We start from the raw sequence: 134,287 nt of genomic DNA on the forward strand, positions 1-134,287 counted from the left end.
TTGTAGTGTTGGTAGGGAGGCCTCTGTGGATTAGTATGTTGTTCAGAGGTATTTTGGAAATATTACTTGAGTCGGAGACATCGAAAATAGGATTCTAGGTCACCACAGAACTGTATCATGTTCGTGGGGGTGGAGGGGCAGAAGGAGAGGCCCCGAGCTGAGACGTCCCTTACAGTGCCAGTGTAAAAAGAAAAGGAGGACTTGTGGCACCTTAGAGACCAACAAATTTATCTGAGCATAAGCTTTTGTTGGGAACACGGGGGCATGGCCACTAGGTAACTCGAGGGGATGGAAGACCACGAGTGTCGATGAAGCCCCCTCGCACTAGGCCCCGGTGTCCTTGCCCCCCCCCCCCCCCGCCTGGAGGCACTTGCAGCAGCTCTGCGTACTAGGCCCGAGTGTCCTTGGGCCCCCCCCCCCCCGCCTGGAGGCACACACAGCAGTTATGCTGAGAATCTGCAACAATATGTTGCAGAGTCAGACTGCCTGAAACTAAGCAAGGCCAAACAGGGGAGATATGGAAGAACAATGCTGAATAAAGCAGCTTTATGTATAGTTTAACAAATGATACAGAGAATCAGGGCACTAGCTGGGAACTGGATTGGCTGGCTATATGGATACTTGGGGCAGCTTGCTATTGGGTAAGTATGCTGGGAAAAAGGATGTATAAAAGCCTGTGTAACTTCCTGCTCTGTTGTGCAGGATTTGAGATTTTATTCTCCCTGTACCTTTTTGCAGCTGCAAATAAACTTTTCTGCTTCTCCACCCCGTTGTGATTATTGGGTGTAGCACACCGGGTAACGAACCACTCAAGCTGTTGTTCAGCCTCTCGGCACTGGGTGCCGGCAACAGCTTTTGGCGTCCCTGGGTGGGCGACGAGGCTGCAATTTAGCCTTGCCCGGGCCCCTCCTGGAGGTCGAGGACTGTGGCGAGAACCGACGCCCAGCGCGCACCGGTGAGTTCATCGGGGGCCTTGGAGGAGACGCGATTTGATCAACCCCAGAGGGCACAACGGTGCAACGCACTCATATAGTGGAGAAGCTGTTGTGGACAGCAGTGAAGAACCGGTCCCTTAGACATGGGGGAGGAGCAGCTGCGGGCCACGGTGAAGAACCGGTCCCTTGGATAAGGTAGGAACCTTTTAAAATCCGGATTATATGCTCTGTTGGAACCTGGGGACGCCCAGAGTTACCCTGTAGGTATGGGACAGGGACAGAGCTCAGAGGTTAGGGCACGGTGTACGCCCCTAGAGTGCATTCTAGCAAACTGGAAGGTATTTGGTGCGGATCCGATGACTAAGAGCCAATTAAAACGATTCTATACAGTTGACTGGCCTCAATATCAACTAGAGGACCAGGAGTGGTGGCCACCAGGAGGGTCAATTAATTACAACACGATCCTTCAGTTACTCCTGTTCTGTCAGAGAACAAGGAAATGGAATGAACATATGTATGCGCATTTGTTTCTGACTTTATGTACTCGACCAGATATTTTACAGCACTGTAATCTGACTCCGACTGGTTCGGAAGTAGCTAATGTTAGTCCCCAGACCCCCACCTCCACTGTAATGGCAGAGCCGGTGTCCCCTTCGGCCCCCACACCCTCACCGTATAAGGGTAGGATGCCTCGGGTTACAGAGATTGCCCCCTCGGTGGGACTCTATCCTTTGCTTACCGAGACTGTTGTGGCTTGCCCAGGGGCAGATGGACGTCAGGCTACCACTATGCAAGTTTACACCCATGTGCCATTCAATCCAATAGACCTAGCAGCTTTTAAAACACAGGCTGGGGAATTCTCAACGAACGCAAGCAGGTTTATTTCAGTCTTTGAGGGGTGCCTCAGTAGTCACAAGCCGATTGAGACAACTGTAATATCCTCCTGAGAACCCTGTTGTCTGAGGTGGAGAGGGATCAGGTTACAGCTAAGGCAAGGGGAGCGTCAGCGTTCAAGCGAAAAAAAAGAAAGGAATCTATCTGTCAAGTTCCTCTCCAAATAATTGTAAGCTGCTCAGGGCATTTCTGGGTATGGCAGGCTTTTGCAGGATATGGATCCCAGAGTTTGGACTGTGGGCTAAACCCCTGTACGACTGTGTAAAAGGAGCGGATCATGACCCCTTCTATTGGACCCCAGAGGCTGACAGGGCATTTAAAATCCTGAAAAGAAAACTGATGGAAGCCCCAGCTCTGGGCCTGCCGGATCTCTCTAAGCCGTTTCAGTTGTATGTACATGAACGAAGGGGGCTGGTCCTAGGAGTGCTCACACAGCTGTTAGGAGCATGGAGACGTCCCGTGGCTTATTTTTCTAAGCAACTGGATCAGGTTGCAAAGGGTTGGCCGGCATGTTTATGGGCGGTCGCAGCTACTGTCCTATTGCTTGAGGAAGCCGAGAAGCTAACATTGGGAGGGGTTATGCAAATCTATACTCCCCATACCGTCCGAGCCTTATTGGATGCAAAGGGAGGGCTTTGGCTCACCCAGGCTCGGATTGCTCGGTACCAGGCTAAGCTGTTAGAGAACTCTGAAGTCACCTTACAGCCTTGCCCCTCCCTTAACCCAGCCACTCTCTTGCCAGAAACAGAGGAACAGAAACATAACTGTTTAGAGATCATAGATGTCCAGTACTCCAGCCGTCCGGATTTAAAGGATGTACCCCTCCCAAATGCAGATTATGAGTGGTACACTGATGGTAGCAGTACTGTAATAGATGGGCAAAGGAGGGCGGGTTATGCTGTTGTGAAAGGAGGGATGGCTTCATTCCCCAGAAGGGAAGGTCCTCTTACCAAAGGGCCTAATCCGGCCAGTGCTGCAGAAACTACATCAAACCACTCATGCTGGCAGGGAAGCACTTATCCAGCTAATGGGAAAATACTTTATCACTTCCGGACTCCGACCCCTGTCTGCCCAGGTACAAGTGAACTGCTTAGTCTGCCAAAAGAATAACCCCCGACCGGGACATCCTGTGCCACCAGCTGCCCTAGAACCCACTCCGGGCCCCGGACAAGTGTGGCAAATAGACTTTACTGAGTTTCCCCGGACCCAAGGGTTCAAATATCTCCTTGTTATAGTGGATCGGTTCAGCGGATGGCCAGAAGCCTTCCCATGCTGTAACTGCACTGCCAGAACAGTGGCCCTCAAGTTTGTTAAGGAGATCATTCCTCGCTTTGGACTCCCCCTGTGGATGGAATCTGACAACGGGACACACTTCACGTCAAAAATCATTCAAAGCATCTCACATGCCTTACAGATCCCCTGGAAACTCCATACGCCCTGGAGACCGCAAGCCAGTGGGGTAGTGGAGCGGACCAATCAGACCCTTAAACGGCATCTCTCAAAAGTGTGCCAAGAAGCCTCACTGCGATGGCCTGATGCTTTGCCCCTCATCCTACTCCGTATCCACGTTCTCCCAAAGGGTAGATTAGGGCTCAGTCCCTTTGAAATTATGTTGGGAAGGGCATGGCCTATGAATGGCACCCCGGTTCTGTCAGGGGAATGGGAATTGGGTAATGGTTTTTTGTCACAGTATATGTGTTCCTTGTCTGCTGTTCTCTTGTCTCTTCACAGGTATACCAAGGATTCCCAGCCTCTCCCCTTGGACTCTCCCGTTCACTCCTTACAGCCCGGTGACTCTGTGCTTGTTCGCACCTGGAAAGACGAGCCTCTCCAGGAAAAGTGGAAAGGACCCTATACCGTCCTGCTGATCTCCCATACAGCGGCAAAGATCGAGGGACACAAGAACTGGATCCATCACTCTTGTCTGAAGGCAGTACCCGCCCCCTCGTCAGCAGAACAGTGGACCGTCCAACCTGCTGACTCCTCATCTAGTGACGATCTCGGGCTAAAGCTACTGTTTAAAAGACACAAATAGCGGGCACCTTAATGCTAAAATGGGCCCACCCAGGTACTGGAGACCCTGGGTTGGGAAGACTCTGGTAATAATTAATTGGGTAACATTGTTATTCTCTGTATTGGTATTTCCAAACTGTGCATATCGGGAGCATAACTCCTTTGTTTTGCTTGCGCACCATGTTGCTAATTTAACAAACCAGACTGATTGCTGGGTGTGTGCTCCAACTCCACTATCCCCCAAAACGGGAATGCCCCTTGATATGCTGCCCTTGACCCTAGCAGAATTAGCCACCACCAAAGAGCAGGAAAGAACGGACTCGCCGTTCTGGAACAAGACCTCTTTACAGCAAGCCACCTATCAGGACCAGGAGTATTCAGTTGCAGTACTCACTGAGGGAGTGTTATGTTTTACCCAAAACCAATCTGATCACTATGGGCATCCTGTGGGAAAGAGCTCCTGTGTTATTACACAGTGGGCTGATGGGTATTGAATAAAGACCAAAAGGGGAGGCCAGCAGTGTGGGTGTAATGGTTCCTCCCCTTTTAGGGAAACTCTTACAAATAATTTTACCACAAAAAAGAAGGGTTTGGAAATATAACTTGCCGTCCAGTTAACATCTCCAATGTAGCAAGCCAATGGTGGGTTTGTAGTGGTCCCTATGGCGAGTGTAATTTGAACGGCACAATTAGAAATGCCCCCACTTGTACCCAATCAGGAGGATGGGATGCCCCCTTAGGGGCATATAAATTGTTTAAAAAAGCAGCCAAAGCAGCCTTAAATATCCCAGGAATCCCCTTAAGAAACAGTCCTTACTGGGTCCTACAGGGTCACTATTTTGTATGTGGCCGAAAGGCTTACAAGGTGCTGCCAGCCAACTGGACAGGTAGCTGTTATATAGCTCATGGAGTTCCTCATCTTTCCATAACTGCCACACTGCCCAAAGGAAAGATGAGAAATGCCCGAGACACCTCTGTTGAGTCACGAGAAAAGACCCTGCGGCGACTGACTACGGCATTGGAGAGCAATATGAAGAATCCCCTCACAACCGAGAAGCTTGTAGGGTGCTCTGTACTGGGAATAGCGCCACTGGTTTCCGGGCCAGCCATGGCAGGCATAGGCCGCTATACTATAAGGCTGCAGATGGTATTTGAGAAGGTGGCCTTAGAGTTAGAGGACTCGGTTAGTGATTTAGGGTCAACAGTAAAAACATTAAATAAAGAGGTACAGCAGCTCAGGGCGTTTTCCCTCCAAAACAGGCTGGCTTTGGACTATCTCTTGGCATCCCAAGGAGGGGTTTGTGCCCTCGTCGGGCCCCGATGTTGTGTATATGTCAATGATAGCAGTTATGAGATCTATGAAAAGGTGGTACAGGCTGAGGCCCATGCCCGAGCCGGAGCACAGGTTGCCTATACTGCCCCAAAGAACGATTGGTTGCAAACCTTGTTTTCAGGCTGGGGTTTGTTGTCTTGGCTTGGTGGTTTATTTAGTCTGCTATTGAAAATTCTCTTTCCTGTATTGCTTGTATTACTGGTATTATGCTGTGCAGTATCATGTGTCAGGGCCCTTTTGCAAAAGTTAATAAGTCATTCTCTTCAGGGCTATCACAAAGTGCTTATGCAAAGTCATATTGTAAAGAAATAAGTAGCCCAAGTGAGAAAACTCAGAGCCAAGGCTGTTGAGTGTTCTCAAAGGGGGGAGTTGTTGGGAACACTGGGGCATGGCCACTAGGTAACTCGAGGGGATGGAAGACCACGAGTGTCGATGAAGCCCCCTCGCACTAGGCCCCGGTGTCCTTGGCCCCCCCCCCCCTCCTGCCTGGAGGCACTCGCAGCAGCTCTGCGTGCTAGACCCAAGTGTCCTTGGCCCCCCCCGCCTGGAGGCACACACAGCAGTTATGCTGAGAATCTGCAACAATATGTTGCAGAGTCAGACTGCCTGAAACTAAGCAAGGCCAAACAGGGGAGATATGGAAGAACAATGCTGAATAAAGCAGCTTTATGTATAGTTTAACAAATGATACAGAGAATCAGGGCACTAGCTGGGAACTGGATTGGCTGGCTATATGGATACTTGGGGCAGCTTGCTATTGGGTAAGTATGCTGGGAAAAAGGATGTATAAAAGCCCGTGTAACTACCTGCTCTGTTGTGCAGGATTTGAGATTTTATTCTCCCTGTACCTTTTTGCAGCTGCAAATAAACTTTTCTGCTTCTCCACCCCGTTGTGATTATTGGGTGTAGCACACCGGGTAACGAACCACTCAAGCTGTTGTTCAGCCTCTCGGCACTGGGTGCCGGCAACACTTTCATGAGCTACAGCTCACTTCATTGGATGCATTCAGTGGAAAATACAGTGGGGAGATTTATATACAAAGAGAACATGAAACAGTGGGTGTTACCATAGTTTGTGATTTGGCCAATTTCACAGCCTGAAGGATGGGGACTGCCTTCTCTGGGGACTTCAACACTTTCCCACCTCCCCCCACCCCCAGGAAACTCCCCCAGCAGGGAAAGTGCCATAATGGTCAGTGGGGCAGGACTCTACCTGGTATTGGCCATCATGGCACAGCGGGCAGTGGGCTGGAAGGACGCAGCTCATTGATTTCTGGAAGTTCCTCAGAGCCCAATGCCGCAGGGTCTTGCGTGTCAGAGGCATGTCGGCAGAGCTGTTGGGGGTGGGGAAGGCCAGGGCTGGGCTAGTAGGGACTGCGGGTCAGGACTGAGAAGCACTGCTGTCAGTCGCATGCCCCTGTTCTCCCCTGCCCCCAGGACCAGCCGTGCACTGGCTTGGGGCGTCCCTGCAGATAAGCATTTCCACACTGCGCTGGGCAGGATTCGCAAGGGCATTTCACACAGTAATGGCTGCGCTGTGACCCAGCGCCTGGGCCGTCCCGATAACCCCAGGGACGTTTCACCTCAGGCCGCAGCGCTGGGCAACAGGGAACAGGGAAGCCACCAATGGCTGCTGCCAATGACCCCCTGAGTGCCAGGGTTGGGGTCCCCTCCCCTCCCCCGCCAGCTCCCAGCCCCTTGTGCTTCCTCCCCAGCACTGCACAGCTTGCGACACTCCCAATCAGGGAGAAAATGCAAATGTTTCTGCTCTTATTGGGAGATGGCAAAGAGGGAAAGCCACGATTAATGCAATTGTAGGAAGACATTAGGGACGTCAAAGGACTTTTGGGGGCAATACATCTGAAGTGGATTTGCTGGGAAATCCACGGAGGGGCAGGAAAATGCAAACAACCCACCTCAAATCCCTCCTTTTGCAGCGGCACGGTGAGCAGTGACCCAGTGTCTGTCTGATGGCCTGTTCAGGATCTCTTCACAGGCCCAAATGGGAGCAATGATTGACTCAGTAACAGGTTGTTCTCTTTCTGAGCAAAGTATGACAAATGTGTAATGCCAGGGTGGCTCCTGCCAGCCCCATGCTAGAGGGGTTGAGCTCGGATGAGCTGAGTAGCAGGCACGTAGGTTCTTTTACGGTTTGAATGTTTTCTCTGTAGTGCCTTTACCACAAGAATAAAATGTGCTTGCTTAGAAGAGCTGAGTGGTACCTTCTAACTGTGGGCAGTTACGCTGTTGTTAACCGACGGCGAGAAAGCAAGCAGGCCTACATAGGCAGTCTGATCCTGAAAGGATGGGCCAGGACACATGTGAAGGGGAAAGGTGGGGAAAGCGCTCCCTGCTGGGGGATGACTCCCCTCTCTGTGCACTGTGAGGGAATAACACTGTGCTGCCTGGCAAGAGAAAGACAAACATGGGTCTCTCCTTGTGAAAGGCAGTGGCTGGGGAGCTAGATAGGGTTGTCCCTAGCTATTCTGGGGCCCTACGCAGCCCCCCCGCAAGGGGGGCAGGCCTCCACAGGGTGGGCGGGGCTTGGCTTGCGAGGCAGGGCGGAACCACCCCCCAGCACTCACTGGCAGCACAGCTGGGGCCGGGTTGCTGCACTTCCTGCTGCTGGTGAGGGCAGGCCCGGCCCTGCTTCAGTCCTCAGGGGAGTGGGGCAGAGTGGGGGCGGGAAGGGGCGGGGCAGGGGCTTTGGGGAAGGGGTTGAGTGGGGGCAGGGCTGGAGTGGAGCAGGGGTGGAAAGAGGCAGGGCTAGGGCAGAGCAGGGGCTGGACAGCACACAGCTGCACAGGGCACCAGGAAATTTGGTGCTCCAAATTTCCTGGTGCCCTACGCAGCTGCATACTTTGTGTATGGGTAAGGACCGCCCTGGAGCTAGAAGCCTTCGGATGATGGCCTGGCTGGACTAAGGAAGGGAAATACAGGTGCAGTCGCCCCAACTAGTGACACTAACCAGGTCCACACTGGTGGGGGTCGTGCCAGGACTGGTAAAACTTCTGCTGTAGCTGAGGGCTCAGAAGCTGAGGCTACACCCCAAGGAGAGCCCCAGCCTGAAACAGGCTAAGATGTTTCTGGTAAGCAGCAGTACGACCGCTTCCCCAAGCAGTGGGGTCATGGTGCTGAAATCTCAGCAATCTCCCTAGTTGGGCTTGAACAGACGAGCCCTGGCTCTGGCCAATCCAGCGCTGATCAGTGGTGATGGTAACACCGGCCATACAGAACAGAAAGCTCCTGTTACATGTGCCTGCCACCTCCATGTCCCCCAGCAAGCCCTGGAGAGAGCCGCAACCTACACGCCTGCCCCAGCACAGTCCAGAGGGACACCGACAAGAAAGTGAGTTTTATTGATTAAAAAGCCCTGGCGTGGGAGAATGGAGTCAGCACTGGAGGGGGGTAATAGCATGTCCCTGGGTCCGGATGCCCTGTCCCGCCAAGGCCTGCTTCCTCCTCCTCCCCCCTCCGGAATCTGGAAATCTGCCAGGATGGAAATAGGAGCGAAGATGGGGAGAGAACCCCCCGCTGGCGAAAAGAGACCCCACACTCCCACCCTTGGGGTGCCCCTCTCAGTGCTGGAGAGAGTGCCTGAGCTGGAAGGACAGCCCCCTGCTGGGACAAGGGAACCAATCCCATCCACCCCTCCGTTGAAAGGGTTCCCTCCTGAGCTCTCAGCACCCAGCCAAACCCGGAGAGAGTGTGCCCTGCTGAGGAGCACGTGCTCCCCAGGGTGAAGAGTGCTGCCCATTTCTTGTACAGTGCCAGGCATGCTGGTAACTGAGTGGTGCCAGTACCAGCAGCCACCACATTGGTCTCTGCCTGCCATGCCTGCTCCTTGGCACTGTCCAGGTTCGATGGGGAAGGAATGGTGCACGCTTCCTGATGGAGATGGCAATGCTTTCTTGAGGACATTCCGGAGGAGAGATTTCCACCCCCTTGGCGAAGGAACCTATGAGGAAGACTCTGGTCGGTGATGAGGAAGATGGAAGAAGCAAAGGATCAGAGGAGGGGAGTGTACAAAAGATGCCCTTGCCAATGAGCAGGGGCAAGGTGCCTGCGGCAACAGAGGGCAGGCAGGAAACTGTCTAGTTGCCAGGGGCAGGGGCACTAGAGGCCGATGGAGTAGGCCCCCGAGTCGGTGGATTGCTTCTCATCGTTCCGGCCTCCCAGCATCTGGCTGCTCCTGTACACGGGGCTGTGGCACAGGGTCACATCCATCACCTGCAGGAGGCACAGAGCCGGGTCAGTGCCCACCACAAGGGCATGGAGTGATCTCTCCTTGCCCGACAGCCAGCGCTCCCAACCCCACTCCCCCCAGTGCCCCCTTCTTGGAGAGGCTGGGACTGGAGCAGCCGGAAGCTCCCCCCACAGCCAGCACCCCCTGCTGGGAGACATCAGGACTGGAGTAGCCAGGAGCACCCCCAGGAGCCTGCACTCCGCTCTCTGCTGGGTATGCCAGGCTCCGCCTCCCTTGGACTCACCTCTTCGAACTTCTTTGCCTTGTACTGCTCTGCGCCCTTCAGGAAGTTGAGGAGGATGATGTCGCACAGCACAGTGCCCTGCAGGGGAGGGGAGACAAGCTGAAGGGGGGCCCAGCCAGGCTCAGCAGAGGGGGTGTGTGAGTTATTGACATAATCTGGGACCATATAGATCATTGTTGCAACCAAGGTCCTGTAGTGGCACCAAATCTTGTATGAAGATGGTCAAATGAGGTGTCTAAGACAAGGTTATGGTTTGCTGGTTAGGATTATGCTGTCTATATGTGTGTATCATTTTGTACTTAAAGTTATGATATTGGCTCTATACTGTCTGTATTTACAAACTTGTGCTATGGTTCTGGGGAACACCCCAGACAAGTTGGTGTCAGCTCTGCCTAGCCTGCTTGATGGCCCATTAAGGACCATCAACTATACAATTGACCCATTGAGAGAAGGCAGATACGCCTTGCGACTCAGCAAGGTATGCAGGGACCTGCCTATGGACAGAACTCTGAGGTGTTTCCAGGCCATGTGATGGACAGCTTGTCTTTGGAACAAAGAAAGAGAGACCACATGGCAAGAGACTATAGAAAGCTGCTGCAGCTCCTCCATCTGGTCTTCAATCCTGCTTCTTACCTCTGGAGGAACCTTACTACGCTGAAGCTTTGAACAAAAGTCTGAATGACCCATCCCAGCTGTGGATGTGCTCCAGAGACTTGATTTGAACCTGCAGTTTATTCTATCACTGCTGCAAGCCTGAACCAAGAACTTTGCCATTACTGTATGTAATTGATTCCATTTCAGCACTTCTAGCTCTCATCTATATCTTTTTCCTTTTATGAAGAAACCTTTAGATTTTAGATTTTAAAGGATTGGCAGCAGCGTGATTTGTGGTAAGATCTGATTTGTATATTGACCTGGGTCTGAGCCTTGGTCCTTTGGGATCGAGAGAACCTTTTTTCTTTTACGGGGGTACTGGTTTTCATAACCATTTGTCCCCATGACGAGTGGCACTGGTGGTGATACTGGGAAAGTGGAATGTTGAAGGGAATTGCTTGTGTGACTTGTGGTTAGCCAGTGGGGTAAAACCAAAGTCTTCTCTGTTTGGCTGGTTTGGTTTGCCTTGGTGTGCAAGAAACCCCAGCCTTGGGCTGAAACTGCCCTGCTTTAAGCAATTTGTCCTGAATTGGCACTCTCAGTTGGGTCCCACCAGAACCAGCCTCGTTACAGCGGGGCCTTCCTTTCTGGGTGTGGGGCCGTCCCCAATCACCTGGGGATGACAGGGGCCCAAAGGTAGCAGGGCAGGGCCCACAGGCCAGGGGGATCCTGGATCCTTAGCCAAGAGAGGCTGATGAGCTGGCTTAGCCCTTCCCCTTCAGAGCTGGGCTGAGCGCAGGTGCCCGGACTCATGTGTTCAGAGCCTACACTGCTGGAGCATCAGTAACTTCTCTCTGGGGTCCGGCCACCATTAGCAGGGACAGAGCCCTACACTGCGTGTGGTGGGTGACAAACTGCTGAATGGAGGTTAGAGCACCTCCCGTGGCATCGCCAAGGTGCCATTTTGGATTCCCCCGGGCCACTGCCATGGTGCCATCTTGGATTCCCCCTGCACCGTTCCATAGCACTGTCTTGGATTCCACTGTCTTGGATTCCCACCCTGTTTCTATGGCACCATCTTGGATGCCCCCGTGCCATCACCACAGTGCCAACTTGGATTCCCCTGTGCCAACACCACAGCGCCAGAGCACCTCCCGTGGCATCACCATGGTCCCATCTTGGATTCTATTCGACATTGGTGAGGCCTCATCTGGAGTACTGTGTCCAGTTTTGGGCCCCACACTTCAAGAAGGATGTGGATAAATTGGAGAGAGTCCAGCGAAGGGCAACAAAAATGATTAGGGGACTGGAACACATGAGTTATGAGGAGAGGCTGAGGGAGCTGGGATTGTTTAGCCTGCAGAAGAGAAGAATGAGGGGGGATTTGATAGCTGCTTTCAACTACCTGAAAGGGGGTTCCAAAGAGGATGGCTCTAGACTGTTCTCAATGGTAGCAGATGACAGAACGAGGAGTAATGGTCTCAAGTTGCAGTGGGGGAGGTTTAGATTGGATATTAGGAAAAACTTTTTCACTAAGAGGGTGGTGAAACACTGGAATGCGTTACCTAGGGAGGTGGTAGAATCTCCTTCCTTAGAGGTTTTTAAGGTCAGGCTTGACAAAGCCCTGGCTGGGATGATTTAACTGGGAATTGGTCCTGCTTTGAGCAGGGGGTTGGACTAGATGACCTTCTGGGGTCCCTTCCAACCCTGATATTCTATGATTCTATGATTCTATGATTCTCTCTGTGGTTCTGCTGTCCCTGGCAAGCCTGGATTTGACCTTTGACTCAGGGCTTCACTAAGCAGTGAGGAGGCCTGCCCAGATGAGCAGCTCTTTGCTCGGCCCAGGGCCTCCCTTTTCCCTGCAGCCCGGGGCTTGCTCACCCTGGCTCCTGTGGAGCAGGCGGAGGGGAAGAAGAAGGAGGCAGAGAGACTGTTGCACTCACCACCCCGACGGAGGTAAAGGCTGCCACGGTGTTTATCAGGGTTGGGATGATGTTGAATTTCCCAGCCTGAGAGGACAGAGAGTGGAGTTAGTGGTTAGGGGAGGGAAGGTTTGCCCCTAGGACGCCACATGAGGGGGGGCCCCCTCCTCCTGTACAGGGTGGTGTAACCCCCTCTCCACAGCCAGCCTCAGGATCTGTGTCCCCTCCCCTCCTGCCTTGTGGTTTCTGTTGGGCACGTGAGTCTTAGCACTCTTGTCCTCCTTCATTAAACATGGCCACCAGGTGGCACTGCATCTCCAGATGCATGACCACACCCAGCCAACTCCTCCTACACCCCATGGTGCTTCGGCAGGGGCTTGAGTCCATGCGGGGGAGTCCTCCATTCTCATTGCATGGGGAGGAGGGATAGTGAGGGGCCAACCTGGAACCCTCCTCACCAACAAGAGGTGGGGTGGCGTCGAGAGTCAGGCACATGGGGGCAGTCCCAAGCCTGGACCACATGGAGGTGAGGAGGAGCTCCAATGTTTTGATTGGCCAAGAGCTACACATGCTCACAGGGTGGTCTCTACAAGCCTTGTATAGACCCCTCAGACACATTGGTGATTCCCCATCAGCTCCCTTCCCCTGTCCTAGGGCTTCAGTGCTGGTTCCTCGCAGTGACCCTGCTGGCTGCCTGGCCGTACATACGTTCCCGTAGACCAGCACATCGAAACGGATGCCGAAAGCCTTCATCAGGGTCCGGTACTCGGTGCCATTCTCTCGCCTGTAGTACTTGGCATACCTGGGGGACAGGGAGAGGGACTGTGACTTGCCATCCCCTGGTCCCCGCTGCACCAAGGTGTGCACACCGACGGGCGGCTGTGTATGAGGGGGGTGTGACACACAGTGTGTGGAAGAAAGGGTCTGGTATGAAGGTAGTGGTTGCGTGTGTGTAGCAGGGAGGGTGTATGTAACTCGGTGAGTCAGTATGTAGGTGTGGGTGTGTAACTAGGAGAGTGTGTGTAACAGTGAGTCGGGTGTATCTAGTGTGTATGTGGAGGGCAGTGTGTGTTGTGTGTGTAGTTGGGTGTATCTGGTGTTTTAGTGTGTATCTGGAAAGCAGTGTGTGTACTTGGGTGTATCTGGTGTGTCAGTGTGTATGTAGAGGGCAGTGTACATAGTCAGGGGTATGTGCTGTGTCTGTGTGTAGCTGGAAGGTACAGTATGCCCGTGTGAGAAGAGGTACATGTGCCCAGAGAGTGTCCAGGCGAGTGAGTTAACCCCAGGGTCTCACACAGCTTTTTCCTTGTGTTTGCATGTGTGCATGTACACCCTCTGTGCTTGCCTGAAGTTGTAGCCGGGAGAGACGTTGTTCTTCTCGGAGACACTATCAAGGCGGGTGAAGGTGTAGCTGGGCACGCAGTGCTCCCATGAGCGATCCAGGTCACACACCCACCCGATCTTGATTCCCAGAATTCCTCCCTGTGCACAGAGATGGGGTGTTAAGCCAAACTACCCCAGGCAGCATCATAGAGGGGCCACTACGCCAGGTCACTGGACGGACCCCTTCCCCCATGCTAAGGGACTGACCAAGGCCCCAGAGTCCCCTGCAGCTCCCCGCTTCCGCTGCGTGTTGAAGGACACTCCATGGAGATGGTCCTAGCTCACATGCGCCAACACACATGTGCTCTCTCCTGGCATGAGGCTGTCAGGCCACAGCCCATGGGGGAAGCCGCGAATCTCACCGTGGAGGCCAGCTTGGCAAAATCCTGGCCAGCAAAGCGGACGATGTCGCCCAGGCGCAGGATGGGGCAGAAGGGCTGGGTGACAGGATGGAAGCGGCACGTCCGGATGTCCTGGGCCGTGAGGTTGGGCAGCAGGTTACCCCTTGGAGGGAGGGAGACACAGAGAGGGGACTGTGAGAACAGGGTCCCATGGGGAAAGCCCATCCCTAACCCCACCCCATCCATAAACCCAAAGCCTACTCCCAATCCTAACCCCCTTCCATAGTCTCTAACCCTAACCCCAACCCCAACCCCAACCCCTGGCTGGCTCGGCCACAGGCTCCCCTGCTGTTATTCCCAGCTGGAGGGAAATCTTGACCATCACCAGGAGGAGGGTGGCTCCAGGAGCTGGGAAGTCCTGTTTATCTGCAATGCAGCCGCTCAGACACACACAGCCTGGGGGCATGGCTCTCTGTGAGGCAGAAGGTCCAATCCTCAGCTTGCCAGATCCTATGCTTGGGGCAGGCTCAGATGGGGAGGTAAAGGGGCTTCAGACCTGCTTTGCACTCGCCATACTCTGGGGGCCTGCCTGGTCCTTAGTATCAATTAGAGCAGCCTCAGGGCTGCATGGACTTAGACCTTACTTTCTATGGCCCATGGGGGGCAGATAACAGCCACAGTGCCATCACCCCCAGTCATGACCCTGCTTCATCTTCTATGGACTTGGGGGAAACGGGGGGGCAGAGAATAGCCACAGCGCAGAGACACCTGGCCATGCCCCCGTTCCACCCACTATAGGCCCTGGGGGGCAGAGAATAGCCACAATGCAGTTCCATCTGGCCAAGCCCCCAATCCACCCCATATGGGCCCTGGGGAGCACAGAATAACCACAATGCAGTGCCACCTGGGCCATATTTCTGATCTAGTGTCTGGGAGTAGGGTGCATGCGGGGCCCTCCCCAGTCCCATGCCAGCTGGGGAGACTCCTCAGGGGTCATTTCCACCCATCTCAAGGCCCCTCTACACTGCCAATGCAGGGCAAAGCAAATTCCATGTCCCTGAGTGTCAGCCCCTGACCCCAAGGTGAGCTGAGGCGGATGGGTCCTGTACACACCCCATGCAAACGCCCCGAGTACTCACTTCTCGAAGTCAAAGAGCGGGAAGCGGATGCTGTTCTTAATGAAGAGGGTGAAATTCTCTGCCTCCAGCATGATGGGCCTGCAGGGAGAGTGCCCTGAGAAATCACCCACATTGGATATAGGCAGGGGGCTGTGGCCTGGGGCCTGCCTGGGTGGCAATGTCCCATTCCCATCTGCCCCCCTGCTCCTGTTATTTACCCACCGCAGCTTAGGGCTCTTTGTGTCTGTGGAGTCTGTGCAGCTCCTTGCACAATCAGGGAAAGCTGTACATGGCCTGGGCTGAGGGGCGCTGATGTGATTGAGAATCCTGTCGGGCTGGATGGGCTCTGAGGCCAGGTACAGTGTGGATGGCAGTAGCTTGAGCTCAAGGTGACTAAACAGTAAAGATCCCTTTGGGCCTGTGGGGCAGAGCATAGTCACAGCACAGTGCCACCAGGCCATGGCCCCAATCCACCCTCTATGGATGCTGTGGGGCAGAGCACAGACACAGCACAGTTATACCCGGCCATGGCCCCAATCCACCCCCTATAGGCCCTGTGAGGCAGAGAATAGCCACAGCACAGTGCCACCCGACCATGGCCCCAGTCCACCCCCTATGGACTCTGTGGGGTACAGCATAGTCACAGCACAGTGCCACCAGGCCACGGCCCCTATAGGCCCTGGGGGGCAGAGCAGAGACACAGCACAGTGCACCCGGGCCACGACCCCGATCTGTCCTCTCTTGGCCCTGGACAGCAGAGAATAACCACAGTGCAGTGCCACCTGATATACCACATCCCTGCTTCACCCCCTATGGGTCAGAGAATAGTGCACAGTGGGGTCCCCCCTTCATGTCGAGAGCTGAGGATGTGGGAGGCTCTCTGCACCTGGCCATGCGGAACAGGTGACCCAGCCAAGCACAACTGCCACCAGAAGGTGGCCCTGGTACGGCGCCCCAGACTCCTCTAGGTGCCAGTGACTTCCAGGAGGGCTCTCAGAATGGGGACCCCTACGCTGACAGAACAGGGTGCTGAAGCGGGGAAAGGGGGACTGCCCCGAAGGGCCCAGCTTACGCCTGAACTGTGTCCACCTCAGCCGGGCACCAGCCCTGGATCTCACAGGTCCACAGGCTCCTGTTGTAGTTCACACACCGGCCAGTCAGGATCCCTGTGGAACCGCCCCCCATTTATTAGCATCACAAACCCCACTCCCAGCCCCTCCACCCTGCCTCCTGTGCCCACATTGGTCCCTGCTGCCACCCCCACAGAGCCCAGATCCTGCAGAGAGGTTTGAGTTGGCTACCAACTCCCAGCTGGCCGGCCTGGCCTTTCGATCACGCCATGGCAACTCCTGATTTTACATCCAGATGCAGCAGGTTCAGACACTGCCAGACATCAATCCATCCATCCACCCCTTCTTCTTCCACTCATCTATTCTTCACTCTCTCCTCCCTCACCAATCCCTCTCCCTCACCCCACAGGCTGATGCTGCTCCCTCCTGGCCATCGCCCCATACTAGGGCATCCACCCACCATTCCCACATGCTAGGCCCTAGCCTCCTGTTGGAGCTGCTGTGTGGTTCTGGGTTCTTACCGCCTCCTGTAGTAGGGACAGGCCTCTGGCAATCACTGTCAGACACACAGCTGTACTTCACTTCACTCTGGAAAAGGAGAGCAAGGGGGAGGCAGGCAGAGGGAATGAGCCCCAGGGACAGACAGGCAGGCATATAGATTGCCCCCCCCCTGCCACCGCTCTGATGGTGGTGGGGACCCTAAATGCCCCAACAGCGGGTACCTCAAGGCAACCTCTCCAGAGAATAGCTTCACTTTCAGCTGGGGAAGATCAACCCTTCTTCCCCTTCCCAAGCCCTCCCACCATTCTCCCGCACTCCTCACCTGCTTACCTCAGGGCAGAAGCCTTGCACCTGGTTCTCCGTGACAATCTGCTTAGTGATGATCACAAAGACGGACGTCCCCTGCAGAGATGGGATGGGGTCAGAGAGACAGGATAGGGAAGGGCGCAGAGAAGAAACAGAGCAAGTGAAACAGCCAGGAGCTAGGGCGTGTTGAAAACTGTTAAAATTGTGATTGATCACTTTAAATTCTCTGGGATTTTTCCAGGCCCGCATGCAATCAGCATCAATCTGCAGAGAGCCCGCCTAGAGTAAGGTGGGGGGTGAGTTGTACTAGAGAGCAGCCTGCTTTGTTTCGCTCTGCTTTTGGTTTTAGTATGTTAAGGTTCTGAGTTCTAAGAAATAAAACCCTGTTATGTGGCAGCCTTCCAGCAAGAGCATTTGATAATTTTATTAGGGCTGTCAAGCAATTAAAAAAATTAATCATGATTAATCACACTGTTAAACAATAATAGAATACCATTTAAATATTTTCGGATGTTTTCTACATTTTCAAATACCTTAATTTCAATTACAACATAGAATACAAAGTGTACAGTGCTCACATTATATTTATTTTTGATTACAAGTATTTACACTGTAAAAAAATAAAAGAAATAGTATTTTTCAATTCACTTAATACAAATACTGTAGTGCAATCTCTTTATCGTGAAAGTTGAATTTACAAATGTAGAATTATGTACAAAAAACCTGCATTCAAAAATAAAACAATGTAAAATTTTAGAGCCTGCAAGTCCACTTAGTCCTACTTCTTGTTCTGCCAATCATAGAATCATAGAATCATAGAATATCAGGGTTGGAAGGGACCCCAGAAGGTCATCTAGTCCAACCCCCTGCTCAAAGCAGGACCAATTCCCAGTTAAATCATCCCAGCCAGGGCTTTGTCAAGCCTGACCTTAAAAACCTCTAAGGAAGGAGATTCTACCACCTCCCTAGGTAACGCATTCCAGTGTTTCACCACCCTCTCAGTGAAAAAGTTTTTCCTAATATCCAATCTAAACCTCCCCCACTGCAACTTGAGACCATTACTCCTCGTTCTGTCATCTGCTACCATTGAGAACAGTCTAGAGCCATCCTCTTTGGAACCCCCTTTCAGGTAGTTGAAAGCAGCTATCAAATCCCCCCTCATTCTTCTCTTCTGCAGGCTAAACAATCCCAGCTCCCTCAGCCTCTCCTCATAACTCATGTGTTCCAGTCCCCTAATCATTTTTGTTGCCCTTCGCTGGACTCTCTCCAATTTATCCACATCCTTCTTGAAGTGTGGGGCCCAAAACTGGACACAGTACTCCAGATGAGGCCTCACCAATGTCGAATAGAGGGGAACGATCACGTCCCTCGATCTGCTCGCTATGCCCCTACTTATACATCCCAAAATGCCATTGGCCTTCTTGGCAACAAGGGCACACTGCTGACTCATATCCAGCTTCTCGTCCACTGTCACCCCTAGGTCCTTTTCTGCAGAACTGCTGCCTAGCCATTCGGTCCCTAGTCTGTAGCTGTGCATTGGGTTCTTCCGTCCTAAGTGCAGGACCCTGCACTTATCCTTATTGAACCTCATCAGATTCCTTTTGGCCCAATCTTCCAATTGGTCTAGGTCCTTCTGTATCCTATCCCTCCCCTCCAGCGTATCTACCACTCCTCCCAGTTTAGTATCATCCGCAAATTTGCTGAGAGTGCAATCCACACCATCCTCCAGATCATTTATGAAGATATTGAATAAAACCGGCCCCAGGACCGACCCTTGGGGCACTCCACTTGATACCGGCTGCCAACTAGACATGGAGCCATTGATCACTACCCGTTGAGCCCGACAATTTAGCCAGCTTTCTACCCACCTTATAGTGCATTCATCCAGCCCATACTTCCTTAACTTGCTGACAAGAATACTATGGGAGACCGTGTCAAAAGCTTTGCTAAAGTCAAGAAACAATACATCCACTGCTTTCCCTTCATCCACAGAACCAGTAATCTCATCATAAAAGGCGATTAGATTAGTCAGGCATCACTCAGCTCCAGTCTACACTATGAGTTTAGGTCGAATTTAGCAGCGTTAGATCGATTTAACCCTGCACCCGTCGACACGACAAAGCCATTTTTGTCGACTTAAAGGGCTCTTAAAATCGATTTCTGTACTCCTCCCTGACGAGGGTATTAGTGCTGAACTCGACATCGCCAGGTCGAATTTGGGGTAGTGTGGACGCAATTCGATGGTATTGGCCTCCAGGAGCTCCATTGTGACCACTCTCGACTGCACTTTCAACTCAGATGCACTAGCCAGGTACACAGGAAAAGCACTAGGAACTTTTGAATTTCATTTCCTGTTTGGCCAGCGTGGCGAGCTCATCAGCAGAGGTGACCATGCAGTCCCAAAATTGCAAAAGAGCTCCAGCATGGACCGAATGGGAGGTACTGGATCTGATCGATGTATGGGGAGACAAAGCCATGCTATCAGAACTCTGCTCCAAAAGACGAAATGCCAATATATTTGAAAAAATCTCCAAGGGCATGATGGACAGAGGCTATAACTGGGACCTGCAGCAGTGCCGCGTGAAAATTAAGGCGCTCAGGCAAGCCTACCAAAAAACCAAAGAGGCAAACAGCCACTCCGGGTCAGAGCCCCAGACATGCCGCTTCTATGATGAGCTGCATGCAATTTTAAGGGGTGCCCCTACCACTACCCCACCCCTGTCCGTGGACACCTGCAAGGGGGGAGTCTCAAGCAACAGGGATGAGGATTTTGGGGATGAGGAAAATGAGGAGGAGGAGGAGGACAGCACCCAACAGGCAAGTGGAGAAACTGTTCTCTCCAACAGCCAGGAACTCTTTATCACCCTGGAGCCAACACCCTCCCAAGGTGGGCTCCCGGACCATGAAGCCGGAGAAGGCACCTCTGGTGAGTGTACCTTTGTAAATATAATACATGGTTTAAAAGCAAGCGTGTTTAATGATTAATTTGCCCTGAAGACTTGGGATGCATTCGCAGCCAGTACAACTACTGCAAAAGTCTGTTAACGTGTCTGGGGATGGAGCGGAAATCCTCCAGGGACATTATTAAGGGGACATTCAGAGGTGGCCATTCCTGCTGGGCTGTTTGCCTGTGGCCGAAAAGAAATCATCCCTGCCTTTAGCCATACGGTGGTGGGGGTAGGGGGGGTTAATGCTGAGCTGTCTGCGTTTGGCTGGGAGCGATCTTCCCTGATAGTAGTCACTAAGTTCCTTACGGACGCAAAAGTTTCGCAGCCACTGGGAATCATCCCAGACCTGCAACACTATGCAGTCCTACCCAGTCTGTGCTTGTTTCCTGGGTCCAGAATTGGCATTCCATGGCATGAGCCTGCCCCATTGCCACCAGGATGTCCAAATTGCCGGGGCCCGTACTTTGAGAGAAGTCTGTGTCCATGTCCTCATCATTCTTGTCACTGCACTGCCATCGCCTCCTCGCCTGCTTTTGCAGGTTCTGGTTCTGCACATACTGCAGGATAATGCATGAGGTGTTTACAATGCTCATAACTGCTGCGGTGATCTGAGTGGGCTCCATGCTTGCCGTGGTATGTCGTCTGCAGGAGAGCAGAGTTGCAGCGGAAGCGGTGGATTACGACAGTTAGCACCGTGCACATTTCCCGAGGAAGAACACACATACCCAGGAGCCCATGACAGACAACATGGAGAAATTCGCTATTGAGACAATAGCAGCAGAGCAGAGTTGCAGCGGAAGTGGTGGATGACAACGGTTAGCAGTCCTACTGCACCGTCTGCTGAAAGCAGTATGGCGTCCGCACAGAAAAAAGGAGTGAAACAACTGTCTGCTGTTGCTTTCACGGATGAGGGGCGACTGACATGTACTCAAAACCACCCGCGACAATGTTTTTGCCCCATCAGGCATTGGGAGCTTAACCCAGAATTCCAATGGGTGGCAAAGACTGTGGGAACTGTGGGATAGCTACCCACAGTGCACCGCTCCATAAGCCGATGCTAGCCATGGTAGTGAGGACGCACTCCATCAACTTAATGTGTTTAGTGTGGACATACACAATTGACTGTATAAAATCGATTTCTAAAAATCGACTTCTATAATGACAGGTTTCAGAGTAACAGCCGTGTTAGTCTGTATTCGCAAAAAGAAAAGGGAGTACTTGTGGCACCTTAAAAACTAACCAATTTATTTGAGCATGAGCTTTCGTGAGCTACAGCTGAAGTGAGCTGTAGCTCACGAAAGCTCATGCTCAAATAAATTGGTTAGTCTCTAAGGTGCCACAAGTACTCCTTTTCTTTTTGACTTCTATAATATTGACCTAATTTCATAGTGTAGACATACCATCAGACAAACAAGTTTGTTTACATTTGCAGAAGATAATGCTGCCCGCTTGTTTACAATGTCACCTGAAAGTGAGAACAGGCGTTCGCATGGCACTGTTAGAATCACAGAATCATAGAATATCAGGGTTGGAAGAGACCTCAGGAGGCCATCTAGTCCAACGCCCTGCTCAAAGCAGGACCTAATCCCCAACTAAATCACCCCAGCCAGGACTTTGTCAAACCTGACCTTAAAAGCCTCTAAGGAAGGAGATTCCACCACCTCCCTAGGTAACACATTCCAGTGCTTCACCACTCTCCTAGTGAAAAAGTTTTTCCTAATATCCAACCTAAATGTCCCTCAGTGCAACTTGAGAGCATGGAATCTAGCTGGCATCACAAGATATTTATGTGCCAGATGCGCTAAAGATTCATATGTCCCGTCATGCTTCAACCACCATTCCAGAGGACATGCTGATGGGTTCTGTTTGGTAACAATCCAAAGCAGTGCAGACTGATGCATGTTCATTTTCATTATCTGAGTCAGATGCCACCAGCAGAAGGTTGATTTTTTTTTTTTTGGTGGTGGTGGTTCAGGTTCTGTAGTTTCTGCATTGGAGTGTTGTTCTTTTAAGGCTTCTGAAAGCATGCTCCACACTTCATCCCTCTCAGATTTTGGAAGGCACGTCAGATTCTTAAACCTTGGGTCAAGTGCTGTAGCTATCTTTAGAAATCTCACATTGGTACTGTGACGTTGCACTCCATATTTTTATAAAAATATGTTTATAAGTGTGGATATGATGTAACTGGAATATGCTTTATGAAAGAGGTATCTTGTAAGGTATCATTACAAAGCTTATAATCTACTGACTGTGGTCATCCTTTTTGTATGAATGTATCATTCTTGTATCTGAAACTAGGAATATTAAATATAACTCTGAGGTCCTACTGTAATTATGCAAAGTGTGGGCCATTAATGGTAGTTTGGAATCTTGATGGCTCCCATCAACCAGGACAATTGGTTGTAAATGGCTCTGTTTACTTGTAAGACTTCCTGTATACATGTGTGCCAGCACGTGGGTAATGAAGCCTCACAGGACATGTGATCATGTCACCTGAACTGGAATACATCTTTAACCTGGTGCTTTTCCATTTAGAAGGAGAGGTGGGGACTCAGAGAGAGACAAAGATTCCCGCCTTGTGCTAAAGCTATTAAAGGGGGTGGAACAGAACAAAGTGGGCTGCAGTCATGAGAAATCTCCTAGTTACCACCTGAGCTGGAACTAACAAGAACTGTACCAGGGGAAAGGATTGGGCCCAGACTAAGAAGGAGTCTGGTCTGTGAAAGAAGCTTATTGGAACATCTCTGAGGGTGAGATTTACCTGTATGCAGATTCTCAATGTATTAGGCTTAGACTTGCGTGTTTTTGCTTTATTTTACTTGGTGACTTACTTTGTTCTGTCTGTTATTACTTGGAACCACTTAAATCCTACTTTTTATACCTAATAAAATCACTTTTGTTTATTATTAAACCCAGAGTAAGTGATACCTGGGGGAGCACACAGCTGTGCATATCTATCAGTGTTATAGAGGCCGGACAATTTATGAATTTACCCTGTATAAGCTTTATACAGAGTAAAGCGGATTTATTTGGGGTTTGGAGCCCATTGGGAGCTGGGTGTCTGGGTGCTGAAGACAGGAACACTTTCTGAGCTGTTTTCTGTTAAGTCTGCAGCTTTGGGGGCGTGGTTCAGACCCTGGGTCTGTGTTGCACCAGGCTTGCGTGTCTGGCTCAACAAGACAGAGTTCTGGAGTCCCAAGCTGTCAAGGTTCCTTCCCCACTCTGAACTCTAGGGTACAGATGTGGGGACCTGCATGAAAACCTCCTAAGCTTACTTTTACCAGCTTAGGTTAAAACTTCCCCAAGGTACAAAATTTTTTTACCCTTGGATTTCCATTGCCACCACCAAATTTTATCTGGGTTTACTGGGAAACGTGGTTTGGACATGTCTTTCCCCCCCAAATCCTCCCAACCCTTGCACCCCACTTCCTGGGGAAGGTTTGGTAAAAATCCTCACCAATTTGCATAGGTGACCACAGACCCAAACCCTTGGATCTGAGAACAATGAAAAATCATTCAGTTTTCTTACAAGAAGACTTTTAATAGAAGTAAAGGAATCATCTCTGTAAAATCAGGATGGTAGATACCTTACAGGGTAATTAGATTCAAAACATAGAGAATCCCTCTAGGCAAAACCTTAAGTTACAAAAAAGACACACAGACAGGAATAGTCATTCTATTCAGCACAGTTCTTTTCTCAGCCATTTAAAGAAATCGTAATCTCACACATACCTAGCTAGATTACTTACTAAGTTCTAAGACTCCATTCCTGTTCTGACCCCAGCCAAAGCATCACACAGACAGACAGACCCTTTGTTTTTCTCCCTCCTCCCAGCTTTTGAAAGTATCTTGTCTCCTCATTGGTCATTTTGGTCAGGTGCCAGCAAGGTTACCTTTAGCTTCTTAACCCTTTACAGGTGAGAGGATTTTTCCTCTGGCCAGGAGGGATTTTAAAGGGGTTTACCCTTCCCTTTATATTTATGACACAAGCCATCAAAGAAAGTGGGCTCAGAGGTAGTTTCAGCACATCAGGTGACAGTCCCAAGAGGGTTTCTGTGACCGAACCCATCACAGGTACCTTCTTTGCGCTTTGTGAAATCTGCAGTGAAAGTGTTCTTAAAATGAACCACATGTGCTGGGTCATCATCCAAGACTGCTATAACATCAAATATATGGCAGAATGTGGGTAAAACAGAGTAGGGGACATACAATTCTCCCCCAAAGAGTTCATTCACAAATTGAATTAACACGTTATTTTTTTAACATGCGTTATCAGCATGGAAGCATGTCCTCTGGAATGGTGGCTGAAGCATGAAGGGGCATACGAATGTTTGGCGTATCTGGCACGTAAGTACCTTGCAATGCCAGCTACAAAAGTGCCATGCAAATCCTGTTCTCACTTTCTGGTGACACTGTAAATAAGAAGAGGGCAGCATTATTTCCTGTAAATGTAAACAAACTTGTTTGTCTTAGCAATTGGCTGAACAAGAAGTAGGACTGAGTGGACTTACATGGTTTTGTTTTTGAGTGCAGTTATGTAACAAAAAAATCTACATTTGTAAATTGCACTTTCACGACAAAGAGATTGCACTACAGTACTTGCATGAGGTGAACTGAAAAATACTATTTCTTTATTATTTTTACAGTGCAAATATTTGTAATAAAAATAATACACACTTCAATTTCAATTACAACACAGAATACAATATTTGTGAAACTGTAGAAAAACATCCAAAATATTTAATAAATTTCAATTGGTATTCTATTGTATTACAGGGCGATTAAAACTGCGATTAATTGTGATTAATTTTTTAATCACGATTAATTTTTTTGAGTTAATCACGTGAGATAACTGTGATTAACTGACAGCCCTAATTTTTATCTAACTGCTCAGCCTGTATGCCATGAACACAACAGGATCAATGTGATTAATGACATGTTAGACATAAGTGAGGATTGAATGAGAGATCTCAAGAGCGCATTCCCTTTCATTCTGACTCCTGTGTCCCCCCTCTGCTGAGCAGTGGCAGACATCCAGGGTCTTGCAGATCAGTTTCCCAGATGAGGGTAAATCAGCAATACAGCATCTGGGTCTTTCCTAAAGGTCTGCTCTCACTGCAGAGATAACTCAAGTGATGCTGGTGTTAGCTCCTCTTGAGTCAGCTCAGCTCCAGTGAGAGCTCCACACTGCAAAATGACACTGGCCTGCAAACGTGAGCTCACTTGAGCTGTCGCCTCTCCCACCAGCACTGGAACCAGGGGCAAAGGTATAGGGGACCAATCCCCTCCCACTTTTTAACAAAAGAAACATATGCATTATGGGAAAAACAATTGTACTGCTAAAGGGCAAGACACACTGTGTACTCCTGGGGGAATTCTGCGCCACTGCACAAGTGTAGAATTCATGTCCCCTGCAGATTTCTTTTTTCCATGTAGAATAATAGATTCTGCCAGGGAGGCACTGCAATTACACCTTTCGCCCACCAGGGCCTGCTGTGGTGCCAGAAGAGAAGGCAGCTGGCTCACCACCGGAGCAGATAGCTGCAGAGAGGGAAGTGGCACTTTGGCCTTGGCCCCCCACTTCTACAAAGATTCCAGTGTCCTTGGCCTCTCCCCTTCTTGGGCTGGCTAGCTCAGCTTAGGAGCACCACCGCGACCGAGGAAAGGATCTGTGAGGATGGTGTGGATTGAACCCTCAGCAAGTTTGCAGATGACACTAAACTGGGAGGAGAGGTAGATACGCTGGAGGGTAGGGATAGGATACAGAGGGACCTAGACACATTAGAGGATTGGGCCAAAAGAAATCTGATGAGGTTCAACAAGGACAAGAGCAGAGTCCTGCACTTAGGACAGAAGAATCCCATGCACCGCTACAGACTAGGGACTGAATGGCTCGGCAGCAGTTCTGCAGAAAAGGACCTAGGGGTTACAGTGGACGAGAAGCTGGATATGAGTCAACAGTGTGCCCTTGTTGCCAAGAAGGCCAATGGCATTTTGGGATGTATAAGTAGGGGCATTGCCAGCAGATCGAGGGACGTGATCGTTCCCCTCTATTCAACATTGGTGAGGCCTCATCTGGAGTACTGTGTCCAGTTTTGGGCCCCACACTACAAGGAGAATGTGGAAAAATTGGAAAGAGTCCAGTGGAGGGTAACAAAAATGATTAGGGGACTGGAACACATGACTTATAAGGAGATGCTGAGGGAACTGGGATTGTTTAGTCTGCAGAAGAGAAGAATGAGGGGGCATTTGAAAGCTGCTTTCAACTACCTGAAAGGGGGTTCCAAAGAGGATGGATCTAGACTGTTCTCAGTGGTATCAGATGACAGAACAAGGAGTAGTGGTCTCAAGTTGCAGTGGGGGAGGTTTAGGTTGGATATTAGGAAAAACTTTTTCACCAGGAGGGTGGTGAAGCACTGGAATGCATTACCTAGGGAGGTGGTGGAATCTCCTTCCTTTGAAGTTTTTAAGATCAGGCTTGACAAAGCCCTGGCTGGGATGATTTAGTTGGGGACTGGTCCTGCTTTGAGCAGGGGGTTGGACTAGATGACCTCCTGAGGTCCCTTCCAACCCTGATATTCTATGATTCTATGTGTGCGTGGACAGGGCTCCAGTTGAGGCAACATTGGAGCTAACTCTGCACTGAAGATCAGCACTGGGGGAAAAATCACCCAAAACCTTTTTTGGGTGAAAAATGTAGATGCCATGCCTCCAAAACGTTTTGTAAATTCAGGGTGGTTTTGCCGAGTTGTTCATATCAGTGGGTGTATTTTTACAAAGTCAGAACATTTTGTTTAGACATTTGCTCAGTGAAACCTTTCCACCTTTTTAGTGCAGAGCAGATTTTCCTTTCAAAACTTCCATCAATTTTTTTTCTAAAAATTATTTAAAATCCACTTGCAATCAAAACAAACTGTTTTATTCTATCCAAAATGATTTTTTCCCCCAGTTCACTGAAAATTTCAAAACACTTCATTTTTGGGTGGACCTGAAACATTTTCTCCCCCAGCCCCTACTTTTCCTATTTGCCAATGAACCCAAAATGTTGTTGGTTCCTGAAGGTAACTTGCATGGGAGGGTGTGTTCCTCCCTGGAGACAGGCCTCACAGCTTGCTCCTGACCATGCACGTGTTGCATCTGATCAGCCCTGATCATGTCTTGCATAGCTGGCAACCCCCTACCTAAAGCCTCACCCCCCACCCCAGGAACTCTGGGATCTGTATGAGGCACCATGTGTGGGTGGTGGGCTGAAATCCTAAACCTTGTAGATTCTGAGCAGGGCTTTGCATTCGATCCAGCAAGCTGGTGGAGCTCACGCCCTGGGTTTGTTGCGGTCTCTACTTACCAGGCCAGTGGGCAGCTGGGTGCTGTATGAGCTGGAGTTTCCATGTAGGTTTTCCTACCAACCCCAGCTGGCTAAACGTTCACTGTGGTCTCTATAGCACAACCTGTGGACAGGGATCCAGTCCGAGCCAGAGGGCACATAAGCAATAACAACTGCTGTTCTACAGCATTCTCAACCACAGAGCCCAGCGCACATTACAAGGGAGTCCCTGCCAGGGGAGCTGTAAGCCCTCATATGTTTTGATTGTGCAAAGATGATCCAAAAGGGAACCCCAATTTGTTCCCCAGACTGCTGGGTCAATAGCACAAGGATTACTCTCAGCACGCTGGAAATTGAGGCTAGATGCAGACAGCTTTCGCAAACCCAAGGGTTTAGTCTTCGCCAGATTGAAGCTAGGGCTCATCCATCCTGTGATATCAGAGAAGCAAAGTGATCCCAGACAACGTGAGTGACAACTGTGTCAGTGGTTGTACCAGAGAGCGTGTGTGTGAGAACTTCCCTCTGATGTACAAGCCAGGATGTGAAATTTTTAGTAGCAGTATGAGATTAGTAACTGAGACCGGGGCCCTGTTGTGCCAGGTGCTGCACAGACACACAGTGAGAGACAGGCCCTGCCCCAGCTGAGATCAGGGCCCCATGGGGCGGGGCACTGCACAGACACACAGTGAGAGACAGGCCCTGCCCCAGCTGAGATCAGGGCCCCATGGGGCGGGGCGCTGCACAGACACACAGTGAGAGACGGGCCCTGTCCCAGCTCAGATCGGAGCCCTGTTGTGTCCCTGCCTTAAAGTGCTACAATCTGAAAGACAAAGGGTGGGAGGGGAAACTGAGGCACAGAGTGGGGCAGTGACATGCGGAGGACAGTTAGCCTTCAGAATAAGCCCAGCAGCCAGCCATCCCAAGCCTGTCTCACTATGCATTGAGCAGCGGTCACCCATCACGTTCAGATGTGAAGTCCAGAAAACCAAGCGTGTCTCACATGCCCACTGAGGACTCCCTTGGCCTGCCCTCCATAGGGAGCTGCAGCAGGACAGTAGGCGAGGCTGAGACACAGGGGCCATTGAGGAGGGCTTGGCCAGCCCACTCTGCCCCCTGCCTCTCAGCATGAGGCAAGCAGCCCCATGACTAGCACTCCCTGGGGCTCGCATGAGTGAAGATGACTGAATGGCACTGACCTCCTCTGTGACAGGCAGCCTCACCAGCCTGTCAGGACACACCCCCAAGTCCTTTTGGGAAGGGTTAATGATCCTGGTCCCTTTAATGACCAGAGCAGATCACGGGGCTGGTGGGAAATGAGCAAATTGCTTATTGCAGCTGAGCAGCCAAGCCTCAGAATAAGGTCAGCCTCAGCATAGCTGCAGCTACAGCTTTTCAGTGTGTGTGTGTATTGGACACTGGGCCAGATCCCCAGCTCATGTCAATGGGCCATGGCTCCATTGAAGTAAATGGGCCAGATCTGCAGCCCCAGCACTAGTGGCTCCTTCTCCCAGAAACAGTGGGTCTGAAAATGCCTTTTATTTCCACAGGAAATTTTGAATTGTTGGCAAAAACAACCAGAAATCAAAATATTTCCATTTGGAAACATCACTGTGGTGCCTCATGGGAGCTGTAGTTCTGGTGCCTCATTCATCCCCTGGTTCTCCTCTCTAGGCCCGGTTTCTTGGCCAGACTACACCTCCCATGATGCACTGCAGTCTCCCCTTATAGTGAAGGGAAGTGGGTGTGTCATGAAAGCCCCTGACCATTCATGGGAAATGTAGTCTGGCCCAGGAGCCCAACCTACACAGAACAGGAACAAGGGGCAAATGAACTACAACTCCCATGAGGAATGAACGCAGTAATTCCTGACTGAAATATTTTTTTGAGTTTATGGTGTTTGGTCTTTTTAATGAAAAAAATCCAATTTTCTGAGGAAAGAGGGCACCTCGCTCAAAAAATGTGTTTAGCTGAAAACCCCATTTCCACTAAAAAACAGTTTTAATGGAAATTTTTCAACCAGCAAGTCTCTTAGATCAAAGCACCTTGATTTGATCCCTGTGCACAGAGCTGGGAGAATTATTTATTTGTATTGACAAACAGATCCTTCATCGAAAAATCAAAACATTTCATTTCAAGATGTTTGTGTCATTTTTCACTTTGCTTTTTTGAATTCAAATTTGCCCCATTTTTTTCAAAACATGCAAAAAAGGAAAAATCCACCCAAAAAACAGGTGATTAGAAATGAACAACGTAAACAGAATTTCATTTGACTCACCCAGGATCTGTAGACTAAAAAGCATGAGCCCCTCCTATCTCAGCTCACAGACCTGAACAGAAGCTCTGTGTGGCTTGAAAGCTTGGCTCTTCACCAGCAGAAGCTGGTCCATTAAAAGATATTATCTCATTCAGCTGTCAGCTCACAGCCAGCAGCAGGCTTTACATGATGCAGCCACTAGAGGGAGAAAGCGCCCCATACTGAGTTCTTGTGGTTTCTCCAGGAAGAGCATGATCTAGGGGTTAGACCAATTTTTGCTCCCCTCTCCCTTCCAGTTCAACTACAATTTTTGCTCAGTTCTAGTTCTGTATCCTCCATCTTCCTAATTTACTCTGCACCTGCTCTGGGAATTTCCAAGCAGGAGAGCACTGTGTTTGTAGTCCCTGTTTGAGCTAGGGGAAGGAGCAGTAGCTACAATTCAATGTCAAGGCCCGTCTGTTTATCCTGAACACTGTGTGCTTGTGCACACAGCTTGTAAAGGGGACACAGGAAAGCTGCTGATGGCTCAGAAAAATGCTATATTTAACCTCCTATGTCCTAAGCTGTTCTTAGGAGGGATCAGATATTTTGCTTTATGATTCTGATGAGGCCAAAGTAAAGGAACAGAATTCCCCTAGCTCATGGGTCCCTTCACAGATCCCCCACGCGTGTGTGTATGGGTGTCTCCCCCTCCATCTTCATAAAGCTGCTGCCTTCTCCTCTTTCAACCCCCTCCTCTGCCATGACGCCCACAGATCTCTCCCTGTTCTGATCTAGGGTCCTCATCCTCTCAGAGAAGGGATTGCTGGGGTGCCACGATTCTGTGAGGGGGCACGCAGGGGGCATTTCCTGAACTCAGGAGTACACAGGCTGACAGCTGGTTGTTTAATTGAATAAGGCACATATCAGGGATATAGTTCTTTGAATTCAAGCTTAGAGACTGAAGCAGCAGACAGTAGGGACCAGTATTCATTGTATCAATGTAGTATCAGCCAAGATCAGGGTCCCCACTGTGCCAGGTGCTGCACACATTAGTAAGAGAGAGTCCCTGCCCCAAAGAGCTAGCTAGATAAGATTAGACAAAGTATTATTAACCTCCTCATTTTCTCAGTCAGGGCAGGACCTCTCTCTCGCCGTGTGTCTGTGTAGCGCCTGGCCCCACAGGGCCTGGGTCTCAGCTGGGGTAGGGCCTGTTTCTGTGTGTGTGTCCGGGCTGAGCAGAGCCCAGCATGACCAGACCCTGATCTCAGCTGGAGCCTCTAGACACTACCATAACATGAATAATAGCAATAATAATCAAGTCCCTCCAGACCTTTTGGGCATCCTTAGCTCCAATCACACAATACCCCAGTCCTGACTATTTTTAACCACTCCTCTGGTACTGGCCCTCCAGCATGAGGATTACCTGTGGGGGTGTAACGTAGTCTGCCGTATCCATGACCCTGTTGGTGTATTTGCCGAAGCCCTTGACCTTAGTCACCACAGAGGACTCAATGGAGGTGTCCCGCACCTGGTACGCCTTCTCATGGAGAAACACCCAGCTGCGGGGGGAGGGGGGAGAGGGACAGAGACCCACATTAGCCTCTCACCGGAGGGGCAGGCTGGGGAAACTCCCCCACAATTCGCCAACCTGGGACAGGCTCGGTAGAGAGCTGTGAAGATCCCTTTGCATTGTCCCCAACTCTTGGGATTTTATTGGGAGTCTTTGCTGGCCTTGCTAAAGCCCCACCTCCTGGAGTCATGGGATTTAGTGACAACCTTAGGTCTTGTCTAAATGCAAATGGTTTTGTTTTCGGGTTAACTTTAGTTTTCTTCAGCCTAAACTGCATTGGGTCCACACACATGTCCTGTTTTCAAACGATCCAGCGTCTTGTGCCGCATTCATCAATCCATTTTGGAAGCGAGTGAGCTCTTTCAGACTGAGTTCCTGGAATTCCCCTTTCAAAACGATCATTTTGCTCCTGACCTCCCTCCTGCTGCCCTCGCACACTACACTGCTGCCCACCTGGAGCAGCTCATCTGTTTACCTGCGTTCCTTGCTGTGGGATCACCTCCCTGTTTAAACGCTGTCACACAGCCAGCAGTGCCCCTTGGCGAGCTGAGGTCACACACTTTGCTTTCATCAACAGAAACCAAATGCAAGTGTCTAGCCCTGCTGATTACCAAGAAGAACATGATAACAGGACCCCCCATGTCGCCTACCAGCTCAGGAACCAGAAGGCAAAGGAATTTTATAAGATTGTTGCCTGATTTTGGGGGCGGCTTGATTCAGTAACCCCAGTTACTGAAATGACACTTCCTTCTAAAAAGCGGCAGCCAATGTTAAAATGTCCCTTTAAAATAACAAGTGAGAGGAACGGGCTCAGAGCCAGCCTGGCTGTAAAAGACACACAGAGCTCTTCTTCCTACACATCTCGTGCCACCTAGTGGCCCCCTGCAGATTCTTCTCTGCAGTTGTATCCCCACCACCTTCACTGCTTTTTCTTATAGCTCCGTGGTAGATTTTCCAAAAGTGCCCAGGTAATGGAGGATCTAACGTCCCAGGACTTAGGAGCCCGAAAAAGAGATTTTCAAAAGAGCACAAAGTCAGATTTTTTTTTTTGCAGTCACCTGGCACACGATGGGGGCCAAATTCGCCAAGCACATGATGGCTTCTGGTGCAGCCTAATTATTTACAAGAACTCAGGGCCAATCGCTAAGATATTTTGGAAATCTGGGCTTTTGTTTTGGGGCATGAAAGGGAGTGAAAGGTTTTTGAAAATCTGGCCCTGAACCTCATTGGAAATCACAGGGATTTAGGATGAAATAATCCAAAGCATCTAAGTGATTTAGGAGTACAAGTCCCATTTTCAAAAGTGCCAAGGGGATCACCGGGGCAGGGGGTGAAGGAGAGGGGGCTGTGTGAATGTCACTAGGCTGGGGGACCATGCAAGGGTCACTGGGCTGCGGGGGAAGGGGTGCATGAGAGCCACGAGGGTTGTGGTGGGGGCTAGAGGGTGCTCAGCAGCCCCATGCTGTCTGTGGTACAGCATCCCTTTTGGGGAAGGACTGGAGGTTAATTCCCTTGGCCTTCACTGATGGTGAAGAAAGTGCCCCACCCTCCCCCTCCCATGCATCCCGCCCATCAACCCTCTGCTCTGTCCTCCCAGCCCCTCCTCCCCACTCACACAACCTCTGCTGCACCCCTTCCTCCCAGCCCCACCCCCAGCTCACACAGCCCCCCAGCTCACCCTCAGCTTGCACAACCTTCCCCACCCTCACTTCTCAGATCCACACAGAGCCCTACCTCTCCTGTTCACACAGAGTCACACATACACACCAGCCCTGCTCGGACACCCAACCCAAAGACTGTCTTTACACTCTCCTGCAGGGAAGCTGATGGGCGGGGATGGGCACTGTCAGGCGGGACAGTGTGTACAACCATGCACCAAGGGCTTCTCCAAAACCAGCCTCCCACCCTTCGATTCAGCACATTGGTGGCAAAAAGGGGATAGCTGCCTCTCTAGGTGATGCTGTCTGGCCCCAGTGGTTAGGGCCAGCAGGGCTCAGACCTCTTGTGTCCCCCAGCACAGCCCCACCTGGCAACGCCCATCAGCAGCAAGGAGCGGGGAGGAGAGAGACCCTTGCTGTTGGACGAGTTGATTACATTTCTCCCAGAGAGCATCTCCTCCCCACCCCGACCCCTGTGCAACCCACATGCAGGGCCGGGTCGGTGGGCAGGCGGGACTCTTTAGCCTGGGGAGTGATCCTGTGCCAAGCTGAGGTTGAATCATCCCCCAGCCTCCTTCCTCCGGGAGTGGGGCTCTTTGGAGATCAGTGTATGGTGGTACCCACCCTGAAGAATAATTCTCCTGGTCCTCTGGGACGAGGCCCAAGGGGAAAGGGGTTTGGCCATGAAGCCCGAGTGCCAGGGAGACTCCCCTGGCCTGGGGGGCACTCACCCGATGAAGTATGAGATGACGAGCAGCTGCACAACCCGGTTGATCACGCCAACGGTCCAGCTCTTCACCACCACCGACTTGGTGGTCTCATAGGTGAAGAACTCAGCTACGCAGTTCATGCTGGAGGAGAGCATGGGCATCAGGAGCAGGGCGTGGCCCACCAGCCCAGGGCAGACGGGATGCCTGGACTAGAGACAAGGAGTACCCCAGGGGGTGATGGATGCCCAGGGCTAATTGGGAGGGCTGTCCCTTTAAGATAGGGAACAGAAGTGGAGTCTTCCTGTGCCCTGCGGCTACTCTGGGCTGCCTGGAGCCAAGGGACCCCTTTAATATACCTCCCCCCCACCCCTGTGGTGATGCCATCAGGGAAAGGTGGGGCTTCCTAGCCCATCCATTACCAGTTGGAGTCTCTGGGGTGTGTGTGTGGGGGGGGGAAGGTCTTTAATGCATTCCATGAGTCCAGAAAGGAATCTGCTCTCTGCACATTTCATCTCAGCTCTCATCCTTCCTGCAACAGCTCTGCTGGTGCCCCTCACTTCCAACCCGAACCCCTGTTCCAGCCATGGGCTCCCCCCACCCCACCGCACCCCAGCTCTGCTGGTGTCCCTCAATCTCAACCTGCAGCCCCTGGCTATCCCATCCCTGGCCCAACACACAGGCAGCTGTGGAAGAATAGCCAGAAAGGAGAGCCAGCTAAACAAATACCACACTGATTTTTCTCTGGAGACAAATTAGCAGCTGATGGAATATGCTGGGCAGTGGCAGTCCCTGAGCCTGAGGTTCTGTAATTATCCTCAGAGCATGCACAGTATGGGCTGATGCAGGGCTCTTGCTTGGCTTCCCCTGTGAGACAGATCCCCATCCCCCAGGGCCCAGGCTATCCCTGGCCCTGCCCCCTCTGCTTAGGCTGCCAAGAAGGGAGTCACCTGAGTAACTTGCGCCAGTGGGACTGGTGGCTTCTGCAGTGTTTGACACCCCCATTCTGCTAGAGAAAAGAAATGACCCCTGGTCATTTCCCACAGCCCTAGGGGTGGATTTTCCAGGTCAGTTGGGGAAGGGTGTTGCGGAGACATGCAAATCCCACCAGGCCCCCTCCGAGCAGCAGCTCGCCCAGGCCGCAAGCCTCCCATGGACTATCCAGTAAGGTTTGCTCCTCCAAGGCACAGGGTGCTGTGTGAGCAGTAACTGCAATGTAAGCGATGGCTAGGCTGCACAAGTATACTGCAATGGGGGCAGATGTCTGGTGTAATCTCCCCTTGCCAGACAGTTTCCCTTGGAAAGAGCACGGCAGCAGAGCGAGCCAGGCCTACGCAGAGGGGGAGCAGCCCCGTGGTTCTTTCAGTCAAGCTGTAGCAGCTTGCGAGGCCCCCAGTTTGTTAGTCACGGCGGCCTCCTCGGTCACACGAGCACAGGGATCGCAGCCTCCATTACAGTGTCCCAGTGGAGCGGTTCGCAGTTGGGGGTCACGCCGGCTGTGCGGGACCATCCAGCGAGGTCAAAGCCGGGCGAAGGGGCGGCTGAGAGTCCGGAGGGTCAAGGGGGAGCTGGGAGAGGGGCCTAGGGGTGTGGTCTGGCGATACAGGCCGGGGAGGGGGGGTTGCGGGCGGTGTCTAGGAGGCTGGCGAAGGGAGGGGGCTGGGGGGAGGCTCGGTGTGCTCGCGGCCCCAGCTCCGCCTCCCATCCCGGCGCTGCCAGACAAGCTAACGCAGGACAGCTCGAGGACGGACCTGGAACCGCCCCAGAGGGCCCCATCGACCGAAGCCGCACTCGGACTCTATGGTAGGAGCAGTGCGCACGCGCGAGGTGCCCTTCATGGCCGGCGTCTCTATGGTAGCGCGGGCCGGAAGGTGGAGGGAGGGAGGTTTCCGGTGGGGAGGGAGGCTCCGCATGAGGTTTGTGCTGCGCAGGCGGGAAATCGCCCCAAGGGGTGGGGGTGTGTGTACCTGGGGCAGAGGTGGGTCAGTGCCCGGGGCAGGGGGTTCCGGGGCAGGGAGGGGAAGTGGGGGGGGTCCATGTCTGGGGATGGGGTTGGCGCAGGGTGGGGTGTGTGTTGGGGTTCTGGGGCAGGGAGAGGAAGTGGGGGGGTCGGTGTCTGGGGATGGGGTTGGCGCAGGGTGAGGTGTGTGTTGGGGTTCTGGGGCAGGGAGGGGAAGTGGGGAGGGTCCATGTCTGGGGGTGGGGTTGGCGCAGGGTGAGGTGTGTGTTGGGGTTCTGGGGCAGGGAGGGGAAGTGGGGGGGGGTTGGTGTCTGGGGGTGGGGTTGGCGCAGGGTGGGGTGTGGTGTTGGGGTCGGGGGGGAGGCAGGGGGTTCTGGGGCGGGGAGGGAATGTGGGGGGGGTCGGTGTCTGGGGATGGGGTTGGCGCAGGGTGGGGTGTGTGTTGGGGTTCTGGGGCAGGGAGGGGAAGTGGGGGGGGTCGGTGTCTGGGGATGGGGTTGGCGCAGGGTGGGGTGTGTGTTGGGGTTCTGGGACAGGGAGGGGAAGTGGGGGGGGTTGGTGTCTGGGGGTGGGGTTGGCGCAGGGTGGGGTGTGGTGTTGGGGTCGGGGGGGAGGCAGGGGGTTCTGGGGCGGGGAGGGAATGTGGGGAGGGTCGGTGTCTGGGGGTGGGGTTGGCGCAGGGTGGGGTGTGTGTTGGGGTTCTGGGGCAGGGAGGGGAAGTGGGGGGGGTCGGTGTCTGGGGATGGGGTTGGCGCAGGGTGGGGTGTGTGTTCGGGTTGGGGGGGGCAGGGAGGGGATTGGTCTCTAGGAGGGTCTGGTGGCAGGGTGAAGCCAGGGATGGGGAGGGTTCTGTGTGATCCTTCTGCTGGTGCTCAGCCTCCAGCCCCTGGAGAGCTCTGTAATGCTCTCCAGCTGCCCAGGCCCGGCTGGGTGAGGCTCGCTGGTTGGATGGGAGCCAGCCCCTGTATCTACTCTGTGGCTACCCCATGGGTTCAGTCTCTGGGGGTTCCTGAGCTGGGTCCCTGCTGGGCCTCATCTGCTGGTGGAGTCATCTCTCTCCTTTCTCCCCAGGTGCTTCGCGGCTTCCTCCCCTCTGTGCTACTCTGGGCATGTGGGACTTGGGAGGGGACTGAAGAACTTCATCATCTCTGGAGAGCTCCCTGACTGGACCTAGTCTCCAAAGCTCTCCCAAACCGGTTGCTGGGAGACAGACCCCATCAGAGTGGGCGAGGTGGGGAGGGGCCATCATGGCGGACACGCTGGAGTTCAACGAAATATACCAGGAGGTGAAGGGGTCCATGGTGAGAGACACAGGAAGCCTGGAAAGCCATGCCTTCCTGGGGGTGGGAAGCACAGAGTCTGGGAAGGTGTCGTTATTGTGGCTGGTTGAGTGGTGTGTCTAGGGCTGAGAGAAGGTGCTGAACCATGGTTCCGATTTCATTACAGCTCTCAAGCTAAGTGGGGTCACAGCTGGAGTGCCACCCCAAAGTAAAACCTAGAAGCTGTAAGTGACTTGGGGGAGGGGTGTGTGCTTTTCCCCTGAGTCATTACTGAGCCCACAGATCAAGCAGCATGCTAGGGGACCTGGGATGAGACAAAACATGGCCAGACCCCTGTAAGTATTAAAGATCCAGTGACACTTTCCTGGGTGTTGGGGAGTTAGCGCCAGTTCCTGGCTGCATTCCCGCTCTGGTAGGTAACACTCAGCTGACCGAAGTTCACAGCCCGTTGGACTTCAGGGAGCAGACTCCTTGCATTTCATTCTAAACTCTTGCATGATGTCACCAAGTGCTGTGGGAACTGACGTTTGGCCTAGCCTGAATGGCTGAAACTTGGGAGCCTTTCAGAAAATGCAATGCACGATCCTGTTTATTCCCAGACATGAGTGTTTAAGTGATCTCTCTCCTGCCATCCATCTCCACCCTCTAACAAACAGAGGCTAGGGACACCATTCCTTACCCATCCTGGCTAATAGCCATTAATGGACCTAACCTCCATGAATTTATCCAGTTCTCTTTTAAACCCTGTTATATTCCTAGCCTTCACAACCTCCTCAGGCAAGGAGTTCCACAGGTTGGCTGTGCACTGTGTGAAGAACTTCCTTTTATTTGTTTTAAACCTGCTACCCATTAATTTCATTTGGTGGCCCCTAGTTCTTATATTATGGGAACAAGTAAATAATTTTTCCTTATTCACTTTTTCCACACCACTCATGATTTTATATAGCTCTATCAAATCCCCCCTTAGTCTCCTCTTTTTCAAGCTGAAAAGTCCTAGCCTCTTTAATCTCCCCTCATATGGGACCCGTTTCAAACCCCTAATCATTGTCAATTTACAGCGAAGGTGCATGGTGGCCTGAGCTTCATAAATGAGTCGGTTTCCATGCCAAGAAATCCAAATCTTTGGCTGTTAGTAGTGAGGGTTACATTGGGGAATGTTGTCCCTACATCTGAGAAATGCCCTTGATTGGGCTATTGTTCCTAAGTGGCCAGTCAGTCCTCAAGCTAAAGCGAATACAGGCTTTATGGTGCCGCTCTGGCTGACTTAAACTGCAGAGCTGGTGCTATGGCCCTGTGATGCATGTGGGGGTAGTTGGAGGGGGAGGAGTGGGGAATCTTGGAGTGAAGCTTGCATGTGGGTGAGGGAGTGTGTTTGGGGTGGTGTTAGTTGGATATGGGGTGAGTGCACCCCGTGTGGGAGAGGAGAGATGGTGGGGTTTCTGTTTTAAATGCATGGGGGTGGGTGTTAAGTAGCCTTTTCCCTGGAAGAAGAAGGGTGTGACTGGCTGATGTGGGGTTCCGGGTGTATTCTTTGACACCATTCCAGAGTGTCACCACTGTTGTTCTCACTAGCGTGTTGTCCCTGTGCCCCCTACCAACCCATCTCTCTCTGTCAGAATGATGGGCGGCTGCGGCTGAGCCGCCAGGGTGTCATCTTCAAGAACAGCAAGACAGGCAAGGTGGACAACATCCAGGCCTCAGAGCTAGCAGAGGGCATCTGGCGCCGTGTGGCACTAGGCCACGGCCTCAAGCTGCTCACCAAGAATGGACACGTCTACAAGTATGACGGCTTCAGGGAATCGGTGAGACCTTTGGCCTGGCCAGCTCCCCCTCCTAGAAGCTCCCACCCCACCGTGTGTCAGGACTCCCAGGGGGAATTTATGTGGTTGGGCATCCCCAACCAGCTACAAGGTGACAATTGCTTGGCAACCTCCCGGATTTGCCCATGGCATTAGTGCCTCAGTGCAGCCCACATGCTCACGAGCCCTGGATCCCATGTGGCTCTGTGTAAACTCCTCTCTCGCCCTGCCATAAGGATCCTGTTCTTGGCCCAAACCGTTTGCCATGAGTTTAAGCTTCCAGGCTCTCTCCTAGGAGTCTTTTTCAATTAATTGTGTTTATTATGGTAATGCCTAAGGGTCAGCTGAGAATGGGTCCCATTGCCCTAGGCTCTGTACAGAGTAGTAGATAGTCCCTGCCCTGAAGAATTTAGTCTAAATAGACCAGACAGACACTGGGGTGGGAGTGGAAAGCACAAGCCCAGTGAACTGTGTGATGGCAGCAAGTGTCTTGTTAGTGCCCTGGTGTTCTTTCCTGGTGGGTGTAGTTAGGAGGGGATCAGCCAAAGGGAATGGGGGGAGAGAATGGAACAGGTATTGAGGGAAATTTAGGTGAAGAGACTGTGAACGAGGGGCAGTATTCCCTCTAATTTTTCCCACCTATGTGTGGAATGAATTTTGTTATGTGCACCAATATGGAGGTGATATGTGACACATCATCTTCATATTGGTGAATGTAACAAAATTCATGTGGTGGGTGTGGGGCCAAGGAGTTTGGAGTATGGGAGGGGGCTCAGGGCTGGGGCAAAGGGTTGTGGGGGGAGGTGAGGGTTCCAGCTGTGGGTGTGGTCTCTGACAGGGCCATCCCTAGTGGGGTGTGGGGCCTGGGACAAATCAGCCTGTATGGGTCCCCCCTTAACATTTTTTATAAGGTGAAATCTGGTGTGGGGAGGGGACACCAGTGCTGCGGGGCGAGGGATAATGCAGAGTCACAGGGTGGCACCTGTGCTAGGGGCCAGTGGGCCCCCTGTGCTGGGGGATCCTGCAAAAGGGAGGGGTCCGGGGTGGAAGGGCAATGGATAGGGTCAGCCTGGCCCTGGCTTGTTCCGGCAGCACTAGGATGGTGGCAGCAGGCGAGCAAGAAAAAGAAATACAACGCGCGCTTCCTGCCGGCTAGTGCGGGCCCGACCCCTGCTGCCAGCGCCAGGCCCCCCTGCTAACCTCCTGGGCTGGCCTGGGCCCCCTAACCCCACCCCTCCTGGGCCAGCCTATTACCCCCCGCACGACCCCCACACACTGAAGTGTGGGGCCTGGAGCAGTTGTCCTGGTTCACCATACTAAAGGGATGGCTCTGGGGTGGGGCTGGGGATGAGGGGCTTGGGGTGCAGGCTGCCCTGGGGTTATGGCGGGGAGAAAGGACTCCCTCCAGCTCTCCCCACAGCAGCACCTGGGCTGGGGGCGGGGGAGGGGTGCCTCTCATGGCTGTGGCAGGTCCAGGCCGGGACTGGATTTGGGCCAGGGGAGGGGCACTTCTTCCCTGACCGTGGCAGGTCTGTAGCCGGGCTGGGTTGCGTCCGGGGCTGTGGGAGAGGAATCTCTCCCCACCACAGCCCTGAGTGCCTGCGCAGTGCTTAATAGGCTGCTACACAGCTTAAAGGGAACTTAGGCGAGTGGGAGGGCTGGAACAAACAGCCCATCAGCACCAGGTAGAAAAAGTCCAGTCAAACTGCAGGGAGTTCTTTGAACATGTAAGTGTCCCTGCTTTGGCTGCAGCTGCTCCGATCAGCTGGGGACTCTGGCTGACGCCTCTGCAGGTGCCAGTCATGTAGTGGGTGTATCCCTCCGAGAGGTTTCAGCTCCACGTGAGCATCCAGCAAAGATGCAGGGCTGGTAACTCCTGTTTGCTCTCCCTTAGCTCTGTGGTCGTAGTTCTCCTAGTGACTGATTCTTTCCCCAGCTCACTTGCTTCCTGGCACATGCAGTGTGTTGCAGCGAGCCATCCTAGATGGAAGAGCGCTGGAGCTCCCCGCTGCTGCTGTTTGTTACCAAGGGGGAGCTGTGGGGTAGTAGCAGTGGCCGGACCTCTCTGGGAGGGAAGGAGCCCAGGAACCACGTCTCAGGCTGCTAGGTTATGGTGGCTTCTGATGGCTGTTCTCTACTTCCCACTCAGGAGTTTGACAAGCTGTCAGAATTCTTCAAGTCCCATTATCATCTGGAGCTGGCGGAGAAGGATCTGTGTGTGAAGGGCTGGAACTGGGGGACTGTGAAGTTTGGAGGTGACTCTGGGGCTATGTCTTCGCTGCTTGTGAAGCTTGGGACACATTTACCTGTGGTAGCCTAACCCATGACAGTGCATTTACCCTGCTTTCACACCCCATACCTGTGCTGGCACTGTATCTGGTCCTTGCAAGCCATAGAGCTAGCTCCAGGTTCATAGCACCACAACTCCTTGTGTCACTCTGCTCGTATTCATGGGGCATTGGGGACGACTTGTCTGCCTGCCCTGGATGCTCATCCCTGGGCAGGTTAGCCCGCCTCCTCCTCTACCAGATGGAGGCTAGTGGAGAGGCTGCAAATGGAGAGCTGAGCAGAGGAAGACAGACAGTCCATTTCTGGTCAGGGGGCTGATGGGAAGGGATTGGAGGATCTCATGTCTCAGTGGGTGTGAGCGCCTATGGCTGTGTTTCTTGACTGCATCTACCTCAGGGCAGCAGTACATGTTGACAGCCGCCTGCGGCATGTGGCTGTGTGAACACAGAGCACTTTGGGGAAGAACCTGTGACTGAGCTGGAGTTAAGCCTCTCCGGTGAAGACCAGCTCTGGGAAAAGAGGGGTGTATAGCAGGGAGAGGAGCACAGCTCCTGCAGTGACTTGGATTTGGGGGCTAGCGTTGGGAGTGGATGGCTCAGTGTGCTGCAGAGAGGAAGTAGTTTGTAGCTCCACCTTCTCCTGCAGGGGGTGCTGTGTTGTGGGGAGCTCTGAGTTGCTCCTGTCTGCCCAGTACCAGCTATAAGCAGCTATAAGGTGCTCAGCCCTGTCCTTGCCATCTGGGCTGCTGACTGCGGAGGTTGTCTGACAGGAGGAGCAGCTGGCTGTGGGAGGTGCTCCATTGCCTCCTGCTGACTCACTGGGTTCCCCCTCCCCACAGGCCAGCTCCTGTCATTTGACATTGGGGAGCAGCCCGTGTTCGAGATCCCGCTCAGCAATGTGTCCCAGTGCACCACGGGCAAGAATGAGGTGACGCTGGAGTTCCACCAGAATGACGACGCCGAGGTGTCACTCATGGAGGTCCGCTTCTACGTGCCGCCCACTCAGGAGGATGGCTTGGATCCTGTGGAAGTGCGTGTGGGCCGGGGTGGGGGTGGCGTGGCCCATGTGGAGGTGGGAGTTCATGTGGGATGGGGTTGTGGCCTGTGTGAAGGTGCTTGGAGGGGTTATGGGGGGCTGCATACAGCTGTCCGGAATAAAGCCCCCCATCCTCCCCCACCCTTAGGCCTTTGCCCAGAATGTGCTATCCAAGGCGGATGTGATCCAGGCAACTGGGGATGCCATCTGCATCTTCCGGGAGCTGCAGTGCCTGACACCACGTGGCCGCTATGATATCCGCATCTACCCCACCTTCCTGCACCTGCACGGCAAGACTTTTGACTACAAGATCCCCTACACCACTGTGCTGCGCCTCTTCTTGCTGCCCCATAAGGACCAGCGCCAGATGTTCTTTGTGGTGAGGAGGGAGGCAGGGAGCTGGCAGATCCCCCACTGCATTTGAGGGGAATGGGGGGGCTGGTAGATCCCACTCCAGTGTGCCTGGGGGGTAGGGTAGCCAGCGGATCAGAAGGCCCAGACCAGCTACTTGTGTTGGGGGGCTGAGAACTCGGGGGGGCGGGGACTGCCCTGCAGTACTTGGGAGGGATGTTGCATGAAGGTGGGAGCAGGCTGGAATGGAGGAGAGCCCTTGGGGGTTCTGGGATCCCTTACCTGTCCATATCCTTGGCTTCCTTTCCAGATCAGCCTAGACCCTCCGATCAAGCAGGGCCAGACACGCTATCACTTTCTGATCCTGCTCTTCTCCAAAGACGAGGACATCTCCCTGACCCTTAACATGAATGAGTGAGTGGCCTTTCTTCCCTCCTCCGCCAGTCTGGCCCTGCCCCCAGCCCCGTACGCTCGCAGGATCCCTCTGCCCCTGCCAGCCTGGCCCTGCCCTGTGCCCTGGCCTGACCCCCTCTCTTCTGCCCACTCCTGCCATCCTGGCTCTGCCCCCTGGCAAGACCCCCCATCTTCTACTAGCCTTGCCATGCTCCTGGCAGGATCCCTCCAATCTCATGTGGACTCCCAACCATTGTCTGGCATAAGTGTCTGGCCATCCCCATCCGGACTGACTCACTTCCAAGCCTTGGGCGGGGGTTAGCATCTACTCCCAAGAGAAGAGGTTGCCCGAGGACTATGCATTGTCCTCCTTGGTGGCCCTTTCATTTCTGGGTGCTGAGGGCATGCTGTCTCTCAGTTGGCATGGGAGCTCCTGCGTGTTGTTCCTGCTGGTGTTGGGCTCTCTCCTGCCTTCTGTCCTCATGCTGCCATTCTCCCCATGCTGTAGGGATGAGGTGGAGAAGCGCTTTGAGGGCCGACTCACCAAGAACATGTCTGGCTCACTCTATGAGATGGTCAGTCGGGTCATGAAAGCGCTGGTGAACCGCAAGATCACTGTGCCCGGCAACTTCCAGGGGTGAGCACACAGCGTGCAGGGGAGTGGGACATGGAGCCTTCCCCTCTAGAGGGCTCCTGTCCCAGGGCATGGGTAATGTCTAACTCAGGGGGTGGTGAATGGGACACGGGGCCTTTTCCTTCTAACAGGCTCTGGCTCCAATCTGGTCCCAGGTGGGAGATTGTCTTGGGGTGGGGAATCGAATATGGGCCCTTTCATCTCTAGGGGGCACCAGCTGCGATTCTGGTCTGGCTAGCTCGGGTGGCAGGGAATGGGATACAGAGTCTGTTGCTAATTAAATGTTTAGAAATGACTCTGATCTGAGGTCCCGTCCCTACACACCTGGCTCTGGTGGACTTTTTCCCCATCCTGTGGCTGGGAGTTCCCAGTGGTGGGTGGGAGAAGAGTTGTGCCTCAGAGGTACGTGTGACAGATTCTCATCCCTTTATTCTGCCCCCCGTTGGCTGCTGTCCCATGGGGGAGCGTCTGTGCAAGGAAGCCTTGCTGGTGTAACCCCCACTTTGTCTCCCTCCTCTCCCCCTCCCCCAAGGCACTCGGGAGCCCAATGCATCACCTGCTCCTACAAGGCCAGCTCGGGGCTGCTCTACCCACTGGAGCGTGGCTTCATCTATGTGCACAAGCCCCCGGTGCACATTCGCTTTGATGAGATCTCCTTCGTCAACTTCGCCCGCGGCACCACCACCACCCGCTCCTTCGACTTCGAGATCGAGACCAAGCAGGGCACGCAGTACACCTTCAGCAGTATAGAGAGGTGAGGGTGAACCCCTGCCCAAGCAGCTGCTGTCTGCTCTCTCCCCTCTGTACCCATGGCTGTACTGCCTATTGCCCCGTCTGTTCTCCTGGGCCGCTGCCACCCTCTCACGGCCTGCACTGGTATCCTGCTCCTCACTCAGCCCTGGGAAGCCATTCGTACCACAGCCTGGCAGTGCAGGGGAGTGCCATTCTCCATGCCATCACTGTGCACTGCCCTCTCGCTTGCTCATGGTTGGGGGAGCGTTAGACTTCGCCTCTCCGTGACCCCGTCTCCCTACTGTTACCCACCTGCAGGGAGGAGTACGGGAAGCTGTTTGACTTTGTCAACGCCAAGAAGCTGAACATCAAGAACCGAGGCCACAAGGAGGTACCTGCAGTGGGGTGGGGTGGGGCGGGGCACTTGCTGGGTCCCCTGTCCCATCCCAACCAGGAGCCCCATAGCGTCCGGGGGGTGCTGGGTGAGGGCAGGGGTTCTTTCTCTCTCTCTTTCCCTGCAGATTCTGCCTCCTCACTTTCTCTTCTCTCCTTGCCCTTGTAGAAGAAAAAGGTCCGTGCGATTTCCCCTCCTCCTGGTGCAGGTCTCCTCTGCATGGCTGTGGTGCTCTCTACTAATCACAGTAACCCTGCATGAGCCATGGGAGGGAAGGGGGGAGCCATGCCTCCCCTCCCCCCCCCGCCCCGGATCTCCTTGCCAAGTGGGCCCCACCTAACCCGGTTAACACCACTCCTCTGGTCCGTGCATGCAGCCTGTGCTGGAAGTGCTGGGGATCCTTTCCTGGAGTGGGGGGTGCACCCAGGAGCATGTTGGGAGTTGTAGTTCTCATTTTTCTGCACACTTGGGGTAGGGAGTGGCGTCTGCCCTTCCCCTCTGCTGAGGTGGGAGGGGTGGAGAGTGGCACTCACATGACCTCCCCCTGCTCCCCCTGCAGTCCATGCCACAGAGCTATGATGAATACGCTGACTCTGACGAGGACCAGCATGATGCCTACCTGGAGAGGATGAAGGAGGAGGGAAAGATCCGGGAGGAGAATGCTGATGACAGCAGTGATGAGTCTGGGGAGGAGACTGGTGAGACGTGCTCCTGTGCCTGGGGCTCCTCCCCCTGGCTGTGAGATCTGCCCTGTCTGTCCAGTGTTTGGGGCTCCTCCCCCAGCTGTGAGATCTGCCCAAGGCTGTCCAGCGACTGGGGCTCCTCCCCATGGCTGAGAGATCTGCCCCCAGCTGGGGTCAGAGAAACATTCCCATGCTCTTTACTCAGCCCTTTCCCCATGGCTGTTGCCATCCCCATCCCCCTCTCCTGCCCTGCCCCCCACCCAGAGGGGGAGAATGACCAGTGCATTCCTTTTCCTTACAGATGAGTCATTTAACCCGGGGGAGGAGGACGAGGATGTAGCAGAAGAGTGAGTAGGGGACAGGGGCTGCCTGGCATGGGGCTTTCGGGCTGTGACCTCGCCCTTTGATTGGCCCATTCTCAGATGGGAACTCTCCGCACGGGGGCCACAGGGGCAGGACATTGAACATGTAGTGCCATCAGTGCTGGCCTCCCTCTGGTGCTATGGGGTGCCATGCACAGCGAGTGGCTCAGTATGGGGTGCTCTGCCTTTGTGGGGTCTCCAGAGCAGATGGCTCAGCAGGAGGCACTGTCACCTCTGCTAGTGCTCCAGTGTGCTTGGTGGCCTGGTGGTGCTGTCTGAGGTTTTTGTCTCCCTGACCCTTTTCACAGGGTTAAGGCCATTAGGCTCAGTGGCCAGCCATCAACCCTTCTGTTGGCCTAAATTGCCCTGTAGCCCCAGTTGAACGTGGGGTTCTTCTCTTCCTGTCCTGAGCTGTTAAACAGCTTCTGCCTTTCTCCTCTGAGGTGGCTGCATCTCAGTGTTGGGTTGTACAACTGTCTGAAATCAATGGGCTGCTTAGATTGTCTGGGGCAGGGACTGTCTTTCTTGCTATGTGCCTGTACAGCGTCTTGCACAGTGGCACCCTGATCTCTGACTGGTGCGACCACAATACAAATAATAGGCTCCCTGAATGAGGCAGAGTGGTTTCAGAGCAGAGGATATGCACTAGGTTTTTGCCTCTGCTGCTTGCAGAGATCTGTGCTCTGGAATGAGCTGGAGCAGTGCAGTTGGCACGCCTGCCAGAGGGAACACTGCTGGCAGTCACAGAAATGATCGGGGCTGAGGGGACTGCCTAATCATAGAATCATAGAATATCAGGGTTGGAAGGGACCCCAGAAGGTCATCTAGTCCAACCCCCTGCTCAAAGCAGGACCAATTCCCAGTTAAATCATCCCAGCCAGGGCTTTGTCAAGCCTGACCTTAAAAACCTCTAAGGAAGGAGATTCTACCACCTCCCTAGGTAACGCATTCCAGTGTTTCACCACCCTCTTAGTGAAAAAGTTTTTCCTAATATCCAATCTAAACCTCCCCCACTGCAACTTGAGGGAATGATGGGGAAGATGACTCTGTAGCATGGAACAGCAATAACTGTGGGTAGACGTTGTACAGCTCTGTGAATCCTCGACCTTGGAGGACCAGGAATCTGGGGGTGCTACTCAGGGCATGATGGGAGCAAATGGCAACAGGGAGAACTCTGGCGAAGATTTCCCACCACCGAGATCCACTGGGCTGTGGGATGGTGTCACAGATACAGTGTCCAGTCCATGCCCAGCCTATAACCAGTTCCTTGGGAGTGACCCCTTCAGTGTGCTAGGCCCCAAGGACCCACACAGGGGCAGGCCCATGGCCTCCAGGACTCCCAAACTGGGCCTTGGGGCCCCAGCGATCCCTGCCTCTCTCCGTGGCTCCCTGCAGCAAATCCAGCCAAGCCAGACCCCTGCGGGAGGTTTGTACCATCCCCCTTCGGGGCGCCGTGCTGTCAGTGATATCTGCAGCAACATCAGCAGTCTTCCCAGGCACGGGGGAACAGCGTATTAGCCGCCTGGTCCATGAGATCAGAAAGGCCTTGGGTTAGCACAGAGAGTCAAAGGTTGAGCCATAGTCCAGCCTGGCCAGCGCTGGTGCAATTAGCCAGCCAAGCTGTTATGGCCTCTATCTCCATCTGGCTCCTTGTCAGCCCCGAGGCCTGGCCACCAGCCTCCTTTCCCCTTTGTTCTCCCACTGGGGCCTTTGCACTGCTTCCCAGCTGAGGGCCAGGAGAATATCTCCCTCCTCCTGGCTGGTGGCTGCTAGGGGTGAACAGCCCGGTCATTGGGGTTCCCGCTCTCTTGCTAGATTCTCCATTGACGTGGATTGGTGTTCACCAACCCTTCATACCACCCCAACCAGCCACGGGACACACACACTTTGTGGCTCTTGCTGTTCGAGCAGATTCAACCTTTTTGCACCCCTGCATAGCCATGCAAAGTATAGAGGGAAACTGAGGCATGAAATGAGGTTCATAACAATGTTACAGAATATTCCCTCTCGGTCCCAGGTCAGGTCCCGTGTCAGGAACAGGGAACCCGTCGCCTGGAAGGCTGGGAAGTGGCCTGGAGGGAGCAGCCCCATGCTCTGCTCAAAGGGGCCCACGTCTCTCCAGCGGGGATGTCTGTTCTTGGCATTGCCACTCGGGTTCTGCTGCCAGCAGGTCTGGGATGACACCCAGGGATGGGAACAGTTGGTGTGGGGAAGAGCTGTCTGTGCCCCTTGTACCCTGTCCAGAGTGCTTGGCAGAGTCCCTTGCCACCCTGTTTCCAGGGACAGGTGAGGTAGCTGTTGCCATGCCCAAGCCATACTGGGGATGCCCTATCTCTTCCAGTCAGCACCCCTCGAGCAATCTGCCCATGCTAGGCCTGATCTCTACTAACCTCGCTGAGCTGGGGGCTGCCAGCCCTGGGACCAGGGGTGTTTGGGGATGGGGCTGACGCCAGGCTACCATTCCCTCCTGCAGGTTCGACAGCGAAGTCTCTGCCAGTAGTGACGGTGGCAGTGACCGTGAGGAAAAGAGGAAGCCAGCCAAGAAAGCCAAGATTGTGAAGGAGCGCAAGCCCCGCAAGAAGTCATCGGAGGTGAGAGCTCCGCCCTGGCAGAGGCGGCTGCGTGGTTCCCAACCGCTGGCTCTGAGGGGTGGGATCCTCTTCCTCCAGCGCACAGGCCAACCCTGTGGGGAGATTGAGCCTTTGGGAGCACTACTTAGGGGCTGATGAGGCCATGAGTGAGTGTCCTCTGTGATGGGGAGCTGTCCTGAAGGTCCCGCTACTCCCCAGCTTAGGACACTGGACAGCCTCCAGCTGTGGGTGAGTGACTCCGTCCCCGCCATGACACGGAGCTCTTCAGCCCTGTGCCGCTCCCCCAACCTCACCTGACAGCCTGCCCCAGCTGGGCCCGCTGGCTCCGTCAGGCTCCTTGGCCTTCGCTGCCTTGTCTTAGTCTTGTGCTGCCTGGGCCCCATGAGTGTGTCTGGCTGCTGGGGGGAAGGGCTGGGATGTCAAATGCCCTGCCCCAGTGTTAATGGGGGGCACAAGGGGCCTTTGCCATGGGGGCCAGAGCTTCTGGTCCAAGGAACTCTAGAGCCACTTCTTGATGGATCCCTTTCTTGTTCTATCTCTGTACCTCCACTTCCTCTTGCCAGAGTAAGAAAGGGAAAGACCCCAACGCCCCAAAGAGGCCCATGTCTGCCTACATGCTGTGGCTGAATGCCAGCCGTGAGAAGATCAAATCAGACCACCCTGGCATCAGCATCACTGACCTGTCCAAGAAGGCTGGGGAGCTCTGGAAGGGCATGTCCAAGGAGAAGAAAGAGGTGGCCTTGGTTGGGGGTCAGGGGCATGTTCTAACTCTCTTTTGGTGGTGTGGTTGTTTGGGGGAGGAGGAAGAGGGCTGTGTGGGTGTGGGCTGGCAGGGCTGTGTCTGGGGATGGTAGGGGTAGTATTGGGTGTAGGCCTGGCTTGGGAAATCTTGGGGAACCAAATGGAAGAGGTCTTGGAGGCCACCCCAACATGGGGCAGAGGCTGTGTCTTGTTTAGGGAGGGGATGGGGATGGGCTTCTGGTTTTGGGGGGCTGGCAAAGCAGGCTTGGGGTAGCTTTGTGTCTGATGGGGATCAGAAGTTAAACTGTGGGCAGGTGAGCAAGGAGGGTCATTACCAACTCTGTGTTCTGGTAGCAGGAGTGGGATCGCAAGGCGGAAGATGCCAAAAGGGACTATGAGAAGGCGATGAAGGAGTACAGCGAGGGGGGCAAATCTGAGAACTCCAAGAAGTGAGTTGGCTGAGCTGCTGGAAACACTGGGGTGGGTGACGAAGGGCCTTGGCCCCATCTCACTGGAGGGTAGGCGCGAGATGACAGGGAAAGGTGTGGCCCATGTGGAGCGCAAGGAGTGGAGGACTGTCTATTTCCTCCCAGCCCTGTGGCACCTCCACCAGTGCAGTAGGGGCTCGGGGTGACTGCTGATTGCTCGCTGTCTCCCACCCTGCACAGAGAGAAATCCAAGAAGAAGAAGCAGCAGGGGAAGGGGAAAGCAGAGAGGAAGGCAGCACCATCCAAGGCCCCAGCCAAGTCCCCCGCTAAGCAGCTGGGTGAGAGCTTCAAGAGCAAGGAGTTCGTCTCCAGTGAGGAGAGCTCTGGTGACAACAAGAAGGAGGTAGGTGCGGGTGGGGCAGGAGGGGCTTCCGCCCCAATTGGCAGCTGTGGCTGTATGTGGTCTCCTGTTAACACACTTCCCCTCCCCCCACAGGACTCAGAAGAGGAGGAAATCGCTAGCACGCCCCCCAGCATGGAGGACTCAGCATCTGGCTCGGATTAGAGCAACCCCTCCCTTTAGCCCTGCCCCTTTCCTGACTGCACAGGTCACTGAGTTGAGGCCTAGACATACCCTCTCTCCCCAGTGCTCCCAATTCCCTTCTGCCAGGGGCATGGGCTGAAGGGGTGACGTGGCTGCTCCATTGGCTTGAACCAGCCCTACTTCCAGACCTTCCCTGACCCTCCTCCCCCATGGAACTGCAGGACCTTTGCTAAACTCTGGATAAAAGCACAGGGTGCTAGAGAGCAGGGGATAGGGCTCATCCCTCCTTTCTCTCAATGCTGTGGGAGCCCCCCTGTGTCCTATCAGGAGGCCCTCCCAGCAAACGGTGGGGGGCATGGCCCACAGGCCCTGCAGGGGGGAGCTGGCTGGCTGGGAGGGGTCCATCCCCTGGCCTGTAGTCGGGCTCCATCTGTGTTTTTTATGTTCTGTTTATTTTTGTATTTCTGGTCTGTTCACACGGCAATTGGACGGAATAAAAACCAAGCGACTTCGGACGGCGCTCCTGTCTGTTGGAGCGTGGCCAGGGGACAGATGGACGGATCTCCCAGTGCCAACAGAGCTTCCCCTCTAGAGCAGGCAAAGCCCCCTCTTGCCAGAGGGGGAAAGAGGCCACTCTGCAGCTGCGGTCTCCCCTCCCGACGGCCGCATTTCCCGTACATCGCAGCAGGAGCGGCTCTGCCTGCAGCATGGGGCTGAATATGGGCCAGAGCCTTATCTCACTGTGTTCCAGTAAGCTGTGGCCCTGATTGTATTAAAGGCCATCTGGCGCCTTGGGGAGCCACCTAATGAAGGAGGCAGTCGATAGCAGTGAGGTTTAGCCAAGTGTTAGGGGCTCCCTTCCCTCCCCTCTCTGGCTTCTGGGGCCATCACCAGCCTCAGCAAAGCTGGGAGGGTTCCCATGATGGCTTAATGTAGGGAACTCTAGGACAGCAGGGGCTGCTGTGACCCAGGCTGGGGAAGCCCTTCCCTCCTTGACATACCCAGTACCTCCCAGCTGCGTGTTGCTGAGGGATGCAGTGTCTTGGAGCTGTGGGCAATTGGTTGGCATCCAAAACTTCCCATCCACCTGGTTCTGCTAGCGGCCGCCCTTAGGGCTGCATGGAGGGCTGAGAGCCTCATCGCTATCCCTTCTGGGCCTGGAGCTCTGACCAGCTCCGAGAGTGGGTGATGAGGAGTGTGAGGTGCTGACCAGCAGGTGGATGCAGCATCCATCTCCATTACAGCCATCACAAGCCTTTCTTCAGTGTGCCTTGCTGCCAGGACAACTAATCTGAGCTGGAGGAAGGATGCCTGATCTGATTAGAGCCTATTATCGGACCTCAGTGCCCCATTAAAGTGTCTTTGGCTCCACTTCCAATCACCTGTGTGTCAGAGGGCACACTCTGCCTCACTCTAATTGAATCAGCACTTCTGCCAGGCTGCAGCTCTCAGAGAGGGAAGAGAGCTGTGTGTGCTGTGGGAGGGAGAGGAATGTGCCCCAGAGGCAGTGGCTTTTATAACCAAGGCTGCAGCAGGTTAATTGTGCAGATGGAAGCTGGCTCCCATGGGAAATTCTCCAGGGTCCCATTTCCTTTGGCCTAATTTCTGTGGGTTATTTACCAGAACTCTGCAGCTGCCAGGAGTAAATGGGAAGGAAGGGCTGCAGGCAGCCATGGCAACTCCTCTCTTCAAGCGCCATGTACTATGCTAGAACACGGGTCCAGTAATGTTGTGGAGTTTAAAACCAGCAGGGACGTCTGCCCACCTGGATGTTACAGCCACCCAACACCTGCACCCTAAACCCAACAACCAAAATCATACCACAGCCTTACCTCTGTTCCCCGGCGGCTTCCCCTTTTCACCTCTCCCATCACAAGGCTATAGCAAGGAGTGGGTACAACAGCCTCTGCCCTTCCTGTGTTCATCCTGCAATCCTATCACAGCTGTAATTAGGGGGCTGTTTTTCCCTGGGTGCTGGGCAATGTAAGCAGCTGCCATGATGAGACTGGTTGGTCTTATGAGGGGTGGCTGCCTGGCAGGGGCAATGTGGTGCAGAGAGTCCAAGGGTTGGCTGTTCTTAAGAGTGAGATTTACAGGCCCAAAGAGATTTTCCAGGTGATGTGTTAGGTCATTGCTTAAGACGAGGGCTCTCATCTTTCGTCCTTGGTGCCACCCAGCAGTCCAGGATTTTAATGTAACCAGCACTTAATAGTTTGTTTTAAAGTGTACCCTGATTAATATTGCATATGAAACACTTAAATGTCCTAATTCATACTAAAGTCTAGGGCACTTCAGAAGTCTCTATGCAATGTAAAGCAGTGGATTTTAATAATTATTAGCTGGTTGAAATAAAACCCTAGATGGTTGGAGAGCCTGGAGGACATGAATTTGGCCAGTGTGGTTTAAATTTTGAACTGTTATTTTGCAGAACCTGCAAACTTTCAGTCAAGTCCTGCTTGTTTTTTGGCAAACCCATAATTTCTTGATCATCAGGTAGCTCCCTCCCCCCCCCCCCCCCCAGCCTCTCCTACAGATCAAGCCTGTAGTCTCCATGGTCACCACAGTACAGAAGCTTAGAAAGAGGCTTTCCAAGCCCTGGATGTATTGTCTCTTGCTGGGCCCAAGTAAAAATATTTTAAATCTTTGTCTATTTTCTCAAAATGAGAGAAGCTTAGGAATGTGAGAGTGAAACAGCATGCTAAAGAGTGAGTCTCACACCCAGTGAGCGACACTTGACGTGTCTGAATGGGGGTGAAACAAGTTGAGGGTTTTAAGTCTAGCACAATGCGGACAAATGTCCTCTCCCTGAGCTATTGCCCCGACCTGTCCTCCTTGCTGGTGGTTTCCCAAGAGATGCTAATTAACGAACAGGCTTTCACAAACTGAGCAAGGTGGGCATGAGTGTATCCGGAGAGGGGACTCTGGCCTTGCCCCTCCAGCATTAAAGTTCATGTCACTCTTACACCAAGGAGCTCACAGTGCCACCCTCAGCCACTTGGCCCCAGGTTTCTGTCAGGAGGGCACCCCCCCAACCCTCCCATTTGACAGAGGAGCAGGCTTTAGGGGAGCAAGGGGACAAGGGTGGGTGAATAGTTAAGATGTCTCTGGAGCTGGGCATCAAGGATTGCAGTGATTCTATTTATTAGGGGGCACTGGCTCTCTGGGTGCAGGACATCTGGTACCAACCTGTGGGGGCTAGTAGCCAGCCCTCTGCAGCTGGCAGGCATGGAGTTGCCTGTTGTGATCACCCTAGATAAAAGCTAGGGTGAACACACACACACTCCACACACATGAGCTGGGGAAGAGATCCCTCCCGCACTTAGGGATTAGTGCCGGTGGGGTCTTGGCTCTCCAGCTGACAGAGGCCCCAGGGACATTCCAGGCTGTGGTGGTAGGGATGAAGGGGTCATGCCCTAATGATAACTAGGAGTGGAGAGACAGGTACTCCAGTAACAGCTGGGGAGGACGCAGCCCACCTGTGGGACAGGAGAGGGGCCCCTCTAGCTCCACCCTCTATGGCTAACCCTGCCTGTTGGATGATGGCTTCAGCAAGATCACACGTGAGAGTACACAGGGTGTGGTTATTTGCATAGCTCATGAATATGCAACAGAGGGCGGAGCCGCCCTGCGCTTGTTTTGCTTCTCATGAATATGCCGCAGAGGGGTCGGGGCGGTGCTGACTCCGAGCGCGGCGCGGAGGCCGGTGAGGAGCTGCTGGGATCCGGGTAGGTAGGGGACGTCGGTGTCTGTGTTGAGAGTTTCTGGAAGGAGGAGTGTGTGGTGTGACTGGGGGTCCCCAGAATGGGGTGTGCGTGGGGTTGAGGGTGAGAACAGGAGTGGGGTGTGTATGGGTGATTGGGGTCCCAGGTTGAGGGGTGGGTGTTTGTTGGCTGCAGGTGGTGGGAAAGGGGGTATGGGGTTTTGAGGCTTTGGAAGGGACGAGGCATGGGTAGGAGCAGGAAAGTCAACAAACTTTCCCGAGTATAACAACTTGGGCGGTGGGGGGCATGGCAGCAGGGAGGGGGTGATGGAGGGGAAGGGCAGGCTATGAATGCCAGGGTGGCCAGATACAGTGTGTCACTCAGCTCCATGTGTCACTGAGGGTCTCAGTACAGTGTCCCAGGGTGCCTATCGCTAGCATCACTGGTCCTCAGCCAGGGCCAGCTCTAGGATTTTTGCTGCCCCAAGCAAAAAATTTTTTGGCCGCCCCTGCTTTTTTTTTATGCCTCCCTCCCCGTCCCAGGCTCTGCCCCAACTCTGCCCCTTCCCAACCCTTTCCCCAAATCCCCGGCCCTGCCTCCTCCTCTGAGCGTGCCACATTTCCACCCCCCGCCATTGCCTCCTGCAGCTCCCTCCCGCCCTAGCTCACCTCCACTCCGCCCGCCTGCTCCCCTGAACACGCCACCGCTTTGCTTCTCCCCCCTCCCTCTCAGGCGAGGGAGAGGCAGCGCGTTCAGGGGAACAGGCGGAGTGGAGGTGAGCGAGGGTGGGGGGGAAATGCGGAAGAGCAGGAAGTAGCGGGGGGGGGTAGAGGACCCTCTCCCTGCCCCAGCTCACCTCCGCTCCACCATCGCCGCCTCCCCCGAGTACGCCGCCACTCGGCTTCTCCACCCTCTCTCCCAGGCTTGCTGCGCCAAACAGCTGTTTCGCGTGCGGCAAGCCTGGGAGGGACGGGGAGAAGCGGAGCGGCGGCGGCGCGCTCAGGGGAGCAGGCAGAGGTGGAGGTGGAGTGGAGGCGAGCTGGGGCGGTGGGGGCACGTTCCTGGGGCGGCGTGGCCGGCGCCAGAAAGCCACCCCTAGAAATGTGCCACCCCAAGCACCTGCTTGTTTTGCTGGTGCCTAGAGCTGGCCCTGGCCTCAGCCACACCCTGGGGCTGTTCCCAGCTCCCACTCCTTGACCTCTGGCCTCAGCCTGCCCTGGAGGATTCAACCTGTATCTCCTCCACAGCTCCTCCCGTCGGTTGGCCAAGCCCTCTGGGCCCTTGCCAGAGCCAGGCCCTGGACTAGCTCATAGAGTTGCCTGCAAAGGGTTGTGTGTCTGTGTCTCTGGGAGGACCCGGTCTGGTCAGACAGGGCTCACAGTGCCACCCTCAGCCACTTGGCCCCAGGTTTCTGTCAGGAGGGCACCCCCCAACCCTCCCATTTGAAGTCCAACCTGTGCCCTCATCAGCAACCCACTCTTTCCTGACCACCCCTCCCTGCATCCACCTCCTGCCTGCCTACAGCTGGACACGCCCTGCTGCCTCCACCCCTGCCTGGCCGTGTTTGTCCAGCATCTTGATCCCAGCCTCCCCACCCCAGCTGCTGAACACCTTCTACTCACCAGCACTCTCCATCTGCACGGCTCCCTGCCATCCTTCCTCTCCCTCCCGCAGCAGCCTGGGCTGGTTTCCCTCTGGCTACAACAGCTCACAGCCACTCTCCGTAAAGTAGCTAATAGGCTTCTCCTTCCTGCTGGAGGGGGAAGGTGAAGGCTCAGTTTTGCCTTTCACCCTCCTGGATCCGAGTGCCTGGTCAGCTGGGCTGGCCCCTAGCTCTGCAGGTGCCAGAGTCCCTGAGAGCAAGGGCTTGGTCCTGTCCATTGCACTGTGCTGATCCCTGGAGCCACTCAGGGCTTGGCCCTCTTGCTCTTTTCACTTTGCCTCCCCAGGCGTGGGCCTGGTCTGCACCACAGTTAGGTCAACCTAACTCTGTCAGTGTCTACACTACAGTGGGGCTCCTGCCGATATAAGTTCCCCACTACACTGACTTAATAACTCCACCTGTGGTGGAGGAGGAGTGCTTAGGGTGATGCAGTGTCTGTATAGATGCTGCGTTACTTAGGTTGGCTGTCAGCCCCAGATGTCAGCTGACAGCTGGAGTCTCCCTCCCCCCTCTTCCCAGTGCTGACAGCCTGAGCTGTCAGTCGGGCATAGGGCACACAGCTGGAACTGCCCCCTGACCTGGGGCCCAGGTCTGAGCCAGGGGGCTCAATTTCACAGCAGGGTGCCAACCAGCAGTGAAACTGACATTTTTGTCAGTTTCACAGCTGCTATTATTTCACATTTTGTGAGCCCTGTGTGGCTGTCATTGCCCCACAATGACTCACTTCAGTTGGTGCAAGCGCTCCTGGTGAGAATGTGCACCACTGGCAGAAGGAGAGCAGTATGGACACCAACAGCTGATTTAATTGCTGTGGTGGCTGTAGGTCAACCTAACTGAAGTTGACCTAATTTTGTAGTGCAGACAAACCCTTGGTCTCCTGTGCATCACTGTTAGCTGTGACCATGACTAGCTGCATGTAGCTTTGGACTCCTTCCTGCTCATTCCCTCTGCCTGTCCTAAGATAGTTCCTGGCCTGGTTTGAACGTTTCCAATATGAACATGGAGGTGTCCCATGGGAAGACCCACGTCAGAGGCCTGGCACCCTTGGGTATTCCCTCCCCTGCTTCAGCTTACCCTCTGCCAGTAACCTTGGCCTCCTTCTGTCTGAACTGTCCTCTGTCCCCAGGCCTGGTCTCCACTTAAAATCTACACTAGAAACTTGCATCAGCACCGCTGTAGTGCTTGCAGTGAAGATGCTCTAAGCTGACGGGAGAGAGGTCAATAGCTACGCTGGCAAGAGAAGATTTCCTGCCAACACAGTGCTCCCTAAACTGAGGGTTAGATTTTCCACACCCCTGAATGACATAGTTATAACGAAGTAAGTGTGTAGTGTATGTAGATCTAGCTTTAGCTAGATACTTTTTCTGCACTCCAAGGTCTGAATAATCCATGTGTAGTTGCGGCTAGGTGGATAGATGAATGCTTCTATCACCCTAGCTACTGTCACTCAGGGAGGTGGTGTTGATACATGGATGGAAAACCTCCGTCCGCCGCTGTAGCGTGTGTCTACACTACAGCATTACAGCAGCATCGCTACAGCACCTTAGCTGGGCTGCTGGAATGCCCATAGTGTAGACATGGCCGAAGTCTCCTTTGCTTGCTACTCTGCCCGTGGACTCTATCTTTATTGAGGCTCGTCCCGCAGGGATCTCCTCTCACCTTGATGATTTGTTTCCCTTCTCCATGTCCCAGTGTGGCCAGAAGCTGCAATCCACCTTCTTGCACCTATGCAGAACCCAAACAACGACTCCCGTGTCCTTGGACATCTTCTTTGGGTCCATGATTGGCTGTAGACACGGTCTACGTGGTTGGTCCTGTTCTCAACCCCTTCTGTGGAGCAACCTGGTCTTTTAGTAAGTATTTGATGACTGGCTCTTCAGTCTAGCAGACAAAGGTCTAATGAGCCAAGGCTGAAGCTAGAGAAATTCAGACTGGAAATAAGGTAGACATTTTTAACAGTAAGGGGAATTAACCACTGGACCAACTTACTAAGGCTTGTGATGGATTCTCTAGTACTGGCAAGATTTCAAACAAGAGGGGATGTTTTCCTAAAAGCTCTGCTCTAGTTGGTCAGGGAAGTCCTATGGCCCGTGTTACATACAGATGATCACTGTAGACCCTTCTAAGTTCTATGACTCTATCCCATGAACCCTATAGCCGGCTCTTGTATCCCTACTTGACCTCCTCCATGAGCCTTCTCCTGTGGTGGCCCCTGAGACTTGTCTTCCTCCCAGGACTCATCTGTAAGCAGCTTAATTCTCCCTGGGGCCTGAACCACTTTTAAATCCTCTTCCACTTGATTCCTCGCCTGTGGACCACCCGTGCTGTAATTGAATCGCTGTGTAAATGGTTCAGTTATCTGCAGAGCCCACAGGGGCCTGGCCTGAGCTGTGTGGTTGTCTGCAATGGTGTTGGGGGTATGTCACTTTTGGGGTGCAGGAGGATTCCCCAGGAGTGGGGGAGGCAGGCTGGGGGCACAGATCACTAGAGGAGTGTCCCTCCGTGACCATCCTTGCCTCCCCCAGCACCTGCCCACTGAACCACTCGCCCCGCAGCAGGCAGGAGAGCCAGAGATATTCAGATCCTGCCTCTGTGCAGTCTGGCTTGCCCAGGGATTGGCACAAGCTGGGATCTGTTATCCACTGAAGGGAGAGCACTGTGCAGGGTCTCAGAGCAGAGCTCAGGAGGTAAGGGAGGGGCGCTGACTGCTGGCAAATGGTGATAGCGCTAGGAATCCTCACTCAGCTGGAAGGTCTGGTGATGCCAGGGCCTGGTGCGGGAGGAAGGCAAGGGGCATGGGCAGGAGGCTGCAGCAGTGTTGGGAAGAAGCAGGAGAGGGTCAGGGGGCACAAGAGGAGTGGGCATGAGGAAGAGGGAGGAGTGGGAAGGGGGTATTGATATGGGGGGAGGCAGGGTGTGGAGAAGGGGGCTATGTGTGGATGGGACATGGGGGGTATTAGCATGGGGAGGCAGAGTGTGGGGGAGGCAGTGGGGAAATGTGTGTGGGGGGGTACTGGCACAGTGGAGGGAAGGCAGGGTGTGGGGAGGGGGTGTGGTGTGGATGGGATATAAGGGGTATTGGCCCAGGGGGAGGTAGGATGTGGGGAGTATTGGCATAGGGAGGAGGCAGAGTGTGGATGCTATGTGGAGTGGGTTGGCACAGTAGGAGAAGGCAGGGTTTCGGGAGGGGGCATGGTGTGATGGGGGGGGTATTGGCAGGGGGGAAAGCAACTTCCGCATGCCTAGTCTTCCCTGATGCTTGTTCTGCCCCGCAGCCCCCGTCAATTCCCTCCTGCCCCGCCCTCCCAGCACCCCGCGATTCGTGCGCCGCCCTGTCTCTTAGAAGCCCGTGTGGGGTTGGCACGGGACCGCCACCCCTTCCTCTCCCTGCTCCGGCTCTGGCTCGCTGCGCAGATTCAGGCAGGAGCCGGCCGCCGCGGCGCAGCTGGGCCGCCTCGGATCCCAGCGCCGCGCCAGGAGGCTGGGAAATTGGGTGAGCGGGAATTGGGGAGAGAAACCCGATGGCTTCCAGATGTGCCCGCCCCGCCCGGCTTGGCTGGGGCAGCTGTGACGCCAGCTCCCCGGGGCGGGGCGGAGATCGGTTCCCACTGCGCCGGGATGGGGAGACTGTGACTGGGGGTGGGGGGCGGGTTAGGAGACGGAATGGGGGAAGCGGGTGGGGCTGGAGAAGAGGGGGGATAGGGCAGCAGGAGTGGTGGAGGGGAGGGGGAAGGGAGGCAGAAGAAAAGGGGAGTGGAGCGGAGCAGGAGTGGGCGGGGTAAGGGAGGCGGGGCTGGGGGGAGTGGGACGGGTTAGGGGGTGGGGCTGGGGGAGAGAAGAGGGGGAGTGAGGCAAGAGGAGTGGTGAAGGGGAGGGGCTGGGGGGAGAGGAGATGCGGAATGAGTCAGGAGGAGGGGTGAAGGGGAGGGGCTGGGGAGGGTGAGGAGAGGGGGAGTGGGGCAGGAGGAGGGGTGAAGGGGAGGGGCTGGGGGAGTGGGGCGGGGGAGGGAGGCGGGGCTGGGGCTGGGGCTGGAAGGGGAGGGCTCGGAGTCAGGCCCTCGGAGCTAGCTGGTTTTTCTCGTCCCTGCAGCCTGAGTCACGGGAGCTTGTGCACCCCAGCCCGGCCTACGATGAGGCAGCTGCCGGGAAGGTGAGCCAGGCTCCCAGCGGCCGGCCCAGGAGAGTCCAGCTGGTGCTGAACCACGCTTGACCCAGAGGGGTGTGGGCACCGTGCGTTGGGGGCCAGGTTGGCACCGGGAGTTGGCACTGTGTGGGTGGGGAGTCAGCGCTGTGAATGGGACAGGGCTTGGGGCGTTTGTGGGGGAGTGAGGCGTTGGACCTGTGTGCAGAGGGCTGGGTGGGGCTGGGGACTGGCACTATGTACAGGGGCTTGGCATGTGTGGGGAGGGCTGGGGGTGTGGGCCGGGGGTCTGGCACTGTGGAGGGTGTTGGCTCCATATGTGGTGGTAGGGGTGGGGAGTTGGTGCTGTGTATGGGGGTGCTGAGGGGAGGCAAGGGTCTGGCACTGTAGGGACATGAGAGTTTGGAACTGCGTAGGGAGGAGCAGGGGGTTGGCACTGTGTGGGGGGGTAGGGGTGAGAAGTTGGTGATGTGCATAGGGGGCTGAGGGGAGGCAGGGGTCTGTCACTGTGGGGGGGGGTGGGAGTTGGCACTGAATAAGGCGGGGTGGGTGTTTGGCACCATGTGTGGGGGTGGGGTGGGGAGTTGATACTGTGCATGGGGGCACTGAGGGGAGGCAAGGGTCTGGCACTGTGGGAGGAGTGCTGGGGTCGGCACTATGTGTGGGGTGGGCAGGGTGGAAGTTGGGGTAGGGGACTTTGTTTGGCAGCTGTACATGGGGTGCAGAGCAATGGAGGTCGAGGTGCGGCTGGGGCTGTGCAGTGAGTGTGGGGCCTGTGGTGGTACAATGTCCTGCGTGGCTAGGGGGCATCCTCGGGAGGTGACAGCATGATGTGACCAGAGGGAGGCGGGGGCTGATGGGAGCCATGTGGGGCTTTCACAGGAGCAGCAAGGAGGGGGCTGCAGCTGGAGCTGAGGGGCATGCTGGAAAATCAGGCCATGGCTGGGAGCTGGGGTGGGGGTGGGGAGGACCAAATCTGACTGCTCCTTTCTAAGACAGCCCTGATCTACCATCTCTCACCTAGGGGCTGACGTGTGCACTGAGTTCATTGAGCCTCAGCCCAGGTGCCACCATGGCCTCCCAGACACACCCCCTGCGCCCCCCACCTCCCTGCCCTACCTCCAATGGCAGCATGGGGGCCAGAGGTGGGCAGCCGGCAGGCAGCCCCGAGACAGGTACGTGCTAGTGGGTAAGGGAAGAGTAGAGGGGGACTGGGATGGAGAATAACAGAGCTGGGGAGCAGCTCGCTTGAGTGATGGGCACAGGGGAATGAGGAGCATCACAGAGTTCAGAAAATGCCTGGGTGTGTGGAGTGGGACACAGAACCTTTCCCCTCTGGGGCCATCCGCTCTGATCCTGCCCCAGGCTGACTCTGGGGGTGGGAGGTGGGACACAGGGCCATGCTTTTCAGGGGTCCATCTGTGAGACAAATTTGAGTTCTCAGAATGGTGCAACCATCACAACCCCCCAGCACTGAGCATCTGTCAGCGCAGACCCTGGAGAGCCATGTCCACCCCGGAATGGCTAGTCTGCAGGGGTGGGGTTGCTTGGGCTGTCTGGGTTGCCCCTGCTGGGGGGCTGGCCAGGGCAGTGACTGCTCTGTGGCTGGGCTCTGAGAGAAGCTCTTTCTCTCCCCCTGCCCCAGGTGACACTTGCCTGAAGCCGCCAGTTGGGCCCAAACCCCGCATGCTGCCCAAACCGGCTGTACCTGCCAAGCCCTGCACCCCGGCACTGTCCCCTGGGTCGCGGCCTCCCCGCCTCGAGTTCCCCTCTGCCGAGAAGATCAACCTGCTGGCGGGTCCCAAGCCATACGGTGGCAGCAGCACAGCCCTTAAACGCCTGTCCTTTGGCCTCAAGAGCCCCCCAGGGGAGACCTCCAATGGGAAGGGGGCACCGCCACCTGCAGTGGGAGCCCCACTCTGTACCACGGAAGAGAGATCGCTTGCTCCTGTGACGCTCCCTGATCAGGGGCCCCTAGGAGTCCTCAAGGGCACTGCCCCGTTCAAAGTGAAGCCGGTGCCAGTGGCGGCCAAGCGGGAGCGCTTCCCCGGCACCACAGTGGAAGAGATCTTGGCCAAGATGGAGCACCCCTGCAAAGAGGGGTCGGGCAGTCCTGACCCGGCCTGGGGCCCGCGCTCAATCTTCAGCCCTGATGGCAGCTCCCGCTTCGGGCCCAAAGGCTATGCCGCCTTTCGGAGACAGCCTAGTGCTGAGGGAGGGGAAGGTGATGCCATTGCCCCCCGCTTTGAGGCCTCCTGGGTATCTGGGCCCCCCGAAGCACAGGAGAGCAGAGCGTCCTGTGGGGACAAGCCGGTCGCTGGCAGGATGAAGAGGGAAGGAAGCCCGAGTCCCATTGGAGAACTTCCACCAGAGCCCTCAGATGGAGAAGCAGAGAGACACCCTGGCTCAGCCTCCAGGGAAAGGTGAGGGGCTGATGTGCAGAGGTGGGGCATGCAGGACATTGTGGGTAAAGGCCTTGTCTGTTCTGTGCTGGAAAGGGTGTGTGTGGAGGAGGAGTGGGCAAGGTGTGCTGCACTACATTATGGGTAAGAATCTGGCAAAGGCGCTAGGATCTGGTGCCAGATCTTCCCCCCAGGGAAGCGGAGAGGAAGCCAGAAAGGGGATTGTTACATGGTGCTTCCTGGATGTAGAGGAGAATCCTAGAGGCATCCAAACAGCTCTTTGACACCTGTATAAAATCAACCCGGTAGTTAGATGAGTGCAGCTCTGCATATGGACAAGACCTTAACACTTAATACAGAGTTAGCCTGTGGAACTCCTTGCCACAGGATGTGGCTGAGGTCACAAATTTGGCATGATTCCCAAAGGGAGTGGATATTAGATAATTGTAACATGTCCACAAGGCCTTGGTTTATTTTGAGTTGGTTAGGAATGCGGTTAAGCTAAACCAAAATAAGCTGTTCAGTAAGGGTCCACATGTCAGGACTGTGTGCTTGGTTTAATTAAACCAAGGTGAGTTGACAGTAGATGAGGCCTGGGAGATGTTCCCATTCCCTGAAAGCTGGCAGTCTGAGACACACAACATGGAGGTACGTGGCGAGAGTGCCAGGTAGGAAGGAACCCTGGAGAAATGTTTGGAAGAGGAGAGTGGACCTGGAGCATGATCCTGGTGCAGGGGACACTGGGTGGCTGGTGTGGGAGAGGATGGGAGAAGATCAGCTGTGGGCAGGTGGTGAGGTTCTCACTGGCTTTGGATGTGAGGGTGAAGGGCTCTTAGTAGAGAGGAGAAGGGGCCATCAATGGAGGTGGGAGTTGAATGGGATGCAACTGTGGAGTTAGAGAGGACAGGGTGGATCCTGGTGAAGATAATAGTATCAAGCTCTTCTGGAGAGCTTTAAATCCATAGATCTCAAAGCACTTTCCCAAGGAGGTCAATATCATTATCCCCATTTTACACATGGGAAAACTGAGGCACAGGGAAGGGATATCCAAGGCACTCAGCAGCAGAGCTGCAAATAGACCTCCGGAGTCCAGTGCCCTACCCGCTAAGCCATGCTGCCTCCATCCTGCTGACTAAAATATTCCTTGTTCTGGAGACTAACCCCCCATTTCTCCATGTTTTCTCTCTCTCAGTGGCTCCTCCCCAGCCAGCGCCAGCTGCAACGGGGACCAGTCCGGACGCAGAAAGCCGCCGTCCCCCCCTGGTGTGAGTTCTCGGCTCGCCCCCTCCAGCGTGGCAGCTGCTCTGCTCAGTGCTCTCCTTCCGGGCTCTCCTGTCTCCTCCTGGGCTCCCTCTCTCTGGGGTGCGTGTCTCCTCTCCCTTCTCTGCCAGCCCTAGGGCACCAGCTCCTGCAGCTCTCCCGGGAGGTGAGGCCATAGGAACTCAAGTGTCCTCAAGTGTCCTGCATGGCACCATGGGTCCCCCACTTGTTGAGTCCTTGGCACATTGAACCTCCCCCATGCATGGGAAGGGAGTGATCAAGAACCCAGGTGTTCCATGGGTCTCTGGGCCTATTGAACCTCCCCCAGGCATGGAAAGGGAGTAATCAAGAACCCAGGCATCCTGCATGACACCATGGGTCCCTGAGCCTATTGAACCTCACCCAGGCATGGAAAGGGAGTGATCAAGAACCCAGGTGTACTGCATGGCACCATGGGTCCTCCACCCATAGGCTCCTAGGCCAATGCTGTTTTATCTCGCCCAGCCCTGGGGAGCGGGTTGGACACACGAGACCACGCCAGCCAATATAATCAGGATCTCCTGAGGGGGGTGCTTCCCCCCGTGGCAGCAGCCCTGGGTGGTTGGCCCAGGGGACTGGGAACCCAGCGCTCACTCTCAGTCTGTATGCCTGCACCCAGGAGGGAGCAGCCCTGACTCACCGTGTTGGGCTCGCTGACCTGGCAGGTATGCAGCAGGCGGGCGGTTCCCAGCCCCACTGGGCCCTTGGCCAAACCTCTAGGCAGGGAGGGTGGAGAGGGCCCGCCCCCCCCCCCAAGCCACTCCTCTCAGGATTCCTGGGAGATAGCCAGGAAGAGGTTAACCATTAACTCCCTTTTCCTGGTGGGGGCGGAGTGGGGAACTGACACTGGGGCCCCCTTCCCTTCTCCCTGGTGGGGGAGGGGGCATCTGACCCTCCTGCCCTGGGGCTGGGGGTCTCCAAAGCCCTGAATGCCACTCTGCAGCCATATGGCTTGATTCCTCCTGCTTCCTCCTTCCTCCTCCTCCTCCTCTCTGCCTTCATCTCCCTGCCATGGGGCTCCTCGCAGTGGGGAAGGGGCGGGCACCCTAGATCATGGGAAGCTGCAGCTGAGGCTAAGCTAGGGAGCTGGGCGTGGGACAGGAGCCAGGCTGGAGGGGTCGCCTGAGCCCAAAGGGTGGGACAGGGCTAGGCAGCAGCACCCCCAAAGGAGATTGGGATCCAGCTGGGCTGAGTCACATGGGAAACATCTTTAATGCCTCCAGTGAGACACTTCACATGGGGAAGGGACACTCTAGTGGGGACCCGGGCAGCGGAAGTCAGGGGGCATCCAAGGGTGATTCCTGGGTGGTGGAGGTCAGAGGCTGTCTGAGGGATGGGGGGAAGCCTCAGGCGGTGTGGGTTGGGGGGAAAGCAATGTGTGTGGGGGGGTGTAGTCCTGGGGGTTGGGGGGCCATCCGGCAGGGGGAGCCCCAGATGCTGGGGGTCGGGGGGGTGAGGAAGCCCTGGGAGCTTGAGGTTGGGAGCTGTCTAGGGGATGGGGCACAGCCCTGGACACTGGTGGGGGGAAGCTCTTGGTGATGGGGGTCATGGGCCATCTGGCAGATGAGGGGGGAAGCTCCAGGCGCTGGGGATCGGGATGCACCGGGGGATGGTGATGGAAGCTCTGGGCAGTGGTAGTTGGGAGCCGTCTTGGGGGGGAGCCCCATCAATCTGGGGGGGTGCATGGATAATGATCTCCCGTTCTTCTCACAGTTCGCCTTGGCCCGGACCTGTCCCATCCCTGTGGCTCCTGCTGAGCTCCCGTTCAGGGTGGCCCCTGGCAACTCTGCTGGCCTTGCCCTGGCCCCAGGGGCCCTCTACCTCCCTGCCGAGCATCCTGCCTCAGCCCTGGGGTCCCCTGCTGTGCCTGCCGAGCTCCCTGCCCTGGGCTCGCCCCCTGCCCACACTGAACTCCCCACCAGTGTTGGGCCCGGCTTCCCAGGCACCCCTGAGTCTCTGGCTAAGTTCCCCATAGGCCTAGTCCCGGCCCCTGATGCTCCAGCTGAGCTCTGCCACAGAATCTCCTGCTCCCTGGGGTCTCTGGAGGCTCCTGGTGAGGGGTCCCAACCCACCTCTGGCCTCCCTGCAGGCATGGCACCAGGCACTCCAGATGCCCCCGCAGAGCTCCCCCGTAGCCCCCCTGCAGGGCGGGCCCTGGTCCCAGGCATCCCTGCTGAGCTGCCCCACAGAATCACTCACTCCCCAGGGGCCTCCAAAGCTCCTGTTCCATCCCCAGACACCCCCAATCTGTGTCCTAAGCTCCCCACCAGAGTCTCTTGGTCTCCGGGGTCCCCCGATGGACCCACTGAGTCCCCAGTGTCCCCATACAGCTCCCAATCTCCTGAGCGGGGCTCCCCTTCACTCTCCAGTGATGCGGAGCCATTCACAGGGCCTGCGCCAGCAGATGAGGACTTCCAGTGCCCACAGCTGGGGCTACAGCGCTCCTCAGATGGGGTGGTGCAGCTGCCAGACAAGGAGCTAGGAATGGGAGTGCTGCGGGGCTCCCTGGCTGCCCTGCCCAGGGGAGGGCCCCCCCACCCTGGGCCACCCCTGGAGGGTGAGTCCAACTGGAACCTGTCACAGTCATTTGAGTGGGCGTTCCCATCCCGGGCTGTGGAGTGGGAGCCCCCCAGGTCCCCCCTTAGAGAGGCAGATGACTCTGGCCTCTCTGAGCAGGGGGACTCGGAAGGGGAGGGCCTGGCCCCCAGCCCCAAAGGGTCTGAGGAAAGCAGCAGCTCTGAGGGGCAGAGGGCAAGGCAACTCAGCACTGCCCTGGATTGGCAGGACGCCGAGGCTGCAGGGAGTTCTGCCCGCCTGGATGGTGCCATGGGGGCCCCATGTGATCAGGGAGCGACTGAGGTGGGGGGCCTGGAGGCCACATGTCCTGGGGGCCCCGTCGCACAAACGGAGGCAGCCGTGGCCGAGCTGAAGGGCCCTGCAGTGGTGGATGAGGTGGCCACTATCTGGGAGGAGCAAGGCAGGCCACTGCTAGGCGCCCCCCTGCGGCTGACTGAGCCAGAGCCAGACCAGGAGCAAGCCGCCCCAGTCCTGTTGTCTGACACTCCCCGGCCAGTTGGTGCTGACCAATGCCAGGAGGACGACTTGGCGTCAGTGGGGAGCTGCCAGGAGGGCCTGAGGCCAGGCAGGGCGGGTTCTGAGCCACATCCCAATGCACGCTGGCTGGATGAGCTGCTGGCATCACCCCCGCCCAGCGCAGATGAGACCAAGAGAAAGGGCACGCCCGAGCCCAGGGACCCTGCAGGGCCAGAGGTAAAGGAGGGGTGACCGTCTGCGGGAGGGAAGGGGGGATCTCTTGGCACCGGGGGTGGGTGGGATGGGGGGTGGGAGGAGGACTTCGTCTCCTCAGTGTGTGTCTCTCTCTCCCCAGGCCCAGCTGGAGGTGCTCTCCCCAGGGTGAGTGTGGGGGAGGGGTATCTCCCCACGGTGAGTGTGGGGGGTGTCTCACTGTGGGTAGAGCACCTCCTGCTGGATCTGGGGACTGTGGGGGGGCATCTCCCAAGGGTATGTGGGTGGGTGGGGTATCTCCCCAGGCCCAGCAGGGGGCACTCTCCCCAGGTAAATGTGGGGGAGGCGAAAGCCCCCTTCTCAGCCCATCCCTGCTGGGACGAGGGGTGGGTGTTCTACGCTGAGCAAGCTGGGCTCAGTTCTGCAGGGCTGGGCATTGGCCGCTGGCAGAGTGTGCAGAGCAGTCGGACAGGTTGGGCAGAGGCAGAGTGAAGCATGCTGGGGCGAGCTGGGACAGGGAGAGCCGTTGAAGGCAGCCATAGAGCTGGCCTCTCCTGGGCTATCCCTCTTGGGGTGCATGGGGTGGCCTGCCACAGCCATGGCCAGGGAGGCTGGCAGGATGTCTGTCCTGGGGCGACTCTTGGCTAACTTGGAGCTGCGGGATGAGGCTGGGCGTGCTCAGCAAGGGAGTGAATGGAGCACTCCCTGTCTGGCTGTGAGTACAGATGGTGCTTCTGGCAGCATCTGGGTGGGGGGACCCAGGAGACCTTGTTCCTGTGGCCGCTCCGCTGGGCTGGGTTGGGTGGGAGTTAAGATTGGCTGGGGCTGCCCAATGAGATCTTGCTCCTCCCAAGTGCTGTGGCAGAAGGGCTGTCCCTGAAAGCAAAGGGCATTGGGGCAGGATCAGAGGGGCTAGTGAACCGGAGACCTCAGGAAGGGTGAATGAATCTCCTGCCTGTCTTGCTGGGTGGAGGGTAACCCAGGACCCCAATGCTGCAGCTATGGGGGAAGTGCCCCCAAGAGACAGATTCCCCTGGAATCCTGCCTGCCTCTCATACAACCTGGCCAGTTTGGGAGGGAGAAGCTGATCCTCTCATATCCCCTTCCCCACAAACTCTTTCCTCTTTTAACCCTATTCTCCTTCCCCCCCCACCCCTCAGGATCTCCTTGGTTGGTCGCGGAAGGATCTGTGCAGCGAGTTTGGCATCAGAGGGGCCCACCGGGCCGGTGAGTTTGGCTGGGCTAGCGAGACTGGCATGGGGAAGACAGAATGGCCCGGCAGTTACAGAGCTGGTGAGACAGAGCAGGATGGGGAGTTTGGCACCGGCACACGGGACTGGAGTGGCGTGTACAAAGAGACAGAGCTGCTGGGTGATTCCAACGTGGGACACAGAAACTGGCCTGACGCCTACGGCATCGGGGACAGCTGCCGGCAGGAAGGGGAGTTCAGCCCCGGCAAGCCAGACTGGAGCAGCCAATACGACATTGGTGGTGCCGACAGCTCGGATGGGGAGTTCAGTACCAGAAAACTGGACTGGACCAGCACCTACGGCATTGGGGACAACACCCAGCAGGACAAGAGGTTCAGTACCAGCAAACCAGACTGGACTCCTGAGTACAGTGTGGGTGATACAGCCCGGCAGGATAGAGAGTTTGGTACCAGCAGGCCAAACTCTACCCATGAGCCTGGTGTCGGTGATATTGACCAACAGGATAGAGAGTTTGGTATTCGCAAGCCAGACTGGACCCGTGAGCACGGTGTCGGTGATACAGACCAGCAGGATAGAGGGTTTGGCACCAGCAAGCCAGACTGGACCCATGAGCACGGTCTCAGTGATACGGACCACCAGGATAAGGAGTTTGGTGCTGGGAAGCCAGACTGGACCCATGAGTGCAGTGTCAAGACCAGTGGGCAGGGTAGAGAGTGGACCCGTGAATATGAAGTTGGCAATACTGCCCAGGAGGACAAGCCAGATTGGACCCGCAAGTTCAGTGATGATGCCCAGCAGGACAGAGCGTTCAGCCCTGACAAGCCAGCTTGGCTTGGTGAATATGACATTCACCATATAGATCAGGAGAGTGCCTTTGGTTCTGGTGTTGGAGACCCCGACAGCTCAGCCCAAGAGCCTGGTGCCAGGAAGCCAGGGTGGAGTGGCACCAACTGGCAGGAGAGCAAGTTTCTCTTTGCTAGGAGGGATTGTGTCAGCGATTTCAGGATCGGAGGAGCTGAGCACGAAAGCCAGTATGGTGTCATTGGGACTGAGCGGGCAGGTGGCTTTGGCTTGAGTGCTTTGGATCCATCTGGTGCCATCAGGACCCTGGGCCCAGCAGAGCTTGGAGAGAGCCAGACTGACTGGGCTGGCCATACCAGGACTGTGGACCTGGATGAGCCCAGAGAGGCTGGTGTGGGACACTCTGACTGGGCCCAAGATCTAGGACTCCATGGCATAGGTCCCTCTGTTGGCCTGGGGGCAATCAGTCCTGAGGAGCCCAGCAGGGGATGGATGGACTGGACAAATGAACTGAGCGTGAGCAGCATGGATCCGTCTAGCAGTCTGGGGATGGAGGGCTTCGATACACCCAGAGAGCCTGGCGTGGGGCAGCCAGATGGGGCCAGCGACCTCGGTACGGGAGGCCCGGCCACAGCCTGTGGCTTCGAGAGCGTGGGCCCAGCAGAGGCCAGTGCGAGACAGACTGACTGGAGCCATGAGTTCGGCTGTGGGGACGAGGGGTCCGCTGAGACCGGGGAGGCTGGAGCAGGGCAGATGGACTGGGCCAGCGAGGTCAGGATTGGACGTGGGAAACAAACCAATGCCACAGCCATGACTGGCTTGGAGCTGCATGGAGACAGGTGAGGGCTGCACTGAGTGCATGAAGGTTGGGCAGAAGTGTAGGGTGATCCATCCCAGCCTTCACTGCTCATCGGAGCAGGTGGTGCCCCACCTAGGCTGGGTTCTGGTCTCAAAAAGCAACTGTTTTCAGAGGGGAAGGGGGGAGATCTTGTCCCAATCCCAGTGTGGGGCTGTTCAGACAGAGTACTCCCATTGTGGAGATCAGCACTGCTGCACTTGCCTAAATGGCAGATGCCTGCTGCTGAGCTCATTGCTCTCAAACATTCTGCAGCAGTGAGTTCCACTGCTTAACACCTCCTCTCCTTGGGGACGCCTCCCGTGGACTGCCACCCAGCATGGTCATGTGCCTTCTCGTGCTGGCTTGATCCGGGCAGCTGAGTTGCTTTCCACCCACCACCTGTGGACCTCCTCCTTCCTCTCCTGTAACCCTCCTTGCTTCGGCGCCTTGGCTTTGAGTCAAAGAGCTGCCATGACCACTTGAACATTCCCGTTTGCATCTTCGTCCCCTTTCTCACTGGCTCAGCTGGCCTTGGCTTTGAGCTGCCCGTGGCCCTGCCAGGAGTTCTGTTGTTCACCCACAGCCTGTTTAATTCAGACCGGGAGGCAGCTGCCCAGGCAGAAGGCGCTAGCCCATCCTTATGTCTCAGGGCAGTTTTATGCTTCAGCGTAGGCAGGATGTCCGCCCAGAGAACCACTCCTCTGCCTGCCCTGGGCTCCAGCGCCCAGGCGTTTCCCTCCCATCTCTGTGTGCTGAAAGGAGGATGCCCACCTCTGTTCAGCCCCCTGAATCAAAGCCCAGCTTCCTTCCCTCTGAGCTCCCCCAGCCCAGTCTAGAAAACCCCTTTCTAGCTCGCCCTGAGAGTCGACCAGGGGTGGCCAGACGCAGGCCCCCTGGCCCAGGCGGGCAGGCTGTTCCTTACAACACACCTTAGATTGTGTCTGTTGAATTCCATCTGTCGCTGGGTTTCCTGGCCTCGGTGGGTGGCCTTGGCCATCCAGTAGCTTTGTCTCATTGGTGAATGTTGCTATCCATCTATTTTCTCCTCCTTTGTCCAGCGTGTAGTCTATGGTGCATCAGGCCCACGGGACTTTCTGCCACTAGCTTCGTTGTGCTAGGAGAACAGGCCGTCCATTCTTGCAGCGCTTCCTGTTTTCGAATCAGAGATAGCGCTTCCCCTCCTGCCTCGGCTCCCGTACTCTCAGTAGCCTCGAGTGCAGGGTCTTTTGTCTAAGCCATTAGAGCCACTGAGCAAACTCATTAGCCCAACTGGAAGTGCCTTCAATGGACCTTCTTCCGAGGTGCTCTGTGCTTTCTGAGAACTTGAGCCCCTTTCAGCTGTCTCAGATTGCTACCCCCCCCAAAAAAAGGACCCCCCCCAAAATCATTAACCACTGTGGAAATTGGAAGCCACTGTGGTTGGGGCAGTTCTCTGGCCTGTGTCATCTTCCGGATCCTAGTCACCTGAGCCTCATCAAATGACACATTCAGATTAGGAGGGAAGGCCACACTTTGAACAGATGGCCAAGGGAGGTAGTGGATTTTTCCATCCCTTGGTGTCTTCAGATGAAGCCTGGCTGCCCTCCTGGAAGACACATTGAACCAAACACAAATTACTGAGCTCATGATGGGGGTAACTGGCTGTGTTATGCAGAAGGTCGGGCTAGATGATCAATTGGTCTCTTCTGGCCTTAACACCTATGGAAGGGGAAAGTTCCAGAATTGTGGGGGAGGGTCCCTTGCCAAGAACCCTTCCCCCAACAGCTGTTGTGTGTACTTTGTGCTTTTCCCCACTGGGTGCTGTCTGAGGGCTGATCGCCAGCAGCAGCCTCTAGTCCCAGAGGAGAACACCAGCAGGTAGAGGGAGGAGAGCTTAGCCAAGGCGTTGGAGCAGAGTGGGGAGCTCTCACTGTATGGGAGCTGTGCTGCTTTGGAGACATCTCGTGTGCTGTGGTGCTCCCCTTAAAGCATCATCAGCACCCCCTTCCCTCCCGTGTAGTAGCTGTTCCCAACCGGCCTCCTTTAGTTCACTGGCTTAGTTCTTCAGATTCCTTCCCAGCTCTCAGGCAATGTGTCCCTTTCATGTTCCTCCACGGGGTCCGACAGCTTCACTTGGCCCATATGGAGTATCCCGGGGTTGGGATCCACATTCCCTGTATGCTGCACAGCTGCACAACGGCCAATTTAGCACCACGCAGGCGCTCAAGGGACCTGCTCAGGGACCTTCTGCAGTCTGGGGGAGAGGCAGCCCTACCCTGGCCCCAACCTAGTCCAGCCCCCAACCTGACCTGGACCTGTCATAGCCGGGGTGCCCCTCCCTGAACCCAACCCCGGCCCGGACCTGTGGAGAGGTGCCTATCCTGTGTCCCAGCCCTGGAGCTGCCATGGCGGGGGGAGATGCCTCTCTCCCCCAGCCCAGGTGCTGCTGCAGGGAGAGAGAGAGAGAGCTGGGGCAAGTCCTGTCTCCCCGCCATAGCCCTGGAGCACCCTCCTGCACCCCTAATCCCTCATCCCCACCCGGAGCCTACTCCTCCCCTGCCCCAGCCCCAAGCCGTTCATTCCCGGTCCCACCCCAGAGCCCACATCCCCAGCCGGAGTCCTCACACCCCTGTACCCCAACCCTCTGCCCCAGCCCTGAGCCTCCTCCCAAACTCTGAACCCCTCAGCCCCACCCCCACCACATGAATTTTGTTACGTGCACCAATATGAAGGTGATGTGTCACATATCACCTCCATATCAGTGCAGATAACAAAATACATTCTGCACACGGATGGGAAAAATTAGAGGGAACACTGGTTGGGGTTTCCAGGTGGCGGTCCATGCTGGATGGAAATGTGCTGACGTCCCACAACAGCTAAGTACCCCCTTCACAGCCTGGGAGCCTATGGGCTTCTGGCACATGGCTTCCCCCTCTGGAGTCCCTGGAGCAGTCCTGGTTCCCCATTAGCTTCTGATACAGGGGATGCATCCACAGAAGGGGACCCTTCCCCCCGAACTCACAGCAGCGCTCTGGTCTGCATGCTCTGCAGGAAGGCTCTGGCACGTAAGAACTCAGGCTGCAGTTGGTGGTGGATGATGTAATTGGTTCTGGAGTAGCTGTCCAGTTGTCGGAGATCATGGGAACCAGCCAGCAGTCAGTTGTTGCATGGGGCTTGGAACTCAATGTCCTGGCTGCTGGCTAAGCTGGGTTTGCACCGCTTCCAGGGTTGTAGCGGGGCGCTGCCCAGGATCAGGGCCCTGCAGAGCTAACAGCCGAGCCATGGCATCTAGGCACCGCCAAGAGCAGTGTGTTTCTGCCCCCCACTTTTGGGGTAGCTGAGGCTGTAGATGTACCACGTGTGTCCTTCATCCTGTGTCTGTGCATCCGTCACTCTGCCGGCCCTCCTCTCAGGCTGCCCATCAGTGTGCTGTCCACGCGCTCTACTAACATGCTCCATTTGTCCTCCTTGGAACAGGGAGAGAACCTGGAGGAAGATCTTCCAAAACACAAAGAGAGCCACTACCCTCAAAGCCCCAGTTGAGCTTCCCAGCATTCGGGGCCAGATGCTGGGAGTATCCAGTGTTTAAAAACTGCCTCTGCCCAACCTCTGGAGTGGGCTGATCAGCCCCAGAATCTGCATCCGCTGACTGGCCTCTGATAGCCTGTCAGGTTCCCATTCTCTTCTTCCCAAGCCCCAGACCCTGCTGACTGAGAGTGGCAGCACTGGGCTTCTCCTCTCTGGCTGGCATGTTCCTTCCCTGACGCCAGGGATCTTCTGGGTGCTGGGGCCTGGCTCTGTTGTCCCACCTGTTGCTCTAGGCTGTGCACCCCTCCTGTGGCTCTCTGAAGGCCTCTGCCAGCTGCTCCCAGGCAGGACACCTTCCCGCCCTACCCAGTGAATTAGGTTAAAGGAATCAGAATGTGTCTGGGTTCTATCCCCAGCTCTGCTATTGAACCCCCGGGCAAGTCGCCTCCCTGTCCCTTGCCTCAGTTCCCTCATGGGGATAATGATTTTGATCTTCTTGGAGGGAGTGTTTGTGCCCTAGAGTTAGTGCTACATTGGGGTGAGTTGCGCTCATTTCCTGGGCAGGTGCCCAGGCCAAGCTGCGAGGAGCCCCATCTGTTGTATGCCCCATAAGGCCAGGTGAGGGGACTGTAGATGTGGGCTTCGCGCGCAGCGAGGGGGGAGCAGAGGAAGCTGGGAGGGGAGTATGGGGGAGGGGAAGCAGAGGAGGCTGGGAGGGGAGTGGGGGAAGGGTCTGGAGCAGAGGACTGGGGCATGGGGGGCTCCATGGACCAGGGACAGCAGGGTCTCACTGTTCTCTCCCCCAGCAGTGGCCCCGGCAGCCCCCAGCTCTCTGGCCCGAGCCCCCTTCTGGAAGAGATGTTGGCCAAGGCAGTCGCCCAGCGCAAGAGCCCCAGAGAGGAGAGGGGGCTGCCTCCTAGCCCTGACGCTCACCCCTCTCCCTTACCACAAGAGGAGGATGGCGGGCCCCGGCCCGAAGGGGATGGCGCACCCAGCCCGTCGGATGCCACGGACAGGGGCTGGCTGCCAATAGAAGCGAGGAAGCTGAGCCAGCCAGGGTGCTGTGGGAGCCAGCCCTCCCCGCCAGGCGAGGACTTCGCCTTCCTGGAGGTGACCCTGGGGGATTTCCCAGCAGCCTCTGCTCCCTCCTGGGCCTGGTGCTGGTTGTGGTTGGGTACATGGGCCTCCTTCCCCCACCACTCATGTCCACATTGGGAGCCGGGACTGTAGGGGGCAGGTGACCTCGAGCCCCCACTTTTCCCTGCCCGATGGGGACACCAGGCGGTGACTGGCATGGGGGCATCGTGGGCTGCCTTCAGAAGGGAACTCTCCCCATGCCCTCCCTGATGACCCTCCAGCTGGGGGACCCCATGTCTGGGTTGAGAATCCCCCACTGCCATGCTGCGGGGGAGCCTGACTGGAAATGTCCAGGGCTGGATGACTAACCCTTCATTGGCTTTAGTGAGTCACATAGGCTCTTGATCATGTACCAGGGCCCCCGAGGGAGTACACCCATCCATACCCACTTCCTTGTGGGTTGCCTCTGGGATTGGGTCCCTCTGAGGGGTTGACTGGGATTGCCCCTGCTGGAGTCCCAAGGCAGATGGGGCAGCCTGGCACCCCCATGGGCTTTCCCCTTATGGCTCGGCATGGGTCCGCGGCTCTCCTGGATCAGTAGCCATAGCAGCTGCGGGGTTGGTGGGCAGCGTGGTGCTCCTGTGGGCTCTCCCCTCGCATCTGGGCACTGATCAGTATCTCCCTCCCCCCCGGGGCATGTATGGGACATGTACAGGGCATGGAAGTTCTTGACAGCACCATCTACCGGAGCAGAGCCAACCTGGGCCGCAAGCGAGGTCACCGGGCACCGGCCACGCGCACTGCGGGCACCCTGGCACTGTCTGAGGTGGAGGTGGCCGACTGGATGTTCCAGGACTCTACAGGTGGGACGTGGGGTGGGGCATGCTGTGGCTCGCTGGCCAGCCTGGTGTTGATCTGGCTTTCTGTTCAGTGGTGTGCCGTGATGTTGGCGTGGTGTTTGTCTTGCATGCTCTTGGCGTGCTGTTAGCGTGTGGTCCTGTGTCGGAGGGGTGTTGGCATGGCCGTGGTGGATGTTGCCATGTGGCATGATGGTTACGTGTGTTTCTGGGTGGCACATCATTGTGGGTGGGGGGTGTATTGGGGGTGTTATAGGGCATGGTGTTGGTGCCCCACTCCCGGGTGGAGCGTGTGTGTTGGCGTGTGAGCCCACATGGCACCGGCACCAATGCACATGTGCTGCCGTGGCAGTGGCATTGGCGTGTGTCCCCACGCAGTGGCGGTGCTGATGTGTGGCCCTGGGTGGCCTGACACTGACCCTGTGTCTCCCCTCAGAGCCCAGAGCGATGCGCTGGGTGTCCTCAGATGAGGAGGCGGCAGAGGAGCCCCGGAGCCGGTGGACACGGCCCTCGCTGGCGGCCAAGGGGTTGAAGGTGCCACTCTTCCCAGGCCTGAACCCCTCAGCTCTCAAGGTAGTGCCTGCCAGGGCTCCTGGGCCGGAGGAGGGGTGGGAATGATCCGGGGTGCCCACCAGGGATGCAGCCAGTGCCCATGGGATGTTGAGAGGGCTGAGTAGGAGAGGGAGTGGGAAGGGGGTGAGGAGGAGGGGTCTTGAGAGGAGAAGTGGGGCTGGGGGGTGAGGTGGGTTCTGGAGGAGGTCTTGGGTGGTGAGGAGCAGGATGGGAAGTGTGGGGGGAATAGGTTGGGCCGGCATGTCCCCTTGGCTCTTGGGGAGGAGGCAGGGGACTCTGTGCACTGTCCCTACCCCAAGCGCCTACTCCATAGGTCCAATTGGCCAGAAACTGCGGCCAATGGGAGCTGCGCAGGCAGCACCGGCAGGCAGGGGCAGTGCACGGAAACCCCTGGCCCCCCTCCCAGGGGCTGCAGGGATGTACTGGCCACTTCTGGGAGTGGCGCAGGGGCAGGGCAGGCAGGGAGTCAGCCTTAGCCCTGCTGCTCTGCTTACCAGGAGCCGCCCGAGGTAAGTACAATCTGGCCGGAGCCCGTACCTCTCCCCACCTCCCGCACCCCAACTCCCTGCCCCAGCCCTGAGCCCCCTCCAGCACCCAAACTCCCTCCCAGAGCTTGCAGCCTGTCCCCCCTCCTGCACCCTAACCCCCTGCCCCAGGCTCAGACCGGAGCCCCCTCCCATACTCTGAACCCCTCCACCTCAGCCCAGTGAAAGTGAGTGAGTGTGGGGGAGAGCGAGCGAGGGAGGGAAGGGCGATGGAGTGAGCAGGGCGGGGTCTTGGAGAAGGGGCGGGGGCGGGGCCTCAGAGAAGGGGCAGGGCAGAGGGTAGGGCAAGAGTGTTTGGGTTTGTGTAATTAGACAGTTGGCAACCCTATTGGGGACGGTCAGGGGGACGTGCTGTTTGTGGGGTGGGGGTGGGGGGGTGATGTACAGACAGAGACAGGGCATCTGTGTGTCTGTCTGAGACACCTTCCCCGCCTTCCCCCCCCCCCCACACACAGGCCAAGCTGCGGGGCCGGAACCGCTCTGCAGAAGAGGGGGCCCAGCTGGGGGAGGCCAAGCCAACCCCTCCCAAGGAGCCCCACGTCCAGCGCTCCAAGTCCTGCAAGATTCCCGGCTTGGGGGGAAAACCCCTGGTGCTGCCCCCCAAGCCAGAGAAATCCTCAGGGTGAGTGTGTGTGGGGGTGTCTCTGGTGGGAGGTTGGGTTTGTGGGTTTCAGCAAGTGTCTATGCACCTAGGGGTGTTAATGGGAGGCTGCAGGTATTGGGGGGGTGCATAGACCCTGGGGGGTTGGGGCTGTGTAGATGTGATGGTGTCGGGGGGCGTAGACCCTGGTGGGTGAGAAAGTTCTATCCTTTTCCTGTCAGCTCTGTCATGGCCGCTGCCTCCTCGCCCCCTAGGTCAGATGCCACCTCGCCCCACTGGCTGCAAGCGCTGAAGCTGAAAAAGAAGAAATCCTGACGGCCCCATTGAGGTGAGGGCCCCATGTGCCTGCACCGAAAGCTGCATCGCACTTCCACTGTGGCAGTTTGCACACGACATGCTGCACACCCAGCAGAGCTCTGTGCAAAGTCACGTCCGGCTGGTGCGATGCACAATCCCTCTTGCAAATGGGTGTGACACCGCCAAGGGACACTTGGTCCAAACCCAGGGGTGTAACACGTGTACAAGTGGGCTGTCAGCCAGTGGAAATCGGGCAGCCGGAGCCCAGACTGGGCTCTGGTACCTCAGATCTCAGACACATGGGTGCAGGACGTGGTTTTTGGGGAAGGTCTTGGCCCCTGGCCCCCTGGGTGCTCCTATGGGAGATTTCCCGTTCCCGTCCCTGGGCAGAGCAGGTGGGGGCTGTGCTGACTCCAGGGAGGTCAGGCTGGTGGTATCCTTCACCCCTTGCTTCCTGAATTCCAGCAATGAGCCATGTGTGACTCAGGCCGGAGTGCAGCAAAATGGTGTGGCCAGCGGCTCTTAGGGTTCCTTGCACCACCTAGCGGACAGTGTGGTGCTTAGCACCTAGTCCTTCCTCTGGGGCATGGCTCTGAGCCTGTCTGGGGAGGGCAGGAACCAAGCCGGTTGAAAGGGGATATTCACACTGAACAGCAGGGGAACACTTCCTGACGGGGCAGATCCAGCTGGGAATCGTCCCCCCTGCCAGAAGGGCCGGGAGCCCCATCGTTCCCTGACAGGGGGATGGATCTGGCCAGGGAATTCCTCCCCCTCCCCAAATAGCCACGAATGGGTCTACCTAGGAAAACATCCTTCTGGTGCCGAAGGGCTGGGAGCCCTGTTTGGCACTATACAGTTGCCTTTATGCCACTCAAGCTTAGATCCTGCTGGAGAAACAGGCGTGGACTGCTTGGGCTAGGGAGAATCTTCCTTGACAGTGTGGAGCACATGACACAAGCTGTGGCTATCCAGGCTCCCTTCAGAGGGGCAGTGACATTGCAGGGAGCCAGTCTCTCCTCTCTCTTCCAGGCCTTTCTCTCCTGCTGCTGGGGCTGGGACAGCTGACTCTCCAAAGAGGCTCGTCGGGGTGGAAGAGGGGACGGCGCAGTGATGGGAGACTCCCCTCCGCCCACCGTGCACAGCTGGGACCTGCACAGGGCTGTTTGGGGGTGGAAGTGGGGGCAGAGGAGGCACATCTATGCACTTTGTATCACACTCGCTCTCTCCCCGAGCTGCCGGGTCCCTCTGTCCCCGTCCCTGCAAGCTGGCTGCTTCCTCCGCTCTGCCCTTTATACCATGTACCTGGTCTAAAGCCTCTATTATTTTGTAATTGGTGACAGGGCCCAGCCCTGACCCTTCCCCTCTATGTCGCGGGCAGGGGGAGTCCTGGGGCTAGGGAGTTGGCTCACTCTCTGCTGCTATCCTACACTTTCCCAGCCAAGAGCAACAGATTACTTTTTCTATGCCACTTGACGAAATAATAAACGATTTTGGGTAATGGTGGGGGCAGCTGCGGTCTTGGGCTTGTCCCTGTTACGTCGTATCCCTTTGACCTCCTGGACCTTGCTCACTAGGCCATGCTCGGCCAGCAGGGGGCAGAGGATAGCACCCTGCAGAGTGCCTTCTGGAGGACTGGCACAAGGGGAACCCAGCCCTGACACCCTGAGCTCCTTGGATTGCTTGTTCCCCCAAGCCTCACAGAATTCATCTCCGCTGGGCTGCTGGGGGCTGTTGGGTTGGGGGGTGCAGGCCATTCTTGTGGGCTCTGGCTCTGGGCCAAGCTGCTGGTGGAGTCCAACCCTGGCGGGGGAGCTGGGCTGCAGAATCTGAGCCCTGTCGGGTGGCTGCTTAGCTCGGGAGCTCTGGCTCTGTAGTGCTGAGTGGCTGAGGCAATCTGGCAGTGACACCTTGCCTGCCCCAGGTCCTGTCCCTCGCCTCAGGCCCAAAACTTTTCCTTTCCTCTTCTGCCTTCTCCCCCGGTCCCCACTCCCCTTCTTCCAGGGGAAAGGGTCTGGATCCATCACAGGCTAGAGACTCAGCTGCAGTAAATCAGCTTTATTGACCCCGGTGGAGCCATGGCCCATTGACCCCAGCTGGGACCTGGCCCTGGAAATACAGTTTCTTTCTAAGGCTAGGTGAGCTGACTGTGGTCAGGAATATCCACCCCATTGTTGCTCTGCACTCAGGGACAGGTGTGGCCTATGCTAAGGAAAACTCGGCCATGTAATTCACCCCAGAGCAGCTTTTGGATAGGTTGTGAGTTGAAGCCTTAGTGCAGGTGTGGCTCAGGTGCTCTTACTGGCACCTCTCCATTGAGCATTGCCCCAGGCATGACAACTATGATGGGTTCACAGCCCACACCCATGGACCTCCCCGGTACGTGTTGTGTGATGTGGGCCAGTTCACAGAGCCAGATGGAACGTCTAACAACTTCTTAAACGTAGTTGTCTCACCTGGAACTGGCACCGGGCACTAGCACAAGGTTTGGTGCAGATCAGTGCTGTCATTTGAGGGACGGGTGCTTTCCTACTCTGGTTTTTACGGGCGTAGCCTATTGATAGGCCCTTATCTCCAGAAGCCCTGGCCCAAATGATGAGTGGGATGGTCTGTCCTCTCCTTAACTGATCTCACCATCTGTGGAGAATGATGGTCCTGCATTTTGCCCATGGAGATAAAGCCATGCATGGAACAAGGGGAGGCCTCATGGCAAAGACATTGGACTGAGATTCAGCAGCTCTGGCTTCAGTTGTGCCACACACTTTCTCTCCCCAAATTATTTAGGCCCAGATCCCTAAAGGTACTTAGGTGCCTAAATTCCATTGATTTCAGGAATCCTTTGGGGGTTGGGTTGCTGTTCCCCATCAATGACACTGAGGTGACTCAGATTCCAAGGCCAGTAGGGAACATTGTGACCATCTTTTCTGCCCTGTGTAACACAGGGCAGGGACCTGTCCTCAAACCATTCCTTAACTAGAGTTAGAACTGGAGCGTAACCATGTGTTCTTCCCGTCCCTGCCTTTGTCTTGGTTTTGTAGGCTGTAGGGCCAGCCAGGAAATGGTCTTCCCAGCCTGGGAGAATTTCCAACATTTCAATTTGGTTCTTCATCCCAAATGGAGCCAAAATGTCTGTCAACTTTTTCAAAGGAAAATGCGGGGAAGAGAATCTGTTTGGGTCAATTGAAATATTTTTTTCTCCATTTTGAAATGTTTTGTTCAATTTTGATTCTTTTTCTTTTCTTTTTTAGCACAAATTACATTAAATTTTAAAACATGAAGGATCTTTCCAAAGGTGAACCTGATACTTTTAATTTTGAAAACAACCGGGGGATGTTGGACAACTTCAAAACTTTTTTCTCGACGGTTTTTTGAGTTGGGAAACGAGTCAGTACTGACACTGTTCTGCAAACAGTTTTGGTGTCAATGAACTGACAGTTTTTGGCCAAAAATAATTTTTAAAAAATCCTTGAAAAATTTCCCACTATCTCTACTTGACTCTAAACTCCTGGGGGCAGGGAGTGGCTAGACAGTGGGGCCCTGATTTCAGCCTCTGCAATCCCTGCTTTACTGGAATTTAATAATCATCACAGAATCCTAGAAATGTACAGTGAAAGGGACTTGGAGAGATCAACTAGTGCAGGAGCTATGGCTGTTGTGGGTGTTAAGGAAGTTGCAATCTGCAGCAGAAAGGAAATCTGTGCTATATCTTTGACTAGCAGAAACAGGCACGATAAATTACTTCTCTGGAGATGCCCTGTTGGCTTTGCTGCTTCAAACAGGATGCAAGGGGCTCAGAATGTATAGCTTAACAGAGAAGGTTAAGGGGTGTCTTGATCACAGTGTGTAAGTACCTTTACAACATCTGTGTGGCATGCTTTGCATCAACTGGAAGGATAAAGTTCTCGATAACGAGGTTCTTGAATGCAGCCGCCCTGCAGGGACAGAAGCCACGTGCATCATGTCAGTTGCTCTGGGCTGGTCATGCGTTGAGGATGGATGACACTGGAATGCCAAAACAGTTGCTGTATGATGAACTGAGGAGATAACCACACATGAAGTATAACTTTTTAACCTTGAGGGCAATTAACCACTGGAACAACTTAACAAGGGGCATGGTGGATTCTTCATCACTGGCCATTTTTAAATCAAAATTGGATGTTTTCCTACAAGCTCTGCTCTAGGAATGATTTGGAGGCAGTTCTCTGACCTGTGTTACACAGGAGGTCAGCGTAGCTGATTACAGCTTAGAATCTAGGATCCACACATGTGCATTAAGCAGGAGGAGCGGCTTTGAAGGGCGTCTCTCAGAGAGGTGTCTGAATATGGGAGATTCCAACCATGTTGAATATTTGATTTTCACTGTTTTGTGTGTCGAATCCAGTGCCATTCAGGTCTCTTCAGCCTGTTTACCTACTTATAGTACTGGGAGAGCGGCTCAGAATTTTTATTTTTTCTGTTTGATGGGCGGGGGGGGGTTGAAATTCTCCACTAAAATGTTGAGTTTACAGCAAAAACCATCAAATGCTGAAATGTTTTGATTCTGAAATGCTGCCACGCTGCCTTATCGGAGTTGTAGTTCAAATGGCTCATTCTGCCATTCTCTCAGGGTGGAGTGCTGTCAGGGGACTACATCTCCTATGATGCACCATGGCATCCCTTCATGGTGAAGGGGCGGTACATGAGGGATTTGGGCTTGAGGCTTCATGGGAAATATAGTTCAGCTAGGGAGCCCAGCCCAAAGAGGAGAAGGAGAGAAAAAGGCACTGCTTTGGAATCAAAATGTTTGTGTTTTGGGGTGTTGTTTTTCTTTTTTTTTCTTTTTTTTAAACAAAAACTCAATTTTTTTCCATGGGAAATGGGTACTATTTGTGGAAAAATTTTGGTTAGTCAACAGCTTAATTTTCTGTCAAAAAACAGAAAAGTTGGTGGAAAAGTTTCAACCATCCCCAGTTACTTCTTTCACTAGCTCTGAATATTTATTGAGCTTGGACTCCTGCGAGAAGGGTAGGTAACCCCATTTTACAAATGGGGATGCGTTGGCTGTGTGCAAGGTCACACAAGTGACTCAGCGGCAGGACTGGGATTGGAGCACGGCAACCCATAGCTTCCAGCCCTGAGGTCAAGTTCTTAGACCTGTGTCTTCTGAAGTCTGAAAAATGCCCCCGGGGGGAAGTCAGGAAAGAGTTGGTGGGGCCACCAGGAGCCTCTCAATTGTTCTCTGGAACCTCCACTTCCTATAGAACAAAAACTCCTTCTTACTGTTCTGATGATCTGAGTGTGACTGCTGCAGCAACCTCTGCCAGAGTTTGCAGATAGCCTGAGCCAATGGCTCAGAGAAGGTGAGATGGCTGAAGTGTGACTGCAGCGACAATGCTGCTGGAGTCTGCAGAGAGCCGGAGCAGATTGCTCTGAGGATGCCACTAGCTAGATTTTCTAAAGTGTGGTTAACTTTGCTAATGCTCCTCATTATGTGTAAGGTAGGAGGGGGAAGGATCCGATTACAATGAGTTAACAGCGTTGAGTAAATGGTGCAGGAGGGAGCAGATGCCTAGAGGACTGCAGGAGATGTATAAATGAAGATGTGTAGGTCTTTAACAACATGGGCTGGGGAGGTGGGTGCAATGGCCTTCACTTCCATTTTCTTTCTGTCCAGTCACACCGTTCCTGCTCAGCTCAGACTTCTGGGCTGGAGCCAGTAAGCCTGACTTCAGTACCAGGCAAACTGGTTGAAACTATCATAAAGAAGAAAATTGTCAGACACATAGATGAACATAATTTGTTGGGAAATAGTCAACATGGTTTTTGTAAAGGGGAATCATGCTTCACCAATCTACTAGAATACTTTGAGGGGGTCAACAAGAATGCGGACAAAGGAGATCCAGTGGATATGGTGTATTTAGATTTTCAGCCTTTGACAAGGTCCCTCACCAAAGGCTCTTAAGCAAAAGAAGCAGTCATGGGATAAGAGGGAAGGTTCTCTCATGGATTGGTAACTGGTTAAAAGATAGGAAACAAAGGGTAAGAATAAATGGTCAGTTTTCAGAATGGAGAGAGGTAAATAGTGATGTCCCCCAGGGATCTGTACTGGGCCCAGTCCTATTTAACATTCATAAACGATCTGTAAAAAGAGGTAAACAGTGAGCTGGCAAAATTTGCAGATGATACAAAACTACTCAAGATAGTAAGTCACAGGCAGACTGTGAAGAGCTACAAAAGGATCTCACGAAACTGGGTGACTGGGTAACAAAATGGCAGATGAAATTTAATGTTGATAAATGCAAAGTAATGCACACTGGAAAGCATAATCCCAACTATACATGTACAATGATGGGGTCTAAATTAGCTGTTACCACTCAAGAAAGAGATCTTGGAGTCAGTTCTCTGAAAACATCCACTCAATGTGCAGCGGCAGTCAAAAAAGCGAACAGAATGTTGGGAATCAAGAAAGGGATAGAGAATAAGACAGAGAATATGTTGCCGCTGTATAAATCCATGGTTCGCCCACACCTTGGATACTGTGTGCAGATGTGGTCATCCCATCTCAAAAAAGATATATTGGAATTGGAAAAGGTTCAGAAAAGGGCAACAAAAATGATTAGGGGTATGGAACTGCTTCCATATGAGGAGAGATTAATAAGACTGGGACTTTTCAGCTTGGAAAAGAGGCGACTAAGCAGGGATATGAAAAAGATCTATAAAATCATAAGTGGTATAGAGAAAGTAAATAAGGAAGTGTTATTTACTCCTTCTCATAATACAAGAACAAGGGGCCACCAAATGAAATTAATAGGTAGCCAGTTTAAAAACAAACACAAGAAAGTATTTTTTCACGCAACACACTGTCAACCTCTGGAACTCCTTGCCAGAGGGTGTTGTGAAGGCCAATACTGTAACGGGGTTCAAAAGGGAGCTAGATAGATTCATGGAAAATAGGTCCATCAATGGCTATTAGGATGGGCAGGAATGGTTTTCTTCCCTCTTGGCTTTGCCCCCCCCCCTTCAGAGTCAGGTGAGCATTACCTCATTGTAGTCCCAAACCAACCAAAGGAAGGGGGGTGACTCACTCGAGAATCCAACAGATCCTTTGTTGCTGCCTAGGCCAATGTCCTTTGTTCCTGTGAGGCTGGGCTGGGTTTGTCCCATCCATGCCCTGAGGAGGTGTGAACTGCCCCTCTGCTCTTGGAGAGTTTTGCCTGGGCCTCTGCTCTTGGAGAGTTTTTGCTTGAGCTTGTTTTAAGCCATGAGGACACATTTTCAGCCTCATAACTATATACATGAAATTACAACCTATAACATCACTATAACTACAATGCTCAGTGCATCATGAATTTTCTGAAGACACCCACATGACAGACTTTGCACTGGATACCACACAATCATATGATAAGGCTGAACATGGGGGTGCAGAGTGTTCCCCTGAGATACTGAGTGTCACAGGGTGGAGGTGCTCTGGGGGCAGAGTAAGGCTATGTGGCACTCCCTCCCTACCCCCCGTGGGGGCTGGCCTGAGCTCTGCTGTGCTTCTCTCCCGAATGTGCCTCTTACCCCCTTAGGGGGACACACCCCACAGTTTGGGGACCACTTCTCTAGTTCAAATCATCAAGTGACCCGTGCTCCATGCTGCAGAGGAAGGCGAAAACCCTCTGGGTCTCTGCCACACTGACCGGGAGGAAAATTTTTTCCTGACCCCAAATATAGCAATCAGTTAGACCCTGAGCATGTGGGCAAGACCCACCAGCCAGACATCTGGAACAGAATTCTCTGTAGTAACTCAGAGCCCTCTCCACCTAGTGTCCCATCATTGGCCATTGGGGATATTTGCTGCTAGGAGTTGCAGATCAGCTATATGCCATTGTAGGCAGTCTCATCCTACCACCCCCTCCATAGACATATCAAGCTCAGTCATGAAGCCAGTTAGGGTTTTTTTGCCCCCACTGCTCCTCTTGGAAGGCTGTTCCAGAACTTCACTCTTCTGATGGCTAAAAAAAACCTTCCTCTAATTTCAAGCTTAAACTAGCTGATGGCCAGTTTATAGCCATTTGTTATTGTGTCAACATCGGCGCTTACCTTAAATAAATCCTCTCCCTCCCTGTATCCCTCTGATGTATTTAGAGAGAGCAATCACATCTCCCCTCAGCCTTTGTTTAGTTAGGCAGATCAAGCCAAGCTCCTTGTGTTTCCTCTCCTAAGGCAGGGTGTCTTCCTCTGATGTCCTTCCAAGTTGCCCTTCTTTGCACCTGTTCCAGTTTGAATTCAGCTTTCCTAAACGAGCAGCTCAGAGTGATGGAAACAGGCCCCCTCGATTGAGCAAAGCGTTACGGGCTGCAAGGGACAATTCTCCAAGCCACCTAGCGTCACTAAATCACAGCCCTTGTGCCTGGTCCCATCTCTTGGCTTTTGGCGCCATCCTGTGGCGGTTTGCTGTACTGCATGAGACGCTGGCTCCCATCTCACCCTGCGCCCCTTGCAGTGCCAGCAGCCGGAGTCAGACACCCAGCAGAAGGCAGCGACAGGAGAAGCTGCCCCCAGGGAACCGGTCTTCCTAATGCTCATGAAATGCAGGCTGGGTTCGCAAGCCCGGCACTTGGTTCTCCCCTCCCTGCAGCTCTGTGCGAAGGCAGTGGCTGTGCTTAAGCTCTCCCAAGGCTAGAGTTGACAAAATCAAGGTGTAACCCCACCCTCCCTGAGTGGGGAAGCTCAGTGGGGGATTCAGCAGGCCAACCCTCTGGGCCAGGCAAACACTCGGCAATGTCTTTGTACCCTCCAGGCAGTGTTACAGACGCTGAAGTCAAAGCCGCTGCTGGGCCTGCGGTCTGTGAGTGGAGATAGACGCTCTGCCACGAGTGCTGAGTGCCTGATTAGCAATTTCAGAGATGGCTGTGGCATGGGCCTACCAGATATTAAAAGGCCTAGTGTTAATTTAACCATTGGAATTGAGATGCAGGAGAAGGCAGCGGGCTGTTGAAGGCGGACGTCCCAGATGCTAAATGAGGCAGAGAGGCAGATTGTATTTAGTGCTTGGGTGGGGTGGGGGGAAGGGGAGTGACAGCAACCTCGGTTAGGCTCTGAGTCACTGCAACATTTTACCAAATATGGACAGGATGCTTTCCCCTTTCCAGCCTTTCTGTGGAAAATGGTGCACTCTCTTTCACAAGCACTTGCCAGGCTTGGAAAGGGAGGCCTTTTCTGCTTCCTTGAAAGATAGGTGAAAAAGAGACAAGGTTGGCTCCCCATGGTACCACTGGGAGTCAAATGCAGGATCTCCTGTTTACAAGGCAGCTTAACTGCAGTGCCAAATTCTGGGGGCTTGTTCCTGACAATGCTTGTTGCTCACCAAAGACAATACAAACAAAAGCCCAATTTCTCCATTTCCTGCAAGGACCTACAGTCAGGAGCTCTGTGCATGGCAAGACATGGGCCTGTGGAAAGGGCTGCTGGTGAAGGTTCTGATGATTGTGTAGCGTTTCATACTCTGCCACACAAACTGCAGCCATCTCAGTTTGAATCCGTGTCATTGCAACTTTTCTCTGTGTCCAGACTTTGGCAAAATGCCTTAAATAAGCAGTTAACAGAAGCTAATAAAAGGAAGTGCTTTTCTGGGGAAAATGCCAAATTGTAAGGACACAGAGATTATTTAGAGCAAATGGCTAAAACAACTGTAACCCTTCTGCCAGTTGGAGTTGGCAGCAACAAGGGCTGGGTTCAATATCTAGGAGTTCCTTGTCAACAATGCAACAAATAACCAGCTCGAGCTCCCACCCAGTGACCTGGGACAATTACTCACCACACCCTGGGCACCTCTAGTGGGCAATACTTCCCCTATCGCAAGCACTGAGTCTGAGTGTAGAAAATAAACTTTTAATAAAAGGAGGGAAGTAATCCGGCATCAATTCTGGAAAATGCCAGAAGCAGGATTCATAAACATACACCATGAGCAAAAGCCCCACCCCAGAGTATGTTAGGTAGAGTCCTTTCCCCTCAGGTTCTTAAGTCCAGCAACCAAAAGTTCCTTTAATGTGTCCCTTCCTTTTCCACACCCCAATCACAATTGCTGTCCTTGGTCAGTGCAGACCCGGAGTTCGGAGGTGCATCTACAGAGTTCACCTCTTACTGTGCTGGTAAGGGGGACAAGGAGGCTCCTCTCCACCAGCCACCCGCTGCTCCGCTGTACCTCTGGTCAGCTACTTCTCTTTGCTGGGCTATTTTCAGGTCCCACCACTTAACACAGCTTTCAGGGAGTTGAACTGTTAGTGGGGCAGCCTCAATCAGGGTGTGCCAAGCACAGTTCTGCTGCCCTTGATTCACACAAGGATAACAACCCTTGGTGCCCCTGCCCCAATAACTGACCAGCCAATAGTGATCATTTGGGCAAAGCAGCCCCATTATGCTTTGCATCTAGGCAGGGTGGGTGTGGCCATGTAAACAAGGTCAGCTCCTGAAGTTATGTTCCCCAGCTCACCACTAGATGTCAGGGGAGAGCTCATTCAGACTCTGCTTACATAGCAAAATGCCCAAGCACAAGATTTAACAGTAACAACGGGCCAACAATAATAAGGGAGCTTGTGAATCTTTTGTAAAACACTAACTAAATGGGGGCTTGTTCACTCAGGAGGCCCACACGACACAAAAGTGACCCCTGGGACACATTCTATGAAGTACAAGCTTCACAAATAAGGAAAGAAATTAAGGAACTCAAAGTAGGATCAAAAGGAGAACAAGATCCAAAGGAGGAATTAAAACAGCAAGGGGAAGGCATAAGTAACTTGAGTACCCCTCTCGCTTACAGTCTGCTTGAAATGAAGGGAAGGCTGGGAGATTATCAAACAAGGTTCAGCCAGTACGAGGGACTGAGATTAGGCAGGTGGGGACAGGCTGTGAATCTTAAAATAATTTATTGGGTTGCCCAGGAACAGGGAATTGCAGCAAAAAGGGGCACTTGGCAGATCACACAGAATGTAGAAAGGAGGATAAGGAATTAAAAGAACAGGCTCAGGTTTTACAGGGAGAGGTAGCAGCTGCCACTCTCCTCCCAGAGCTGGGCTAAAATTGAGACACCCTAGTGCCCAGCTCCAGCCCCACTAAATCAGCAGGTCCCAAACTGTGGCTCACACCATCAGCAGGTGGATTGCGGCAATCCCTAGTGTGCGGAGGATGCCTTTGCTCCTCATATTGTGACCTCTCATGTATGTGACGTGCGAGGTCACGATTCATGAAGGATGCCATATTGCTCTTCAAAATGGCATCCTCTGCATAGCGTGACCATGAGTGTACCATATGTACGAGGTCACACTGTGCGGAGGACACCATATTGCTCTGCAAAATGATGCCCTCCATGCTGTCTGGGATACTGGGAGGAATTCTTTAAAATAATTTTTTAAAATGTTTTGGAACTGCTGCACTAAATCCCACTCCCCTCCCAGAGCTGATAATATACAGGAAGACAAATATTTTTATGTATAATTCCAGTTTTTCCTTCATGTCCTTTCTCCGTCCAATCTTCCCCTCTCCTTCCCACCTCCCCCCAATTCTCTCTCTTGCACTCCTCCATGCTCAATGCCTGTGTTGTGGAGTAATGCCCTCTTCAACCTTAGCGCAGGTTTCCCCCATGAAAGAGAACGCTGTGGAGGGAAAGCTTCAAAGAAGAGGAGCTCAGACTCTCACCATTAGGAATAAGGCCCAGGTGCCCCATGAAATCCACAGTGTCAGAAGCCTTGACTTCTTGGCTTGGTATTGTACAGGCAAAGGCTCCCCTGGCACCGGCGGTGCTGGAAAGTCCTGGAGCTCTAAAGAAAAAAGTGGCTCTGACAGGCCCCCAGTACTGTTTATGAAGGACAAGGAGGGTAAGGATAAGCACTACTCCAGACTGGTCTTATCTGGCACAGCTCTGTCATCGATACCTCCCCAGTCGGCACCCTTGGTACCGAGCAAACCAAGAGGCCAAACATTATCGGCCCCTGCATTGGTACGCTCCCAATCAACAGTACTTTGATGACCACATAGGTACCGGGTATCTCTTACTCAGTACCACAGGAATTCAGGTATTCTAAGGACTTGTCAGTGATGGAGGAACCGGAGTCTCCACTGAGTACTGATAGGTTTAAGAGTAGCAGTCGTGTTAGTCTGTATCCTCAAAAAGAAAAGGAGGACTTGTGGCACCTTAGAGACTAACAAATTTATTTGAGCATAAGTTTTCATGAGCTACAGCCCACTTCTCTAAGGTGCCACAAGTCCTCCTTTTCTTTTTATGAGTACTGAGTGTCTCTCAGTACTGAGACTCCTATCTCTGGATTACCATCACTCTCTGATGCTGCAGAACTCTCCACCCTTTTCTTCTGGTGCCCTCCGGTGGAGGATATCGAGGAGAATGAAGGAGACCTCTAGTCAGTCTTCTCCTATCCAGCTGTATAGGAACCTTTTCTTTGACACTTGCAGGAAAGAGTCTCATGCATGACGATAAAGGTGGTGGAACCAGTGGGTAACATAGGGCTACACCAGCCACTGTAAGTCCCTCCCTTCCTTCCACTTCCTATCCTGTCCCTTTTCAGGGACTCCTCTCATGAGCTTTCATTAGAGAAGAAGTGAACCCTCTCCTTCGGTTAGGAGCCATAGAGCTGGTCCGACCTCCTCACAAGGGAAAAGGATTATATTCAAAGTTTTTCCTTGTGCCAAAGATGGATGAAAGGTGGAGACCAATCTTGGATCTAAGACTACTAAATAAATTTGTAAAATCTCAAAAGTTCAAGGTGGTGACTCTGGCAGCTATAATCCCTTCACTAGAGGGAAGAGATAGGTTTTTGGCTCTCTACCTACAAGACACCTAATTTCATGTAGCGATACACCCATCACACAGGAAATACCTATGTTTTATTATAAACCAGAATAATTTTCAATACTGAATATTTCCCTTCTGTCTCTCTTCAGCTTCAAGGGTGTTCTCAGAGGTCCTGGTGATAGTGGCTGCTAACAGGGGAGGCCAGAACAGGGGGGACCAGGGAGCTATGGCCCCATCACTTTTTAGTTGCTGTAAGAGTGAGCAAGGGGTGGGGGGGAGAGGGGAGATGAGTGAGAGGGGGACAGGGTCTTGGGGAAAAGAAGCGGCACTGAGGTGGGGCCTTGGGGGGGAGAGGTGGCGTGAGGGCCGGGCCTCAGGGGGAAGGGGCATTGCAGGGGTTGGAGCCATGGTTTGGGTACCAGTGGTCCCCCCACTTTTAAGGAAATTCCGCTGCTACTGACTGCTTACCTCCACACACCCAGCTCAGTAGTTATCAGACCAATTCTAGTATTGAATCCTTAACTGGTATCCAAAATACTGAAGCTGCCTAATTTCATTGTGAGTTCCCCTGAAGGAACACCACCCATAGCCAGGAATGATTAGTTCCTATTGTCTAGCCTAAAGAAAACCCCCGAATCATCAGTTTACCCATAAACAAATCTAGTGTTCTCCCTTGAACCATAGTTGTTTCCCTACAAAGACCCCTACCCATGCTCAAGTAAGTGTTCTGATGCCTGGATTCAAACTCTGCATCAGTTCCACTGGAACTTCATCTTCTCCTGACTGATGGTGCTGGGGGCTCTGCCTGTCTCCAGCACTTAGAACCCTGAGCTACCACCATCGCCTGGGAACCCCGACCAGTTCAAGCTTCATGGATTGGTGAGACCCCAGCTCCCTCTTGCTCTGTTTTCTTTTCTACCTCAGGTATAACTTTTTAACCCTGATTTGTTTGATCAGTTTTTGAAATCTTTAATAATGTAACTGTTATGTCTGTTTAGGCTCTGCTTGTGTGGTTATCACTATTATTCAATAAATAACTTTTATGGTTAAGCTGGTTCTCTCTCTCTCTTTTCTCTCCCCCTCCCCCCTTACTCTTTTTTGTTGTTGGCTTCCCCATTTACTCTGCAGCAATGCTCTTCTCACCTGAGCTAAAGATCCCTGTAGCTCTCAAAAATCCTGTGGGGTTTGCTCATCAAGTGGGTTCCTACCAGAACAACTGTAACGTGAAAGTGGGGATAGGGACATGCTGAACCTGGGACATACAAGTGTGGCAGCTTGGAAGTGCTGCTCGACCCAGCCTGCTGGGTCCAGGGGCATACCAGGGTGGCAGCCTGGAAGTGCTGCTTGGCCCAGCCTATTGAGTCCAGGGGCCTATAAGGGTGGCAGCTTGGAAATACTGCTTGACCCAGCCCACTGAATCTAGGGACATATAAGGGGTCAGCCTGAGAGTGCTGATTGACCCGGTCCACTCAGACTTGCTCTGTTAGTGTGTGTGTGTGTGTGTGTTTATCTGCTTCTGGGGCTGAAGGAACTCAGTCCTGGGGAACGTAGGTCCTGCAGGTTAGCTCCGTTGGGAGGGGACTTGCAGAAGGGAGAAGTAGAACTCCATATGAACACACAAGTGACAAAAGCAGTACACTGATAGAATTACAGAACCCCTCCCCGCAGAAGAGTAACCCTAATAAATAAGTGTACCCAAAGTAACGGGCACATCTGGTAACAAGACTGTTCCCTGCTGTGCCCCACCCAGAAGATCCAAGCCCCAGACTGTTCAGGTCATCAGCCCAGCCAGAAGGCCTGGGCTAAAGACTACTTATTACTTGGCCCCACCCTGAGGGGCAGAACCCCAGACTGTGGTGACTGTCTGCCCTAGCCAGGAAGCTAGACTGAAGACTGTTTCTGACTCTGCCCCACCCAAAGGGCCTGAGCTATAGACAGTTAATTGTTGTCTGCCTAGCCAGGAGTCTAGGCCAAAGAGTCACAAGTCCCTACGTTTTGGCTGTTTGATATAGTGATGCAGGGTGGCCTCCCTCTGAGCCTGACGGACAAAACCTTAAAGTTACAGAAAACAGGAATAAACCTCCCTCTTAACACAAGGAAAATTCACATAAAACAAAAGATAAACTAATCCGCCTTGCCTGGCTTACCTATATGGATTAAGTTTAGAAGTGTGTGCAACAAGAGTGATGTAGTGGTGGGAGTCTGCTATAGACCACCGGACCAGGGGGATGAGGTAGATGAGGCTTTCTTCCGGCAGCTCACGGAAGCTACTAGATCGCATGCCCTGATTCTCATGGGTGACTTTAATTTTCCTGATATCTGCTGGGAGAGCAATACAGCGGTGCATAGACAATCCAGGAAGTTTTTGGAAAGCGTAGGGGACAATTTCCTGGCGCAAGTGCTAGAGGAGCCAACTAGGGGGGGCGCTTTTCTTGACCTGCTGCTCACAAACCGGGTAGAATTAGTGGGGGAAGCAAAAGTGGATGGGAATCTGGGAGGCAGTGACCATGAGTTGGTTGAGTTCAGGATCCTGACGCAGGGAAGAAAGGTAAGCAGCAGGATACGGACCCTGGACTTCAGGAAAGCAGACTTCGACTCCCTCAGGGAACGGATGGCCAGGATCCCCTGGGCGACTAACATGAAGGGGAAAGGAGTCCAGGAGAGCTGGCTGTATTTCAAGGAATCCCTGTTGAGGTTACAGGGACAAACCATCCCAATGAGTCGAAAGAATAGTAAATATGGCAGGCGACCAGCTTGGCTTAATGGTGAAATCCTAGCGGATCTTAAACATAAAAAAGAAGCTTACAAGAAGTGGAAGGTTGGACAAATGACCAGGGAAGAGTATAAAAATATTGCTCGGGCATGTAGGAATGTTATCAGGAGGGCCAAATTGCACCTGGAGCTGCAGCTAGCCAGAGATGTCAAGAGTAACAAGAAGGGTTTCTTCAGGTATGTTGGCAACAAGAAGAAAGCCAAGGAATGTGTGGGCCCCTTACTGAATGAGGGAGGCAACCTAGTGACAGAGGATGTGGAAAAAGCTAATGTACTCAATGCTTTTTTTGCCTCTGTTTTCACTAACAAGGTCAGCTCCCAGACTGCTGCGCTGGGCATCACAAAATGGGGAAGAGATGGCCAGCCCTCTGTGGAGATAGAGGTGGTTAGGGACTATTTAGAAAAGCTGGACGTGCACAAGTCCATGGGGCCGGACGAGTTGCATCCGAGAGTGCTGAAGGAATTGGCGGCTGTGATTGCAGAGCCATTGGCCATTATCTTTGAAAACTCGTGGCGAACCGGGGAAGTCCCGGATGACTGGAAAAAGGCTAATGTAGTGCCAATCTTTAAAAAAGGGAAGAAGGAGGATCCTGGGAACTACAGGCCAGTCAGCCTCACTTCAGTCCCTGGAAAAATCATGGAGCAGGTCCTCAAAGAATCAATCCTGAAGCACTTGCATGAGAGGAAAGTGATCAGGAACAGCCAGCATGGATTCACCAAGGGAAGGTCATGCCTGACTAATCTAATTGCCTTTTATGATGAGATTACTGGTTCTGTGGATGAAGGGAAAGCAGTGGATGTATTGTTTCTTGACTTTAGCAAAGCTTTTGACACGGTCTCCCACAGTATGCTTGTCAGCAAGTTAAGGAAGTATGGGCTGGATGAATGCACTACAAGGTGGGTAGAAAGCTGGCTAGATTGTCGGGCTCAACGGGTAGTGATCAATGGCTCCATATCTAGTTGGCAGCCGGTATCAAGTGGAGTACCCCAAGGGTCGGTCCTGGGGCCAGTTTTGTTCAATATCTTCATAAATGATCTGGAGGATGGTGTGGATTGCACTCTCAGCAAATTTGCGGATGATACTAAACTGGGAGGAGTGGTAGATACGCTGGAGGGGAGGGATAGAATACAGAAAGACCTAGACAAATTGGAGGATTGGGCCAAAAGAAATCTGATGAGGTTCAATAAGGATAAGTGCAGGGTCCTGCACTTAGGACAGAAGAACCCAATGCACAGCTACAGACTAGGGACCGAATGGCTAGGCAGCAGTTCTGCGGAAAAGGACCTAGGGGTGACAGTGGACGAGAAGCTGGATATGAGTCAGCAGTGTGCCCTTGTTGCCAAGAAGGCCAATGGCATTTTGGGATGTATAAGTAGGGGCATAGCGAGCAGATCGAGGGACGTGATCGTTCCCCTCTATTCGACATTGGTGAGGCCTCATCTGGAGTACTGTGTCCAGTTTTGGGCCCCACACTTCAAGAAGGATGTGGATAAATTGGAGAGAGTCCAGCGAAGGGCAACAAAAATGATTAGGGGACTGGAACACATGAGTTATGAGGAGAGGCTGAGGGAGCTGGGATTGTTTAGCCTGCAGAAGAGAAGAATGAGGGGGGATTTGATAGCTGCTTTCAACTACCTGAAAGGGGGTTCCAAAGAGGATGGCTCTAGACTGTTCTCAATGGTAGCAGATGACAGAACGAGGAGTAATGGTCTCAAGTTGCAGTGGGGGAGGTTTAGATTGGATATTAGGAAAAACTTTTTCACTAAGAGGGTGGTGAAACACTGGAATGCGTTACCTAGGGAGGTGGTAGAATCTCCTTCCTTAGAGGTTTTTAAGGTCAGGCTTGACAAAGCCCTGGCTGGGATGATTTAACTGGGAATTGGTCCTGCTTTGAGCAGGGGGTTGGACTAGATGACCTTCTGGGGTCCCTTCCAACCCTGATATTCTATGATTCTATGATAGTGGTTGCAATATTGGAGCCTTGGATTAGGATGGGTTGGAGAAGATGGATTTCTGTCTGGCCTTTTTCAATCCCAAGAGAGAACAAACACGTAAAAAAAGAGCACAAACAAAAGCCTTTCCCCCCAAGATTTGAAAGTATCTTGTTTCCTTATTGGTACTTTGGGTCAGTTAACAGATAGGTTAGCTGAGCTTCTTAACCCTTTACAGGTAACAGGATGTTGCCTCTGGCCAGGAGGGATTTTATAGCACTGTATACAGAAAGGTGGTTACCCTTCCCTTTATATTTATGGCAGCTTGTGTGTGTGTGTGTATGTGAGTGCATGAGTGTAATATGTATCATACACATGTGATACAGTGTTGATTGATACATGTATTACCAATAAATGTGGTGCTTTGCCTTATTCCCACTGAAAAGCTCCTGTGCAGTACTTTAAGGACAACATCTACATCCCTGTGAGCTACTGTGGCAGAGCTCCGACCTTGTCCCTATGGGTCCCGCTCTTCCAGGGGATTTATGCTAGCTTCAGAGACTCACTGTGACCCTCACATAGCCCTTCTCTCTCTAGGGCCAGGGATACAGTCTCCTGAGCCCTTTTCATCATAAGCCAGCAAGGAGGTTGGTGAGAGAATTCCCACAGTCTCTGTTGCTCCTACAACCTCATACTACAACATTTTAGCCTCCTGTCCTGACAAGGGCCTGTTTTCCCCTACCAGGAGGTGTTTCTGTAGTGGCGGGTTGGGGGGAACCCGGGCCTGCCTTCTACTCTGGGTTCCGGCCCAGGAACCCTTGTGGTAGCAGCTGTTGGTAGCCAACCTTTCACTGTCAGAGTTGCTACACCATACGCTGCGAGAGGCGCTGCGGTGACCTCTGGGGTGGTGGAAGGAGAGCTCCCCTCCATCTACGAGGAGATCGAGGCCCTGGGTCTGACCCCGGTCACCCAGGGGGAGGACGACCCTCTGCCAGCGGGCCTCGATCTGAGCGACATCACCCCGGCCCCGCCTTCTCCATGCTCCCTCCCCCTAGCCACTGCTTCTGCTCCCGCCTCCGAGGGTTCCCTGGGCTCCTCCATCTGCCCAGCCGCAGGTGGCACCCTGCTGTTGGCCGCCAAGCCCACCGAGGCAACTGCCGGTGCCGTGCGGCTGGGACCCGAGCCCCATGGGCTGTCCCTCATGGGCGTGGGGCGACCGACCTCCTTCCCGGGCGGGGACCCCACTGAAGATGCTGTGGCTACTACACTGGCTGTGGTGCCGGAGCCCAGCGTCACAGAAGGTCCCCTGCCCCCAACTCCCTGAGCCCGATCAAGAGGGGCTATTTCCCAATGGCCTGACTACTGGGGCCCAGGATCCTGCTTTGCCCCTTTCCCTGACTCTGCACCCGACCCCTGCCTTGCCCCTACTCTGGATCCCTGCCCTGCCCCTGATGTGAACCTCATCCCTGCCCCCTCCATCTCCCGTGATATCATTGCCGCCCCTGGGGCCATCATCTCCTCGCTCCTAGAGGATAGCTCCCAGGGAGTGGCCTCTGTATTTCCCAGTCCCGACTCATCAGGGGCTACTCCTGCTATCATCCTGCTATCTTCCCTCCACCGCCCCGAATCGAGCCAGGGTTTGAAGGGGGCTGCGTGGTGCCAGCCTATCGGGCGCCACGTCGGGGGTCCGTGCCTTGCCTGCCCTTTTCGGTGGGCCACGGGGCTGTGTCAGTGGTCCCTCTGGAGGAAAGACAGGGGCTAGTGACCCCAGCCCCCCATACGCTGTGAGAGGAGCTGCGGAAGTTCCTTGAGGACGTCCGGGGCTCCCGTAACAGGGTGCAGCTCGCTCTCCAGCAATGGGGGGACTTCCATCAAATCCTCTGGGCCGTGAGGGCCCTCATGGGGGAGGGTAAAAGGACTGGGAAGCAGGCCGCCGTGGCTTACCAGCGGGTCCGCCTCTTCCGTGACTCCCTACTCAACTACGGGGTAGGTCATGGATTGTTGCACGGCCCGTTGGGAACCACGAGCATCCCTGCTGGCGAAGATCCACCCCAGCCCTCCTCATGGCACCTCTTACCATCACAGCGTTGACCACCCGGGGCTGTAGGATGGGTCTCCGCAGGTGCCAGGTGCTCTCCTTCCTTCAGGAGGGCGGGTACTCTGTGGTTTTCCTGCAGGACACCCATACGGATCCAGCCACCAAAGATAGCTGGTGGCTGGAATGGGGGGACAGGGTCTACTTTAGCCATCTCACAGTTCGTACGGCTGGAGTGGCGACCCTGTTCTCCCCCGACCTATGGCCCGAGGTGCTGGGGGTCGCCAAAGCTGTGCTGGGCCGCCTGCTGCACCTCTGGGTCCGTATGGAGGGGCTCGTGGTCAATCTTGTTAATGTCTATGCCCCGACATCGGGCCTGGAGCGGCTTCGTTTCTTTCAGCAGGTGTCCGCCTTCCTTGGCACCTTGGATCCTCACGAGTGCCTGGTCCTGGGCGGGGACTTGAATATGACCCTCGAGGAGCGGGACCGCTCGGGGACCAAGCAGTGCCTGGACACCACAGATGTCCTCTGGGAGTTAGTCGACCATCACTCCCTGGTGGACATCTGGTGCGACCACCACCCTGATGACATCTCGATGTTCACCTTTGTCCGGGTGGAGGCCCATCGGTCGCGCCACTCCCGGTTGGACCACATCTATTTATCACGTTTCCACCTTTCACAGGCCCATTCCTCCAGCATCCGGCCGACCCCGTTCTCTGATCATCATTTAGCCACAGTGACAGTCTCTCTCTGCGCAGAGAGGCCGGGGCCGGCCTATTGGCATTTTAACAACAGCTTGTTGGAGGATGTGGGCTTCGTGGCGTCCTTCCGGGAGTTCTGGCTGGACTGGCGTGGGCAACGGTGTGCCTTTCCCTTGGCGCGGCAGTGGTGGGACCTGGGGAAGGTGCACACCCGGCTCTTCTGCCGTGACCACACCCAGGGCGCCAGCTGACGGAGGGATGTGGTGATAGGGCAGTTGGAACAGGAGGTCTTAGAGCTGGAGAGGCGTCTGGCCGCCAGCCCTGAGGATCCATCCCTCTGCAGGGCTTGCCAGGAGAAGCGGGAGGAGCCCCGGGCCCTTGAGGACCATCGGGCTAGGGGTGCCTTTGTTCGATCCCGCATCCACCTTCTTCAGGAGATGGATCGCGGCTCCCGCTTCTTCTACGCCCTGGAGAAAAAGAGAGGGGCCAAGAAGCACGTCACCTGCCTCCTCGCAGAGGATGACACCTCCTTCACGGATCCGGAGGAGATGTGCGGGAGGGCCAGGGCCTTCTACGCAGGCCTGTTCTCCCCGGATCCGACCGATCCTAGCGCTTGCAGAGTGCTCTGGGACGAGCTCCCGACAGTCAGCGTGGGCGACCGAGACCGGCTAGAGCTGCCTCTCTCTCTGGCCGAGTTCTCGGAAGCCCTCCGCCGCATGCCCACCAATAAATCTCCAGACATGGACGGGCTGACCGTGGAGTTCTACCGCGTGTACTGGGACATCCTCGGCCAGACCTAGTCACCATCTGGGCCGAGTCCTTGCAGAGCAGGGTCCTCCCTCTTTCATGCAGGTGAGCTGTGCTCACCTTATTGCCAAAGAAGGGGGACCTCTGCGATTTACGAAATTGGCGTCCCATCTCGCTCCTCCGCACAGACTATAAGGTCGTAGCGAAAGCCATCTCGCTGCGGCTTGGGTCCGTGCTGGCGGACGTGACCCACCCAGACCAGACCTACACCGTTCCAGGCCGCAGTATTTTTGATAACCTATATCTGGTCCGGGACCTCTTGGAACTCGGGTGTAGAGACGGTCTGTCATTCACCCGCCTGTCCCTGGATCAGGAGAAGGCGTTTGACAGGGTGGATCACGGGTATCTCCTGAGCACTCTGCGAGCATTTGGCTTCGGACCCCAGTTTGTTGGTTTTCTCCAGGTGCCTCTGCAGAGTGTCTGGTCAGGCTCAACTGGAACCTGACCAAACCGGTCAGCTTCGGGCGAGGAGTATGGCGGGGTGCCCCCTCTTGGGCCAGCTGTATGCTCTGGCGATGGAGCCCTTCCTCTGTCTCCTCCGCAGGAGGTTGACAGGGTTGGCGCTGCAGGAGCGGAGCTGCGGCTGGTCCTGTTGGCGTATGCCGACAATGTGCTCCTCGTGGTCCAGGACCCGGGCGACTTGGTGCGAGTGGAGGCTTGCCAGGCCGTTTAGTCGGCAGCCTCCTCCGCCCGGGTCAACTGGGTCAAGAGCTCTGGCTTGGTGGTAGGGGACTGGCGGCAGGCAAGCTCCCTCCCACCCGCGCTTCAGGCCAACCGGTGGAGCACAGGTCCGCTGCTCTATCTCAGTATTTACCTTTCTGCCATGCATCCATCTGTGCCAGAGAACTGGCACGGTTTAGAGGACAGGGTGATAGAGCGGCTCCGGAGATGGACAGGACTACTCTGGTGTCTCTCCCTTCGAGAGAGGGCACTGGTGCTTAAACAACTAGTCCTGTCCATGCTCTGGTACTGGCTCAACACCCTGGTCCCGGCCCCGGATTTCCTGGCCAACCTCTGGACGTTGATTCTGGAGTTCTTCTGGTCAGGACTGCACTGGGTCTCTGCAGGGGTCCTCCATCTACCCCTGGAGGAGGGAGGGCAGGGCCTGAAGTGTCTCTGCACTCAGGTCCATGTCTTCTGCCTCCAGGCCCTGCAGAGGCTCCTTTATGGTGCAGGTAGTCTGGTGTGGAGCACACTGGCGCACGCCTTCCTGCGCCGCTTCCGAGGGCTCCGATGTGACCGGCAGCTCCTTTATCTCCATCCGAGAGGTCTTCCGTGAGACCGCTCCAGGCTGCCGGTCTTCTACCAGGACCTCCTCCAGACCTGGAAACTGTTCACAGCGACCAGGTCCGTGGCGGCCTCCGTGGGGGAAGATCTCCTGGCAGAGCCCCTGCTACACAACCCCTAGCTCCATGTGCAGGTGGCGGAGTCCCCCTCGGTGCACCAGAGGTTGGTCCTGGCAGAAGTTACCAGAGTCGGAGACCTCCTGGACTACGACCGGGGAAACTGGCTGGATCCCCTGACGCTCGCTCAGCGCATGGGGCTCTCCAGACCTCGTACTCCCCTGCACGTACTTCAGGAGGTGAGGGCCGCTTTGCTGCCCGCTGCTCGGGTCTACCTCAACCGGGTCCTAAGGGAGGGCATGCCCCACCCACCCTCCACCCCAGGCCCTCTGGACCTTTTCATTGGGCCCCTGCCCCGTGGACCCAACCGACCCCCCCGCCCCTTCACTGTGAGCCGGCTACACGAGCTGCAGCCAGTCCGATTTCAGACCATGCCAAGGAAACAGCTATACATGCTCATGCTCCACACCCTTCACGTCCTCACCCTCACGTCCCATCCTGACACAAAGTGGCGGGACCTCCTGCCACATCTAGAGGGTGAGGAGCCCCAGTGGGCTGGCCTATGTTCCACCTTGGTCCCGAGGCCCGCCGGGGATATCAGTTGGCGGCTCCTTCACGGGGCCATGAGCAAGGGCGTGTACTTGGCGCTGTTCACCCCAATCCCGGACACCTGCGCCTTTTGCGGCGTGAGGGAAACCCTGGCGCATGTCTACCTGGAGTGCGCCAGGCTGCAGCCCCTATTCCGGCTCCTCACGAATATTTTAAGATTTTGGTTGCACTTTTCCCCTCACCTCCTTATCTATGCACTCCCTGTCCGTGGCCCCACTAAGCCATGGGACCTCCTGCTCAACCTCCTCCTGGCCCTGGCTAAAGTGGCCATCTATAAAACCAGGGTGAGGAGGTTGGCCGATGGAGTCTCCTGTGACTGTGGGGCCTATTTCCGATCCTCCGTCCATTCACACCTCCGGGCAGAGTTCCTCTGGGCGGCATCCACTGACTCCCTTGACGCCTTTGAGGAGCAGTGGGCGCTGTCCGGGGTCCTCTGCTTGGTGTCCCTGTCCGGTTCCCTTCGTTTGACCCTTTGACCGCACTCCTGTCCCTGTTGTTCATTAGTTGTCCCCTGTTATTATTTGATTTTCCAGGTCCTGTGGACATCCCCTTAGGCTGGGGGAGGATCCTTTAGCAGTGGGTGGACTTTGCCCACCCACTTCCTGGATCCCAATATGGCCAGTAGATCTGCTTTTGACTGCTCTGCTGAACCCAACTGGAACCCAATTGGCCTGGAGGGAGGAGGGAGATTGCTGCTGCTGGGCCTTGGGCTCTTGCTGCCACTGCTGTCGTCACCCCAGCTACTCCTCTGGCTGGGCCAGACACCAACCACCCCCCTTCTCTGCTACCTGGTTGCTGGCCGGCTGCTGGACTCCCCCAACCCTTGGGTGCTGCTACTGCTCCGATTACAGCCCCTTGCGGGGAGGTGGGGTGGCCTGCTGGCCTGCTCCCCAGAATGAGGGAGCGAGGACACCTACCCCAGCTTTTGCTACTGCTGCTGTGAACACCACCACCACCACCTGTGAGGGGTCCTTTCTGCCTGCCTGGCCACCAGGCTGCTGCCTAGAGCTGCTGCTGCCTTTCCTGCCTGGGAGCTGCTGGACCCCGAAGGAGGAGGGGACAAGGCCATCTGCTGCTGGGGGAGCGCACAGGGACTCTGCAGACCACTGTAGAGGAGGCCTGGAGGCTGAGTAACTTTTGAACTGTGCTCTTGTGGTGGGGGTTTTGACTGTGTTTGTGGGACACGGGGTGTGGTGTGGAGCCTGCCCCCCAATCCATCTGTGTGTCCCCCTCCAACCCCCACCACCACCGTCGTCGCTGCCCCCTCCACCACCCCCAGTGGACACTTACCGTCTGCCTCAAGCTCCTGCCTCTGGGACTCCGTTGCTTGCTTGGCCTGCCGCCCCCTTTCACCACCTTTTGGGCCTGAAGCAGCAGCCAGCCCGCACTGTCTCTCTTTGCAAGTGCACGTGGGCGCATGTCTCCCTCCCCCCCGTCCCCGGACTGGCCCCCTTCGGCAAGCCCCCAGCTTTGTCCCTTGTTACCTGCCCCATTTGCCCGTTGCAGCCTTTTTGCCTTCCCTTTAACCCAGCACCTCGGTAGCTTCAGTTGGTTTGCCTGCCCCGCCCTTTTCCCTCTGCAACATTTGTTTGTTTGCCCCGGCCCAGCCTCTGAAGCTAGCTCCTTAGTTCCCTGTCCCACCTCCAGCCTCATTCTCCCCCCTTCCCATGTGGTACCCTTGACCGGATTGGCCCCTTACTCAGTGTACCCATGCCCCCTCCCATGCGCTTGCGCCCTTCCCCTGTTTGAGTTTGCCCCATCTCACTGCACTCCCCTAACGTTGTTATGACTCCCCTCCCCTAGTGCAGCTAGAGGAGCCGGATTCCTATCCTGAGTCAGTGACTGTCCCCACACAAGCCCTTGATAGCCCTCCTGTCCAGCCCACCCCTTTTGGAGCCCTCCTCCCCTGCCTGCAGCCTAGCGGGGAGGAGTGGTTGACCTGCCTCCCCTTTCCCCTCCTCTCTCTGGTGTTTTCCCCTCCCTCCCCGCTCATTATGGCGAGGGACACGACGGTGGGGCCCCTCCAGCAGCCCCAGATACCCCTCCGCTGCCTGCCCCTCCTTCAGCCCCCCAAGTCTCTACCTCAACTGCCGCTGCCAAACCACCTGCCACTGACCCCGCTGAGGCGCCAGCAGCGGCAGGCACCGGGGTGACCTCCGCTGCTGCCACGTCCCTCGCCCCCTCAGATTCTGGGGGAGCCCCCCCAGCCGGCAGGAAGGGCCAGGGTAAGAAGAAGGGGAAGGGCCCCCCCCAAAAGACCAGGCCCTCCATGGCAGGGACTGCCCCCACTGCCGCAGCCCTGCCACCGGCAGTGGCGTCCCTCCCCGCTGTTCCCTCCACCAGTTCTGCAGGTGTCCCTTCCCCGGCCCCCAGGGCGTTCACCCAGGTGGCGGCAGCCCCCACCACCTGCCGCTACGTTGTCTCTCCCGCCCACAGCCTCCGCTACCAGCTGTAGCGGCCGGGGCCCCTTTTCCACCATGACCAGGAAGCACTGCGTCCATTGCCTCCTGGTGCCCACCTCACCCCACATGGAGACCTACGTGTGGGCATTGGCGAGGGTGATGGGGCCCACAGCCATTGTGGCAGCCTCCAAAATGTACGGGAAGGTGGTCTTCTTCCTGGCATCGGAGGCCACCGCCCAGGAGGTGGTGGTGAAGGGCCTGGCGGTGAGGGGCGTGTTCGTCCCCCTGGAGCCGCTGGACGATCTGGGTGTCCGCCTGGTCCTGACCTCTGTTCCTCCCTTCCTTCCCAATGCCACTCTATTACCCACCCTTTCGACCCTGGGGAAGCCTATTTCTGTCCTGAGCCCTCTTTCCCTGGGCTGCAAGGACCCCGCCCTCCGTCACATCCTCTCATTCCGCTGGCAAGTGCAGCTTCAACTGCCGCTGGCAGCGTGTGATGGAGATGCGCTTGAGGGGTCATTTTTGATCCCCTACCAGGGGGCCCATTACCGGGTGCATTATTCCACAGGGGAGACCCGGTGCTACCTCTGCTGGGCAATGGGGCACGTCCAGAGGGACTGCCCCTTGGCCCGGCAAGGAGAGGCATCCGGTGCCGCCGGTGCCCTGTCTTCCCGGAGCCTGAAGCCGCCCCTCCTCCTACTCAGTCCACCACTCTTCCCACTCAGCCCAAGGGGCGCTCCCCCCTAGCACGCCCAGATGAGTGGGAGAGCCCCGCCTTTGCAGCTTTCCACCGATGCAGAAGCCCCCCGGAAGACCGATGCCGAGCCCTCTGCCTTGCCCGCAGGCGTGTGCCATCCCCCGGTACCGGCTGGGGAAAACGTGGCAGCACAGGAGTGCAGCACCGTCCCTCCATTGGAGTCCCTTCCCTCTAAGGCCCCCGATGGAGCCCCTCCTGCCCCATTACCATCCGGAGTCCCTGTGATCACCGGGGCAAGCGTCGCTTCGGGCACTGCCGGGGAGACCTCCGGGGTGGTGGAAGGAGAGCTCCCCTCCATCTACGAGGAGATCGAGGCCCTGGGTCTGACCCCGGTCACCCAGGGGGAGGACGACCCTCTGCCAGCGGGCCTCGATCTGAGCAACCTCACCCCGGCCCCGCCTTCTCCATGCTCCCTCCCCGTAATCGCTGCTTCTGCTCCCACTGCTAAGGGTTCCCTGGGCTCCTCCATCTGCCCAGCTGCGGGTGGCACCCTGCTGTCGGCCACTGAGGTGACCGCCAGTGCCATGCAGCTGGCACCCGAGCCCCACAGGCTGTCCCTCATGGGCGTGGGGCGACCGACCTCCTTCCCGGGCAGGGACCCCACTGAAGATGCCATGGCTACTATACTGGCTGTGATGCCGGAGCCCAGAGTCACGGAGGGCCCCCTTCCGCGACCCCAGCTCCCTGAGCTCTATTGAGACGGGCCATTTCCCAGTGGCCTGGCTACTGGGGCCCAGGATCCTGCTTTGCCCCTCTCCCTGGCTCTGCACCTGACCCTTGCCCTGCTTATTCTGGATCCCTGCCCTGCCCCCAATGTCAACCCCATCCCTGTCGCCTCCACCTCCCGTGATATCATTGCTGCCCCTGGGGCCGTCATCTCCTCGCTCCTAGAGGATAGCCCCCAGGGATCGGCCTCTGTATTTCCCAGTCCCGACTCACCTGGGGCTGCTATCTTCCCTCCACTGCCCCCAATCAAGCCAGGGTTTGAGGGGGGCTGCGTGGCACCAGCCCATCGAGCACCAAATCAGGGATCCGCCCCTTGCCTGCCCGTTTCAGTGGGCCACGGGGCTGTGTCAGTGGTCCCTCTGGAGGAAAGGCAGGGGCTAGTGACCCCAGCCCCCCATACACTGTGAGAGGAGCTGCGGGAGTTCCTTGAGGATGTCCGGGGCTCCCGTAACAAGGTGCAGCTCGCTCTCCAGCGATGGGGGGACTTCCATTAAATCCTCCGGGCCACGAGGGCCCTCATGGGGGTGGGTAAAAGGACTGGGAAGCAGGCCGCCGCGGCCTACCAGCGGGTCTGCCTCTTCTGTGACTCCTTGCTCACCTACGGGGTAGGTCATGGATTGTTGCATGGCCCGTTGGGAACCACGAGCATCCCTGCCGGCGAGGATCCCCCCCAGCCCTCCTCATGGCACCTCTCACCATTGCAACGTTGAACACCCAGGGCTGTAGGATGGGTCTCCGCAGGTGCCAGGTGCTCTCCTTCCTTCAGGAGGGGGGGTACTTTGTGGTTTTCCTGCAGGAGACCCATACGGACCCGGCCGCCGAAGATAGCTGGCGGCTGGAATGGGGGGACAGGGTCTACTTTAGCCATCTCATAGTTCATATGGCTGGAGAGGCGACCCTGTTCTCCCCCGACCTATGGCCCGAGGTCTTGGGGGTCGTCGAGGCTGTGCCGGGCCCCCTGCTGCACCTCCGGGTCTGTATGGAGGGGCTCGTGGTCAATCTTCTCAACATCTATGCCCCGACATTGGGCCCGGAGCTGCTGTATTTCTTTCAGCAGGAGTCCGCCTTCCTCGGCACCTTAGATCCTCACGAGTGCCTGGTCCTGCGCGGGGAGTTTAATACTACACTCTACAATACAAATACAATACTAATACAAAGGGACCGCTCAGGGATCAAGCAGTGCCTGGCCGCCGCGGACGTCCTCTGGGAGATAGTCGACCATCACTCCCTGGTGGATGTCTGGTGCGACCACCACCCGGACGACGTCTCGACGTTCACCTTTGTCCGGGTGGAGGCCCATCGGTCGCGCCACTCCCAGTTGGACCGCATCTACTTATCACGTTTCCACCATTCATGGTCACCTTGTTGAAATAGAGTGCTTTTCTTCAGGGGGCACTCAGAGGAGCCCGTTCCTGCTGTGCTGTTTGCCTGTGGCTAAACAGAAATGTTCCCCGCTGCTAGCCACGGGAAGGGGGGAGGGTTGGGGGGGTAGCCACGCAATGGGGGGAGGCAAAATGCGACCTTGTAACGAAAGCACATGTGTTATGTATGTAATGTTAACAGCAAGGTTTACCCTGAAAGAGTGTAGCCATTGCTTTATAAAATGTGTCTTTTTAAATACCGCTGTCCCTTTTTTTCTCTCCACCAGCTGCATGTGTTTCAAGGATCACAGAATTTTCTCCTTCCCAGAGGCTAGTGAAGCTTAGAAAGAATAAAAAACGTACTCAAGATGAAATGTTCTCCGAGCTCATGCTGTCCTCCCACACTGACAGAGCACAGACGAATGCGTGGAGGTAAATAATATCAGAGTGCAGGAAAGCACAAAATGACCGGGAGGAGAGGTGGTGGGCTGAAGACAGGGCTGAAGCTCAAATGTGGCGGCAGCATGATGAGAGGAGGCAGGATTCAATGCTGAGGCTGCTGGAGACCAAACCAGTATGCTCCAGTGTATGGTTGAGCTGCAGCAAAGGCAGCTGGAGCACAGACTGCCACTACAGCCCCTGTGTAACCAACCGCCCTCCTCCCCAAGTTCCATAGCCTCCACACTCAGACGCCCAAGAATGCGGTGGGGGGACCACCAGACAACCAGCCACTCCGCCACAGAGGATTGCCCAAAAAAAAAGAAGGCTGGCATTCAATAAATTTTAAAGTTGTAAACTTTTAAAGTGCTGTGTGGCATTTTCCTTCCCTCCTCCACCACCCCTCCTGGGCTACCTTGGTAGTCATCCCCCTATTTGTGTGATGAATGAATAAAGAATGCATGAATGTGAAGCAACAAGGACTTTATTGCCTCTGCAAGCGGTGATCGAAGGGAGGAGGGGCGGGTGGTTAGCTTACAGGGAAGTAGAGTGAACTAAGGGGCGGGGGGTTTCATCAAGGAGAAACAAAGAGAACTTTCACACCGTAGCCTGGCCAGTCATGAAACTGGTTTTCAAAGCTTCTCTCATGCTTACCGTGCCCTCCTGTGCTCTTCTAACCGCCCTGGTGTCTGGCTGCGCGTAACCAGCAGCCAGGCGATTTACCTCAACCTCCCACCCCGCCATAAACGTCTCCCCCTTACTCTCACAGATATTGTGGAGCACACAGCAAGCAGTAATAACAGTGGGAATATTGGTTTTGCTGAGGTCAAAGCGAATCAGTAAACTGCGCCAGCGTGCCTTTAAACATCCAAATGCACATTCTACCACCATTCTGCACTTGCTCAGCCTGTAGTTGAACAGCTCCTGACTACTGTCCAGGCTGCCTGTGTACGGCTTCATGAGCCATGGCATTAAGGGGTAGGATGGGTCCCCAAGGAGAACTATAAGCATTTCAACATCCCCAACAGTTATTTTCTGGTCTGGGAATAAAGTCCCTTCCTGCAGCTTTTGAAACAGACCATAGTTCCTGAAGATGCGAGCATCATATAGCTTTCCTGGCCATCCCACGTTGATGTTGGTGAAACATCCCTTGTGATCCACCAGAGCTTGCAGCACTATTGAAAAGTACCCCTTGTGGTTTATGTACTCGGCGGCTTGGTGCTCCGGTGCCAAGATAGGGATATGGGTTCCGTCTATGGCTCCACCACAGTTAGGGAATCCCATTGCAGCAAAGCCATCCACTATGACCTGCACATTTCCCAGGGTCACTACCCTTGATATCAGCAGATCTTTGATTGCGTGGGCTACTTGCATCACAGCAGCCCCAACAGTAGATTTGCCCACTCCAAATTGATTCCCAAGTGACCGGTAGCTGTCTGGCGTTGCACGCTTCCACAGGGCTATCGCCACTCACTTCTCAACTGTGAGGGCTGCTCTCATCTTGGTATTCATGCGCTTCAGGGCAGGGGAAAGCAAGTCACAAAGTTCCATGAAAGTGCCCTTACGCATGCGAAAGTTTCGCAGCCACTGGGAATCGTCCCAGACCTGCAACACTATGCGGTCCCATCAGTCTGTGCTTGTTTCCCGAGCCCAGAATCGGCGTTCCACAGCATGAACCTGCCCCATTAGCACCATGATGCATGCTTTGGCAGGGCCCATGCTTTCAGAGAAATCTGTGTCCATGTCCTGATCATTCACGTGACCGTGCTGACGTCGCCTCCTCGCCTGGTATTGCTCTGCCAGGTTCTGGAGCTGTGTATACTGCTGGATAATGCATGTGGTGTTTAATGTGCTCCTAATTGCCAAAGTGAACTGAGCAGCCTCCATGCTTGCCTTGGTATGGCGTCCGCACAGAAAAAAGACGCGGAACGATTGTCTGCCGTTGCTCTGACGGAGGAAGGGGCGACTGACGACACGGCTTACAGGGTTGGCTTCAGGGAGCTAAAATCAACAAAGGGGGTAGCTTTACATCAAGGAGTATTTCAGGCAGGACTTCACAGAGGGTTCCAATAAGAAATGGTGCACCTAAGTTATTGTTCTTATTGGAACAAGGAGGTTAGTCTGGCCTCTGATTGATACATGGCTAGATTTACCTCGCTGCACCTTCTCTGTGAGTGACTGCAGTTTGACCTAGAGGAATGAGTCCCCTAGACAGGGGAGGAGGCAAATGAGTACAAAACAAATCTGGTCTATTTCTTGTTTTGATCCACTCCATCTATCTTTTACATCTTTGGCTGGCAGCAGACGGTGCAGAAGGACTGCATGCCATCCACATCTCATGGCTGCTCGGCAGAAGATGATGCAATAGGACTGCTAGCAATCCGTATTGCCTGCCTGCTCACCATAAGATGGTTCAATAGGACTGACTGCAGGACTAAAGAGAATGACCTGGTCAAGTCACTCCAAATTTGGCCCCTGCGCCCATGTCTGCCCAGGCACTCGTGGCTGACATGGCCAGGAGCACCTCGGACATGACAATGACGGCTACCAGTCATACTGCACCGTCTGCTGCCAGAAGGCAATGGGTTGCTGCTACTGTGTAGCAATGCCGTACCGCGTGTGCCAGCACCCAGGAGACATACGGTGACGGTTACCTGAGCGGGCTCCATGCTTGTTGTGGTATGGCATCTGCACAGGTAACTCAGGAAAAAAGGCGCGAAATGATTGTCTGCCCTTGCTTTCACGGAGGGAGGGAGGGAGGGAAGGGGGGCCTGACGATATGTACCCAGAACCACCCGCGACAATGTTTTAGCCCCATCAGGCATTGGGATCTCAATCCAGAATTCTAATGGGTGGCGGAGACTGCGGGTTCTGTGGGATAGCTACCCACAGTGCAACACTCCGGAAGTCAACTCTAGCCTCGGTACTGTGGAAGCACTCCGTCGAGTTAATGCACTTAGAGCATTTTCTGTGGGGACACACACACTCGAATGTATAAAACCAATTTCTAAAAAACCAACTTCTATAAATTCGACCTTATTCCATACTGTAGACATACCCTCAGACTTACACAATTTCAGTGTCAACTCTTAATTTGATTAATACTTCACACACATAGAACAGTAAAAATAAATAATAAAGCAACACAGACAGCAAAAAAACCACAAACAAGTGACAACACTGAAAATACAAAGGGAAGTAAAACGTCAAGTGGGTATTATTATGCGTATTTTAAATGAGTGTTTAGGACCCAGGCTGTGCAAGTGCAACAGAGCCCTGTAGAAAGAGGCAAAATTATCTTGGTTTCACATTGTGTGTGTTATCAACTCAAAAAACTCAGAGTTGGCTCATTAAGTTTTTACAAGCCCCTTAAGTAAACAGAGCACATTAACACATGGCTTTGGAGTTTGCAGACAGAGCCCTGCTTCAGAGAGCTTGCAAATAAGCTGTACAAAACACCTAGCGATAAAAACCTAGAACTGCTTGCTACTTATGAATCAATGGGAGTACTCTGAAGAGTCAGAACTATACCAGATGGAAACAATTAAAGCCAGGTTTCATAAATGGCCCAACTTGATGATCACTTTAGATAAGCTATTACCAGCAGGACAGTGGGGTGGGAGGAGGTATTGTTTCATCGTCTCTGTGTGTATATAATGTCTTCTGCAGTTTCCACGGTATGCATCCGATGAAGTGAGCTGTAGCTCACGAAAGCTCATGCTCAAATAAATTGGTTAGTCTCTAAGGTGCCACAAGTACTCCTTTTCCTTTTAATTAAAGCCAGATCTTTCTAATATCTCTCCCCAAACAAGACAAGTGAATCCAGACAAGTGATTTCCATTAGCTTTTAGAATTTGTTTGGGGAGAGGCATCTCTCCCCTGCTGCCACAGCCCAACTGGGGTGGAGAGGCATCTCTGGACAAATCAAAGAGGATGGGAGGAACAGCCTGAGGAGTGCAAGGGGTTGGTAAGCAGCTCAGAAGCTGCTGCATGCCTTCTCTGTCAGAGCCCTAATGCCTATTTCTCAGAAAAGACCTCGGCTGCCTGTAATTGCTCCTGTCCCTACTGCTTTCCTCATTTTGAGGGAGGTCCTGATTGCTGTCAGGCTCTGTCACTTTAAGGGTAACAGCCGGAGAAGAAGTACAGGAAATCCAATGAACTCTGCTTTGTGTGGGGGGAAAAAAAAAAGACATGGAGACAGGGCCATCCTTAGGATTTATGGGGCCCTAAACAGTATTATTAAACTGGTGCCCCTATGCTCGATGGCAGCCTGAGCTCGCAGCCTGGGGGGCGGAGGGGAAAGGGATGAGGCAGCAAAGAATACCGAGCCGCCCGGCCCACCTCACGGTGGCAGAAAGTCAGTTCCCCTCAGAGAGCCCCGTACCCTCTCCCTCTCACAGAATGCACAGCACCGGCCCATTTGGCTCTGTAAATACGGCCCCTGCCTAAGGACTCTGCAGCGCTTGCTGGGTGTGCGGGAGCCAATCCGCCCTTACTTGCTGTCATGGGTGGTGGGTGAAGCTGCTGCTTGGGGAGGCTAACTCCCCAGCCCACCTCTTCTTCCTGGGGCCCCGCCCATACTCCACCCCTGCTCTGCCCCAGACCCCGCCCCCACTCTGGCCAGGCCCTGCCCCTCCCCAGTCTCCCTCCTCTCTTCCCTCCCCTTCCCTGTTCACCCCCTTCCAGCCAAATCCCTGAACCCAAATGAAGCAAATGACATTAGAAAGAAATTGCAGAAGAGTGTTTTTTGCAAAAGAAAATGGAGCATGTTTTCCACTGCATGCCAGAAGGTGAAGACTGAACATGCAGAAGGTATCTAATTAAAAGCACTAAATTTAGGGAAAAAAATGTCAGTCACAGGTATTTTGATAAACCCTGAAGTTTGTCAGAGATTTATTTGCAAAAACTTTGTAGTAAGGGCAAGTCAGCTGCCCTGCTGAATACAACATTAAATATTAAGGAATATATGATGCAGCTCTTCTCTGTTTTACATTTTCTTAATCAATATTTCTAAGATGATTTTATATATTAAATGTACTCTTAAGCCTTCATAAAGTAACCATTCCAGATTACTACATATTTAACTCACTAAAACAAAGACATTCTTTTAAATTAATCAGTCACAGAGGTTTAGTGTGTTCATAACAATGTTCATTGATTTTAGAAAAAGGGAACACTAATTTACTTGATGTGATCTCCATAACAATAGACATGTTTATGAAATTTCACCAACTTCATAAAATATGTTTCCAAAGATTTTAGGCATAACAAAGGATTTTATATCTTACGAAGGTACTGATTTTGCTGGAGGGTTCTCTTAAAACTAGTTCATCAAATAGTCAGAAGTAAAGAAAGGGAAACTCGTTTGTCCGGCTATCTGGAAGGAAAGGGGTGTTGTCACTTTAAGGGCTAGCCTCTCTTCAACAGGGGGGGTGAAGGGAAAAAGGAATGGACAGAAAGGACAGGAAGACCTTGGAAGCAAGTTTTTTTGTACTATAGTAATTAAAATGTGTATTTTAGATAAGAGTGGTCTTTTGAAAGATTTATTTAAAAAACTGTATGTCTGAAGATCCAAGCATTTAAGGCTAAGGATAAATACTCAGATTGTGGATCTGAAAATCTATGCAAGGATTTTTTAGAGATGTGATTTTATAATCTTCAGCAATCTTCTAATGAAATATTTTTAAAGCTAATTTTAAATGAAGGTCTGTAGATTAACATGTTCTGAGTAAATATTACAGTAATGCACAACTGTTTTAGTCAGTAAATTCAGAAACTGACAGTATATACCTAGGGGTTGGCAAATGGCTGTTAAATGGCTTCATTACCACTTGAATGGCTCTTTAACAGTTTCAGTGTTGTGCTAGTAGGTCTGGCAGACTGGAAGGCTCTCTCACTTTTTAGTTACTAGATCCCCTCTGGAGTAAGAGTCACCAGGCTGCAGCAGCTAGCTGTGGGAGCCTGCAGGAAGGGTCAGAACAGGGATAGGAAGATGCGGGATGGTGGACAGTAAGACCCGGGGTGCCCCAAATTTTCACAAAAAGAAAAGGAGTACTTGCGGCACCTTAGAGACTAACCAATTAACAACTAAGGTGCCACAAGTACTCCTTTTCTTTTTTGCGAATACAGACTAACAGGGCTGTTACTCTGAAACCAAATTTTCAGGTGCCCTACGCAGTCCTGTATGCTGCATATGCCTAAGGGTGGCCCTGCATAGAGACCGTGAGGAAGGAAGCAGGAAAGCAAATACATGGCTGTGAATGTCAGTTGCAGAAGAAGCCAGCTTTCTAAGGGTTTATGTGATTGAAGCAGAAAGTTACGCAGTAAGGCGTATTCAGGAAGGTTGATTCAACAAAGCACTTCTCTCCCCAAGTCCCTGGCTGCCGCAGCCCAACTGGGGCTGCAGGAGAGGCATCTGTCCCCGGTCACTGCAGAGCTGGGGCTGGGAGAGAGGGGAGTCTCTCCCTGGTCGCCGCAGCCCTGTGTGCCCAAACTCCCCCCCCCACCTCACCCCACTGCCCCCCACCTACCCCCTATCTCTATTCTCCTGCCCAGCTCACCTTCCTACATGTGCGTTCTCTCCAGGGTCCAGGCACCTAATTAGTGGAACCGCACCTGCACAGCTCCACTAATTAGGTGCACAGCCCTTGATGCCCTCTTGCATGGCCACCCAGGTGTGCACCTTAGAGGGAACGCAGCAAGGAAGCCTTGTTTGTGCTGGCTGTGAACCAGCTCCCCAATTCCACCAGTTTGTGGCAACACAAGCACTGCCTTCCAGGCTTCCACAGGCCTCGCTGATTCTGCGCAGCTGGGCAATAGGCAGACACCATCCTCCGAGTGTCCCTCTGCTCAGCCCCTGTTCCAATGAACACGCCCAGAATGCTTAGATTCACTATTTCCCAAGGAATAGGATACACCAGCTTGTCAGATTCAACTCAGGATCCCCACTCAGCACTTAGATATAGTGATATAGTAAAAACAAGAGTAAGTATTATCAAAGAACAGAGATTCAAGTAATAGCAAATAAGAATTTTGTTAAAAAAATCATGACCTACTTTCTAAGACTAAATTTAGCTTACAAGACATTCCCCAGTCTCCTATAGCTTAGTTCACATCCTTTTCCCAGCATTTTCAACCAAGCGGGCTGAGATCCCACTTTCATAAGATCAAGCCTGCTGGCAGCTTGTCTTTACTGACAGAAGGAAGACAGGGTGTCTCTCTGCCTCTCCAAATGTACCAGAACAGACCTGTGGTGTTTACCTGAAAATAGGCTTCCCACCCTGCTGTTAATTTCTTTCTAAAGTTTCCTTCAGTTCTTCATTAGCATTTAACTCAGCATGCTACTACACTTCTAATGTATGACTCAAAATGGTCCACCAGTGAGTAAGTGTCTCCCATCCCCCATCTGGAGATGTTTGATTCAAGGTATGTTACCTTTGGGCGACCTGTCTTTAACTACAAACCTAGAGAACATAATTTTGAGTAGATATACGTTACTCCTTACATATTTTCCATACATATGTCTCACAATGGTTATGACGACCAATGTGACAAGCTTTCAGCAGAGACCTTACATGATCCCTTTTGGTGAACCAGTGGGATCCCTGTGCCCCATATACCCTCCACCTGTTGGCATCAAGAGGTCCTTGGGTCACATAAATCCACATGGGTGGAGGTGTCACATCCATGTGGACTTGCTGTCCAAGCCCTGGAGCACCCTAGAAAGATACAATTTGTTGTTTCCTCTCTTTTGTTGGCTCGCCCGAGTTCTCTGGAGACATTTTGTATGTGTGTCTCTTCTGTGCCAAGGAATAGTTCCAAACACTGCTGATGGGGCTGACATCATCTCACCCTTTAGGTGGCTACTAATGCCGCATTAGTTAGGAACTTGGCTGTGGTTTCTGGGCACCACCAGAAGAGCAAAAACTCCTTTACACATTTATTGAACATACCCACACACGGCAGAGGAAGGGGAGACAATTGAAAGAATTAAAAATACAAATATTTAGGAACCATCATTTACCATATCCCTTGGAGAGAGGCCCTGGGCTGCTAGCCCATGCAGCAGAGATATCTCGTCATGCCCCAGCCCCTGTAGCATGGTCTTGGGAGATGAAGTGAAGGCTGTACATTCAGCTCATCTTCTGCATTTCCCTACAGATGCCCCATCACCTGGATGTGGTTCTTTATGGAATAATGGAAGAAGTTCAACCCATAGGGATATTCTGAATGAGGGGCCTTCGCCAGAGCAGAGCCTCTGGGCAGAGGTCTCTGTTCCTGCTGATACTTGTGTGACGCCACAATTATTTTCTCTCTGTCCGAGCCAATTTGCATTTGTTCTTGTTCAGTTGCAGGGTCCTGTCATGACACCTGTCTAGAACTCTTTTGAGCCTTTCATCCTGTTCGCATCTGGAATTTCCTTACAGCAGGATGTCATCTACATAACATTCAGCACCTTGGATCATGCTTCAGTACCCTTCAGGAGCTTCACAGATATCAGAAGGAAATCTGGCGAACCTGTATCTTCCAAATGGTGTGCTGAACATACAGAGTCTAGAACTTTGGTCATCCAGCTATATTTGCCTAAATCCATTAGTGGCCTCTAAGTCAGTGAAAGTTCCAGCTTTTGCCAACTTGCTGGTGATTTCTTCTACTCTTGGCAATTGAAAATGTTCTGTTCATATCCCTTTATTCATATCGCTTGGATCCAAGCATATTCTTATGTCGTTTCGACCTGGTTTGTCTACAGTTACTATAGAATTGACCCATTATCCAGTGGCCCTCACCCTTCAGGGCAAGACGAGTTTGAAGACTCCAGGACATAGGGATGAAAATGATCCTTTCCCAATCTACCTCTATCCACCCACCTAAGCAGCCAAAAAAAATCATCCTATCTCCTCCACTACCTCTCACCCAATGTAATGCGTTCATGTCAAGGATTTAGCACCCAACGCATTCACACTCCAGCCCTGCTAGCCCATATCCCAGAGGAAGCCTGGCTGTGATTGAGACCTTGCAATGGGGTGGCACCCACCTTTTGCAAGCACCGCATTGTTTGGGTGTGTGTCTGTGTCTTTCAGTCTGTGGTGACTCCTTCTGGAAGTTTCTCTGGCTGTTTCTAGTGACTCAGCCCTCTGGCTGAGTCACTGTCTGTACAGAACTCAAACAGACCCTTTCTGCGGCATTAGATCAACAAAGTCTTTAAGTGCTCCTGGCCCTAGTAGGGGATTGTGTCCCAGGGCTTCCTCCCTAGAAACTCTTCACCCACTCTGGTCTGTTCTGGACCCAACTATCCACCTGGGCCTCTTAACAATTCAGATCCCCTTCTGGGGGTTTATTGCTGTCCAATTGCAGGCCACTTACCCAGTGGTTTATGGAGGGGTCCCAGGGACCCTAAGAATAGCAGCCTTGTGCTGCCATGTCCCTTTAACTAAACTGCTTTCAGTTCCTGGGCCACTTCACCGTGGCCCCAGCCTTTACCAGTGCTTCACCCTTACCTCAGGGCTCTTCTATGTTCAGTCCCAGCAGCCAACCAGGAGCTCTTCCTCACTCCCCCATCCCTGTCAGCACTGAGCTGTCCATGGTGCTGCAGTCCTTCAGTCTGCTAGGAGCACCAGTTTCACTCCTCAGGCTCTAAGCAGCAACTGACTCTGGTCTGCATTGCAGCTCCTCCTTTATAGCCTGCAACCCCCTGATTGGCTTCATCCCCGACAGCCTGTCTATGTAGCTTGGAGGACTCCTCTACTACTCTTTTCCTGGGATGGATGTGGCAGGACACTGAGGCATCCAGCAGGGGGCCACTGGGCCTATTCCACCCCTTCACAGACCTCCACCACTAATACTTGTCCTACACAAACACCCTCACACCATTATAATGGGGAGATCCTGTTGGCCTCCACCCTTTGGTCATTAATATCTCCCTAAAATAAAGTAAACCGTAGATTAGATTAGATCAGAGATTAGATGGTAGAGCAGCAGGAGGCAAGGAGGTGACAAGCAGGTGGCAAGGAGTTGAGTTTAGAGATTAGATAAAGGAATGAGATATTGGAGTAGAAATCAGATTAGATAGATGGATTAGATTAGTTATACAAAAAGAGGGACAGATGGATGGTTTAGACCTAAGGATGGAAAAACGGGAAGATGGATTAGAGATTGGGATGGAGGGATGGGTGTAGTCAGAAAATAGCTTGATGAGAGAGAGAGAGAGAGAGATTGATTGTATGGGGATAGTGTGACATACGGTACAATCCAGACTAGTGGGGGGCTGTGTCATCCCTACCGTGCAACTTTGGGTGTCTTACAATACCTTGCTAAAGTAACTCCCACTTGGGGTGCTCACAAACAGCCTTCCAGCATGCAAGCCAGCCACACCCTGAGTGTTCATGTGTAACTGCAGCCTGCCAGCTATACCCTGGCTCTGACCAGCCTGGGTTATATGGCAGGGTAACCCCAACACACCCCAGAAATGTATGTCCTGTACTGCCCAGCCCTCACCTGGCCAGTACAAATATGTAAAGTCTGTTATTCCTCTAAGGGAATAATATGCCATTTTATTATCTTAAATAGAGTTACCCAGACACTTAAACACACCGGATCAGATAAAACAATAAAACAAGCCTATTAACTATAAAGAGACAGATTTTAAGCAAGTACAAGTAATGAGGCATAACATTCAGAAATGGTCACAGAAAAATAAACTGCTTACTAGTATCTACTTGAGAAACTTTCTTAGTTGCAAAGCAAACTTTCTCACCACATGCTCCAGCAGATTACTCACCAAACTCTCAGGTCTCATTTAAATGATACGTCTCATTTAAATGAACACCTAGACTTTTGATTAAAAAGAAAATGAAAGTTTTGATGGAATTTTTTTGTTCACTCCTAGTCATGACCCTCATCAGGGGATCACAAATGAGCGTTGAGGGTTATGACCATTCTTATATTGCTGAATGGGATGCAGGTCCCGGCAAGATGCGAGGAGGGCCTGGAAGTTGAAAAGATTGAGAACCCCTAAACTAGAGCATGAAAAGCAGAAATGCAAGGTTCACACCCCACATACCTGCCAATGTGCCACAGTCCTGCCCTGGAGGGTAAAGATGGTGAAAAAGTTTTAATCAAAACTGTTTTCCATCAAAAAATGCCTATTATTTAAATAGCCCAACCTAGGGCTGGATGGGAACATGTGCTCTAAAGGTGAAGGGCTTCATATTTCATCCTTCTAGCTGTGTAAGCTAGTAGCCAGTCATAGAATCATAGAATCATAGAATATCAGGGTTGGAAGGGACCCCAGAAGGTCATCTAGTCCAACCCCCTGCTTGAAGCAGGACCAATTCCCAGTTAAATCATCCCAGCCAGGGCTTTGTCAAGCCTGACCTTAAAAACCTCTAAGGAAGGAGATTCTACCACCTCCCTAGGTAACACATTCCAGTGTTTCACCACCCTCTTAGTGAAAAAGTTTTTCCTAATATCCAATCTAAACCTCCCCCACTGCAACTTGAGACCATTAATGATTTCTCGAAAAGCCCTTTCACATCTCTCATCCCACCGTGGCCCAAATGGTTCAAAGGGGCCATAGTGTCTCTGCACAGGAGGCTTTGTGGACCTCCCCTTATTCTTGGTCTTAGATTTGTTCTTGCTGGACTGATGTCCCCTGGTAAGATCACTCAGAGGCTTTACAATCGTAGCATAGTTTTTCACAAATCTGCGGTAGCAGCCACTAAATCCAAGAAAGGTCTTGAGTTCTCTGTAGTTACTTGGACGCGGCCATGTAGTGAGTGCTTCTATTTTATCAGGATCAGTACTCACACCATCTTGGGACACTATGTGACCCATATACTTCACTGAGGTTCTGCAGAACTGGCATTTGTCAATTGAAAGCTTCAGACCAACCTTTCAAGCACTTTAAGAAGTCTTTCTTCATGCTCCTCGAAGGTTCTTCCAAACACAATCAGGCCATCCAAATAAACTAACACTTGCAGTAAATTCATGTCTCCCACAACTTTCTCCATGAGACGTTGAAAGGTGGCAGGTGCTCCAGAAATCCCTTGGGGCATGCGTTCGAACTGATAAAACCCTAATGGACAGATGAAGGCTGTCTTCTCCTTATCTTCTTCTCCCAGAGGGATCTGGTAGTATCCACTTCGAAGATCCAACACAGAAAACCACTGGCTTCCCAGCAAATGGTCTAAGGCATCTTGCACTCGAGGCATAGTGTACTGGTCGACCACAGTATGGCTGTTTAGGGTGCGGTAGTCAATACACATCCAGATTTTCCCATTCTTTTTATGGACTACCACAATGGGTGAGGCGTATGGGCTGCGGGACTCTGTAATGATGCCATTCGCTGCCAGCGATGCCTGAAGATGATGTTGCACATCTTCCATCTCAGAGAGAGCAATCTTCCTAGATCTCTCCCTGAAAGGTCGAGAGTCATGTAGTCTGATATTGTGCTCTACTCCTTTTGCACATCCCACTCATGCCGTGAGAACACCTTGGATCTTTCATAAAGTTTCTTCCTCAGGCGATCTTTCCAGTCCTTGGACACTGGTGAATCTCCAAAGTCAAACTTTGCTGGGTCTATTGTCGGAACTTGAGTTTCACACTGGGGTTTTACAATCAACTCAGGCTCAAAGAGGTCTGCTATCTTTTGTCCTTGCTTCACAACAATGTCACGACTCATTTCATTAGCAATCGGTATAGTCACCCTTTCCTGGGCTTCAGCAGGTAGGGTTATGACTCCACTGGGGACCAGCACTCCTTCAGGGAGCTCTCCTCCCATTGGCTGCTCTATCATTGCTAACGTCCATTTACTGCCTTTCAGCCAGGTACTCATGACAAGCACTTCTTGCTCCGTCCTTGCAGGCACTACTAAGGGGGTCGTGCCCGCGTACTTCAGAGCCCCAAGCGGTAGCTCAGATGGGTCCCTTTTAGCGCTCTCAATTTTCCTATAGGCTTCAGCCCAAAGCGTATGGATCATCAGGGTATTCAGGTACTAGTCCCCGGCCTGCCTTCTGCAGTAATCTGTGAGTACCTTGAAGAGACTGGAGTTGGTCCCTATCAGCAGACACATCAGAGGTCCCTTTAGGGTCAGGGCATATTAAGGCAGCTGTGTCTACCTCTTCTCTTACCCCAGCAACCTCCTCTGGGAATTCCAGGTGCACTATGACATACCCTTGGTAGGGGTGTTCATCCATGCTGAAGGCACACAGGCCAAGGCCAGTCAGTGGCTGTATAGGCAGGTGCCTAAGCATCTGTTGGTAGAATGACTAAAATATAATAGTCACTTGAGATCCAGTGTCAAGCACTGCTTTACACTCCACCTCTTCAATCCTCACCGTGACCTCTGCTCAAGGCCCTATCAGTCCTGCGGGGATCCCAGCTGGACAGTATTTTCTGGGGGAATCTTCAAATCCTGCAGACCTGGGGGCCCCCGTCCCCAGACCCTCTTGCAGCTACCGGATCTCTCCCAACTGATCTTGAGCTTTCCATACACTAAGGAGGGGTTTTCTTCATTACGGCACTTGGCAGCACTGTGTCCATCCTGACCACATCGGTAGCAGAAGAATTGACCTTTCCCCCTTCGCCTGGGTGGGATGGTGGCTTTAAGTGCGGGCTTCTCAATCACCACAGTTTGAGGCTTCTTATTCCTGGAAGTCTTAACTTGGTCAACAGTACTTTGCAGCTCAGCTATCCTTTCCGTCAGGACCTGCATTTGTTGGGCAAGTTCCTCTCTGGTGCTCAGCATCAGTACACTGGCCGTTTGCAGTGGTGTTGTGCTGGCTGGATCCGATGTTTGGGCTTCCCAAAACTCACTGGCAGCCTGCCTTTCATCCTCCTCTCTGACCTCTTTTATCAGCTGGGAGTAACTTGGGGGATGTTCCTGTCTTTCTCTTAGCTGGAGATGAAGTAGAATCAGGTTCTGATACTGAGTTCCTCTTACAATTTGAGCCAGTCTGGTCTAATCCATCTGCTCAGCAGTCACTGCTCCCCTCATGACAGCTCTCTGAAGCAGTCTCTCCAGTCTCTGTATGTAGGCTGAAGCCTTCTCGCCCTTTTGCTGTCAGGAATTAAGGAACTTACAGTAGCTGTCTTCAGGGCCCTCTACGCTCCCAAAGGTGTGTTCAAGGGCCTCTAGGCAGTCCTTCACACTGACCCCAGGGTCAATGAGCTTCAGGGTGCGAATCACATCTAATGCTGGGCCGCCAAGGCTCTCTATGAGGCATCTTCGCTTTTCTGCATCTGGTACGGCCCACTCTTGCAGCATTTCAGTGGTATGCTCTAACCAGGGTTCAAACTCCTCCTCCCCAGCAAATGATCTTAACTTATGACAAGAGTTTGACACAGCATGGGATAGCACAACCTTTTCCAATGTTTGCCCCAGAGCTTTTGTCCAATCATTAGCCGAGGCTGCAGCCTCTGAGCTAGAAGCTGCTGAGCCAGGGCCCAACAAACCTGACATATTAGCCATTATACAAACAGTAATTTCCTCAAAATATAAGCACAAACCAAACAAAATATAAATTCTTTCCCAATGTAGTGGATCACTCAACAGGTGCTTGCGAGGGGTACTGACCCAGGGATCCCAGACGAGCCCCCAAAAATGTAACCCTTCTGCCCATCAGAGTTGACAGCAACAAGGGCCAGGTTCAATATCTAGGGGATCCATTCCAATAACACAATGCAAACCGGCTCGAGCCCCCACCCAGTGACCTTGGACAAATATATACCACCCCCGTTGGGCTCCTCCAAGAGGCAATACTTCCCCTCTCACAAGCACATAGTCTGAGTGTAGCAAAAAGCCTTTTAATAACAGAGAGAAACAATGTGGCATTATGTTGGGGAAACACCACCAACAGGATTCATAACACAACCCATGAGCAAAAAAAAGCCCACCCCAAGCAAATTGGGGCATGCCCTTTCCCTTTGGTTCTTGAGTCCAGCAACCCCAAATCACCCAAAGTCCCAAAAGTCCAGTGACCCAAAAGTCTCTGTCCCTGGTCAGGGCAGCCCCAGAGTTTGAAAGTTTATCTGCAGAGCTTTACCTCCCAACCTGGGTGGAGATGTGGGGGTGGGAGGGGGAAGAGAGAGGTAAGGGGCACCTTACATGATCTGAAGCTAACCGCCCCACAGCTCCATAGGCCTTCGCTCCGCTAGCCGCCCCCATGAACTGCTTCGCTCGGCTCTGCGCCCCACAAGCAGCTCCCGCTGTCCTATGAACTGCTCCACCAGCCTGTCCACAAGGCACTCTACCCATCCCGCAAACTGCTCCACAATATATCTTCAGGCTCCCCCACTACTTAACACAACACTCAGTGATTTCAGCTCCAATGTGAATTCCGCTTGTGGTAGGGGAGCCTCAGTGCTGGTGCACCAAAGTGAGCTCAGCAGCCTGTAACTAGACTCCTAATAGAATCAAAATTAACTCTGATATTCCACAGTGGAGAGAGAAGGAAGTGCAATTAGCATATAAGGCCCTTACTAAGGGGCCCATGCCACCAAGTATTAACACTTGTCCCCAGCCTCTCTCAATTCACAGAGTTTTGGAACCCATGACCCTTGCCTAGCTAGTGCTACTTAGTTGATGGTGAGTCCCTCCATCATAACAAAAGGCCAAGTACAGTTCCAAGCACAGTTCCCATAATCAGGGTAATAACAATTTATTCTTTCTGCCCCAATAACAGAGACACTGGGGATCCCACAGCAGCCAAAGTGACCATTTGGGCCTCATTCTAGGCCGGGTGGGTGTGCCTATGCAAATTAGATCAGCCCCTGAAGTTCTTTTCCACAACTTGCCACACCTCACCACCAGATGTCAGGGTGGAGCTCATCCTGACACTGCTTACACTTATAAAGCTTTATTAACAATGCTTGAGTGATAAAAAAATTAAGGAAATGTATCATTTGACTTGAATGTAAAAAACTATATAAGACTAGTATTATAGCAGGACAGAGAGAGACCAGGGTGGCACCTGCATGTGGCCATCTCTGTCTCCTCCTCCCTGCATGCTTGTATTCAAATAAAAGGACCTCAGACTGTTTGAACCAAACAGATGGTGTGACTCGTTTTCCACAACACAACTTAGACCTCCCCCACTGCAACTTGAGACCATTGCTCCTTGTTCTGTCACCTGCCACCACTGAGAACAGCCAAGCTCCATCCTCTTTGGAATCCCCTTCAGGTAGTTGCAGGCTGCTATCAAATCCCTCCTCACTCTTCTCTTCTGCAGACTAAATAAGCCCAGTTCCCTCAGCCTCTCCCCATAAATCATGTGTCCGAGCCCCCTGATCATTTTCATTGCCCTCTGCTGGACTCTTTCCAATTTGTCCACATCCTTTCTGTAGCGGGGGCCTCAGAACTGGATGCAATACTCCAGATTTGGCTCAGTGCACGAGTCACTTGGATGAAATTCTCTGGCCTGCGCTGTACAGGTCAGCCTAGATGATACAATGGTTCCTCATCTATTAATATTAGCACGAAAAGAGGGGATGTGATCAAACTTGGGGGGTGCACACTTCATAGCTCTGTGCATCCTTCCATTCTTCTCCTGCCCCTGAAAACTCCCTGTGAGCTACCCTCCTATCCCCTTCTGTCTCCGTGAAACCCCCCTCCCCAGTCTCCCCCTGCCAGGGGTTCTGTGTGGCCCCTATTTCCCCCTCCTCCCATACTAGGGTCATCCCAGTCCCCTCAGCCAGTGGCTCTCTATGCACACCCATTTCCTCCTTTCTGCATACCAGGGTCTCTGTGTGCCCCCTTCCCCCATTCCAGGGACCCCATGTGGCCTCCTTCCCACATACCAGGGTCCCCGTGTGCCCCCTTCCCCCCATCAGGGTCTCGTATATTGAGTGTGAGGCCTTTGGAAGCTCAACCAGGAATGACTGGTCCAGAGACGGGAGATCTGGCCCATCTGTTCTCCCTGTCTCATGATATTTAAACAAAATGCCGGTCAATGAAATTGACGTTGTGGGAAAGTCAAAACAAAACAAAGCAATACAAAATAGGAATGCTTTTTCTCACACGCAGCAGTAATCATTTGTGGGACTCACCGCTGCCTGGGGCCCAACGCTTAGCCGGATTCCAAACAGAACTGGACATTTGTAGGGACAATGAGAGAATCAGGAGCAGCAGGGGATGTTGAGAAACCAAGAGTTTTATTAGGGCTATAAATGCTCATGCTTCAGAGAATGAGTTGACCTCCCACAGTCTGGGATCAGAAAAAAACCCTTTGCCTGTGGGGCGGGCAGCTTATCCCATGACTGCTCACAGCAGAGTTTAGAGACCTTCTGCTGAAGCAGCTGGTGCTGTCAGGAGCCACGTTGCTGGGCTGGACGTGATCTGATTCAGTCTGGGAAGTCCTATCGCCCTATGACCTCAGGGTGGTAAATGGCGTTGTATGGGGTGGCACCCCAGAGGTTTAGGCCCATTCTGGCTTAACAGCATTTTTAATGAGCTGCAAAAGGGAGTAAATAGCCTCTTAATGGTGTTCACAGATGCTCTTGCATTGTAAAGGGCCCCCAACACCAGTAAGAAAAGGGAAATAACACAAAGGAACCTGGAAAGGTTAAAAACACAGGCAGGAAATAACAACAGGAGATGTAGCTGCTTAGAGCAGTGCTACTCAAAGTGGTGGTCCGTGGACCGCTGCCGGTCCGCGAGCCATTGGCTGCCGGTCTGCCCACACATTGGAAAAAAAAATTGCCAGTCCCCCACATCAGAAAGCTTGAGAAGCACTGGCTTAGAGCACACGAAATGGAAAGCCACAGACATGGAAGCCACCACCAGGTGTTGCTGTGAGCTCAGGGATGAGACCGAGAACATGGCACAGATGCAGGAAGTTAGGATTTGCTCCCTTAGGTCTGAAACACGATTCCTGATGGGTATCCTGGCTCTGGTAGGGTACATCTACACTAAGTCCAGCGTCTGACTCAGATTTGAGCCCAAGTCCCATTTCCCATCCACACACAAATCAGTCTGACTCAGGACCCGGGCCTAGGGTTCCCAACTTTCTACTCGCACAAAACCGAACACTCCTTGCTCCGCCCCTCCCCCAAGGCCCCACCCTTCTCTAAGCCCCTCCCCTGCTTGCTCCATCCCCCACTCCCTCTGTCGCTCCTTCTCCCCACCCTCACTCACTCACTCATTTTCACTGGGCTGGCTCTGGGGGTTGGGGTGCAAGAGAGGGTGAGGGCTCCATCTTAGGGTGCAGGCTCTGGGGTGGGGCCAGGGATGAGGGATTTGGGGTGAAGGAGGGTGCTCCAAACTGAGGGATGGAGCCGAGGGGTTTGGAGTATGGGAGGGGGCTTCAGGCTGAGGCTGGGGGTTGGGGTGTGGAAGGGCATACAGGCTCTGGGCTGGGGGTGTGGGTGCTAGAATGGGGCCAGAAACGAGGGGTTAAGGGTGAGGCAGAGGGCTCCAGGCTGGAGCAGGGGGTTGGTGTGCAGGTGGGGTGAGGGCTCCAGCTGGGGTTGTGGGCTCTGGTGTGGGGCCGGGGATGAGGAATTTGGGGTGCAGGAGGGGAGTATGGGAGGAGGCTGGGCAGGCCAATGGGAGCTGCGGAACCGACACTTGGGGCAGGGGCAGAATGTGGAGCCCCCCGGCTACCCCTATGCATAGGAGCTGGAGGGGGGACATGCTGCTGCTTCTGGGAGCTGCGCAGAGCAAGGGCAGGCAGGGAGCCTGCCTTACCCCCACTGTGCCATCGACCGGACTTTTAACGGACCAGTCAGCAGTGCTGACCAGAGTTGCCAGGGTCCCCTTGCGACAGGGCATTCCAGTTGAAAACCAGATGCCTGGCAACCCTACCCAGGCGCTAGGACCAGGCTGGGGAGGTGGATCAGAGCCAAAGGTCGATGTGACTGGGGTCCAAGGCCTGTCATTTTTTCAGTGTGGACATGCCCTAAGCTGCAGACCCGAGTCAGAAGGTCTGAATCTTGCTGGCCGGACTATTGGCACAGCTGTGAGACCCGGGCCAGCAACTTAGGTTTACAATGTGGTGTGTGAACGCTCAAGCTTAGCAAAGAGAAGGTTCAGGGATGACATGATTACGGTCTGTAGGTATCGAGAGGGGGAAGAAATATTTAATAATGGGCTCTTCAGTCCAGCAGAGAAAGGTCTAACACAACCCAATGGCTGGAAGTTTAAGCTAGACAAATTCACATTGGAAATAAGGTGTGAATTTTTGACAGTGAGGGTAATCAACCAGTGAAGGATGGTCGAGGTGGATTCTCCAACACTGGCAATTTTTCAGGCAAGATGGATGTTTTTTTCAAACTTTTCCTTTAGGAATGATTGGGGGTAGCTCTCAGGCCTCTGCAGTGGCAGATGAGCCACTGGGCCCACAGGGTCTGTGCCCAGGGGCCCTGGTCAACTGGGGGGCCCCCAGAAAAAAATCCACGGGCAGGATAGGGGAAGCTCCCATGCCCCTGCAACAGTGCCAGGCAGGCAGGGTGGGGGAATCCCCACCAGCGACTTCCAACTCCATCCACAGCAGAAGCCACGGGATAAGGAAAGACCCCCAGCCCTGAGCAGCCCAGGCCTGACCCCAGCCCAGGCAGAAGCTGTGGGACGGGGCAGCCCCTCCCCCTGCCAGCAGCCCCTGACCCCATCCTCAGCAGAAAAGCCCCCCCAACAACGGCCCAGGCCTGATCCCAGCCCTGGCAGAAGCCGCGGGATAGGGGAAGCTCCCCATCCCCACCAGTGGCTCCTGACAGTGTCCCTGGCAGAAGCCCCCGGGCAGGGGAAGTCCCAGCACACCCCATGCATTCCCAGCAGAAGCTGTGGAGCAGCAGGGGAAGCCCCCGTGCCCAACCCCGCTCTCTGGCAGAACTGCCAGGCAGGTGGGGTGGGAGAAGCCTCAGCACCCCGACCCTGGTCCCCGGCAGATGTGCAGTGGGTAGTGGGGGAAGCCCCAGCACCCGGACCCCCCTGCGGCCCTGGGACTGGAGGAGCTCTCACTCCCTGCTACACCCCGGGGCTGTGGCATGGGGACAGACCTTCTCTGGTCTTGGGGCCGCAGTGCAGGGAGGGGGGGCAGAAAAGAGCAAAAGGGGTTGAGGGGCTGCAGTGGCAGGGAGGGCACGCAGAATGGGTGGAATCCTGGGTGGAACAGGGATGGGCCCGGGAAAGAGGCAGAAAGGGGTAGGGATGTGGGTGGGGCCGCTGGCGGAAGGGGTGGGGAGGGGCCCCCATTTAGTTTGGCCCAGGGCCTCAGGAAACCTTAATCTGCTTCTGGCCTTGCAATCTAGGCCTCTGTGGACGTATAGCCTTGGAAACACTGAGTCCACAAGGCCAGGTTTATAATGCAGCGTAGCCATGCCCACAGTGGCCTAAACCTCATATATTATACAATGCATGGGCAGCGTAAAACCCAGGGTCAAAGACCTCTTCCTGAGCAGCTCATTGCACTCAAGGAGTGTAGCAATTCAATGTGGTTTGAATTCGGGGTGCATGGAAAGGGCTGAGCCAGAGTGGCGGGGCTTGGGAGAGCACCAGCTGCAACTGAGAAATCCGCATGACAGTCCAGCCTTTGTTTTCCCAGGGACTCGCTTGCAGGAAAAGGAGGGAACTGCCTTCTGACATGGGGACTTGTAACAGGCGGCAGTGTGACCTGGTGGCAAGAGCACAGCACTGGGAGGCAGGCAAACGGGGCTCTGTTCCCAGCTCTTTCACTGCTGGGTGACCCTGAGCAAGGCCCGTCCCCTCTCTGTGCCTCAGTTTACCCATTTGTACAACGGAGATAACACTGGTCTAGATAATGCTTAGTCCTGCCATGAGTGCAGGGGACTGGACTAGATTACCTCGCAGTCCCATGATTCTAGGAAACTATGATTACTGCTTTCCTGGGTAAAGCACTTTGAGACCGACTGATGAAAAGCACTAGATAAGCATAGAAGCTTCTGTTATCATTCCTTTGCTACTTAGCTAAGTTATACAGGCGAAAAATTAAGGGAAGAGCTAGGTACCTTTAATGCCACATGGGGACTAAATAATGGCTGCCCTGTGTTCCCTTTCCATTCCTAGGGATCCCCAGTACAGGGATCTGGGAGCAGGGTTAAGGCCCTCATGGTTTTGCATCCTTGCAATGGTCCATAGAAGCCAGTGAACTAGGGACACAAATTAGACTGCTCTAAAGCGTAGAGCCATCAGCCATTGTGCATTACCAAGGCCAGCCAGACTTCAGTGTTACCCGTCTTGCCACCCTACAGAACACCAGGTCTGTCCTGCCTGCTGAATTTCCACTTTCCAGGAAATTCCACCTTTGATTTTTTTTCCCCATTCCAAAATGAAACAACATGAACAACAACAAAAGGAAATTTCCCCTGCAACAAAATTCTGAAACCAAAATTCTTCAGATCAATCAGAATGTTCCATTTTGAGATGAAGAAATTAAATGTTTCTTTCTGATTTTTAACATTTTGGAAAAAACTCTATCAAATAAAATAAAACTGTTCTTCAAAACAAAAACAAAACAAAAACCAGAACGGTCCATTCCTAGAAATGACAAAATGCAACATTTCAGCTTTATCAAAACTTCCATTTCCCCCACACAAAATCTGATGGAAATTGACATGTTTCCACAAAATATTTTGCTTTAATCAAATTGGCATTTTCTGACGGGAAAACATTCCATTGGAAAATGCCTGATCAGTATTCCCGTTGCATTCCCTGTCAGCACCCAGCCCGGGCCAGAGAAGCTAATGATCCAACCAGCGGCCCAAATCCGGTGATGAACCCTGGTCACGTGCCACCTGAGGCACGTTGCGCATGGGCTCAGAAGAAGCCATGTGCACTGCAGTGTTGCTGTAATCATATTGGTCCCAGGATATTAGCAAGACAAGGCAGGTATCTCTCACCAACAGAAGTTGGGGCAATACAGAAATATTAGCTGACCCACCTTGAGTAGTGACAGTGAAGAACTTCTTAAACCGGCTCTCCTGCACCCCACCATTAAGGGGCACACTTGGGGCTGCTGTGCCAGGCAGCCTGGATGCTTGGATCCTTTGCCACTCCACATTTGGGGCCAGTGGAGGGAGCGGCGTTGCCAACTCTACACATATGAAGGTCATGCGACAGGCCTCAAAAACATCACGAGATTGGCGTAAAAATTATGCTATTAAATATATAGGGCTCTTTTCCCTTGCCTCTTGGTCTCTGAGAGCTAAGAAACTTTCTTTGTTTTCTGCAAATGCAAGCTGAGAGTCTGCCGTGATCACCTGACTCTAGGAGCTGGGGCTTTAAAGAAAGCATCAAAGTTCTCAATGAAATCACTGGGGCAAAGTGCCAGCAGCAGCAAAGAATGCAGGGAACTGGCAGCATTAGGCATTTTTTGACCTAAAAGGATGGAGACTGCAGGATGGAAAGGGAACAAACTCCAGTGGGGAGCGTGGAGAAGGAAGGCACCAGGGGAGAGAACCAGCCCTGGATCCTTGCATATCCCCCCAGACACTGAGTGCAAACTCTGAGGGAAATAGGAGACAGAAATCTGGATGGTGGACACAGGACCTTCCTGGGCAGCAGCTTCTCTCTGGGCAGGGATTCCCTGGCCCATATGTCCTTTGTTTGGCAAATCATCCTTTTGTTTAAGGATGCTGCCAAGCAGAGATTTATATTTAACGCTGGCTGGGGATTTGCTGAGTGTGAGCTGGGCCCTGGGCCCATTTCTCTATTTTCCCCTTCCTGTCTCTTCTCCATTTCCTGCCTTGGATAACCTCTGCCAGACATGGCCTCATGCTCCCAACAACACCATGGCCCTGCAGAAAGGGGCAGAGACACGGAGGTGATAAACAGGGCTGTAGGGACCCCGACTGCTTTATGTTTCACCCAGGGTCAACAACCTGCCCTGGGGAGACCTTCTTATGGCACTGGCAAGGGACCCCAATTCTGCCCTGAAGGGATACCCCCAGTCCCCTCCATACTGCCTCCTCAACAGGATCCCAGCTCCACACATGCACAGCACCAGCAATGGGGCTCCAACCCAGCTGCAGAGGAACTCCCCCTCCCCTCACACAGCTCCCCTTGTGAGATCCCGACTCTGCCCCAGAGAGACCCCACCTCCCCTCACACTGCCCCTCATGGGACCCTGCCCCTGCCTCACAGGGTGACACCCACACACTGCTCCCCCCACGGGATCCCACCCCAGAGGGGGACACCCACGTACTACTCCCCCCATAGCACACTGCCTCTGCCCCCTAGGGTGACACCCTTTCCCTTTGCAGCCTGCTCCACCAATAGAACCCCAGTTCTGCCATGGACAGACCTCCCATATCTTTTCCTGTGGGTGCTCCGCCTTCATGCCCTCCCCATGAGCGCCTCCCCCACCCTGCTCCCGTTTCACATTGTCCCACTTTTGCCCTCGTGGGAGGAGGCTTCCCTCCCAATGACCTTGCAAGGAGAGAAGAATCCCTTTCCTGTGGAGTGGGTGGGACAGAGAGGTCTGGAAGTGGGGGTGTGGGAAAAGGGGTCCTCCCCTATGGGGAGGGGAAAGGGTGTCCTGTGTCTGCAAGAAAGGGATGGCTGGGAGAGATTGAGCGAGAGAAAGAGAAGGAGAAAAAGGAGGGAGGGAGACAAAAAAGGGGCAGCTTGCCTAAGGAAGGAGCCAGCTGGTCCCACTCCAGCTCCCCAGTTGGCAGCACTGTTCAATGCCCCTATCTTTCTTCTCCCCCGTCCTCTGGTGATAACGCCCCTAGCCCACAACTGTTAGGGACACAGATGTCAGCTGCCCTGGGAAGGGGCCTATATGAGACAGGTGGTTGGGGGGCGTATGTGAAATCGGAGACTGACAAGGGGAGACCATAACCTCCACCATCTCCTTGGGACATTTGTTCGTCTCTTTCCCTTCATTGAATCACAGAACGGTGTGTTCTTACCTGGGCTGGGCTTAGCTGTGGAGACGCAGCACAGTGGCTCCTAACTTGGGTTAGCAGCTGGAGTTCAACCAAACAGGGGAGCCTGGGGCTGAAGCTGAGCTGCCCTGTCTTCATGGCTATTTTACCCCCATGTAGCTAACTCCATCCAGCTAAGAACACACTTAAGGGTTTGGTTCCTTTTGCAGTGTAGACACATCCTGAGCCTCTAGCCTAGGGGTCGGCAACCTACGGCACACGAGCCAATTTTTAATGGCATGCTGCTGTCTGCCGAGGACGTCTAAAAAATCGTGCCTGGCCCAGCCCGCTCTTCTCTGCTCACCGCTCTCTCCTTGCAGGTCAAGCAAGCTTCCCCCTTCCCCTGCCTCTTCCCCCAGCATGCTGGGTTCCTGCCCCTCCTTCTCGCCCTACCTGCAGCCGATCAGCTGACGGCCCTTGCTACGCATGGGGAGAGGGAAAAGTGGAGCCGCAGCACACTCAGGGGACCTTGGGGAAGGGGGGTGGAATCAGCATATCCCCTCCAGCCCCCTGCTGTGAGCCGCTCAGGGCAGGGGGCTGGGAGCACCCCCACGACCCCAGCCCACACCCCCAGCCCTCTGCCCTGACCCCTGTACCCCCTCACACACCCCCAGCCCTCTGCCCTGACCCCTGCATCCCGCAACAACCCCAGCCCTGACTCCAGCACCCCCCACAAATACCCAGCCCCCCCAGCCCTGACTCCTGCACCCTACTCACACACCCCCAGCCCCATGCCCTGACTCTTGCACGCCCCACATCCCCACCCCCATCCTGAGCACCGAACGGGAGCTCCTGCACACACACACACCCACATTCCCACCTGCACCCCTCACACCAAATGGGAGCTGCCCAGGTAAGCGCTCCACACCCAAACCTCCTGCCCCAACCCTGAGCCCCCTCCCTCATTCTAGCTCCTGGCCAGACCCTGCACCCCATCCCCCAGCCTGCTCCTTCACCCCCAGCCCTGTACTCAGCGCACTCCATCTCATCTCAGTGTAGAGAGAGGAAGAGAATGGGCTAGAACCAGGGAGAAGGTAGGTACCCACTCTACGTGGACAGGGCCAGGACCCCAGACTGGCAGTGGGGCCGGCAGCCAGGACCCTGGCTGGCAGGAGCCGGCGGACAGACCCCCCAGACCGGCAGCGGGCTGAGCCGCTCAGCCCGCTGCTGGTCTGGGGTCCTGGCTGCTAGCCCCGCTCAGCCCGCTGCCGGTCTGGAGTTCTGGCTGCCAGCCCCTTGCCAGCCGGGGTCCCGGCCACAGGCCTCGCTCAGCCCGTTGCCGGCCTAGGTGAACAGAACCCCAGGCTGGCAGCGGGCTGAGCGGGCCAGCGGTGTAAGATCAGCATTTTAATTTAATTTTAAATTAAGCTTCTTAAACATTTTGAAAACCTTGTTTAGTTATATAATACAGAGACTTATAGCGAGAGACCTTCTAAAAAACGTTAAAATGTATTCCTGGCACACGAAACCTTAAATTAAAGTGAATAAATGAAGACTGGGCACACCACTTCTGAAAGGTTGCCGACCCCTGCTCTAGCCCATTGCTCCTGGCTCCAGTTCTCTCTCACAGCCCTTCTCTTCACCTGGGGTTAAATCAGGGTTTGTCTACATGGGGATATTGGCCAGAGTAGCTCCCCGAGTTGTCACTTCTATTCCAGAATAATGTCCACAGGTAGACAGGCCTGTTGTGTTACTACCATACTGGTTTTGTGAACCAAAAGAGAAGGATCTAGGGAATCAGCCTGAGATTTATGGGGAGTCTTTTCCCTTAGCAACTTCCCCAGGAACCAGACTAATGGGCCCCAGGAAGCCACTGAGGATAACCCCAGGACCTGTCTGATACTCAAAATATGTGGCCCCGAGCAAGGGGACAGTCCCACTCTGCTAGAAAGGAGATAGGTGGAATCATGAGTTGCCTCCTCTTTCAGTGCTTTTGCTGAGAGCCTAGGGTTTGGGGGGATAGGGGAGCGCAGGGTCCAGCTGTGGGATTGTTTCCTGCCCCCCCCACCATCCCTCTGCTGGAGGCAAGACCTGCCCAGCCCTGGAACTGTGCAGGCTGCAGTTGTTCCAGAGGAACAGCCCATACCGGCTGATTCCCATGCAAACCTGCAGGAGATTTGTTCCACCCTCAGGAGAACTCAGTGCTGGGTTGACAGCCTGGGAGGCTTAATGGCCTTCAGCTATCCATGGCTCATGGGCAGGGCTAGATTAACTCTCCTGTGGGCCCGGGGCTATTAGATTTTGTGGGGCCACTGTATACAAGTCTTTTTCCTAATTTAAAACAAAATGATCATAATTATGGCATCGAGGCTATTAATGCTATACTAAACTTGACTTTTAATTATCATAAAGCCGTTCTGTGGTTACATTTCAGTCTTAAAACATGTAGAATATAGTTAAGTTAATTCAAAATAGCCTACCTCTTACCTTAGAACAGCTGTTATATTAGTTTCTTTCTGGGAGGGAGTTTGGGTGCAGGAGGGGGCTCTAGGCTGGGGCAGAGTGTTGGGGTGCAGGAGAGGGTGAGGGGTGCAGGCTCTGGGAGGGAGTTTGGGTGTAGGAGGGGGTTCTGACCTGAGGCAGGAGATTGGGGTGCAGGAGGAGGTGTGAGGTGTAGGCTCCAGCCGGTAGGCGCTTACCACAGGCAGCTCCCGGCCGGCGGCACAGCAAGGTTCAGGCTGCCTGCCTGCCTGCCTTGACCTCTTGCCACTCCTGGAAGTGGACAGCTGCTGGCACACCTCTGTGCACCTCCGGGGGCAGGGGGACAGCGTGTCTCCATGCGCTGCCCGAGCCCACAAGTGCTGCCCCCACAGCTGCAGGGATGGTGCTGGGGCGGGGGCAGTGCACAGAGCTTCCTTACCCCCCCTCCAGGGGCCACAGAGACATGCCAGCAGCTGGCCACTTCCGGGAGTGGCGTGGGGCCACGGCATACAAGCAGCCTGCCTGAACTCTGCTGCGCTGCTGGACTTTTAGCGGCCTGGAGATCACGATCAACTGGCAGAGGCTCCAGGATCGACCACTGAATTGTATATAATTATGGATTTATTTTTGCAGAGCTCCCCTTAGCCCAAGGCCCTGAGCTGCAGCCCCTAAAGCCCCTGCATTAATCCAGCGCTGCTCATGGGCACCATCAGGGCAGGCTTCCCACCCAGCCAGGCTGCCTCCCTCCCCCAGCCCTGGATAGATGTCCCCTATGAGTCAGAGTGAAATTTAGGCTCTGTGGCCCACATAGCCCTTGGCCTCTGTACCAAGGCTGCCAGCAAGGGGGCCAATTGGTCCTGGGGTTTGCAAAGTAGACACATGCACCCCCTGCAACGGCACTGAGCCCTGCAAAACTAATTCCATGTAGGCTCCCACTCAAGTGTCCGCTGGTAACAGCTTCCAGTACCCACCATCCTGGGCTGGGCTTGAATTAGCTGCCTCCAGATGAGAGCTGCCCTGCTCCATTCTAAGTCCTGGGGTTGGATCAAACTGGTGACCAACTAGAGATGGACAGATCTACCTGTAAAATCTCTTAAAAATACCCCAGGGGAAGAACTGATTTTCCTTCCCAATGCAGGAGATCAGGGGAGATTCTTCTCCTCACGTACCAGACATGGCTAGAGCAAGTATTACCCAATTCATGCCCTCACTCCTGAGATGGCTCAGGCATCCCAAACTGCAGGTTGTGACCGTTATCACTCCCTCCCCAATCCTGGGACATGTCTGGACCTGTTTCTGAGTGTATCCCAGACAGCATGGCCTCTGGGGGAGAGTCTGGATAGCTCAGGTTGGGCCTGGAGATTTCCACAGTGTATAGTTCAAGGGAGTGCATAGCTCAAGATGTATCTAACACCACCCTGTTAGGGTCCACATGGGGGTTTGAACCTGGGACCTTCAGCACTAAAAGCATGAGCTAAAGAAGAAAGTCCCATAATTAATGGCTTTAGCAAACTCTTATCCTCTTTTGTGGCCCAGTCACATCCCCACTCCACCCAGAGAGGCCTCTTCTAGCATGGGTTACACAAATGGAGTCTGTCATCTCTAGGTTACTGGGCCCTGGTGGAGGAGAGTGGATAGATTGGGGAGGGGCAGAGTCCTAACACCTGAGCAGGGCTGGTGATGGGCTGGCTGGCCACTTGTGCCCCATGTGACTAAAATCCCAAGTAGATTTGGGTCTCTTTGCTCTAGTGTGGGCCATTCAACAGACCAGTTCCTCAGGAGAGGGCAAAACCCTAGTAACTGCAAACCTCCTGGATTTCCCTCCCTCATCTCAAGCATATTCCTTCTCCAGCTCTCTGAGACTCCCTCTGTAGGTCCCTGTCTAATCCTTTTCCACTGGCAGGAGCCCAGAGCTGGCTTCCCATGAGCATCAGAGAGCAAACGACATGGAGAGAGAGAGCCAGATGGAAACAGAAGGCTTTATTCTTCCCTGGTAGCATATGAATAACTCCCATTGATTTCATCCAAAGTTAGTGGATCCTGCCATGGGGAGAGAGCTTTCCACAGGAGGAGAATGCACGGAATGCCAAATTCTGCTCTGTCTTACATTGGTGTAATATCATTGGTTTTCATTTTCACCAGGGCCGAGCGACAGCCAATCAGAATGGCAGGGCTTACACCCAGACCCAGTGTAAATGGCTCCACAAGGGGTAGGCAATGGTGAGACGTGCTCTATGGAGAACTGGAGCTGGAACTGGGCGGGGCAGGGGACCATGGCTAAGGCTAAGATTTTATCATGGTTATTTTTAGTAAAAGTCACAGAGAGGACACAGGCAAAAAACAAAAATTCACGGAAGCCGTGACCTGTCCATGACTTTTGCTGCTGCAGCTCTATGATTTCCCCCCACTGGAGCTGTGGGGTACCCCCTCTGCCCACGGCAGCTGGAAGCTGCAGGGTGACCATATTTCCCAAAGAGAAAATGGGACACCCCCAGCCACTTACCCAGGGCACACCCCATCCCCACCGCCTTGCGTGAGGCTGTCACCCATTACTGGAACCCCGAGGAAGGCCTCCTCAGGAGGGTGTTACCTGTTGCTGGAACCTTGCAGGGGGCCCCATGAGGAGGCTGTTGCCTGTTGCTGGAATCCTCCCAGGGCCCCGCTGGCTGCCAGCTCCAGTCCCTCGGCCCCTGGAGCTGAAACAAAGAATGTCACAGAGGTCTCTGGAAGTCATGGATTCCGTGACTTCCATTGTCTCCATAACATAAACATAGCCTTAGTCATGGCCCCCCACTTTTTAACAAAAGAAACATAAGTGCAGAATTCATGTTCCCCACAGTTCCCCACATCCCCAGCAGAATAATAGATTCTGCTGGGGAGATGCTGCAATTACATCTTTCACCCACTAGGGACTGCTGTGGTGCCAGAAGAGAGGGAACCGCCAGAGCAGCCAGCTGCAGAAAGGGAGGGTACACTTTGGCCTTGGCCCCCCCACTTCTACAAAGGTTCCAATGCC

At 53.9% G+C, this 134,287-nt stretch overlaps 3 protein-coding genes across 14 annotated transcripts; 2 read left to right on the forward strand and 1 right to left on the reverse strand.

Annotated features, from left to right (window-relative positions):
• Positions 1 to 8,511: 8,511 nt before the first annotated feature.
• On the reverse strand, positions 8,512 to 35,174 carry P2RX3 (purinergic receptor P2X 3). 5 transcript variants are annotated; one of them, XM_084631589.1, is made up of 14 exons: positions 35,098 to 35,131; positions 34,297 to 34,352; positions 33,371 to 33,558; positions 30,835 to 30,970; positions 16,928 to 16,999; positions 16,618 to 16,684; positions 16,099 to 16,192; positions 15,048 to 15,125; positions 13,930 to 14,071; positions 13,530 to 13,666; positions 12,893 to 12,986; positions 12,206 to 12,271; positions 9,666 to 9,743; positions 8,512 to 9,405 (listed from the first exon to the last, which is right to left on the reverse strand). In XM_084631589.1, exons 1-14 carry the CDS (start codon positions 35,120 to 35,122, stop codon positions 9,292 to 9,294), a joined length of 1,347 nt encoding a protein of 448 aa, XP_084487715.1. In that variant the 5' UTR covers positions 35,123 to 35,131; the 3' UTR covers positions 8,512 to 9,291. The 5 variants fall into 5 exon arrangements, with proteins under 5 accessions (XP_084487715.1, XP_084487718.1, XP_084487717.1 ...); XM_084631592.1 differs by lacking the exon at positions 34,297 to 34,352 and having other exon boundaries at positions 33,371 to 33,490; positions 35,098 to 35,174; XM_084631591.1 differs by lacking the exon at positions 35,098 to 35,131 and having other exon boundaries at positions 33,371 to 33,490; positions 34,297 to 35,091.
• Positions 35,175 to 35,212: 38 nt separating this feature from the next.
• On the forward strand, positions 35,213 to 50,075 carry SSRP1 (structure specific recognition protein 1). Of its 2 annotated transcripts, none has more exons than XM_084631575.1 (17): positions 35,213 to 35,262; positions 36,378 to 36,607; positions 38,203 to 38,388; positions 40,535 to 40,640; positions 41,513 to 41,703; positions 41,858 to 42,088; positions 42,371 to 42,474; positions 42,962 to 43,090; positions 43,620 to 43,841; positions 44,138 to 44,210; positions 44,773 to 44,911; positions 45,198 to 45,243; positions 47,732 to 47,849; positions 48,413 to 48,583; positions 48,948 to 49,039; positions 49,259 to 49,421; positions 49,515 to 50,075. In XM_084631575.1, the coding sequence occupies exons 2-17, from the start codon at positions 36,554 to 36,556 to the stop codon at positions 49,581 to 49,583; spliced, it is 2,094 nt and encodes a 697-aa protein (XP_084487701.1). In that variant the 5' UTR covers positions 35,213 to 35,262; positions 36,378 to 36,553; the 3' UTR covers positions 49,584 to 50,075. The 2 variants fall into 2 exon arrangements, with proteins under 2 accessions (XP_084487701.1, XP_084487700.1); XM_084631574.1 differs by having other exon boundaries at positions 35,246 to 35,324.
• A 3,151-nt stretch (positions 50,076 to 53,226) lies between these two features.
• On the forward strand, positions 53,227 to 77,830 carry TNKS1BP1 (tankyrase 1 binding protein 1). Of its 7 annotated transcripts, none has more exons than XM_084631563.1 (13): positions 53,227 to 53,287; positions 56,619 to 56,779; positions 60,092 to 60,242; positions 60,713 to 61,490; positions 62,662 to 62,734; positions 64,482 to 66,038; positions 67,175 to 68,865; positions 73,178 to 73,481; positions 74,164 to 74,311; positions 74,742 to 74,878; positions 75,879 to 76,045; positions 76,246 to 76,352; positions 77,351 to 77,830. In XM_084631563.1, exons 3-12 carry the CDS (start codon positions 60,140 to 60,142, stop codon positions 76,337 to 76,339), a joined length of 5,052 nt encoding a protein of 1,683 aa, XP_084487689.1. In that variant the 5' UTR covers positions 53,227 to 53,287; positions 56,619 to 56,779; positions 60,092 to 60,139; the 3' UTR covers positions 76,340 to 76,352; positions 77,351 to 77,830. The 7 variants fall into 7 exon arrangements, with proteins under 7 accessions (XP_084487689.1, XP_084487687.1, XP_084487686.1 ...); XM_084631561.1 differs by lacking the exons at positions 53,227 to 53,287; positions 56,619 to 56,779 and adding exons at positions 58,303 to 58,419; positions 59,017 to 59,172; XM_084631560.1 differs by lacking the exons at positions 53,227 to 53,287; positions 56,619 to 56,779 and adding exons at positions 58,303 to 58,419; positions 59,017 to 59,076.
• Positions 77,831 to 134,287: the final 56,457 nt, after the last annotated feature.

This window comes from Lepidochelys olivacea (assembly GCF_965140295.1).
Source record: "Lepidochelys olivacea isolate rLepOli2 genome assembly, chromosome: 6".
NCBI classification, from domain to species: Eukaryota; Metazoa; Chordata; order Testudines; family Cheloniidae; genus Lepidochelys; species Lepidochelys olivacea.

What these genes read in the sequence shown, in the direction of transcription:
- P2RX3 (XM_084631588.1), bottom strand. Translation starts at nt 34,500, where the DNA reads ATGGGAGGCTTGCGGCCTGGGCGAGCTGCTGCTCGGAGGGGGCCTGGT. An exon ending in GTCATCTCATACTTCATCGG is followed by an intron (nt 30,971 to 33,370) that starts GTGAGTGCCCCC and finishes CTCCCCCCGCAG; the next exon opens with CTGGGTGTTTCTCCATGAGA. An exon ending in ACTACGTTACACCCCCACAG is followed by an intron (nt 17,000 to 30,834) that starts GTAATCCTCATG and finishes CCATCTCTGCAG; the next exon opens with GGGACGTCCGTCTTTGTGAT.
- TNKS1BP1 (XM_084631563.1), top strand. Translation starts at nt 60,140, where the DNA reads ATGGCCTCCCAGACACACCCCCTGCGCCCCCCACCTCCCTGCCCTACC. An exon ending in AGCCGCCGTCCCCCCCTGGT is followed by an intron (nt 62,735 to 64,481) that starts GTGAGTTCTCGG and finishes TTCTTCTCACAG; the next exon opens with TTCGCCTTGGCCCGGACCTG. An exon ending in AAGCCAGAGAAATCCTCAGG is followed by an intron (nt 76,046 to 76,245) that starts GTGAGTGTGTGT and finishes TTTTCCTGTCAG; the next exon opens with CTCTGTCATGGCCGCTGCCT.
- SSRP1 (XM_084631575.1), top strand. Translation starts at nt 36,554, where the DNA reads ATGGCGGACACGCTGGAGTTCAACGAAATATACCAGGAGGTGAAGGGG. An exon ending in ACCTTCAGCAGTATAGAGAG is followed by an intron (nt 43,842 to 44,137) that starts GTGAGGGTGAAC and finishes ACCCACCTGCAG; the next exon opens with GGAGGAGTACGGGAAGCTGT. An exon ending in TGAGTCTGGGGAGGAGACTG is followed by an intron (nt 44,912 to 45,197) that starts GTGAGACGTGCT and finishes TTTTCCTTACAG; the next exon opens with ATGAGTCATTTAACCCGGGG.